This window comes from Condylostylus longicornis, unplaced genomic scaffold (assembly GCF_029603195.1).
Source record: "Condylostylus longicornis isolate FDR11 unplaced genomic scaffold, ASM2960319v2 ptg000091l, whole genome shotgun sequence".
Lineage (NCBI taxonomy): Eukaryota > Metazoa > Arthropoda > Insecta > Diptera > Dolichopodidae > Condylostylus > Condylostylus longicornis.
This window is the reverse complement of record NW_026578059.1, coordinates 1,716,811-1,839,521: the sequence shown is the minus strand read 5'-3', so window position 1 is coordinate 1,839,521 and position 122,711 is coordinate 1,716,811. Positions and strand designations below refer to the sequence as shown.

The following is a 122,711-nucleotide window of genomic DNA, read 5'->3' as shown; positions in this document are numbered from 1 at the left end:
AAATATATAATTTAAAAATTAAAAAAAAATGGTTAACTAATACACACAACACGTATAAGTCAATATTAAATTAAATTAAAAAAGAAAATTATAAAAATGTATAAAAAAAAATTTATAAAATGAAAACTATCCCTAACTATAAATTACCTGAATTAATAATATAACATGCAAGAAAATCTTATATACAAAACCCGAAAACCTTAAATTTCGTTTTTTAAATGTCATGTTTTTGGATTGATTTTAATATTTGATTGTTGTTTTATTGTGTATTATGTATTATGTAAAAATGATTTTATACCAGCATATGATTTTAAAATGATCAGCATTGTGTTAACAACCATGTTTTAAACAATAAAACTTATTAACTTATTAACATAAATATTAAAATACATAAATGCATGTCGAAAAATATCAGAACATAATTAAAATATAAATTAATATTAATGATTTAATATTTAAATTAAAATATGTATGAATAATTTATTCTACTACCTATAATATTTATTATATAAATCAGGTACATACCTTCAATTTTCTGGATATAAGTATGTATTCTGTAGGTTTTTTGAAAAAATGTTGTGTTAAAGATATCTAGTAGTTATGCCACAAATTAAAATAAATGTTAATATTTTTAACCAAATTTTGATTTTAATCCATATTGAAAAAAAACTTGTTTTATATTTATAAACTAAATGGTAAATCTTGATTTTAAAGATTTTTTTTATATAAAGATTAAAAATGCTTTATATTTTAATATTAAAAAACTAATTTTATATTCAAAAATTATATTTCTTCTAAATTAAGGATTTTTCACAAACACACTAAATTCATTTTTGCGCTGAATTTTAAATACAAACTTTTAGTGTATGAAAAATAGAAATAAGACAAAAATGAAAATTATAGTAAGTCTAAAGTAGGCACATTTAATTTTGAATTAAAAACTTACATATGTAAATCACTAAAATTTTAGAACAAATTCCTTAGGAGTTAATCAATAACATACGTATGTACATAATAATATGTAGGTACACTATTTAAGCAATTTTGTTATTGAAAATAATTTACTATAATTATGTAAACATAAGTATCCATTTTTAATATATTTAAGTCTATTATCTCCTTAGAAATATTCCTTAAAATCTTTCTTTGTTTAAATTTATAATGACATCAAAAAGAGAAATCATAAGTTTGGATTTTCTTGTTCGATTCGGTTTTCATTTAACGAAATATTCACATGTCAATTTAAATATAACAAATATATGAAATTTTTGATTTTTTAATAATTTAAACGAATATTCTCATACTATGTATTTATTTGAATTAAAAAGCTTACCACTCACTTGCAAACCAAAGTGCACACATACATAAATCATTTTTTGTTTTTTTGCCATTTCCACTATTCTCAAAATATTCAATTTTCACTTAGAAATAGATGGTAATAAGAGTATGTGGGTAAGAAAGAAACAAAATATCGTAAACGAACGAGTGTATCAAAAATAGCGAACTGAAATAAAATTAAATTAGGTTAGGTAAAAATTTTGTTATTTTTGTTTTGATAAAAACAAAATCTATTATTCATAATACGAGTATGTACATATTTTATTTTTCATTTCAGAAAAACGATTATTCAAAAATAATAGTTGATTTTTGTTTTGACATCATCATTTTCCATGTTTGTGCGATATTATATGCAAAATATTATTCAGTGGATTTTACCTGATGTTCTGGGTTAACAGTAACGGAAATCGTCCGATGTTGCTCTTTATCGCTTTGCTCTGCTTTGATACTTAAAATGCCTTTTTCACATTTTAAACTTTTGACAATAGTGTCAAATTCTAAGAATAGTTGAAAAACAAGAGTCTAATATTAGGCAAATTAATTTGCACCCCCGTACAATCCCACCAATACAATTTTTTGCTGGAAATTGATTAAAGAATCATCCATGAAATTATTTGCCACCTTATGCAAAACACCCTTTATATTATGTGTTTGTGACACATAAAAATGTCTGTATAAAAATATTATTATATTAGGTAAAATAACGGTTTTTGCAATATAAAAATTAAGTATACATATACAAATGTATATTGTGTTCATTTAGAAAATATGCACATACACATGTATTTGATTCTTGGAATTGAAAATTCTTTCATTTCGATTTTTGAGTGTTGAAAACTATGGCACTTTTCAAATTAGCAATTTAAATAAAATTTTAAAATAGAAATATGGTGAAATAATTTCAAGTTTTGTTTTTAAATTAAATTTGAAAAAAAAAAATAATTGTAATATAATTTCAAAATATTTGAAAGAATTAAGAAGAAATAATAAAATCTTAATGGAAACAAATTTGATGCAAGAAATTCAAAATTTATAATTTCTGTTATGGCGTCATACATACACATAAATTTACACAAAGAGAGATTTAAAGGAGTATGTATGTATGCTTAAATATAACAATCAAAAAGTACGTTGAAAAGTTTATTAACGGTTTTTCTAATATAAGAATAAGAATTGAATGAGTATGTGTTCGTTAACAAAGTTGGAATGTTTAAACATGTTTCATATTCAATTTTCAAGTAACCGCGGTATTAACTACTCTATTCAATTAAATATTAAAAAACAATTACATACATAAATATTAAATTTGCACTTATTTTTTGTTAAATAAAAACCGAATCGAACTTAATAACAAGAAATTTAAAATTTATAGTGTATAAATTTCATAAGAAATATTAAAGAATTCATTTTTAAGAACATTAGGTAATAATTAAATATAATGTGATAAAATGTTTTCTAATATAAAATTTCCTATAAAATCTGTTCTTTTTATAATTTTTATTTGTTTAAATGTGTTACATATTTTATTGCCAAAAGAAGTTTTAAATAATTTGTAAAACGAACGATCATAATAATTTTTATATGTACATACATGTATACATAAATCATAATGGATATGCATATCAGAGGTGGAGAACCTTTTTACCCAAGTGGGCCAAATTTAATAACAACTTCATAAGTTTAAGGAGGCCGCATAAGTTTTAATACCAATAAATGTAGGTTTTGTACAGTTATTAATTAATGTAATCAATGAAGAGTAAATAATTAAATATAAATAACAAAAAAAAAAAAAAACAACTTGAAATTCATTGTTTAATAAATTTAATTCAAGTTAGGCTTTAATTAGTGAGACATTTGCATTTCTTTTCTACTTGAAAGCAATTAAATATTTAAAGGGCATGCAAATACAAAAGGCAGCGGGGCAAGGCCGCACAAAAACCCTTAAAGGACATATGCGGTCTCGAGGTCGCAGATTCCCCACCTCAGGACTATATAATATTATGTATGCATTCATACCATATCCATACATTAGTAGTATGCATGCATGTACATATGTACATATGTACATATAAAATTACATATATTTGAAATTTTGGAAGATGTAGTTGTTTGATTTGATTTTTTCAATTCTCGAAGTTACTTATAAAAGTTAAAATTATCAAATTGAAAATTAATTTTGTAAATTTTAAAATAATGGCAATGAATGGGTATTTTGTTGAGAATATCTGAATATGTAGTTTGTTTTTGATTTATTATTTAATGCCATCAAAATAAATGTTTGTCTTAAATTTAAAAAAAAAAGGCAGCTACTTAATGAAAATATGTGAAGTGAAAACATATATGTATATATGTATATACATACATCATGTAGTTAGATATGTACATATCGATAAGAGACTTTAACGCAATATTTTTGTACAAGAATTCTCGAAAATACATGAAAATTTAAGGTAATGTAACCTTTTTACTATTATTAAATACCATTATTAAATCATAAATTTTGGTTCTTATTTTAGGTTCTTGTATTACATATACACACATACTTACATGCATGTACATGCATTTACATATTTGTTTTGATTTCACATTAAGTTGAATTCACATGAATAGTTGAATATGTGTATATGTATGTATGTATATGTATAAGTATGTATGTACCTATACTTACAATTTTTATTATATAACTTTCATTCAATCATATTGTAAAACAAATTTCGTACATAAAATAAAATTTAGAATTTAGGATCCCTAAAATTTTTTAAGATTATTCTATCTTGCTTGATAACAGTATTAAGGTATAATAATTTTAATTTGACAATAGTTTTGTCTGTTGCTCGTCCTTGTTTTACTATATTTAAAAATTTAAACGATTGTATTTCATGCTGTTGCACAGTGTTGCATAATATTACATATGACATAATACACTTTACAATTTTATGTTATTGTATAACATCCTTGTTTATTATCCTTTTAAAAATCCAATATCAATGTATTACTTATATAAACATATATTTATATATATATATATATATATGCATATGTTTTTATATATATATTTATATATATATATTTTTATGTTTGAATTTAATAAGCGTTTGTGAATTAACAAAAAAAGGTATAAATTAAGAAATCAAAAATATTAGAATTAGAATTTATTATTGTTGATGATTTTTATTTCTATCTTAGAATGGAGAGCGCCTACCTAAACCAATTGAACATTTAGGTAATACCATTTTGACTTATGTATTTAAAAACGCAATTTAGTTATATACTCAATAAGTATGTATATACTGAATAAGTGAATTTTTTTGTGTTTTTTCTCTCCGGAATATTATAATTGTACATATTGTATATATTATTAAATTATATATGTATATATATATATATATACATATATACATGAATTTTTGTATATTTTAAGTGCATTTTATATTTTATTTTTCTTATTTTTTATGAAAAATTATAAATTTGTAGTATATATTATAGTATTTATTATAAAGTTAAGTTTAGTATAGTTAAAAAAATATATAAAATTATATTATAATATGAGTGAGATAAAAGATAAATTATAACATTAATTATGAAAAAAAAAAAATAATTTTTTTTTCCAAAAATTCAATAATTGAAATTATTTTGTATACAAATTGTAATAATATATATGTAAGTATATAGTTTTTATAGAAAGTTATTGTTTTTATTTGTACAACAAACAGGAAAAAAAGGATTTCCATGACTCGTAAAATCTAAAATGAATTTAAAATGTGCAACATGAGTATGTAAGTAATAAAAAATATTTCTATAATAATTCAAAATATCGGTCCCTTTAAAATGGCAAAAATACTAGTATTGCCATAATAGAGAATTTAGCATTTGAAAAATATAAACTAAATTGTGTATTAACACCGTATTGCTAAAATTTTTGAAGACAAGACTCTAATATTAAAGACGTATAGACTGAATTACTTAAAAATGCACATTTTATAAACATTTTGGATATTTTGTAAAAAATATTTTTGACCTTAATTATTATATTTTTTGTTTTATAGAGAGTTTCTTTATAGTTCTCCTAATTTGAAATTTATAGTTTAAGTTTTTATTTGATCAAAAATTATTTTACTCAGTAAGGAAATTTTTTTGGTAATTACTAGGTATATATAGGTATAATATTATGATCTTTTTTTTTTTGCTCACCGTTGAAGAAGAAAGTGAATTAGTTTCAACAATTTATAAAGGCTCAAATTGAGAAAATTGGCAATTTTTTGTATTAAGGTAAAAAAAGACTTTTTTTTCCAAGATTATATAATTTCAAATAGTCAGTTATCATTGTGCTGATATTTTGACGAAAGTTTACTTTATGATATTAATTTTTGAAAGAAAATCTAATAAAAAAAAATTTTTGTTTTTAAAATTAAACTTGAAAAAAGAACAAAGATCTATATACTCATATTAAGTCAATAAATTCGTGAAATTTTGTTTTTTTCGGTAACGAAAAAAAAAGGAAATATTAGAATTATTAAAATTTAATTTTAATTCAAAAAAATTTGTATGTATACAGAAAAAATTATTTTAAATTTTTTTAACTTGATTTTTCAAGTATTTAGCACCTACACAATATGTGTGTATGTTTTTCCACTTTTACCAAATTCACACAGAATCGTAGTAACATTAAATTTGAAATTAAATATTTCGAATTCGAACATGCAAAGATATATTGGTATACAACTATTTGAAAATAATATGGTTTTGTATGTAAGTTTTGTTTTTGATATATATTAAAAAAAAAAATTAATTTATATAGGAAAACGAAAACATATTTTGGAAATAAAATGCAAAAACAAAAAAAAAACACAAAATTTTAATTGTACCTGTGAAATTTACGGGGATCAATCAAAAAATACATAGATACACTTAATATTAATTAAAAGAGGAAAAAATATGAAAGAAAAAATTAAAAAAATAGATTATAAAAAAACAATTTAAAAAATAGATTATAAAAAAAAAAAAACAAATTAAAAAATATCTAAAAATAGAAAAAAGAAAAAAGAATCGGAGAGAGAAACCAAGATCGCCAGTTAGAAAATCTCTTAAATGGATGATTTTAAAGTAAAAAAAAGTTATACTTATCATTAATTCTCTCTATACTAAATAATCATGAAGAAAATTACAAACTACACAACACAAATATATATATATATCTAAAAATGTATATAATATATTAATTTATATATATAAAAATATTAATATTAATTAATTAAAATTTGTATCAATATAAACTTGGCGATATATTGCTCATTATTTTCGGTCTTACAATCAATTTGATTTGAGCCGTACTTTTCGAGATAAAGCTCATCAAAGTCTGAATTTTGTTTTTTTTTTTTTAAACTCGAAATTTCTCAAAAAGTTGTGTTATTTTTTTTTCGATGTACTACAATGAGTATAACTCTTTCATATTTGAACCAAAAAATTTACAAAATTTTATGTTTATAACTTTATTAGTTCTTCAAATATTTAAAATAAGCTCTTTCAGTTGTATGGCAGCCATTCGAACCCGTTGGCTGAATTAGCTCAAAAGCAATAGGGTCCCGTCTTTGGCGTAAAAGGAGCAGCTTGTGAAAGCTTGGTCACTATTGCATTATTCGTTTTTAGTTATCGATTGGACGGACGGACATGTTTAAATTAACGCAGAATTTCACACTGAACAAGAATAGATGTATATGTCCATACCGGAGGCGACTTGTTCAAGTGGTTACAGAAAGTTATATACCAAAGTCAATATATCCCTCACAAAAGTACAGGGTATTACAAAATAATAAAAATTTTCGAGGTTTTCAAAAAAAAATTCGAAAAAAAAAAAAAAATTCTGAATTTGACAAGTTTTATCTCGAATACTATGGCTTAAATTGAATAAATTGTAAGACCGAAAATTATGAGCAATAAATCGCCTGTAAAACAAATATTCGATAGTTAATCTATGTCGCATGGTTCCAAAATTATAAGCTATTATTTATATGCAGGAAAAATCTAGTATCTTTTTTTTCAACAGGCTGTAGCTCGAAAACCAGTATGTCTGTACCCCTATATAATACCACCCATACAAGTTTTTGCTCGAAATTGATCAAAGAATCATCCCTAAAATTATTTGTCATCATTTCGAAACACCCTGTGTTTATGTATATATGTATATATACATATATAACAAACTTTTTGTTTGGTTTATTTTTAAAATACCTGTGCAAATCCTATAAAGCAGTTTCCTTACCTAATGATGTTGGGTTAAAATAATTTTTTGCTATAGAAATAGAGATCCTTATTCTCTTAATTTGAAATGCAATAGATTAAATCTCATTTTTTAAGTTCTTTTATTATTTTCGGAATATTTTTTATAAATTGATCCTATTCCTATTTATATTATAATTTTGTTCTTTACTTAAAAATGTATAATATCAATATATGTATATTATATAGGAGGGAAAGACATAATTGTTCTTTGTAATTACAAAATTTTAAAATCTAATTATATTAAGTATATGGAAATTTTATATTGAACTTTTTATTTAAATTAAATTTATTAATTAAAAAAAAAACAATTATTGAATAAAGTACGAATTTTGCATTTTTTTCTTTTAAATATAGATATATATATATATATATATATATATATATATATATATATATATATATATATATATAAATATTTATATATTTATATAATTATTTTATGTTCTATATTAAAATATCCAATATGTTGTAATATATATAATAATAACAAATCAAAATAGTGTACGTCTATTTTTTATAATAATGTTATTATTATTCAATTTCAAATTAATATTTTTATATTAAAAAAACAAAAAAAGCAAAAAAAAATGAATATAATTTATAATAATTAAAATAATAAAATGAAATGGCTCAAATCACATTGTTTGTTGGATCAAAAATAAAAAACTATCAATCGCCTGTAAAAAAAACTTCCAGATGGTTAATTTGTCGCATTGTTTCGAAGTTATAAGCATTTATTTATATGCAGAAAAAGTCTGATACCTTTTTCAACAGGCTGTAACTCAAAAAGGAGTATATATGCAAAGCCCCGCCTCCCCTCTCTCCCTCATAAAATGTGGTGTTATAAATTTTGTGATAAATTAATCAAAGAATCATCCCTGAAATTATTTGTCAACTTGTAGGAAACACCTTATAGAATAAGGCTGGTTTAATTAAAGTGTATATGATTTCTGCAACTTATTTTTATAATAATATAAAACATATTGTTATATAAATAGAATTAACCGAAAAAGTAAAAATACACAGCGCATTGCTTTATTATATATATATATCATCATAATTTCAAAATTGTATTAAATACAAAATTCAGCAACTATAGCAATTTGTAAGATGGATATGTTGGTAAATACACGTACAATATATTTCTAAAATTACAGTATGTATAATACGGTACCAATATTTAAAATTCAGCTTATGAGTGCAATTTTGAAATCATTCGTTTCATTTTGAAAGCCATTAATTTTTTAATATCTTCAAAAATACCTACATATATTTTTATTGATATATATTTATTATTTTATTTATATATATATATATATATATATATATATATTTATGTATATAAAGGTATATATATATATACATAAATAAAATTTATTCTTTGGTGACACTGCCTTAAAATAAAACAAAACAAAAATAAAAAGAAAATTAACAAACTTAAAAGTATAAAAATGGTTAACAATTTAAATGTAAAATTAAATTTTAAAGAAATCATAATATGTCATATTTAAACAGCAGAGATAACATTATTAAAAAAATCAAATTAAATTCTATTACTACAAAATATAAATAAAAGTATATGAGTACATCAATCATTTCCTAACAAAATAATTAAATTTGAAAAAAGAATTGTAAAAAGCTCTATAATATCTGTATATAATATGTATATATATGCGGCAATATAAAAAGAAAAAGTATAAAAGTGGTAATCTGTTAAAATATACCTATATATTTTTCCCCTATAGTTCAGTATTTTCGTATTCCAAATATCAAAATTTCAAATTCTAAGTTTTCGTCCCCTTCTTGTTTCAAATAAAAATGATTACCTACATACATATATTATATTAGACAATTCAGTTCATAACATGGTAATTGCTGAATTTTTATTTACCATAAAACCTCCCATTATATTTGGAGAGGAATATGAATATCTTCTCCAAAAAGAGAATCAACGTACCTTTTTTCAATCAACCCATTTTTCTTTACAATCATATACTAGTTAATATAATAAACTTTTGACTTCGAATTTGCATTATTACGGAGATCTATTACAGTGAAATAAGCTTATAAGCTGGATTGTGTATTCATCCAAGATAACTGAGTATTGATATAACATAACTGAAATTTTGAAGTCAAGGATTTGTTTATTCCTTGTTTCGAAATTGCATTAATTTTAAGGTATATTTTGTTGAATCGTTCATTTATAACGTTGTAAATTAACACAATTACAACTGTTGAATTGAATACTTGCAGCCCGAATATTCCGAGCTTTAGAAATATGTATGTATGTACATACATATATAAATTTTTGAAATTGTAAACGTTAAAATATGAATATCTATTAAATATATTTTAAAAAATTTATATAATTTAATTGTCAATATAAATATTATTCATATATATATATATATATACATATATATATATATATACATATATATATATATATATATATATATATATATATATCTAATAAATATGTATGTGTATATTATATTATATCATATGTATAATATGTGTATATATATACATCTATATTATATGATATATATGATATATATATATATATATATATGTGTATATCTGGCAATTACTACAATAAATCATTTGTGAAAATTTGGTGAACTCAGCTCAATTAGTTTTTGAGTTAACGGACGGACGGACGGACGGACAGACAAAGCTAAATCAACTCAGAATTTGACGCTGATCAAAAACATACACTTGAGTCTACATCTAAGACCGTTATTTCTTAACGTTACAAACGGTAAGGCAAATTTAGTATACCCTTCGAACATACGTTCGTACGGGTATAAATACACAGCTCACAATAGTCGTACACATACGTATCATCTATGTAATATTTTGTAATGTCAATCGAACATACATATATAATATGTTCAAGCTTTCCTTTTTCTTTATAAAAAAGTTTTCAAAAAATTCTTTTCGTTCGAAACCCACTCTAAAATTTATAATTCAAATTTTTTTTAGTTTGAAGAAAGTCGAATTTTTCATGCGGAGATTTCGTCGTAGTTCAGAACGCAGTTACTCAAAAAACTACTGTAAACAATGTCATTGAATTTCGTAAAAGGATGATATAAAATATGTACCACAAATTGTACATATAAATTATGCTAAAAATAAAATCTTTAACTTCAAAATTACATAGATAGATATATAGTAATACGGTGGTTATTTTATAGTATTCAGCTTAAACGTTTTAATTGCTGAATTCTGTATACGTATAAATTGTAACTATACAATTATTACAGTTATAGAATTAAGTAATTTGTTCAATGTCTTCTGAAAGTTTTAGAAAATTTCAAGTTATATGTTGTATTTTTTACGATACGACAATATTTATCCAAGTTTACAAGTACATATGAATGTATGTATGTATTTATACGCAAATATTATTAATATAATATGTATAAAAGAAAATAAAAATGAAATATATGTATAAAATACAATTTGTTAAGAAATCAAGATTGTTAAATAATTATATTTTTTTAAAAATATATTAAAAAAATTCTATTTTTTTTAAGTGAAAAATTGTTTAAAATATTTTGAAAATTTTTAGATGACTCAAAAAAAAAAAAGAACAAAAAAACAGTTCTAGGTAATTGATTTAATTTAGCTCACTGACTATATCAAACTTTATCTCCGAATTAGCGGAGTTGGCAACATGCGCCTGTACTTAAATGCACATAAACTCTAACTGACTTTGACAAAGCAACAATATTATGTTACTTACTGTGTTTATATTTTTAATTTAATTTATGAGTTGTATACAGTTGCTGAATTATTTTAGTAATATCCTGACTTAAACTGTGCAAATAAATACTTATATCGCAATACTAAAAAGTCTACTGATCAACATTTTATATTGCACAAAAATCTGCAATGCCCAAAGTTAAATGTATAGTTTGTTATGCGTATGTAAAATGTACCAGATAATAAATAATATTTCTTTTGAGTATAGAAAAATTTATAGCTAGGTATGTGCTTAATTTTTGCTTTATCACCATAACTGATGTGACAATAACGGCGCTTTATTCGCCATGGTTGATGTGACTGACAGTGACGTAAATATATAAAAATAAAGAAAAAAAAAACAATGAAAAGAAAACAGTACAAAACAGAATTTTGTTATTGAGTAATTGAATTTAAAAAATTACATAAAATTTTTCCCGTAATTTCCGAACTTTATATGTAAATGCAATGTCAATCAATACAATGCATTTATTACAATGTTTATATCTTGATTTTAGTCAAACGTAGGAGGGTGTTGTATTATTACGCATATATCTGTACAATTGAAGTCAGGGATACTATGTTGTTTGAATTTTAAAGGCACAAATGAATAGGCAAATATGCTTTTTTGAAGAGAAAACTCTTGTAATTGCTCTTGCAAGAAAAAGTCAATTACTTGTATGTAAGTACATACTATGTATATTACAAGAATTCGTTTCAAATATAGTTGAATTTAATTGCAAATAAGTTTTAAAACTCAATTTTTAATTATTTAATTTTGATATATGAGTGAAAATTCACAATTTTAACAAGCGCCATGTTGTAAATTTTGGTTTAAAACTAAACAAACTTTAAGCAAAATATTCATTTTTTTAAGACTTATATTTAATAAAATTAATTTATGAAATATTCTGCAATAAAATTATAAATAAGTTTAATTTAAAATAATTAAAAAGTTTAAATTAAAATAAAATGTATAAATATAAAATAAATATATATATAGAAAAGAAAAATAAATAATTATGTAAAAAATTTAAAACTGTTAATAAAATAAAACTGAAGAGTAAATAATAAATAAGTGGTTAATAAAAGAAAAACGTTTTAGTAAAAAAAATATTTCTGTACTTTTTAAAAACTATACACACACATTATAAAGGATGTTATCAAAAAATAAAAAAAACCAAAAAAAAAAATTAAAGCAAAAATTACACACGAAAAAAACAAATTTATATAAAAAATTTAAATATGTAATTAAAAATGAAAGAAAACAGACCTAAATTAAAAATTGTAATGGAATGCAATCGTTTGTTGTTTTTTTATAGCACGAATATTTAGTTAAATAAATGCACGAGTCGTATATATAGCTGACAATCAGATGATTATCCTGTCTTCAAAATTATAACCTTTATTATACTGTAATACACAATTCAATTTGTGAGAGATGTATAATTGCTGATTTACTGTAATTTTGAAGTTAAGGTTATCATGTACATGTATTATATATATAAGTTAACTAAACTGATTTAATAAAAAAAATAAATAATTTAATTACAATAATTTTCACATAGAAATGAATTATAAGTTAGAATTTCACAATATTATAGCATTACAAATTGGTATAATTGCTGCTATTTTGAACTATGTATTGGATGGGGATTGGTGCTTTTTGAAAATTTAAAACTACAAGCTGGCAATTCTATAAAAAAAAACCAAAATATTTGTTACACCATTGTATTTGAGAGAAAAATTTTGAAGTCGGAGTACTAATTCTATCATCAGAACAGTTGTTAGAAAAAAGTTTTAAAAAAAAGTCTGTTAAAAAATCCGTTTTTTTCATTTTGCAAAGTCCCAGTAATTATCAACTTGCAATTCTCAAAAAATTAATTTTAAATTAGTTCAATAAATCAAAAATTCTACCCCAATATTTACTGTTCTTCGATATCGTCGACATCCATCTTTTATTCATTTAACAAAATTAATTACAGTTGGCAGCAAAAAAAATACAACTGTTATTTTTCATTTTGAATATTTCTTACATGACTAACATTGGTAGCACTTAATTTTCAAAAATTCTTACTTCCTTGACATTTCTTATTAGACTATCACACTGTATTTAAGTGCAATTAATTAATTCTAATTTAGATAGAAAAATTAAACTGAATTTGTAAGACCACGGAATTTCTGTTTAATACGATATTGTTCTATATTCGTAGTTTTAATAAAAATTAAAGTCGAAAATTGCAATAATATTGTATTATATAAACTGAATTGTTATAAGTATGTACCTTAAAATTTTGTATAATTGCAATGCTAATTAAATGCTATAATGAATCTTTATTTGTTCAATTTTAATTCAGAGTGTCATTAATATTTTTTCATACAAAAAAAAAAAATTTGTTTGTTTTTATGTAATTATATATTTTGTGTTAAACAATAATATTGTATTCCATTACTTATAAAATGATTAATAAAATTTCAGTACGTTATTTATAAAAAAAAATTTGAATATATTTTTTAATATACTCCCTTTAAAACTTCATATGTAAAAAATAAAATGAAAATATTTTCTCTAAGTCATAAGATATTGAAGGCCTTTTAAGCAAATTTTTGAAACCCATCAGATATACAGGGTGATTCATTAATCAGTGACATAATATATACCATCAAAAATGAGTAAAATTTTTGTTTTTAAAATTTTTGTTCACGAATTTTCTACTTGCTCGAGCCTTTTTGCTTATAACTTTTCATCCAGAAAATATAAAAAAGTAATAAAGGGCTTGAAATCAACGTATTATTTGATTTATTATTTTATGTCCTTTCGGAATACCGAGCATTCGAACTTTAGGAAAAATCAAATTGCCGTTTTTTATATTTTTAGTTTTCTCTAAACCGATTTTTTTCGTACGTTTTTTTTAAAATTAATTTAAGTCCTCAAACGTTAAAAACTCTTTTATAGTACAGGAAATATGGTAAAAATTCGTTACTATGGTAAGACTTCAAATTCCTTACTAAAGTGTAGAAATTCAAAAATTGACACTATTTTTAATTTTTATTTATTTTAGGTTGTGTTATTATTAACTATTTTTTAATTTTGATCACAATAGTCACTTTTTAAAAAACAGTTGACATTTTTGAGACTTCATTTTGATAAAAAATCTAAATATTTTCTGAATCTCCCTATATATTTATATATATATATATATATATATATATATATATACATATATATATATATATATATATATATATATATAGGTTATTATATATATATATAGGTATCTATATGTATACATATATATATATATATATACGTTCCTCCATCCTATATATATATATATATATATAGGATGGAGGAACGTGTGAATCTAAATATATATATTTTAATAACCTATGTATATATATATATATATATAGGTTATTAAAATATATATATATTTAGATTCGCACGTTCCTCCATCCTATCAAATATAGATAAAAAAAAATTCAAAATATTATTGAAACCATAAATCTGCCAAACTTTTTTGAGAAAATTAAATTTATTGCTGAGGGATCTTAATGTTAAAATATTCAAATGTTTTTTTTATTTATAACACAATATAAAAAAAAATGTTCTCTCTTCCAAAATAAAATTTATAAATATATATTTATGTATAAACAACAAATTCGAAAAAAGTAAAAAAAAAGAAATGATGTTAAGGGAAAAAATTTTAACAAATCAAAATAAATAAAGAAATAATATAAAAGCAAAAAAAAACTGTTAAAATGTTTAATTTTTAAGTAATCAAATATAAATAAATTTAATGAAATTAAAATTTTGATTTATTTATTCCGAACTGATCTTCATTCCCCTATTTCACGAACCGACTCTTTGAAAGAACATAAAAATTTCAATGGTACTGTGTATCACATAGCCTGCTCAACGTGTTTTTACTAAACATTGACTTTTTTTGGATTAAACTACCCACAAGATTTATACCAATTTAAAAAAATTTAGATATTTAATTAATTCAACTTTATATTAATTTTAGTAAATGAAGTTATTGCATGTTTCAAAAATGATTATAATTCATTATAGAAAATTAAAGAAAAAATTAATACAAAAAAGAACAAATTGCAACGGGTGAGATATTACACTTAGTATTGTTCACCTCAACTTTTACTAAAACGGCATCATATAAGAAGTCATTGTTGAAAAAAAACAACAACAAATTTCATACATAATATAAGCCATTTGAATTATTTATCCTCTTAAAAAAAAAAAAAATTCAATAGATGTCACTTATCATCAGTCATTTGCTAGTCGTAATTTGGTGGGATGGTATACCAACAAGGGTAGCAAACGATTTGGCAGCTTTGTTTGTTCTAACTCTGCCATTATTATACAATAAAATTATTAAGGAACGTATGTATCCTGACGTACTGAAACTTCAAAAAGTTATACCAATTTTTAAATCAGCCTCGATTGTTGCTAAAATTATAGTCAAAATTATGTAAGGAAAAATTAGAAGTCGCATGATTTCTTGTATTCTCAGCAATATGGATTTCAGAGGGGTGTAGGTACAAGTGACGCTCTTCTTTATGTTATTGATATGATTGGTGATAATTTGGCTCGGTGTAAAATGGTTGTTGGGGTTTTCATTGATTTAAAAAAGGCCTTTGATGTAATCAATCACGAAACTGAAGTTATCTGCCATTGGTTTTTCTGCATCGTCGTTGAGTATAATGGATAGCTATTGCGTGGTAGGAAGCGGTTTTAGGAAGGTTTGAGGATGTAAAAAGTTCTATCAGGGACATTCAATTTGGTGTGCCTCAAAATTCTACTCTTGATCCGCTATTGTTTTTGATTTATATCAATGATATTTGTAAATTGCCAATTTTTTTTAAATTATTTTTGCTACCTTTTTTAACCTGGAAACAACGCATATGAACTCGTATTTAAGGTTGAGTATATAAGGTTGTGAACTTTGAAATTAGACTGATTCCAGGCTTTTCAATTCCCTGCCTACCTCGATTAAGAATGACCCTAATATTATTCAATTTAAAACAAAATTAAAAACATATTTGTTATTGACGTCTTGTTTCAATTGTATGATGTTGGGTTTTTTTAGCACTTATTTTTTTAGTTTCACTCTGTCCGTCCATCCGTCTGGCCGTGTGTCTGTTTACAAAACTTCTACATCCTTGAAGATAGAAAACTGAAATTTTATATGTACATAGATCTTTACCAGAAACTAATTTTCGTTAAACATAATTTTTACCTATCTCCCCCTTCGAAAAGTTATACCCCCAAAACCCTTAAAATGCAATTTTTCAACTATTTACTGTAGTAGAACCATATGCATTTTGCAAACGCAGGAAAGCAGTGGGTTGCTTCTTCTATAACAGGATACTATACTTGAAGTTTAAAAAAAACAAAATGGCCGTTAAAATTTACCGTTATATAAAGTTCGTTTTTTTTTTTCAAATTTTTGATGTTATTTTTTCCCTCTCAAGTTATCGCCTCTTGAAATTTGTAAAATTTGAATTTTTGACGCCTTATATTTCTGGAACAACAAATTTTCTAAATTTCTATAAACACAAAAAGTTAATAGTAAATTCCATAACATTAAAAAATATAATTATTTTTCTTAACTCATGCAATTAACCCTTAAATCGAGCTTTATGTTAACCCCTCTTTAAATTAATTTTTGCTTTATTTCGAAGACTGCATAAATCGTTCATCCTAAATATATGCAATCCTAGAAATAGTTTCGTATATGAACGAAAATAATTTTAATAGTGTAGTGCAGGACTTCTTAAACTGCGAGACTACTGAAAGGGGGTTAAAAAATTATTACAAAAGTTTATTTTTTCTATTGAATAAATATATATATAGTTTTATGTCATTCTACGAGTATTTATTGTGTTTTATTACGACCGATATCCCATCAACGTTTCCAATTATATATATGTGAAATGAATGGGTACGTATTCTTTAATCCTTATTTTATCCTTATAAAAATGTTTCAGAAGCCCTGGTGTAGTGTATATGTAGATTGTTTTTAAAAACAGTATTTTCTTTTGTTGAAGGGAAAAGTGCTACAATGCAAACCGTTGGTTTGACCCAACTTTATTGCTCTCTCTCTTTGTTTTTATTTTCGCCTTCTTCGTTTTTCTTTCTTTTTGGAATTGAACTGCTTGAGTTAGGTACAATTATAAAGTACGTATAATTAATGAGTTATGTTTATTTATTTTATTTTATTATTACGTAAAAATTTAGCCAATACTCATTTCTATGTTTGTTGTTGTTTCGATAATATTCTCTGCGCCATGAAATATATTTAGTACCTGCCTAAGGCTTTAAATTTTTTTTAGTAAAAAAAACTATTTATAGCAACCTGTAGGTCTGTCCGCCTGTGTGTCTACGCATGTGTGTCAATTTCGGCTTAACCGATTTTCATGAAATTTTATATGTGAGTTTGTTTTGGCTATGTCACGGATTGACTTTTGGGATATATCAGACCTTGGGAACTGCACTTTGAATTGCTTAACCATTTCAAGTTTACATTAAGCAACATGGTATTGTCTTTTTTTCGAAATATGATAACTTCAGTAAATTTCAAAGTTTTGATGGACTATATATTTTAATGTGTTGCATATTGCTTGTCTTGAGGGCGATTTTGGGTTGTCTCACTCTGATATTTTGGTTCTGAAAGGATTAAAATAATAATTTAATCAGCGGTTTCCTTTCGCAAAAGTACACTGTTTAAATAATACATGGGTCAATAAAACACAATTACTCTGTTTTTCTTCTCCGTTTTTCTTTTTTTTTTTGCATTTTTCTTTTTTTATGTAATATCATAAATCAATATGTATACATTTTATATAATTAACATAACAAATAATACTTAAAAAATTTTAATAACAGCAAATATTAACAGTTTTTATTAAACGAAAAATTTTAATTCACGGAAAAAAAAAATATTATTTAAAAAAACAACATCTTTGTTTTCAACTGTAAATCGAAATTTTATTTTCAATTTTAAAAGTTGAGACCGACTTCATAATTGCAGTAATATATGGTATTTAAACACAGAATTCAGTTTATTAGTTTTATGATTGTTGAATTGTGTAGTAACAATACATAGTATAATATAATTTTAATATAATCAAATCGCATTGATATTTTACTTTTCCTTTTAAAACTCTATAACTAGTTTATTATTTATGGTTTTGCGATTTTCTTTTTTTTTTATAATTTTTATATTTATTTCACATAAACATATAGATTTTCTTAATTTTGTATGCAAAACAATTATTTTATTTAATTATAAGCACCAATTAAATTTTTTGTTCAAGAATTTTATTTCTTAAATCATAACAGGCATTTAAATATATGTACTTAAATCTAATAATACATGTATATATACATATATATATATATATATATATATATAGGAAACAAAAAATAAAACAAAGAACAAAAACAATAACAACTAAATAATAGTTATTTTAAAAATTATTGAAAACCAATTAAAATGAAGAAGAAATTATTGATATTTTCCTACTTTTAATTGAATTGAGAATTAAACTCAAAAATTGCACTAAATTTTATTTTTTTTTTTAAATAACTCAATATACTTTAGATAATTAAATATTGCATTACCGAAATACAGATCTAACGTCAATCTGATTTATTCGGCAATTTAATGTTTACAGTTTGACGTTAGATTTGCATTTTTGTATAAGCCCATTAATTAATTACAATTTCATTATTTCAATGATGTTTTTTTTTTCATTTTATTTTTTAATATGAGCTATAAATTACTTTGCTTATTTCCTTGACACTCCAAAAATGTATTAATATCATATTACTGGACATAATTGAGCGATTGATAAATATATTAAGCTGAATTGCTGGGTAGTGGTAGAAGTATTTGTACTTAATTTTTAATATCAGATTTTTCTGAATAATGCGATTCATATAATTTTTATAATTTATTATAAATTGCTCATATTATTTTTAATTCATTGCAAAAGTAATAATAATAATATTATCCTACATTTTGACATTTAGTTAAAGTTTCCCTAACTTCAAAATTGCACTAATATAACGTGGTATTTGTACGTAATTCAGCTTATGAGTTGCATTTGTTGTTTTAGACCATAATATTATTGCAATTTTGATGCTATAATGGTTTCACAAAATCTTTTTATTCCATTTATTGTGTTGTGTGACAAGTCGATTTGGTCTTTTTTTGTTTTTTTTTTTTACTTTAATTCTTTGGCAATTTTTATTAAATTTTATTAAAAAAAAAATACTGATTTTCATTCAAAATAATTTCATAAATGTGGATAAACTGGAATAATTCAAAATTAAAAAAAAATGGTGTACATTTTTTTTAAATATTTAAAATATATACTTAATAAATGTAATGTGAATAATAATAATAATAAAGATAGATTACAATAACTTATAATCATTGCTAATAAAGAATTTAATTTTATAATTAATTATGTATATAATATTAAATATAAATTTTATGAATATACAAAATTTCAAAGTTTTAATTAATTATATTAAGTATTTTATAAAGTTGAAAAATTCATTTTGAATTTAAAATAATTTAATCATATCATGAATTCATAAAATCAGATTACAGTATACTAGATTTCAGCGGATTACACAACAGTAATACAAAATTCAGCAATTACAATTAATTGAATTATATACAGATTTATATATGTTTACAATTTAATATTATAATTATTTAATTGCATAAATTTGAGAAAAAAAAGCGTTTGATAGAAGAAGAAGCATATAAAAGCGTGTTAGAGTAGAATAGATATATATGTGAGTAAGACAATATTTGTGATTAGAGTATATTTGAATTAACAGAAAAGGAGTTTTTTTTTTATTCTAGAGAAGAATGCGAATTCCAAGAATAACGGCAATTAACTATTATTATACACTATTCAGCAGCTTATGAGTTAGATATATAATTATTAAATTGAATAATATAGTATACTGTTATTTGCAAATTGCGAGAAGTGCATACATTTATCACTTTGTGACATGGAACTATATAGATTTGAAAATAGACCTGATTATTAGCATATGTTTCTAAAATATTTTACTTTTATAATTAATTACGATCTTATATGATCGTAATGTTAATGATACAAGCTTCTCATATAATAATAATCATTGTTTTCACTAATTATTTTTATATGTTTTTTTTGTTTTTTTTTTTTTACAAACTACATAACAACGTTCGTATATCAATAAAATACTTATTTTATTTGAAAATTTTTAATTACTTAAATTTTAATTAGGTTTAATTTATAATTTAAACAGTAAAGTTTATTTTTAATGTTTTTTTTTTTTTGGATTAAGTTGACTATATTTATAGTTTCTGTTTTTTTTTCTTCTCATAAAAAAAGCAATAATTTTTTTCTTTGGAGAGAATTATATAAGTATATATATATATATATGGGGAATCAACCGAAATGCATATCTAAAACTTGATTTATTCAGCAAATACTGTTTTAATAATTGAATAAGTCAACTTGACTTTAGATCTACATTTAAGTAGACGCACATAGGTATTATTCTTATGAAACAAAAATTATATGTACATATATGTATATATATGTATATATACAAGTTCTACCCATTATTAATTGTGGCAGGTACATTTAAAACAGTATTCCCATTTTATTTCAATATAATGATACATTTTCGAACAATTTACTATTTACTGTACTAATTTTTTGAAAACTTATTTTATTAGTTTCAAAATATTTCAATTAAAAAATTAGTTAAAAGTAAAACAAAAAAAAAATATGTACATTATAACAACTATGACAACCTTATAAGCAGTTAAAAATATTGACCATAAATAATTGGTACATCACTTGTTATTTAAAAGTTGGTACTTCAGTTTAGCTAATTGTAAATTGCTCGTAAATGTATCGTTACAGTGAAACAAAATAAGAATATTTTTTTAAATATGCTTGTCCCAAATATTAATGGTAAGAATCATATATATATATTTATAAATAATATTATAATTAAATTAAGATAAAAATGATAAATAATGAATAGAATAAAACAGAGAGTTTTTTAACGACATATTTTCCAATTCTAAAATGTCAGATTTTTTCATAGATAAATATTGTTTTAAGTTTATATATAAGTACATATATAATTTTCAACTGGACTGTAGAATTGACATCGAAACCCACAAGGAAATATAAATCGGAGTAGAAATCGTGCTGCGATGCGAATTTGAAATTTAAAAGATTTTTTTCATTGATTTCCTTTGCTTGTCATCATAAATGTACTTAAAATATTTATTTATGAAAAATTTTAATGCGGAGGTAGGAGAGAACAGTAATTCGAAATTAAAAAAAAAATTAAGTGATGTGCTCTATACTGAATTCTTTTTTGTTTCTTTATAGTTCTGAAGTTGACAAGCTACATCAATATTGTAATATAGCATCTCATGCACAGACATGTTTTGTAAATTTTTTTATATTATATAACAAACATTTATAATATCAAAACAATCATTTGTACTCTCCTCAATTAAAAATGTAATAATAAAACAACTTACTCACAAAAACAAAAAAGGGATGTAGAATAACAATTTTATTTAATTTGTATATTTAAAACAAGTAAGAAGAAAAAACACATTTTTAATACTAAAATTTAATGTTTTTCTTTTCTTATGACAATAGTCGTACATATGCATATGTACTTTTTATATCTTATGTGATTGTATTTATCTATATGTGTATATAGGAAATGCATTATTGGCCGTTAAAATATAACTGAAGCGATACTTTTGTATTTTGGAAGACGCTCACATAAAATGAATTTTGATAGAAATAACAATAAAAACAGTTGAACCGAAAATAATTAAATGATTATTTTAAGAAATTCTTTTCTCAATACAATGGCTGTTATTCAAAAATTTGAATGTGAAAAAGTATCGCATCAGTCTCATGCTTTTTTTTTATTTTTGCTTTTATTATTAGAAAAGAAAAAGATGGATGGATAGAGTAAAAATGTAGGCCAGAAATGTAAACTTGTTTTCAATTTATTTTATTTAACAATTGAGTCTACATGAAGGCATTATATCACGGGATATAAAATGTATGATGTCCCGTTAGCACGATACGTCTTTTATAATTATAAGAAATAATCAAAATTTTTAAATATGATGTGCAAAAATAATAATACAATAATGTAATAAAAACGATTAAGCAACCATATCAATATCACTAACCAATGAATCAGTGTCTGGTGACGACAAAAATGAATCAATATGTGATGTATGTGATGATGATAAAACATTATGTGTTGGTGATAATACTGTATCATCAATACAACCACTGAGATCAACTGTATGATGATGATGATGATGGTGATTATTTTGTTGATTAAGATTGAGATGATGATGATGATGATGATGATTTGATGATGATAATAATGGATCACCTAAATGTCCTTTTAATGATAACAATGAGGACGACGGTGATATTGATAAAGATGATGATGATGATGATGATGATGATGACGATGATGGAGACGATGAAGATAACTGTGATGATGATAATGATGATGACGTTGTTAATGATAATGTAGGTGATTTTGATTTTATATGATTTAAGTTTAATATATTATTATCATTATTTTTATTTTCATAATGATTATTGTGATGATAATTATTATGATTTTGATGATGCTGTTGTTGTTTCGATAAATTATGTAAATTAAGATCTGTTGTGCCATTTTTTTTGCTATTAATGTTATTATTATTATTATTACCATCATCAAGATCATCATCGTTATCAGAATATAAAATTGATGTATTACTATTATTATCAATATGACTTTTAATATTATCATTAATATTATTTTTATTATTATTAGTTTTGTTATTACAATTAATATTAACACTATTTTTTTTACAATTACAATTATTGTTTATAATATTATTACAATTATTATAATGATTTTTATTATTACAACATTTAAATCTAAAATTATTATTAAAATAGTTATCATCATTCACATACTGATTATGATTAGCATTATTAACAGTTTTACTATCACTGTTTTTACCATTTTCAACAATATTATCATTATAATTATTATTATTATTGCAACAATCATTATCATTATTAATATTATTTTTATTGATATTATTCTTGTTATTACAATTAATATCATCACAATTATTTAAATTATTATTTATTAAATGATTATCAATATTTGTATTTTTACATATACTATAATAATCATAATTATGACGTTGCGCTTGATGTTGATCATTATTATTATTATTGTTATTATTGTCTTCATTGTTATTTAAATTATTTTGTAAATCATGTTCGTCCATATTTAAATCATTTGGTGTTATTCTATCTAAATCATCTAATGTTATTGAAGCAGACGAGGAATGTGGTGATGATAATATATTATGTGATAGCATTGGATCACCACCATGTACTGGGTGATCATCTTCCATTAAATCTTCCATTTGACATAAATTTAATTTGGTCGCGTCGTTTATTGGCTCGATAATCTATATGATATTTTTGAAATAAAATAAAAACAAAAAAATAAGATAGAAATAAATAAATTAATTTTTTTATATAATATGTTCATAAAATGAAAATGTTTGAAAATTGATAAAAATATTTTCTGGGCTTTTTGAACGAACAAAAAATTTCAAACTAAAGCGGGAGAACTTTTAAAAAGGAAAGAGTTATATAGGCTGAGGTAATAATAAGATAATTAAAGTCCATTTTCATGTACATTGATCATTTATTGATCTGTATATAGTGGGTATGCAACCATTTGTATTTTATAAATTACTATAAGGAATGAGAAACAATACTGTATTTTTATGCACATCAATACGAGAATGTACATCAAAAAATCGTCGTCAAGTAGCAAGTTTATATAAAGTGTTATATTTATAATCGAATTGGTATATAAGTGCATAGGGACATTTTCACACTTGGTTATCACTGGTAGAATTGAGAGAGTCCACTCTATTTATTCTCATTCATATATTAAAAAACAAAAATTTATCAAAATTTAGCCAATTAAAATTTTTTTTTTTTAGATTTAAATAACTCACTTTTGAGGCTATTACTTCTGACATATTTGTAGGCATTCGGTGATTATGATGATGATTTCGTTGATCTTGATTCATAGTATTTAATTTATTATTTTGTTGACTTGAAGTCAAATTTGGACTTACGGATTTTATATATGCATTTGATATAGATGCCGTTGGCGAATATGAATTTATACTAAATTCTGTAAGTGGTAATCCATGAGATTTAACTTGCATTTCCAATTCCTATAATGTTAAAGAAATGGAAAACAAAAAAAATTTTTAATAATTTTTGTTAAGTTACCCCTAACTTATAATTGCAGAAATATAGTATCTATTTATTAAACAATTCAGTTTATGATTTTTTGTAATTGCTGAATTGTGTATGCATTGCTGCAATTATAAAGTCACGGTATGATTGTGATTCCGATGTCACTCAAACTATAAGTTTTGATTTTATAAAAAATATACAAAATACAATTTGAATACAAAAATATACCTGGATTCTCATCAATAAACGCCTATTTTGATGCTCAATTTCTTTGCGACGATAATCATTCTGTTTTAATCTATTTACTTCGTGTTTTAAACATTTTATATAATCAACTGATGATTTTAATATTGTTCCTTTATTTGGACGCACGTCACGTACAACTTCATAATATGGGTCATTGGTTTTAGGTAATAAAGTTCCTAGTTCTTTAATTCTGTCATTTATATTGAATCGTCTACGTCGTTCAACTATAAAAATATGAAAAACACAGTTTAACGGATCAAAATTTAGTGGAATTCATAATTCAATTCTTTTAGAAGTCAAAACTCTCAAAACAGGACGGTTTAAAAATTGTTCTAATTTTTTATTTAACAGAATTTCTTACAGTTATGGGTTGTAAAATAATTTTTATGGTAAAAATAATTACACCAATACTTCGCTTTGCGATGATAATTGGTTCCCGACAAATTCACTGCAATCAAAATGTCGCAATTCGAAAAATTTTTTGAATGGAATTGCACTGAAATATTAAAGATACGCTCCAGTTCTTAATCAAAGCATTTTTGAATTTTTTATTAATTTATTTATTAATATGAAAAGATTTGTTTTATTTTTCGATACCTACAAAAGCTTTTAAAACAGGTTTGGTTTCAAGAACTTTTATCAAATTGACAACAAAATGTAAATTTCTTGTTAAAGAAAATCATAATATGGGATTTCTCTTTTTATAATTGCCTTTAGCGTGTTTAGTTTATCAAGTCGCAATATAAAACTAATCAAAATTTTTTTCTAACACTATATAAAATGTCGCAAAGCGGAGTTTTAGCATATATATATTTTTATACTTACTCATATTATGATTATCTTTTTTTTGTCGATCTTTTGCCATTGCATGCATTTCAGCATCGGTTAGTATCCGAGGTTCTTCTTTAATTGAGACGTCATTACTAGAAAAACTTGTATCCAATTTTAATGATTCTGCTAAATCAGACGATTCAAATGTTATAATATCTTCAAGAGTGTCTTCAGCCTATATTTATGTTAAATAAAAAAAATAATAATTCAAACTTTTTGTTTCTATTATTTTACGAAATTCCTAATAAAAAAAATGTGGGTGAAAAAATTTTAATTAAATTTTTAGTTGCAGTTTTACAATAATTTTAAAAAATTTTTTGTTTTAAAAATGTACATGAAAAGTAGGTTAAAATGTAAAAGAATAAAGTATTTTCAATTACAATTCGTTATTGTGTTTAAGATCATATTGTTGATTCTACTTATCCACATACATATGTACATATTAAAGTTTTATGTATATGCAATAATCTGTTGGTATTAAAATAAGGAACAGTTGAATTTAATTGTAAGAGTGATTCTAGTTCAGTGATTAAATTCTCTTTATTTTTGGTGAAAAAAGTGAATCTAGCCCATTTGTGTTAAAAAATTTTGAACGACTTCCGAGATCATTAATACACTAAGTACTCGAGGTACGACATCTCCTAATACATTTTGAGTTACGACATAATATAAATTTGGACCATTTTTATTCGGTTTGCGACATTGTTCCTGATACGACATTAAAAATTTAAGACATAAATTTCTGGAACCAAAAATGTCGTATCTCGAGGACTTAGTGTATTTGTTTGTATATGGAAGAAAAGTTTGGAGCTCATAGGAAAATTGTCATATTCACTCATCATATTCACATATTCTATCTCCTCTTTCTCTCCCAGCCCTTGTTTTGTCTAAATAATTTATTGCCCGAAATTGACCAAAGACTCATTCCTGAAAATATTTGAAACCTTATATATGTATGTATATGGTATGGATACTGTAAGTATGGATGAATATTTCAAAAGTTTTATATTCTAGGCCTCAACAAAATTTTAACTTGTAATAAATTCGAAAACATTTAATATATTGATGGCATATCTTTAAAAATGGTTGCCCCTAGGGGGACAATCTATATTTTATTCAAACTGATAAAATGTGAAGTGAGTTTTCTCAGAAGAAATTTTTAAATAGTGAAAAATATAATCAAATATTATTTCTGCTCGTCCAAATAAAATTTCACTTATATTTTTTACCTTTCAATATAAAAAAATTGAAAATAAATTTATTTTTTTAATCCGAAGTTTTCTAACAACCTGATGAATACACAACATGAATCACAAAAATCAAAACAAAAATCATTGTCAAATTTTTTATAAAATAGTAATTTATAAGGTTACATTTTCATTATACTTTTTACGTATATAAATATACATATACATACATAGGCTTAAGCACATGCTGGCACACAAATATATTTTTCTATTTATGAATTATAAGTCACTTAAAATCAATGATCACGATCTGAAAATTTATTTTACATACGTACGCATACACATACATAAAATGAGAAGGGAATTCGAGCACGCACAATAATAATATGGATTGTCGTTTTACTTATTTGTTTACAGTCAATTACAACTTATGTACATATGGAAGGGGTTGGTTGTTCTCTAGTAAATAATATAAACAAAAAATAAAAAGTTAGTTATGAAAACACGCGGTGGAAAAAAAAAACGAAAACAATGTTGCATTTTGTGCACAGAGTTGCAGCATTAAAGCTTTTATTTTTTTTTTGACATTGATAATAAGTCGAATCAAAAATGATTTTTCATGTCAAGGTCTTTGTTTTTAATTATTTTTTTTTATTTTTTTATAGAAATATTATAACAAAAAATTAATTACAATTCCAAATAATATTAATAGTAATAATAATAATAATAATAATAACACTTATATTTAATGTGCAATGATTGATTAAAAAATTGGAAGATTAATACTATATATTAATTGTACATTAGAATTAGGTATTCTGGTAATAAATGCCTTTCTTTTTTCTTCAAACATCTTCCCACAATTTCATTGCCATTTCACAAGTGAGAAGTATGTGCATTATTCATGTAATTTTACAGAACAGATTACTAATACTACGCCCTCTATAATTACATTTTTGAATGTGAACGTAAATAGAATTGACAATAATGGGTTGATCAAAATTTAATCATGAATAAATATCATAATTAATTTTATTTTACATTTTATTATATTTTTTTTTTGTATTTATGTTGAATTGTATGTTTCTGACTGTATATACTATGTATGTGTATGCATAAATTTATTTTGTACGTTATTTACCTATTCTTTTTGCGAGGTAGTTAAAATTTTGAACGCATAAATTCCCCTCTAATATTTTTCACTATTTATTTAACATTATTATTTATAATACAATATTTTAATTGCTATTTTCAGGAGCGCAATTTAAAGATTTTTTTTTATTTTTTCGCTTATACGGTTTTCTTTGAAATTATGTAATAAAAAGTTTATAAATTTAAAATCATTTTTTTACTCTAAACTTGTTTTTCCAATTATATGGTTTTCCCTTGGAAGTTTCTATAGAAAAAAAATACTTGTATACAAAATTTCGGCTTTTTATTTAAAGGGGAAGTTTTTAAACAGACGCAAATACGGATGGACGAAAGTGAGTTAGTTAGCACCTTTTTCCAATATTTTTTGGAAAAGTTCTAAAAAGCAAAAAAAAACAACTCAGAAAGAGCCTATGTTACACATTAGTAACACAAATCATGCTAAAATACTAAATTTTTTTTAACAAAAATATGAAAATGTTCAAACTGTTCGGAATAATCTGTTTAGATATAGATAAAGAAGAGCATCACGTACTATTCACCAGGACAACAATATCTTGCCATTAATTTCTTGGTTGATTCCAAGATAGCGACGCAAATATATTTCACATATTGCGACTGTCTAATACTAACGTAAGACCAATGCTCAACAATGATGTGCATAGCTAAAATACACGAAACGCTCAGAAAACTCGAATCATCTCATCTAAATTCATATTTAACAACTAGGATACAATTTATACCAAAGCGTTCAATATCTTTAATAAAATAACATATCAGCTGAAAACGTTACTGATTGGATATTGTCATTGAATTCATTGAGTATATAAATAAATAAATGAAATAAAAATAAATAAATAAAATCTAATAAACCAGTTTTACTCAAAAGTGGACTTAGGATATTTCTAAATTAAGGTAACAACATAATTCATACATTTTTGCGAAAATATATCATATTATTTTTCTGATGTGTAAGCGTAAAATTGCAAGTCTGCAACATATGCATAAACTATTTGACCTTAAAAAACCGAAAAAAAATAAAAGTACAAAAAACAAAAGGCCTAAATGTCTAAATGTTATAGTTGATATATATGTACGTACATATATATGTATATTTATTAATGTTATTAAAATAGTTTATTACATTCATATTATTTTAAGCAAGTTAATTGATTCGTCATGTACAACAAGTGCGTATTACGTATACACAGCTTAATTTTTTTATACCCTGCACTTCGTGAAGGGTATATTAACTTTGGTATGGAGTTTGTAACTACTTGAAGGAGTCATCTGCGGTATGGACATATATATATATTCTTGCTCAGCGTAAAATTCTGCGTTGATTTAGACATGTCCGTCCGTCCGTCCGTCCGATCGCACGATAACTCAAAAACGAATAATGCAATCGACACCAAACTTTCGCAAGTTGCTTCTTTTGTGCCAAGGACGAACCCTATTGTTATTGGACCAATTCGGACAACGGGTTCGGGTAGCTGCCATACAACTCCAAAAGCAAATTTTTTATATTCGGCAAAATAATAAAGTCAGATTCATGAAACTTGGCAGTCGTGTGTCTAATTGTAGGTCAGACATGTCCGTGAAGTTTCTATAGAATGGTTTCACAGGTTTGAGTAATTGCTATACAACAATAAAAGGTGCAGGGTATAATTCAATCGGTTCATACCGACTGAAACGTTTTTACTTGTTAATATTTTAATCATGCACACTGGGTGAACGGCATAATTTTAAAGAAAAATTCAATATTGTTTAAATATCCTAAGAATTATATAATGTAATAATATTTGTATATGGTTATAAAATTAATCATAACGCCGGTTAGATTTCAATTTTATAAATATTTTGCAAAATAGTTGTCATACAAATTACGTGCCTAATATAATAACGCATACAAAAGATATATAGTGAGTAAATAAATGAACTCAAAATATTGAATGCAGCATTTTCGTACATAAACAAATTAATACATACTTATATTGCACAGAACAGCTATGAGACAGGGAATGCGTTTCGAAGTGTGATGGGAGTCAACGCGATTGACATATGGAACAAAAGTAAAGAATACTTAACTAATGTGTTAATACAAACATGGGTTAGTATATAAAAAAAATTTTGGATACAAAAGTTTCAATAATATTTTGGCATATACTGGCCAGAAGCAATAAATTGAATGAAGAATTATGGGAGAACAACATTGAGAACTAGAAGCAATATTGTGAACTTAGCCGAAAGTGAGCTAATTACTATGCGACTAGCACAAAGTACAGGGATAATTGGAAGGGATATAATGAAAAATCTACGTTTCTGAGAATGGTTAAGGATAAAAACAAAAAGAAATTTATTCTATATTAATAAATATGTACAGTTTAAAGGTGACTTGTTTGTATTACTTCTGAAATTTCAATTAGTGAACTCCATATAAAGTCCAAAATAACTGCTAATATAACTAGCTGCTATATAAAATGGTTGATGAGCATGAAATTCAATCAATATTTATTTATGTATGTATGTATGTATGTATGTATGTATGTATGAACTTTATTTACTATAAAAACTTTTCAAAATTTAATATACCTACATACATAGATACGCAGAATATTAAATTGTCATAATATATAAATTATTCTTGTCATTACAATTGTAATTGTATTCACTGTCATCACTTAATTTACCGTTTTTTTCCCTTTTTTCAGGTAAGTTATTGTGTTAATGCCGCTTTTTTCAATGAAAAAATTAAATAGGTAAGTATTATTTTGTTGTTCTTTTTTTATTTATTCTCTTTTTTGTTATTTTAATTGAAAATTAAAAAAAATTCATAATTAAAAACAATTATAATAAGCAATATAATGATTTTCTCAAAATGAAGTGGTCATAAAGCATAGCATTTCAAATTTAATAAAGATTTGAATTTTAATTGACTGCAATATTTAAAATGAAAACTTGAAAAAATATAATAATAAAAGGGCCTTCGGAATTTCCTTAATAAACAATAAAACACAAATATTATTAAATTATATGTACATATGTATGTAGGTATTATAGAGAATATTTTAAAAGAAATGAACTGTACAACAAATAAACAAAAGAAATACTGCAAATTATTAAGAAATATTTAAGATGTAAATATAGTTTATAATTTTTCGCTCAATTCATAAAAACTGCTTCATAACCTCTATTACTGCGTAACCTGCTCAAAAAGCATTTGAACAATTTCTATGCGATTCAAAATTGTCAACATATTACATTACTACAACACAGCTCAAGAATTTTATAGTTTATAAACTAGTGAGTTGAGTATAAAATTGTAAATTACGTATATGTATTAGAATATTTTTTATTCGGGCTTTATTCATACATACTAACATATGTATACATTTGAGAATTTTCGGAGAATTCATACTTTGGAGTTATTGCTGTATACATACATTAGGTCCTCGATTTACGGTGCACCTGATATACAACGATTTGGATTAGGACGTCTTTGTTTTAAAATTTATTATTCGTAGAACAATTTTTATTTACAGTTAAGACGCTTTATAACAAAGTAATAAAAAATAAATTTTGGTGAAACCAATGGTTTGTAAAGTTGCACTTTTCCCTTCAATGAGTGAAAATACAATCTAGCTTACATTCTAGTTAAAAACAATCTAGCTTTTACCTTATTTAAGCTAATGTCATTCATATACTGAAATAGTTCAAAGATTGTATATATGTAGGATGAGTTGAAAGAGTCTTTATTATAATACTCGAATTTATGGGTTAATTGCGTAAGTTAAGAAAAATAATTATATTTTTTTATGGCATGAAATTGACCGTTAGTTTTTACCATTTATAGAAATTTGGAAAAGCTTGCAGTTTCGGAAATATAAGGTGCGAAAAATTCAAACTATCCAAATTTCAACAGGCGATAACTTGAGAATGGGTGTAGTTGGAAAAAAATTTTCTATAACGAAATAAACTATTTACTAATATTTGAAAGCTGCTAAATTTCAGACTCTTACAACTTACGGTCTGGAAGAAAAACCACATCAAAAATTCGAAAAAAAAAGGGTTTTAGATAAAGGTTAATAATATTACTAGCCATTTTGCTTTTTTAATATTTCATTATGTTACGAGTATTATGTTTTAATAAAATTTTAAATTTGTTTATGGTTTCAAAATAAGTAGTCAAAAAATGTCATTTTTATAGTAAAAATCTACGTACATAATATGAAATTTCAGTTTTCTATCTTCAAGGACGTAGACAGACGAACGAACGGACGGACGGCTGTACAGAGTGAAACTATTTTTTCAAAACTTTTTTGAAAAAGTACTAAAAAGAGATAATTTTGATGTTGATCTATCGCATATAATTTACATTGTATAATAAATGTGTTAACATCGTAGAAGAAATTATAAATTTATAATGTACGTACATCCTTTCCAGATAGCCAGAGAGTACAATATACTCGTTGATATGACTATACACATATGTGTATGAAAACTTAATAAAAATACAAAAAAATTTTGCTGATTAAATTATAGTGTTCATTAGTTAAAAAATTATTGTTTTTTATTGTATGTAGTTATATGTATGTAGTTATTAAAATATGTTTTTTTGTTATTTGGAAAAAAAAATTGTTTATTTTTTCAATGTATAATAGATTGGAATTGAGTTATAACTAAATATTTAAATATTAGTAATCCAAAATTCAAATTCCTCTAATTCAATATAGGTACGTACATACGTCACTCGATTATAATGATGTCGTATATTAAAATAAAATTCCATAGTTTTTACGCTAATAAACGAGAGTTCCCTTGGATTAACAAGAAGAATAATAGAAAACAACAAAAATTTATAAAATTAAAATTCCAATTAATTTACTAATCTTTAATTCATAATCATTATTATTTTTTATAGTTTTTAACACACGTATATTATTCAAAAGATATTATAATGTTACCATTCCGTTAGTAACACGACCAACTCTGCCTAATACGATCATATCAAATATTCTTTTGCCAGTTTGAAATAAAATCTTAAAAAATTTCTAAGAAAAAAAATAAACTATAACTATAATAATGTTTAAAAGTAAGAACACAATAATCGCACCGCCACCATCGTGATTTATTGCATTGTCATAAAAATATCACAATATAGTTGAAATTTTATTATAATACCATTTAATATATTATTATGTATTACATATACGTATGTACATTTTAACGTGAAATAAATATTAAAAATACATATGTAAATATTTGGATATTTTTGCACGCGAAATTTAAGTAACTACATAAAACAAAAATATCAAGAGACAAAAAAATAAATATTAAGATTTTTTTTTTTGATACCAAAATATTCTTGGTTTTTGGTAACAAAATTTTCCGTGACATTAAAAACTTTGTAAAATTATAATTCAAGATAGATAGTTGATTTTTTTATTATTTACATTAATTGAAATTGCTGAATTGTGTAACTTTGTATAAAATTTCATTAATAAACCCAACCCGTTCAGAGACATAAACAGAAAAGCAAAACAGTTAAACATATTATGTTTAACTAAAAACAAATATACAAGAGTGTGAGGGAAATCAAATTACCTTGTTTCATTTTTGTATCTAAATGCAATTCGATAAAAAGATCGAAATAAAAAGTAATTAATTTCTACATTTCGTTCAAAATTTCAGGTAAATTTCTTATTACTTATATAATGAATTATATTTATGAAATTTTTTCATTTAATATTTTTCTATATTTTAGAGGCCATTTTACATTTATTTTTATGTATTTAAGTGAAGCTTATGTATAACTATAAATATTTAATATATAAGTAATGATAATTTTATGTAATCTACAAAATAATTCTCTATATTTATTTTGTTAATTTGCATTTTATATCTAAAGCGCTTTCATGTTTATTTAATCTCGTAAAAAATGAAAATTCGTAAATTATTTATTTATACAAAGTCATGTTTGTGAAATTTATTTAAAAAATTTTCGAGTTTATTTAAGTGTACATATATATTTTCAACACATTTTATATGCTCTGTATATATATGTATTAATATACATACATACATAAAATTAAATTTATAAATAGATTATTAGAATTTATATATATATATTTTATTACACACAGTGGTGAAGAAAGAAGATTAAAATTTGGATTACTCGGTTGGTAAAATACACTGACAGACAAAAATAAAGTTAGGTCAAACCAATGGTTTGTATTGTAGCACTTTTCCCTTCAGCAAGTGAAAGTTCTGCTTTTAAATACAGTCTAGTATACCTATTACACTATTTAAATTATTTTCATTCATAAACGAAACTATTTCTAGGATTGCATTTATTTAGGATGAACATTTTATGGAGTCTTTGAAATAAAGCAAAAATTAATGTAATGAAGGGTTAACATAATGCTCGATTTTAAGGGTTAATTGTGTTAGTTAAGGAAAATAATTATATTTTTTAATGTCATGGAATTTACCGTTAGCTTTTTCCGTTTATAGAAATTTGAAAAAACTTGCGATTTCGGAAATATAAGGTGTCAAAAATTCAAATTTTACAAATTTCAATAGCCGATAACTTGAGAGGGGGTGGAGATGGAAAAAACTTTTCTTCTAACGAAATGAAGCATTTATTAGTGTCGAAAAGCCCCTAAAATTTCAGGCTTCAACAGGCTGGGGTCTACAAGAAAAACGACATTAAAAATTTGGAAAAAAAGGACTTTAAATAACGGTAAATTTGAACGACCATTTTGTTTTTCTAAAGTTTAACTATAGTATACCGCGCTAGGGGAAGCAAGTCACTGCCTTTCTGCGTTTGCAAAATTTCCAAAATGCTTAGGGTTTCACTGCACTAAACAGTTAAAAAAATGGAATTTTTAGGATTTTGGGGGGGGGGGGCAGATATGTAAAAATTTTGTTCTATGGAAATAAGCTTCTAGTTAAGATCTATGTACGTATTAAATTTCAGCTTTCTATCTTCAAGGGTGTAAAAGTTTTGTAAACTAATAAGCAAAAGAGTGAAACTAATAAGTACTTTTCAAAAAATTTTTGGAAAAGTGCTAAAAAAGAACTTTAAATTAAGTTTGAAAATTGAGCAAATTAGAATATATTTATAAAATATGCATGCGAATTGTGTATAATATTACTCATTTTCAGGGCAATATTTGAATATTACAATATATTTCATAATTCTTGGAGTGTCGGTCAATTAATTTTGTAACTTTTTTAAAAATACCTAGGTATTTTAAAACGTCAAACTAATGCACAAACAAAAAAAAAAGAAAACCTAGCGAAAATATTGTAAAGACAAGCAGTTTCTGATTTAACTTATTACAGTGAAAATTATTTATCAGTTGAACAGCATAGAGTTTGATATATTCTAAGATTCGAATCAAGTATAAAAAGTATATATCATCATTTAAATAAGCCAAAATTTTAGAATATATTTATTGGCTATATCTTTGGTAAAGTAGAAAAAAATTACAAATACACGTTACTCTCGGAAAAGTTTTTACTGTTCACCACTGTTTATATGTATATAGTTAATATGCTTGTTTATATTATTATTAAATTAGATTTACATAATATGTGCACATATATACAGGGTGTCCGAGACTCAATGCTATTCTCGAAGCAGAGTAATAGAATAACTACAGACGAATAAAAAACACCTGGTGACATTTTCTTTAAAAGGGGTGGGGGTTTACCTCGTTTTCAAGTTTCGCCTGTTAAAAAAAAGGTACCAGAGTTTTTCCTGCATATAAATAAATATTTATCAGAGTTTTGTATTTTTTATTGAGATTTTAAAAAAAAAACTCAGAAATTTCTTAAAAATTTGTGTTATTTTTTTTTGATGCACTACAATGAAAGCTAACAGTTATATAACATAAAAGCTAATATAACATAACATAACATTTTCCTCTAGCTTTTGTAGTTTTATTAGTAAAACGTGTTAAAAGTTTTTAAAAAAACATTTGAAAAATGCGTAGCCACCCATTCAATTTTTTGCTGGAAACTAATCAACGAATCGTCCCTGGAATTATTTGCCACCTTATGCAAAACACCATGCATAAGTATCATATATATTATGATAATTATTATTATTTTTTTTTTTTGTTGTGTTATTATTTTGGTACATACACGTTTTTACTTGATAAATTAACTAAATTATTTACAAAAAATTGTTTTCATTATTATTGTTGTTGATATTAGTGTTATTATTAGTATTTCGTTTTTATGCATTTAATTCATTGTCACATTACTTACATTTTACCATTAAATGATATGTTAAAAAAAGCGTTGAAATTTAAAAAAAAATCTGTTTTTGTGTTAGATTTTGTAAAATTTTTTGGGGTCTAAATTTATCACATTTAAAATTAAAATTAAATCAATTTTTTAAAATGAAATCATGCTATAATCTTTCTTTGTTGATCACGAAAATTCATTTTATTCATAAGTCCTGCAACTTGGCAAAGAACACTAAAAAAAGAATATTCAATCCTTGTGTGAAATCGGTACTACTGTATGACTGTGGAACTTAGTTGGCAGTCACAACGTATATCAATAAGGTACAGGCATATATCAACAGACGCCTAAGAATAATATGTGGAATATTTTGCCCCTGAACAATAACTAACCACGATTTATGGGCGATTACGAGCCAGAGGCCTAAAAACATTTCTATAAAAGAAAGAAAATGAAGATGGATAGAAGACACTTTACAAAGGTCGAAATACGATAGCCAGAAAGGTATTAAAATGCAACCCACACGAAAAAAGGAAGATGGGAACACCATTATATAATGACTATATTAAATAGTCATTATATAAATTTTAAATGAAACCAACATCAAAATGTACAAAATATTATATAATACGAAACGGAGATGCCTTTAACTTTGAAATTTCTTTAATACATTATTAATACACCATTAAACTTGTAGTTGTAGTTATTGCTTTGGTAATTGTAAATATTACGTCATAACTGCATTAGTGAAGTTACGTAAAATAAATTGTAATGAAATTTTACATCATAAATAAAAGTATAAACTTACCTTTTGTTGTCGACGTGATATTATATTAAACACTGGCATTATTAATTTAAATTTATAATCAAATATTTATAATTTTTACAATAACGTTCTTTTATTAATATTATTTTAATCACCTCGCCCGTGTTTATTTTGTGTTTTGTTTCACTATTAAATATTTTGAGTATCCCGCCCACTTGCTTGCCACTTGCCCGCTGATTAATTTCAATTCCTTCCGTTCTTATCTCTTTTTAATTCAATGAATTGTTTTCCTAATTTATTCTTTTTATCTTTCTTTTGCTTTGGTTAGTGAAGGATTACCTTAGAATTCTGAAAATAATTTTAACTTATTAATTACAATTACATTTTATATAATTCAATATTATATAAAAATGATGTAAATATTTATATAGAAATAAAAGTTAAATACGAAATAAATATGAAATTGAAATTGAATTGAAAATCTTTGATTCAAAAAGTGCAGTAATACATATACGGTATTAATACACAACTCAGGAACTACAACTCATAAGCTGAATTTTTTATTAATACCGCATTTGTGTATTATATTGTAATTTTGAAGTCAGGGATTGTGTAACACTATATGTAATCTTTTACACTTATGCTAAATTATACTTTCTATTTACATACATATGTACCAATATGGCATTTATGTACTAATATTATAACTACATCAATATACATAGATATATGTATGTACATAAATAATTAAAATAAAACACAAATTTAATGCAAATATAACTCAAATGAATTTCAGGTGTTTTCTAAGTAAAGGTGTTTGTTTTTCTGCGAAAAAACAAAAATATTTTTTATAATTTTTTTCTTTTTAATTTTTTATGCAAATTTTTAAAATAATTTGTAATAAAAAATTGTAAGTTTTTCTTGTCTGGTTTTTTGTTTTAAAGTGTTTTCTTCTTATTTTGTTTTCGTTTTCTGGTTCTTGTTTTATATAATGCAACCCTATTATAGCAGACACATTCATTTAAAGAGTTTTTTATTTAAAAAATATTATCTTAACAATATAAAAAAAAAAAACAGTTAAAGCTTAAAAAAACGCTTAACAACAATTATTAATTATTATTACGCTTTATATGTACATATGTATGTATTTATATAGATACATAAATTTTCAAACAAACGTTGAAATATTAAAATTCCAAGGTTATTGGAGAGTCATTTAAAACAGAAATTAAATAAAATTAAAAAAAAAAGCAAATTTAATTTAGAAAAAATTTCAAATTCTGTTTTTATAATTTTAGAATATATGCTAATTTGCTTTTTGTATAAACTATATATAATAAACTATAGAATACTCAATATATAAAAAAAATTCAAATACTGTTGATTCAAAATTGTAGTAGTACTATATTTCTAAGCTTCACAAGCTGAATTTTGTTTAGCGCATTACTGTTATTTTGAAGTTATCCACAAACAACGAGTGCGTTACCTATATATTGTAGATTAATGAAGAGAGATATTGGCAAAAGAACTTCTTCCCTCCGATCTACGCAACCATTCATGGCTTATTGTAGTTTAACCATATTCCACTTATACTCAACCCAGTCCCATGTAAATACCCGAAGATATCCGTTAGTTATATCGGTGTCCATATAAAGGGACATAGAGGAACGTCATTACCTAAATATAAACAATGCAACTTTCAATTTCTACTACAAATAATGCAATTTTCAATCTATACTAATTTCAGCCATTCAAGCTGAATAAGTCAAATTGCCTGCCGTTAAATCAACATATTGCGATGCAAGAGAAAAAAAGTAGTAGTTATAAATATATAGTAGTTATATATATATATAGACAATATGTTGAAGCTGAATTACATAAGGAAATCCGTCCTAATTTTGCTTAGGATGTTACTTTTTTCGATAAAACAAACGTATAAACGAGGAGTGCATTTTATACATAGTTTCTGCATTATATACATATTCATTGTATACATAAAATGCGCTTTATACCAAAAATTTTAAAGTAATGCTGAAAAAAAAGTTCAGTTGAATTGAGGGATCAATATAATATTACTGGTAATTTTAAAGTCAAATTATGAATTTAATGTTTTTTAAACCGTATTTTTCAATTTTTTTTTTTTTTTTTTTGTTATAGACCGTACATTTTTATAAAGGGAAAAAAATAATTTACAAACGGAAAAAATTTCAAATATAGATCGCGTTGCTATATGAAATTTAATTTATTCCAATTAGCATTAGTAACCATTGAAAATTTATTCGAAAATCCAGAATAAAAAAAATATTAAATAAATAATACACATAATCAATTTTTATATCTTAAAAACAAATTTTATTTTGATTAATATATATTGTAAATGTTGCTACAAATATTAACCAACTAATAACAATAACAAATAAACTTAATAAATAATAATGGAGAAATGATTCACGAAGTTCTCCAAATTATTATACAATTTTCTTTGAAGAGCTTTGAAATAAAACAAACTTAAAATTCTTGTTTTTTTTTTGTAATTCTGCTACTTACTTATTTATGTCAGTGTTAAACTGATAAAAGATATAAAGTATTGATACACAAAATTCCGCATAACAGAACGTCATCTGCTGTACAATCAACATTTCTTCAGAAAATTTAAAATTGAAAAACAGTTTTTATGTTATAAATATCTTATTAGTGCCATAAAAGAAATGAAAAGCGAAAAACAGACGTAAAAATTAACGTAAAAATTAGAAGTGGCATACCTAGCGTAAACACTTACACAAAAACACCTGTTTTTGGATAATTTAGCACAATATGTTTTTTGAATTCCAGGGTTAATAAAATAAATTTATAGTTGATGGATGCATCAACTAAGTCGGTTTGTAAAACGACACATTTACGCTTTTGGAAACTTTATTCTAAAGATGGTATTTATTGGTAAATTGCATAAATTTAGGATAAGTCGTAAAAAAATAATTTCCAAAAGAAATTTGCACGGATATGAGGCATTGAATTGTATTGCTACTTGATTCAGATAAGCATAATATATTTTTGGGTAAGAGCGCGATAACTCTAACCTTTTTATGTTTATAGAAGTTCAACAAAACACTTTTTTATTTAAACTCAACATTTTTATATCCAATTATTAAAATAAATTGATATGTATTTTTATTTTCCGTTTATTTTTCTTTCATACCCAATATTCTACATTCTCTATATCCTCTCAGTCTCTATTGAAAATCAATAACATTATTACAATATACATATGTATGTATATATGGAGCTCAATCAGTGAAGTTGCAAATATATATAGTATCATTGCCAACAACTTTAACTCATAAATACTAAAGTAATCTTTACTTAAATTGACCAAATAAATAAGAAGAAAAAGCTATAAATAAGAAAATTATATTCAAACATCAATATGAGTGCATATATATATATATATATATATATATTATAAATTATTACACATTTGTATATTGCATATACATATTTACAAAACTACATAATTTATATTATATTTGAATTTATGTATGTTCATATAATTTAGAATTTTTTATACATTATGAAATGTAATCGTTCTTATATATAAACTTTAAGCATGGTATTTAATTTATTACGTGTTACAATAATCAGGGATCTCAGAAAAAATATTTCGCGCATATGCATACATAAATGAAATTAAAATAGATCCGAAAATAATAGAAGATGCGAAAAAATGGTATCAAACAAAAGATAATTTTGAAAAAGAATTTAGATCGTCTAAAAAAGATGAAAGGAATATTAAGAACTTCACGAATTGATCTGACCCATAATTGGGCATATGACTCTGTAATTGAATTCTCAATAAAGAATGTGTAATAAAAGTCTCATGAATCATTATCATTAATGCATATTATCTTTTGAGCAGCTAACTGAACCAATGCAACTATTTCATTAAAGTTTTCAGAGTGTATGTGAAATGTAATTAGACACACGTTTACAATTTCAAACTAATAATATCTTTATTAGTTTTTGAAATGTTTGAAATAATCTCTTTAAGTTGTATGGAAGCTACTCCAACTATTATCGTACGATCACATGGATGGACATGTCTAAATCAACGCAAAATTATACGCTGAACGAGAATATAATATATACTTATGTTCACACCGCAACCGGCATATCAAAGTTAATCGTTACATATATGTGTATAAAAAAATTGCAAAAATTAGAATTCTATATCCGATTTAACATTAAGAAAAAAAGAAAATAACTTAAAGTTGAATCAATGTGGTTTGAACAAGTGAAATTACTGCTTTCAATAACAATCAGCATTATTATATGGCTAAATAATTCAACAATAACGTTTACAAGCTGAAGTATGTAATAAAAGTAATTCTATAGATGCCAGGAATACATTCTTGATAAGAGTGGTTTAAGTTGGAATAGATAAGGTTGACGATTTAATTTTATTATCAATTAAAAAATTCTCGATTTGATCAGCATAGGGCCGAACGTATGTATTTTCTTTTTTTTCAAACTAATTGTTCGTCTAGGGAACATGTTCAAGAGGAGAGTAAAAATTTTTCGTACACATTTGTTTTAAATTTCCCAAATAAATTGGAACGGTAGAAACATATAGCAGGCGAACGAGGAGCAAAATAGGCAAATGGCAGGCGGTCAAGCAACCAAATGAACTGGAAAGCAAATAAACGAGCATTTAAAATATAAGCAAGTAAACAGATAATTAAACAATCAGGTAATTTTTCATGTTGATAAATAGGTTATAAGCCAAACGATTAGGTTAAAAGGCAGTTTGTGTAAGCAGATGTGTAATGAGAAAGGTAAATAGGTAAACAGTTGATCTGGTAGTTATGTTAGCTGGCTAATGGACAACCAAGTGCTACATGCGAATATAGCTCGTATATCTTCTACCTGAGTGGAGTTGTATGTATATATGATCAACAAAATAGCTTTTATCCTATTAATAATGAAAGCATGTTGATTGTCCGTATAAAAATATACATTTAGGATTGTCTTCCACTTTTTTTAAATCGGAAAGATTATTAAGTTTGCAATATCTCCCTTTTTAATTGTTGTATGCAATACGAGTATGATTGATAAAAACAAAATTTAAAAAATTTTCAGATATTTTGTTATCATATTATTGTTTAATATAATATGTAGGTTAGTAAATAGAGTGTGTGTGCAATAGAGTGTGTGCTCCACAAAAATTCATAAATCTAAAAAGTTTTTTAAGTATTTTTTAAAATTAAAGATTCGATAAGATTAATAATAAAAACTTCATTAAAGAACATATTAAACAATAATCTTGATACGTAATAAAATTAATGCTAATTAAATACAATATCATTTTAGTAACACACATATACACAAATTGTGATTTCTGTACTCATTAACAAGAATTTGATATACTCACTTCAAAATTATTAAAAAAAATGTTAATTTCAGAAATTCCAACAAAAAAGAAAATTTTTCAAAGTTATTCCTTATATGTATAAGCATAGTAAGGATCGCTTTAATTAAAAAATTAAAGTTAAAATTACTTTTATTAAAAATTTTTGTCAGAATATTTGTGCAAATATGCGGGCAAAGCAAATAAAATATCTCCGTTTAGCTGCACAAATAAGACAAAAAAGTTAGACATATAGCTGAGTGTACTTTCTTCTGTCTTTTTGGCGCTTTCGCTATCTTTGTCTCATATTCCCTTAACCCAGCTCAAATGATGTTTAAAATTTCACTCAAAAATCCATTATGTGCTATACAGTTGAGGTAACATTTTCTAAGATTTCAAAAATTTTTAATATAATGTTGTATTTATTCATTTTTAACAAAAACTCTCCCTACCTCCTATAATTAAGGTAAAATATGCGGTTAAAAATTTGTTTTATTTTTAACGTATATTACTATACTGCAAGTTGGATGTCAGGCATATACGGTTATTTAAATATTATATAAATGTATTTTAATGAAATGAGCACAGAAATTAAAATTAATTTTCGTTATTTATCCAGGGACTTCATAAAGTTGCCGTAATAGCAGATTATGAGTTACGGCAAAACAGTATTCCTTTATTGCAATTTTAAAATTTTAAAATTGCTGTAAAGTTCTGGGTTAACTTTAATTTTTTTTATAATAAAAAAATATGTACATAAAATATTAATATAAATAAAGTACCTAAATTTCATTGTGATCTGGATCGCGTTTGAGCTTTTCCAAAATAATTCGTTTAGATAATTTTGATATGGAATTGAACATTTTTCTTAAAGAGAAAACAAAAAAAGGAACGCTATTGAAATTATTGGAATTCTCATTCAATTCAAAAAACCCAATTTCAATATTAATGTTCAAATTAGCTAATTAAATTTGACATATAGATGACGCTCTTTTTTATGATCTTTAATATGAACACACGCAGGACTTGTTTAATTCTGCAATGATTTTATGTGTTTTATTTTTCTAAAATTTTTTTACTTCAATTCCATAGTTGAGTTCTACAGTTTTTACAAAAATTATCACCTTTGTTCTTTTTTTTTTTGTTTTTTAGCAAATTTCAAAACAATTTAATCGATTTTTCTGTGTTATTTACATGTTTTGAATTAAAATTCAACTAAATAAATTTTTATTTGTTATTATTTTTGGTTTTTAATGTTATTTAATTAAATTTTTTTGGGTAATAATGAGACACTTTTGTGGTTTTTTTGTTGTTCCTTTTTTTTTTAAAATATTTTATTTTTTTATTAAATAATTTGTAATTTAATATTAAAAAAAATAATAAAATTTATGACACACTCACTTATACACACGAGCATAGTGTGCATTTTTTTAAATGTTATTATAATTAAATTTAATTTGTTTATTACAATAAATAACAAAAAATTAAAGGATAATAGAAAAAAATAAATCAGTTTTGTTTTGAAAACAAAGTTAAAATAAATTTATAAAAAAATCAGAATTACAATTTTATAATTAATTTACAATAAAATAACAATAATTATTCAAAAACATAATAAAAAAATAGTTAACAACAAAATAAAACTAAACAAAACACCGAAAACAAAAAAAAATTATAATAAAAAATATTAAATAAAGCTCTAAACCGTATAACGTTTAAAAAGAAACTGTTAAATAAAATGAATTACCTACTATCAATGAACCGGTCGAATATCAGTCAGTAATTCTTAAAATTTATATATGTATTTTACCATATATACTATATACATATTTAAATTTATACATGTACGAATGTATATATACAAATAATATAGTCAGTGAGAATGTATGTAGATAAATTTAAAAAAGTTTATAGTTTTTAAATAAATATATTTTTTTTTGTTATTATTAAATTATTATTGTAACTCTGATATTTATGTATAGAATTGTATTTTCGTTATAACAGGCAAATCTCGAGTAATTATATACATACATATGTATGTATATGTTCATACATGAAATTATTTGAAATGAAATCGAAATTGAGAATCAGAATATAAATAAAGTGAACAACACATTACTCAGTTTAAGAATAAAATGGAGCTTACTTTAATATTAATTTTCTCGAATATATGTAAAACAATTTTTGGATAAGGTTATTCTATATTTTAAACAGTAGTTATGAGTACCTATTAGTATTTACTTGTATATGGAGGAGAAGTCTGAGATCAGTTTTTGTTATCTGCACTCTTTTCCGATATTCTGGAATTCTAGACGAAAATTATCGACTAGGATCCAGAATATCGAATTTGCACTAATTGTAATTCTGACGTCTAGAAAAATCCTGACGTCTTGTTTTTTGTGAAGATGTATTTAATGACGGGATCGTTTGTATAAAACAAATAACTAGTTATATTTTTTAAACAAATTAATTTGCCTTATACTAAAATTCAACTAAAATTATATTTCTGAACAACATATACATTATTAGCGTTAACATATACATTATTTGTATGTATGTATATAAGATTTTCAATATAAAATACGATGTTCACATCATTTGAGGGTATATTAAAATTAGATAACAGTAACTGATATTTATTAATAGTAGTGTAATACATAAAAAGGTACAATTAATTGTGAAAAAAGAGAAAAACAATTTTAATTATATAATTTTTTTTGCACAATAGGCATATTTTATTCTTATTTTATTATATTCAACATAAATACATACACATTATATACAGTCTGCTCGTATAATATAACGGGCAAATACGAAAAAATTTGAAAAAATACTACATATAATTCGAAACAAAAAGTTAGAACTTTAAACGTATAGATCCAACATAAACCATAACTTGCTGAGTTATACATTTTTATTCAGGTATTCTATCGAGATCAATATAGATATGATTTAGATAGAATACCTGAATTAAGATAAATAAGTTATACAATTTTTGTTCAGTCATCCTGTCTTCAGGATATTCTATTCTAGATAAAGTAAAATGTACCGCGACCTCAAAAATGCAGTAATACTGTAATATTAATATACACAATTGAGCAATTACAGCTTACGAGTACAAGCTGAATTGTGTATTAAAATCTTTTTAACTGGAGTTTTAAAGTCAGATATAAAAAATATAGTTTATCATATAATATTGAAATCTTAATAATATGCAGTCTATACTTTAAAAAAAAAATCGTATTCAACTACGCATATTCCATGTACTCGTAATTATAAAATATAAGTAAGTAGTTTCTTTTTTAATTTTATTATAGTACAAGTACTTCAAGTTCTTACAATATAATAAAGATTAAAAAGAGAAATAAATCAAAAATAACCGAAATATATTATTTTAAATTAACTTTTATGTAATTTCGGTTAAGTAATTTCTAAATGATTTTCAAAAATTTTGTTCTTTAAATATTTAGATTCAACTCAATTAATTTTTTTTTTTAAATTCAATAAAATAAACAAAATTTTATACAATCAGCAAGTTCAATTGATCTATATTCTTGACTGCTGTTGGTAATTTATTAAAAATATTCAAGACTTTGTAAAATGTGATCTTTCACAAAGGCTTGAATATTTTTGTAAACAATTTGTAAACAAAAATAATCATATTAATATTTAGTCTCTATCTTATAATCATCAATTTTAATTGCCTAACGGGATATAGTTCTCCTATTACATTTTCTTTTGTATGTATATAAAAGAAGTTCTTTTGAAGTTCTTTTATATAAAAAAGTTAAAACTAATCTGCATATAGTTAAGAAGGAAAGTTAACACTCTCTATTAAAATACCAGGGAATGCTATACATGTTGTACGTTTAAAGTGTTATATATTATTTTTCAAATTCTATTGTTAATATTATTTTTTGCTTCTACTGTTAATATATAAAAATATATTTGTATTTGAATATTGTAATATCTCGTTGTTGTTTTGTTTATTCTTTTTTATAAAATAACAATTTAGAACATTTTCTATACTCTACTACTTGACACGAGACGACAATTTTTATTGGTATTATTATTATTTTTTTGTGTATTTATAAAATTTTTATAGATAGGTTCTTGAAAAATTGAAAAATAATAATAAATAAATAATAATGAAGATAAATTTTTTCATTGAAAATGTTGATATTTTTCCGAAATATAAATTTTTTTTTAGGTTCATATGACAAGAAAACTTTAATGTATATACTCGTATTAAAGTTTTCTTCACGAAATATATTAACAAAAAAAAAGTATTTTATTCCGGAAAAAAGGGAGTTTTCCTTTCATACATCTAAAGAAAAATAAAGATAAAGCTTTTATAGTAGGTACATTGTGTAAATCGCCTTATACCAAATATTCACAAATATGCAAAAAATATTACTAGTGCATGTGCTAGCATATGCTTAATACGAAGATGATATATAAGTACATGTATACAATATGTACGAATGCAAATATAAAAAAATGGTAATATTCAGAAATTGTGCATAAATATATGTATGTATACATATGCTCTTGTAATTGTTCTTATTTTAGGATGAGATATCGATATCTGTTTGTATCGCTATATTAAATGATTTGTGTGGCCGTTGTCATCTTCATTTATCGCGATTATTTTTTTTGTTTTTGATTGTGGCTTTTTGTTATCATTCATTTCATAATAGGATAACAATAAAAAAAATACCTTAAAAATTTTTTTTTATTTTTTTTTTGGTTTATCATTATATATACGCCGAAAATGAAATTTATAATGAACAAGTGAAGCAGAGAGAGGTCGGTTACGATACATATATTAAACTAAGTAATAAATTGTTGATAGGCAAAATATAAAAAAACTATATCCATTTATTAACAGTAATCAATTTATGAGTAATATTTTGAGATGTACATGAACTAAAATTTTAAAACAAAAATACAAAGTTTTTGGAGTTTTGTATGCCATGCTCTTTTACTCTAGCATCTGTATAATATGTTTAGTTTAAATATAACCAACTAAACTATTGCGTCAATTTCGTTAAATCGAATTTCTTAAATAAAAATTGCAATCAGCGAATGTTTAAAAATTTTAAGTTCACCTATTCCGCAAACAAATTGAATGTCAATTGCTATATACATCTAAGAATGAACATCATATCACATAAATATTTTTTTTTCTATTCTAACATAATACATATAAATATAAATGCATGTAATTAACGCAGAACCATTTTAGATATTTAAGTTCATGAATAAAAACAACAATAAAAAATCTGATGTGGTCAGCACATAACCGGCCGCAATGTATATTGTCTAGTTTAGCAAAAGTATTCTAGAAGGTTATGAAAATGTGTTTTAAACCCTTCATTACAATTTTAAGGACACTAGTAAGTTTTTAATTAACATACCTAGAAAAATGTGATTTGGCTCTTAGTAGAGTCTCTTCTTATGTCGTCTGAATTACATGAAAAATTCTTCAGTAACTGCTGGTAACAACATCATTATTAACAGCAATAATTAACATAGCCCAAATATTAAATTTCAAGAAATTCCATCAATTCGTTCCGTAGATATAGCAAAAATATAAAATCGGGCCCCAGATCAGTTTCCGAGCCCTGATCCTTCCAAAAAATTTATAGATTCATTGTTTTAACACCTCGAATTTAAATATTAAATTTCAATGAAATCGGATTATTATTTTTCGCTATATACGCAAGAATGTATATTTGACCCGTAGTAAGCGTCCAGTTGCTGACATCTGATTTCTTCCAAAAGTTAGGAGGTTCCGATTGAAGTTGAACGTGCCATAATCGCAATAAACTTAAGTATTAAATTTCATCAAAATTGATTCGGCCGAACTTGAGATACACGCCTGCACACACAGACCGACAGACCGGCAGGTTGCTAAAAATAGTTTGTTTACACTTCCCTACCACTGAAATTTGCATTCCCGCCGAAAACTCGATATGCAAAATTTGTTGCCATCACATAACCTATGTACCTTATTTTAAGCACAATGCGGTCGGTAAAAAGAAGCAGAAATATTTCACATTACATATTCTCTTTCTTAAGTGTTCATTTCATATGCGTGCACTAATTTGTTTGTTGATTTAATTTAGTTTTCAGAAAATTAAAAATTTCATTACATTACAACATTATTAAGAATGTATTCATATCTACATATATTTATATGTAATCACTCATAATGCGTTATTATTTAACTTATGTTATAACTAGCACTGCCAAAAGTGAAGATTTATCTTTAAAATGAATGTTTTTGATTATATTTTTTGTGCAAATTTTCAAAATAATAATTTTTAAAAAAATATCTTCAAATTTAAATATTTTGACCAAAAAGTGAATTTAATGGGCAACGCATGGTAATGCTACTTCCATGACAGAAAATTTTTGATATTCTCCTGATCTGAAATTAATTCTATGTTAGTGAACTTGACCCATTAACTAAATACCCATACGGCTTATGACATCAGATATCAATTTGTAAGTCACTAGTTCTTCTTTTTGGTGTCTGATTGCGTTCGAATAAAAATCGTGATATTTTGGCTTCCTACTTCTTGCAATTAAACTTCGATTGAAGATCTCAAATCATTCATAGAGATTTTTTTTTATCAAAACTTCAAAACGAAAATTTTATTTTAAAAAAATTAAAATATTTGCGCTAATATATTTGGCAACACTGGTTATGACTATGAAAACATGAAAATAACACGAAATTAATATTTATGCAGAAAATCGGTATACATTTTAAACGATACGAGTTCGATATAATATGCACGTACAGAAGTGAGAATACAACATATTCTTTTGGTTTTATTTTTTTCTTAACTGCGTGCTATTTTTTTTTTCGTTTTCTTTTTGTATGTTATTTCTTCTGCAAGCGGTGGAGATCCGACTTAGGCTAATATACATACACATATTAAATATTGTTATATGTATATTTTTAAACGATCATCGTGCTTAAAATCTGATTCAATAACATAAAAAAATCGAAATGGAAGAGAATTAAATTGTAGTTCAATTGAAAAAAGTAGGAAGTCCAAATAACACTAATAACTAATAACATATGCACAGTAATTTATGATGCTACCATGCATTGCCTATGAAATTAAATTTTTGGACCAAAAGTTTTTTTGTGAACTTCGGAAGAAAAACCGAAAAATTCCAATTCTCAAAAACTTTTAGTATTCGACACTGATTAGAAACATATACTTGAGTCTATATCTCAGACTATTATTGCCTAGTGTTACAAACGGTAAGGCAAATTTAGTATACCCTTCTAACATACTTCCATATGGGTATAATGATAATAATATAAATAATAATAATAATAATAATAATAATAATAATAATAATAATAATAATAATAATAATAATAATAATAATGATAATAAAAATCAATAGGGTAAAGTGAATATTAACTACTTTGTTATTTCAATTTGATTTTCTTGTATATTTTGATTAAGTATAAATACGTATGTTACGAACGGACCTGGACATGTACAAATGTAGATTATATATGTATGTACATACAAAGATATTTGTGTAGAATGAAAATATTATATTTTTGAGAGTCCACAAATTTTCTCTTGTTGAAAAATAATTTGTATTTGAAAATTGGTCCAGCGTTCATTCACAAAATATTAACCTATTTGTTAAAAATTTTTAATTTCTAAATATAATGTGAATTTGATAAGATCTATGGCATTTAGGTGTTGGCGTAAGTTCTTCTAATTTTATTGCATCCTTGATTGATATCAATTACTTTAAATATAAAAAATATAAAATGAATGCTCAATTCGCAGAAATTGTTAAAAGAAAGCTTTATGTAATCAAGATCTGATATATCATATCTGTATATATTTATTTACCGCGAAAATTGAAAAGAAATTTAAAAGGGTGACTGCAAACAAAAGAGATAATGTGAAGCTTACCCACAACTTGCTTAGTGAACAAGACTGCTTCTTGTTTTATATTGAACACAAACAAAAATCGCAGAAGACGAGCAGGCAAAAACTATTTTGTGTAATATTTAGTCGGTGTTAAAAATTAATTACAATAAAAATAAAGGAAAACGTACTTTTAATATTAATAATTTTTACTTTATTACTTTCATTTGCGTTTTCTTTTTTTGAAATGAATTTTTGAAGAGAGAAGAATATAAAATAAAAGCGGATAATCTGAAGAGCAGGCGATTATTTAAAATTAAAGAAAAGCAGTTTCATATTTTTTTCAATATTTAGAAATGCATGCATAATTTTTTTGTCTTTTTACCTAATAAGTATCAGAGTTTCATTTTTTGTCCAACTGTCCATTTTCTGGATCAGCTTAGATATATGTAGGTAAAGAATTTAACTAGTATAATGCACGTGTGCTATAAACGGCACATTACTGATTTAAAAATTTTAAATATTTCTTTTTAAAATAAAATTTTGTATTTTAAAAACAGAATTTCTATTTTAAATTATTATTTGTATTGTCATAAGAAAAACACAACATTTTTGTGTTGTTTTTCCGTTTGGTATTGCGTTCTAGTTAGATATAAACCGTTAAAAATCCAATGAATAAATGACAAAAAAAAATAAACAGAAAAATTTTTCTTTGGATCAGTACCTTGATACAACAAAAATATCAAGACCTGAACCCTGTGAACTTATAGAAAAATTACATTTCTGAAACATCTTTTTTATAATTGGTTAATCTATAATACCCGACATAAAATAAAGTTAATAAAAATTCTATTAGATTTTAATTTAGAATTTAAGTTTGTAATTATCTGATTTTAAGTTCTATAATCATTATAAAAAATGCATCGTTTCATGTTGTCTCCTATATAAAAACGAACATTTAAATAATATGATAATGATCCTTGTATAAGCTTTTAAAGTTCCTGATGCGGTAGTTAAGGTAAATCTGTAATTTAGACTTACTAATAATGTGAAAATATTTCCTAACATAACTAAAATCACATAAGTGACATAACTAAAATCATAAAAAGAATTATATGGGCTTTTAATATAAAATGAATGCACATATGCAATAATTTTTGTGAATTATAAACCATATTAATTTAATTAATATGCTTCATGTACACTTCACATGGATAATATATAAATATATATTTGATTATTTAACAAATATGCATTGTGGGAGACATATTATATCAATCAAATGCATTATATGGATCAGATGCACATTTTCTCATATTTAAATAAATGCAGAAAAAAAAAACAACTTAATACTTCGCAAAAAAAAATTTGCGCTATTTCTTTTTTCTTGTAGTGTAGCACTTATTGAAATGTTAAAACGAATGAACAGAGCCTGGAAGGTTTTTTTCAAAACGATTTTTTAACGTTCTTTAAAACAAAAGTTTAAGAATGTAAACACTAGTAAAGTATAAAATATAAAATTTTAACTTTTTTTAACTGAAAATGTGAAAAAAATTTGATCCTATGGGAGATTTATGATGTTGGAAAGGCCCCTCTATAGCTTCCATAAAAATTCGTTAGTCTGAACTGTCATTCTTTCTTCAAAAAAGAAGACGGAAATTTCATAACGACAAAACTACAAATTTAGTACAACGGAAAGAGGGACGAAACGTAGTATGTAAATTCAAGTAATGAAAAAAGAATACGACTCGCATGGACATATGGAATAATAGTTAGTAACAATACAAAAAAAAAAATTAAAAAAAAAAACACTGAAATATTCGCTGCATTAAAAATCGCGGGAAAAAAGAGAAAATATTCTCATCAAGCGATAATTTTCAGTATTTTTGCTCCATTATATTCTAAAAAAAAAACAATAATAATAAGAATAATAAATAACTGTAGTATATGGGCACATGAAGGCAAAACAATAACGATAAAAAAATGAACTTCTTTTTATTAGTCAGTATTTTCATTTTCTTATATTCAATAAAATATACCCATAGTAAAAAAAAACTGAACAAGACTGTTGCTATTTTTGTTATATTATCATTACTGCTCCTAATACCATTACTTCTATACCATTATACCAATACTATTACTACTATTACTACTACTATACTAGTGCTACTAGTACTACTACTATTACAACTACCAATACTATTAGTGATAATGCTATACATATATTATTTATCGTATAACAAAACTAATAGAAGTTAAGAAAAAGTAACTGTTACATTTATTAGAAAGAAGGTGATAGAAACAAAAAACATATGTAATAAAGTTTTAAATCTATTGATATTACAATAAATTTTCAATTATACGTTATACATTTATTTAGAAAAAATTTGGTACCTTTTAACAAACTGTAAGAAATTGATCAACCCTCAGATTATTTGCCACCACCCTGTATAACAAAATAAAAGAGGCAAAGATAAAATTAAAATACAGTATAAGTAGGTTTTTATAATATACCAGAATATAGAATGTAAATTATACTTCTTAAAATACAAAATAACCAAATTGATACATTTTTTTTTTAATTTACCCAACAAAATTTAATTTTCCATTAACAAGTTTCGCTTACAGCGGGATTAACGTAAAACTATATAATTACACAGTTTTTTAACTTTTAAGTTCTAATTTGCTCAATTTAAAATGTACAAGTCACAATGTTTGTTTGCTTGTATAAACTTATCATATCAATATTCAATAAACGTAAGAATGATCCTGATTTTGAAACTGCAGTATAATATGTACGGTATTAAGATAATTAAGGGTTATAGATGCCTAAAGAGTGCAGAAATTTATCTTAACTAGAAATTTATTTCAGTAGTATTTATTTTTTTAATTGTGCAAATGCAAAAAAGTAATGTCCGATTTCTTCTACCGCGGCATGACAGGTAAATTTTGAAATGAAAAAAAGCTGTTAAAATTATCCGTTATCTCTGGAAACTTTTTTTTTAATTTTTGATATCGTAAGTTGTATAGGAGTCTAAAATAATAGCAGCTTTTACATATTAAAAAATATTTTATTTTGTTTGAAGAACATTTTTTTCTACCTCCATCCCCTCTCTAAGTTATCAGCTTTGTAAAATATTGCCGAAAATTCAAATTTTGTAAAATATTGTCAAAAATGCAAGCACTTTCAAGTTTCTATAAATGCAGAACACTAACGATAAATTTATTTACCTTAACTCACGCAATTTGTCTTAATACTAAAATTCGATCATTACATTATAATCTTTCTCAAGTCTTTTTTTATTTCATTCCTAAATGTATGCAATATTTTGGTATATGAATGAAAGTACAATTAAAATAATGCAATGTAGGTTGTCTGTGTAACCTTAAATAATGTAAGATTGCTTTGTTACTTTACTAACCATTTATTAGGCTCAACTTCATCGTATTTCAAACTACGATATTAAACGATAGGTTTATTAGCACTTTTCCAAAAAATTTTTGAAAAAAAGTGCTTATTAGTTTCACTCTGTCCGTCCGTCCGTCCGTCCGTCCGTCCGTCCGTCCGTCCGTCCGTCTGTCCGTGTGTCTGTTTACAAAACTTCTACACCCTTGAAGATAGAAAGCTGAAATTTTGCACGTACATAGATTTTTACTAGAAACTTATTTTCGTAGAACAAAATTTTTATCTATCTCCCCCCCCTTTAGAAGTTATACCCCCCGAAACCCTAAAAATGCCATTCTTTAACTATTTAGTGCAATGAAACCATAAGGATTTTTCAAATTTTGCAAACGTAGAAAGGCAGTGGCTTGTTTCCCCTAGCGGGGTATACTAAAGGTTAACTTTAGAAAAACAAAATGGCCGCTCAAATTTACCGTTATCTAAAGTCCGTTTTTTCCAAATTTTTGATGTCGTTTATTTTCTAGACCCCAGCCTGTAGAAGCTTGAAATTTTATGCGCTTTTAGACATTAATAAATAGTTCATTTCGTTAGAAGAAAATTTTTTTCCATCTCCTTCCCCTCTCAAGTTATTACCTCTTGAAATTTGTAAAATTTGAATTTTTGATACCTTATATTTCCGAAACCACAAGCTTTTTCAAATTTCTATAAACACAAAAAGCTAACGGTAAATTCCATGACATTGAAAAATATAATTATTTTTCTTAACTCACATAATTAAACCTTAAAATCGAGCATTATGTTAACCCCTCTTTATAATAATTTTTGCTTTATTTCAAAGACTGCATGTATGTATCATCCTAAATATATGCAATCCTAGAAAGAGTTTTGTATATGAATGAAAATAATTTTTAGAATGTGTGATAGGTATACATAGACTGTATTTAAAAGCAGAATTTTCACTTGCTGAAGGGAAAAGTGCTACAATACAAACCATTGGTTTGACCCAACTTTATTTATTTTATAACCTATTTTTTATACGAAGAGATTTATTGAAAAACACAACTCTTAAATAAGGTTTTGTAAGTTAATTTTCAATAATATCAACTATTACTTGTCTTTAAAATCTACGAGTACTTGGCATGTTTATGTAAGAAAATTCATTATTTTTATTTTATGCTAGTAAGAAAAATTGGCAAATACACGTCTCACAAGTTTTGCCGCCTAAGGCATATAGAATTTGAAATGTTAAAATTTCAATTTTATAATTTTTGGTATAAATTTGAAGATAATTTAATAAGTTTTTTCTTTATTAAATTATCTTTAATTCATTTATCTATCTATAGTATTAAAATACTATTGAAGTGTATAACGTAATACAGTAATTGAATTCAAATATTGATAATTGAAATTATCATTGAATTTGTTAAGTCGGGGAAAAAGAGCTTTTTTTTTTTCTGAAATTCCAAATGATAACAAATTTAATAATAATAATTTTCGTGAATTCTATTATTGTATTTGTGTAAAATAATTAGATATAAAATATTTACAGTTTACATAATATAAGCGTATACATAGATATTATATGTATAAGGTTTAATTTATAAATTTAGTCAGAATTTATTAAATTGAAATTTTGATATAGATATGTAGGTACCATAGGAATAAAATGAAGCAACTTCAAAAATGTTACAGTAACACGGTATCAGCACACACAATTCAGCAATTACAACCTATAAGCTTAATACTGCGATACTGCAATTTTGAAATAAGGTTTAATATGATATAAAAGATAAATAATAACAGAATTAATATTTGTTGTTATTATTATTACTTATTTATACTATTTGTTATCGTAATAATAAAAATATATATATATATATATACATATACATATATATGTATTATACATGTATTATTATTTTTACTCTTTATGATTATTTTGATTGGATTGTTATTATTTATATTTTCACACAAAAATTTTCTTATTTCTGCGTTCATTTTAAAATTAAAAGTAAAATAAAAATAAGCAACAATTGGTAGAAACAGAAAATCGTTTGAATATACAAAAACATCTGTGCGAGTTCGAATATTTACAAGGTACATATATTTATAAATTGTATTTATACATATGTATAAATTACAAAATATATTTTATATTATTTATGTAATACAAATTTATTTGTATAAATCTAAAATATATACATACATATATTTAAACAATATTTAACAGGTATGTGTGGTTTAATCAATCAAAAACCATACGCTTATAATTCGATGCCGCATACTGTATGTAAAATGAATTAAAAAGGTTTAACATTACATAAACGATCATTCATTACTCACTTATCCAGCATTGTAATTTTGAATTGAAAACAAACTGACAATATGGAATTTCAGGAACATTTTAAGCTATATTTACATTAATAATTTATATAATAGTATATTGTGGTTTGTATAGCCTGGTTTGTACAATAATATTAAAATTTTATTACTGTATAAAATTAAGTTATATAACGTTATAAAGACCTTCATATCGTTTTCGTAAGCAACATACTTACATATAACTCTTTTTGTTAAATGCTGAAATAAATACTATAGAATTGTTTTTTGAATCCGTAAAATATTTTTTAATATTAATTTTGTACTAATAATTAAATCAATATTATTCAATTTTCTATATATGATATTCTAAACGTACATTGCATTATGTATATATGTATGTATGTAAATTATACACAGATTTACATTTAATTTAAAAATAAATTAATGTAAATAACTTCTTATTTAAATTTATATATGTATAAATTATACCTAAATATTTTTTTATCATAAAATTCTCAGTTATATCTTTACATACATATGTATGTTGTGATATGAATAAACATATATTATATTTCCATTCATACACACAAGCAAATTTAAACTTTACACCTGAAATCCAAAAAGATAAAAAAATATATATATGTATATATATATATATTAGTTAATGAATTTTTTTAAGTTTTCCTAAAAAATTGAATGTACTTCAGTTTCAAGCTCAAATATTATTCATTGAGTGAATTCATTTTGAAATCATTTCGTTTATCTATATACTTATGCATATACATACTGTAATATAATTATACTGTATGTAGGGTATAATAAAGTTTTTTTTATAAGAACTTATGGTATAATAATTTAAAATTTATCCAATGTATTTACAGGGTGATTCGGAAATTTATAAAGCAACAAAAAATGATATCATTATTACTAAATTTTGCTGGAATTATAAAATATTTGGCTCTCTATTTAAGAACTATATTACGTAAAACATGAATACTGTTTGGTGTTCCATTATTAAAAATTACATGCCGCATATACTATATGTAAAATGAATTAAGAAAACTTCATTTTTAAATTATGTTGAGGACATTGAAGAAAATTTATATAAAAAAAAAAAAAATTCGAAAACCAAAAAAAAATAACAAGCATAATACTTTCAATCATCCCCGAAATAATTTAAAAGAAGTGCTCTGCATAGCTGGCGTGTCCTTTGGATTTCATTTCCAATAAATCATATTCGGTGGAAGTTTTTTCATCTCTTTGGAAGGAAGCGTTTATAAGGCCAATTCATAAAAGGTAGTCTAGGGCTGAAGTAAAAATCTATAGGCCAATAGCTAAGTTGTCTGCCACGGATACTAATCTGGTAGAGGCAACTTCAATTTTTACTAATAACATGGAAGCTGGATATCAGACTGACGTTATTTATGTTGATTTCGGTAAGGCTTTCGATGTTCTTCCTCACGATGTAATTATTTTAAAGTTGGGATTGCTGGGTTTTCCTGGCAACTTTATAAATTGGATAAATGCATACTTAGTGGGGAGGTCTTACAAGGTAATTTTTTGTTCATCTGTCTCTTCTCCATTTGCGGCAACTCCGGGTGTGTCACAGGGAGCCATTTGAGGCCAATGTTATTCATTATTTCTATAAATGATATGGTTTCGAAGTTGGGTGACAGTGGGGTCCTTATTAATACTGATGATATGAAAATTTGTAGAAGGATTTCTTCATTAGCTTATTCCCAAGTACTTCAAAATGATTTAAATAACTTCTATTAATGTAACTTCAACAATCTAAAGTTGAACGTAAGCAAATGTGCTGTAATAAGTTACTCGCGCCAGAGGCGCTCTTTTATAACAAATTATTCTTTTAATGGTGATAGTCTGACAAGGGTTTTTACTATCACAGAGCTGGGAGTTTACTTCGACTCTAGATTGTCGTTTTTGGGCCATTATAATTACATTGTGGGCAAGGTAAGTTCTTCTTTAGGTTTCATTAAGCGACGGTTAAAGGAGTTTAATGACCCTTACACATTAAAATCTCCTGCCTTGTTCCCACATCTTGAATACGCATCGCAGGTTTAATTCACAGGAACAGAATTGAGGCTTTTCAAAAAAATATGGTGAAATTTACTTTGCGTGAGCTTTCCTAGGGAAATCCCATAATCTTGCCTTATTTTTATGAATGTAGATTAAAGCTCATCGATATGCCCACCTTGACTAAGAGAAGAGAAATCGCGGATGTTACATTTATTTTCCTCATTTTGAAATCGGAGCTCATATCGCTCGACATTCTGAGCAAAGCTGTTATTAATATTAATGTGAGATCTGATTCTTCGAATCTTTTTGTGGTACTCTTTCATAGGACTAATTATGGTATGCCCGTAAACAAAATGCTGCGTCTTGGGAATAAATATAAAGACAATTTAGATTTTGCAATAACGAAGGAGACTTTAAAAAAGCAAGACCTGAAAACTAGATTACGCTTTTTTTTTTATTTCTTATACATTTGACATATGTACCATAGATCTTTCATTTTATTTCTTTTTCTTTTTTATTACTATGACTAAATTTTAATTTGTTAGTAATAGATAATTGTTATTTTCAATTTTAGAACCAATTTCAAGCTTGGCATAAAAAAAAAAGAAAAGAATTAAAGTAGATAATAAGTATAAATGTGTATATTTGTATGTATATATGAGTATGTGTATAATTGTACTTGTATAAGTAGAATCAAACAATTTTATAATTTTTAATATATATAATTATAGATTTTATTGTAAATTTTCATTGTAAAAAAAAAAAAAATCTGATATGATCAGCACATAACCGACCGCAATGTGTATTGTCTAGTTAATTGAAAATGTTACAGAATATTATGAAAATGTCTGTAAGGGTAAAACTTTTGTTTCCGCATTTTTTCCCCAACTTTTGTTTTTCTGAAAATGGTAGAAAGTTCATACTTACAGAAAGATATTACTGGATTACATACATATATAATGTATTTTCGAAAAGGCAAGCATTCGAAAATTAGAAAAATTGCGATTATTCCAATTTTTACTTTTTTGGTTTCTAGAATAAAAACTCATGTAGTCTGCAGGTAACAAATAAAAAATTATAGGATGCAGATAACAATAAAAAATGAAATTAAATCTTTTCTTATCAAGGCAGACGCAAAAATTCGCAACTTCGAAATTACAATTACAGCACTTTATTAATATACTTACAATTATTTGATTACAACATATGCTGTTTTATATATTACCTATATTAATAATGTACTACTGCAATTTTGAAGTTACAGGGATTCTGATTTAAAGGATATCTCAGTTCAGCAAAGTTAACTATAAAGGCTAAACTGCAAATTTTTCAAATACCATGCGGTAGTTAAATGAAATGCGAAAATATTATTATACCCCTTAAAGTATTCATTATGAATCAACTATCCAGATTTAGAGGATGTAAGTAATTCACAGCACAAGCTAATAAAATTATTAAAGTATTAGATACTTCAAGTACATACTGCTTTAAGTATTACATACTTAAAGCAGTATGTACTTGAACTTTCAATAAAGAGTAAAAAATTAAATAGAAAAAGGACTATGTATTAATTTCTTACAAAGCCACACATTTAACTACATAAATGAAAATTAGTGTGCAATTCATTCAAACATGTTTCACGTTTTCAAAAATCACAATGAGTGAAATTCGTGACGTAACACTAACTAACTGGAATGATCCAACTGGGGCGGAGAATATTCAATAGTTTTCTATCTAACAAATCTGTTTCTCATAATTATTTTAATTATAATTTGAATTTTATTTCGGGAATCTGTTTTATTATTTCTTGGGGTTATTACTTCTTCCATTAGTTATGAAACTTAGTAATTAAATTGCTTCTATTTATTTGATTAATACACAAATTATATTTAAACTATTTGTTTTTATTTTATTCTTTATTTTTTTGTCAAATACAAATTTCAAAAATAAAAATTATAGTTGATAAAAAATTTAAAAAATATTAAATTATTTCAATATTATTGAAATATATAGATATATATATATATATATATGAATGTATACTAATACCATCAAAATAATACCTCAATATATTTCTTATGTATTCATCTAATGTAAAAATTTATTTAAAAAAAAGCATGCCTATTAACGGTTGTGCTTTAAAAATTTGTTTTATATAAAAATATTTAAGTATTTTTTTTATTATTTATCACCAAATCTTAAAATTCTAGTTAACATTGTAGTTATACATGGAATTTGCTTCTGTTGATGCATTGTTGGACAATCGGGTGTATTTGATTCAAAATCTAAAGCAACACGTTGACATACAAATGTTAATAAGGTTAAAATATCATATCTTTTTCCATGCAAATCTAATTCAGTGCATAAAGATTGCATAAACCATGAACCTTTTGTTGTATTACGCCAAGAATAATAGCCTAAAAAAGATTACAAAATAAGTACAATAATTAGAATATTTTCATATCTCAATACAGTAAACAGTAAATTTTAACAGTAATAATTATTATAAATTCATATAAACTATAAGAAAAGAAATACATATGCAGCTACCTGGAATTGTTGAATAAGCAATTAAAAAATCGGCATGTATTGGTATTTTATAACTCATAGTATCGGATATTTCCCCATCTGTTTCAGTCTTTGTTAATGTAATACCGGCATCTAATTGATCACCTTGGCAAGCTTGTATAAAAAACAATTTTGGTTTACCAGCTAATGTTGGACAGTTAACAGCTGTAAAATAATGCCAAATGGAATCTAATTTATATTGTACATCTCTCGCGTATATGTAACCAAATTCACCGTGTGATAAAATAGCAATTAATATACAATCATTATCTGTATGATCTTTTCTGGAAACTAAATTAAAATAAATTCTATTCAGTTAGAAATATATAGCTTCATATTTTACATATTTTAATCTGTACATATATAGAAATTATATTCAAGTGTAAATTTTAGTTGATTCGTTTCGTACACTAAAATTAAATTACACATTTATTTTTTATATATGTGGTGAAAAAACGTTTTCCAACAAATTATATATCAGACATCCAACATTAAGCATATTTAAACATAACATATGACATTAAGATCAAGCATTAAGCATATCGCCAACAGGCGCAAATAAAAACATCATTTAGTCGCAATTATGCAACTATCAGTTATCAAGCAACAGCGTCATCATTTACAGGAAAGGGAGGAAAAAAGGGGAATATGTAGGAAAAAAAGAGGGAAGAGCAAAAGGGCATATTTATATTTTTTTTTTCAATAAAAAGGAACACCAAATTCCCTTGAGATGATGGGATTTTTTTATTTGTCTAAGAGAATATTACTAGAATTTTTGATTCCTGAAACAATTATGACGAAGAAAACGTTTAGATCTAATAGTAAGTTATGTACATATGTGCTTATCGACATTCATGCATATAAGTATGTACTTACTATATATACTTGATACAAGAAGTTTTCATAGAACTTAATGCAAAAATAGCACAGCAACTACTCTTGTAAGAATTCATTTAAATTACCAAATCAATTTACAAATAATTATGAAAAAGGAATGTCATAAATTCGTCAACTCTGTTTAATAATTTAGATTTTCAAAATATTCTAATCTTATTTCTCAAGGAATTTTCTAAAACTTTTGCATAAATTTTTGAACTTCTTTTGATCGATTTTAATAAATTTAAAAATGAAAATGAGCACATACTACTAAATATTATATACTAAATCATGTAATATACTACATATTTTTAAGGCATATTTACTTTGTTCAATAATGTATTGAATTTCTTTTAATTTCTTATCTTTATACACATGCACTTCAAATGCTAATTGTTTTAGGGCACGAAATAGATTTTCACAATCGACATTTGTACCAGCCCGTGATTTCAATGATGGTATATCAAAATTTTCATGATTAAATATTATTGCTAAACCACGGTTATCATGTTTCATATTATATTCGGCAGCATATCGTTCTACAGGCATTTTAGCAATTCTCTCGTGTGTATCACCACTAAAAAAACAAAAATACTCGTAGAATATTTTGGAATAAATTTTTACAAAGTGTTCAAAAACTTACCGTCCCGTTCCGAAAGCATCAGCAGCATCTTTAGAATTAAATTCACTGTCATTCATGTTTTTTTATTTTTTTCTTAAATGATTTATCTTGTAAACAATATTTGAAAATTTGTTGTGAAATCAACGCTTTTAAAAATTGGTTTTTCCCTTTTTTTGTGGGAATCCTTTATGTGAATAAAGAAAATGTTTGATGAATATTTTCTATTATGATTTGTTTTTTTTTTCTTTTTTTTTCTTGTACAAAAGAAATAACTACTTTGAGGCCTAAAAACACACAAAACAAAGAAAAAAACTTAATTCAAACAATTACCTTATATAAATAATAGTATTTTCAAGAATAAGAAAAAGTTTACTTTTTAATTTTAGTAAAAATGTTATAAAATAGAAGAATTTTAAATGATTGCAATTTTCATAAAAAAAGAACAAATAATTTCCATCTCCAAAATGAAAAGATTTTGTCTAACGAATTACACTATCACAAGTTATATACCATTTTGTTTACTAAGGAAATTATGAAATGATTTTTGACATCTGACATTCAGAATATTTTTATTGGCTGACTTTGTACTAGTCCTTGCGTTCAATAAGTACTTTTAATCTGTTTTGATTGTATAGCAAATTTGTGTTTGATTTCTTTATTTTTAAATTGACAAGATTGTAGTTGATAATATCAAATAACTTTCATTTTTTATATTAAAAATTAATCATAATTAGTGATTTATATATATAAATACGTGTGTATTTAAACACATTCTTGAATTCTTTCAAAGCTTTATGTAATTGTTTCTGATTGCAACTTAATAATTTTAAATATAAATTTATTTTGAAATATTTGTTAAGTGACAAATGCTAATTAAAATTTTAAAAGGTAATTCAGGAATAAGTATATAAAAAACTGACTATATTTCATAATTTGAAAACGGACAGTTTGTAGGAACATTTTACTATATTAAAATATCAAAATATGATATGAATAGAGTAGAAAGTAAATGTTGAATAATATTTTATATTATAAAAAGGTTAATGTATTAAGATGTATAAAAAAAAGAAAGAATTATATTTGTACTTAAAACAACAAGTACATATAAAAAAATAACATTTCGAGAGGTAAATGTAAAATGATAATTGTATTTTAAATTAAAAGAAGCTGATTGCTGTGCAGACTATTGAATAAACTTCGAAACCAACTTATGCATTTATTATAAATTACAACGGCAGCCACTATTTTTTTTTTGTGCTAATATGTAATGTACTACATCATGTACATCTAAAGTATTTACCAATTTACCAATTGTGAGTCGAGTTTTGTCAAATTATTGTTTTATTTTTAATATTTAGACTGAAATTCTTATATGGTTAAATCTCTTCACATAACTATTTGTTACACATTAAGTAAAATAAAAAAGTTCGTTTTTTTAGTTCAACTACATTTGAACTACCAAGTTTTTGTAATTTGGCATAAAATTTTACCCAATGCAGCACAATTTGCTTGACCAAATACATTTCAACACTGTTCATATCACATTGAAATTTGAAAAAGGGAAAAATGGCGGAATATGTCAATTAGAATATGACATTTTGGTGGTTTTGTGTAACCTGTATGTATGTATGTATGTGCTGATGATTTTCAAAAGGAAATGTCAGCTTTTTTTCTCTTTCTTCGTTTGTTTTTGTTGTTTTTTATGCAGTTGTTATATTGCAGTGTCATTTTTAAAACAGTTTTGATAGTAAGGTTTTTTTTTGCGCTTTAGTGTTTTAACTGTGTTCAAAAATAAAAAAAAAAGTGAAAAGAAGGTAATCATTTTTTTTTTTCTTTTAATACCGAGTGGTTTTATTTTAATTGAAAAAATGTTTAAAAAAAAATGGCGTGTTAAATTATAAAAAATAAATTAATTTTAATAATTAAATCAAGTTTTATGAAAAAAAAAAATTATAAAACGGAGAAAAGAAAAATTCTAGATTGTAAGATTTTTCTTTTGCTGTTTTTTTTTTTTCTTTATTTTTTATGATGGTGTAAAAAAATTTTCAACAAATGAACTATACTTTAAGTTAAAGAAAAGGTTTTTTTTATTTTAAATTTTTTTGAATTTTTATTATCTTGACTCTTTTAAAATAAAATTTTTTAAATCATATGAAAACAAAAAATATAAAGTGTATTTTTTTTTTGTATAAATAATTTCATAAAAAGTTTACAAGTGAAGAGAAAAAAAAAAATAAGTAACAGCTTTTTTTTCTTTCAATCGATGTTATTTTTGTGTCCACCTAGCGGAACTTTTTTATTTTGTTTTTTTTTTTCATCTGGGATCAAAAAAAAAACCTTTTTTTTGTTCTTTTTGATTATTCACATTTTTTTCATTAAGTTTTTTTATTTATGCATTTTAAATGATTTCTGAAATTTGGTAAATAAATGGGATTAATATATACAAATATATAATATATCATGGTTGTTAAAATTATAATTGTGTTACAAAATGAATTTTCATCTTGAATGATCCAAAATGAATTTTATTTGTATAGTTACCTACCTACCTACATACTAAAGCCTAACACGTTTAATTACAAATGAAATGCAGAAATTTTATTGTGTTGTGTAAAAAATTCAAGGATCATCGAAAAGATTTCCTTAAAAACGATTCACCATTATTGATTACATACATACATACACATATGTACATATATATATATGTATATATTAAAAGTGTCAGAACTCTTTTAGATTTCAAAGAATATTATTGTAATATTAAAAATTAAAATTAAATCAAATAAGATAATAAAAAATTTATTGATTATTTTTTAGTTAACTGCAAGTTGAATTTCATGTGTTAAAAATTAAAATTACAAGACATTTATATGTACAAGATTTTAAGTAAATAAAAGTTTGTACCTACCTCCTATATACATACATTCATATTATGTATGTAAGCTATAATTTGCAATTGATTAAAATCATCGCCGTCACCATAAATTTTATTCATTATTTTAATTAGATAAGCACTAGAGGTGTTCCCCTAATACGTTTAATTCGCAAAAAAAAAAAAATATTTTACAACTATTTATAAAAATATTTAAATGAATAATTCTCAATCCAAAATAATTTTTATATATTTATATATACATATATAGAGAATATGTTATTTTTGATAATCTATTTAATTTATTAGGGGGGAAAAAACTAATAAATAAGGAGCAAAAAACATTTAAAATTTAATTTATAAAATTAAATTGAAAGTATTTTTATTTTATATAAAATACATAAATACCTACATATATGGTATTTGTAAATAAAATTATTTTGGTCTTGGCTTGGACTTAAGTTCGCAATAGTTAAATATCAAAATTGCGTTTTTGTTTACCTTACACAAACAAGCAAACATAGATTTATTCAAAATAATTTTCGCTTTTCTAATAATTGGTCAAATGCGTACATAATATATTGCATCCTTGATGACGTAATAAAATTTATTTTTCTGTAATTATCGCATCCATGTATTCTTGCAGGCATCAGTTTAATTGAGAAATAAAAATTTTGTTATTTTCAAATTAATATCAATTCCAAAATCTTAAATTCTATAATAAAAAACGCCAATACTCTTAAACTAATATACCATAATAACGGGTATTCAAAAGAATATGGAGTTGTGGCACGAATTTATTATATCAGTTTCCAAATTTTGAAAAAAGAAAAATTTCCTTTAATAGTTCAGAGTTACCTTCTCAACTATCAGTCAGATATCTATTTCCCCCATATTTTTTCCCCAACTCCAAGAAATTTCATGTGGAAAAATTTATAATCCCTAAAATTTATAAAGTAAATGCTTCTAATTAAAATTTTCTAATCAAATCTTTATTTATGTATACAATTTTATAATGTAGGTTGATAAATACAATATTTTAATAACATATGTATGTATGTGTATGGATATTCAACTCAAAATATCCTTTTTCGTTGGATCCTTATGTTGAAAGAATGTTTAACGAATTGTTTTCTACTAAATTGTCTAAGAATTTGCTCACAATAATTTTTTTGCGTATTAATTTTAAAATAAAGAAGGAATCGAAAAAAAAAATATTTTAGTTTTGATTGCCTTTTTAAACAATATTGTTATTATTACAAAACATTCTTAATTTTTTCAAATATTTAGAAGGCATATACAGGGTTTTTCGCATAAGCTGGCAAATAATTTCAGTGATGTTTCTGTGAAAAAATTGTATGAGGTGGGCAGATGTCCTCATTTTCGAGCTACTTCTCGACTAATTTTTCCCGAAGCTCTGCTTTCGAGAAAAATTAGCATTTTTTTAAACACATTTCACACGTTCTACTAGTAAAACTATAAGAGATAAAAGAAACTGTTATATGGGTTTTCAAGAATTTTCGAGTTATTATTTATTAAAAAAAAAAATGCTTTTATATGCTAGAAAACTAAGGAACAAATCAAATTGCTTGTAATATCGAAAATAAAGTATAATCAATTGCTTGTAAAACAAGCTCCCGATGGTTACTCTAAACATTTATAAACATATTTTTATATGTAGCAGAACTTTGGCACATTTTTTTTTTAATAGGCTGTAGCTCGAAAACGAGAACATCTGTACCCATAGAATTTTTTTGCTAGGATTGATCAAAGAATCATCCCTGAAATTATTTGCTACCTTATGCGAAATACCCTGTATAATAAAAAGAAATCAGCTGTTGATTTTGAGTTAAAAAAATGTTAAACAAGAAACATACATACAGACATAAATGTATACAGGAGAAATATAAAAGAAATAGTAATAATACAAGTTAAAAAGTAATACAATTGAAAATTTTTTAAATTATTTAAATAATAATTTATGAATTTCCTCTTGAAAAAATTTTGAATAATTTAATGGGTAGTATATTGTGTGTGAAAATGATTTCGTCAAAAAATTTATTTTATTTTACGCTGGCAACTTTACTGTGTGGGGAAAATATACAATACAGTTAACTTGATCGCTGTCAAATAAATAAATGAATAGACACATATGTATCTCCACTTCGTTAGATAAAGACAAATATATTTTTTTTTATTTTTATATTTCAGATTTTTTATTTTCCCTTTTTTCTTAATGTATCACGTTTAGGGTTACCATTATCCTAATTTTTCTATATATAATGTATTTAAAGTGATTTAAGGTTGCAGAAACTTTATTTTTATTTTGATAACTTAGGCCTTTTCCAAATATCTATTTCTAACTCAGTTCTTAAGTGAAGTTTGTTCATTTGTTAAGAACTGTCACAACTTCAAAAAAAAAAAATTCAAAACCTTTTGTCAGAGTTGCTTGAATATTCAGTGAATGAAAGAAATCTTTTTCAGAAATTTGTTCACAGTTTTTGTAATTTTTTGTTTTATGAATTCTTGAGCATACATTTAAGCTTTTTAAGAACTGCTTAAAAGTCTAAGTCGCTAGTTATGAATATGAAACTTTTTATTTGATTTAGCAGAAAAAAAAATATTGTTTCCAGATCACAACATTCTTCTGGAATCATTAAAATTTACGCTTTTTTAAGAGTAGTAAAAACTGAACAAAAAAGATGATAGTTGTTTTCAATCGTTTCAATCGTTTCAAGTAGGTATAATGTACAAAGACATTTCTCAAAAAAATATATAGATATATTTGAAGAGAAAATTTGTTTTTTTTTTTTTCTCTTCATGTGACAACCCTAATCATATTCGCAAATTTAACGTTAATCATCATAATCTTTCTAAATTCATACTAATTATCTGCTTTAGTGTTCTTTTTTTATTTTTAAGATTTTTCTATGTTCTGTTTAATGTTTTTTTTTAGTTCATTTGTAAGTATTTAAAAAAAAATGTGAAGATATTTCAATAAAAAATAAATTCAATTTCTATTTTTCAAAAATTGTTAAGTCGGCTGTGTAAAAAAGTAAAATTAAAAATTTTACATTCGTTTTCTACATTTAATAAATTTGTGAATTAAAAAAAAATGATTTATTTTGACATTTAAATTTGATTAGAAAAGAAAAAAGCAAAAAAAAAAATGGTCGATGAGTTTATTTTTTTTGTTCAAAATATATATTTTAATTCAACACACACAAAAATTGAACCTTAACTCAGCAACAATAGTCACCATCTTTGTTTTTTTTTTTTTTTTTTTTTTTTTTTTTCATTTTCTACCTTTTTCCTATTTCATATTTCATTAAATGTTTACACTTTATTGCAAATGTAGTGTAATTCACTACATTTTTTTTTATGTAAATTATTTCTTATTGAATTACATTTGAAGGCTTATTGTGAATTATTGTGATTTCATCAATTCTAATAAATAAAACAGATTAGTAAAATGCGTATAGCGAATTTCCACAAAGAAATCTTTGAAAATGTAATGTGACAAGTTAACAACATATTGACAAAAGAAATCTTCATTTCTTCATATTTTACTATTTATTTACATTTTAAATAGTAAATTAAATGGTCAATTCTAATGGTAACGTGGTTAAAATTTAAAATGGTGAATTTTCAGTTAACCCATTAGAATTCAACAAATGAAAATTTTTATATGCAAAAAAAAAAACCAGCTGTAATAATGTAAATGTTATGTTTTTATTTTATTTTTATTATATTGATAATATTCCCATTTATGTACATTCATAATTTCTAAATGCAAACGTAATCGCAAAGTTTGCACCAATAAATCATTTACAAGCAATACTTATAAAAAATAGTTCTGTTGTGTTGCTTTGCAAAAATATTGCATGGCTTACAATTTGCATTTTGAATCATAATTTTGAACTTTTGACTTGGACCTCAACAAATCACGTCTAAAAAAAGCTCAAATTTTAATTTTTTTTTTTTGGTTTGCAACTTGGGTCATATGACATTGCTAGTTTTATGTTTTTGCAAAATGGATATATGTTGTATGTGTTGTACTAAATGGGTTAAAGAATTTTTATTGTTCTTTTCTTCTTCTTGCCATTTATTCTTATCTTTTTTCTTACACGTAAAGTGTTGTGTACATATAAATATTATTCACTTTTTTTTTCTTCCGGCCTCTTTTTTTTTTTCTTTAGTAAAACAAAGTAAAGTTGCCGCATGTAAAAACGCTGCTTTTAACGCAAAAAGGGAAATTTTCATAAATGAAAGATGTGACAGAATATTTTGTGTTGTGATATTTTTTCGATTTCGATTACACCAGACCATCGATTTATTTTGTTCTTTTTTTTTTTCTTGTTTTTCTTTGTTATTTAGAGATTTATTTTATTTTTATTTTTCAAGATTTTGTGTTCAAAAAAATAAATAAATTAGGTTTGAGATTTTTTTTAAACTTGTTTTTTTTTATTTTTTTTCGTTTAGAAATTAAGTAACAAAATATTAAAAATATGATTGTCTCTAGATTAACGAAAAAAAAAAATTTATCTAGTGAAAAAAATAAAATTTACAGTTTCAATTTTTGTATATTTGTAGCAACGCTTGAAAATGTGAAATCCATTTAAATGAAAAAAAAGAAAAAGAAAAAAGTGAAAACCATTTAAAAAAAAACAATACAACAATAATAACTGATGAAAAAAAGGAAAACTGGCAAAAATAATTCAAAACTCTTATTAAAAATTAAGAAAAAAATCGGTTTATTTTTTATTATTATTATTGAGTAAAAGTGACTTTGAATTTTTTTTTTAATAAAAACATTATTTGTTTATTTTTTATATGAAATTTGTAAAATTAATATAAAAAATTGAAAAAATAAAAAAAAATAAAAATGAAAGTCGACACTAGTCGGCTAAAAAAGGGCACCTCAGAGGTGCCTATTGAGTGTCAACAATTAATTGATCGTTTATCAACATGTTCGCGTTCCGAATTAATAATTGAATTATCAAAAATTGATTCATGGACATTTGGTAAATGTGAATTATATCACTGGATAACAATATTGGATAAATTTGATCGTATATTAGAGGAGGCTGCTCAAACATGTCATAATAATAATATTGGTGGCTGTTGTACAACAACTAATAATAACAATAATAATTATAATACAAATAATAATAACGATAGTATTATTAATTTAACATCAACAACTACAGCAACAGGAGGAGCAGGTGGAGCAACAACAACATCAAGTTCATCAAATATGAATACTTCTATACCATCATCAACATCAACAACAACATTATCATCATCATCATCATCATCATTTTCATCATGTAACAGTAATAATAGTAATAATATAAATAATAATAGTAATAATGTAAATAATAATAATAATAATAATAATAATAATAATAATAATAATAATACTGTTAATGTTGGTGGTATTAATGGTAATAATTGCATTAACAGTAATGTTAATCAAAATAATAATAGTTGTGAAAATGAATGGAATTTAAAATGTGATACAAATTTTAGTCCTGAGGTAAGTTCTGCATAAAAAAATAATTCATAGAAATCAAAAAAAAAAAAGGTCATTCAACAAAAAATTTTACGTTCTTACAATAAAATTCTACTATTCTACAATTCAAAATGCATATCGAGTCGGAAAAAGGACTTTTTTGACACAGTAATTGCATTTATTTTAAGAATACATGCACACATATACAGAAATAGTCAAATTTACTTTCTTTTATTTATTGCTAGACTACCCATCGGGTTTAAACTGTGATTAAATTGAAAACAGCATTCATTACCAAATAAAAAAAAAACAGAAATGTTCACATATCGGAATAAATTTATGTTATGCGATAGGGTAATTTTCACTTACTCAAATAACAATTATTCACATGAAAGTATCGGGAAAAGGGTACCAATCTGGAAATAATTAATATATAAGGATTGTTAGCATATCTTGATTATATGATATACATATATGTATATATATTGTGCAATATTATATTGTTTTTCGGATTTTGTATATGTTCTTTCACTAAATACATATATGTATTTGTTATAATTTTGCATTACGTTTTCCTTGGTACCCAATACGCTTTCATATTTATACAAAAGTATGAATCTTGCTTTGATTCTATTTCGTGCTTACAATTGTAAATATTTACTCCTAAAAACAGCTTTAAGCGAGAAGTGAATGAACCTATATTAACTTTTAAATGATGCAAAATAATTGTTTCTTATATCCTTCCTTTATACTTATACTGTGTTAAAAATGAAGATTTAATTAAATGCGCTACAAGATAATGGTTACTTAATAAGTTAAATAAGGATTTGGATAACAAGACTTCTACTTTAATTTTTTTTTTTAAAACTGACCTTTATTTTTTAGATAATCAGCCCTATCATGAGATACACTCGTAGAATCCTACGAATTATGAACTTAACTGTGACGTAGAGATCACCAATTCCTTTTATAGAAATTATGAATCAGCAATGCTTTGTCATTTTTCGGAGATTCAAAATCGGTATTTTAATCCTCTTCTAATTGTTTGTTACGTTAATTAATTATTTGTTTCGTAGACTTTTGAGGGTTATTTATGCTACGAACGTTATTTTCAATTACTTCATTACGAATATTCGTAGTAGAATTTTAGTAATTCGTAATTAATAGTATGATATTCGTATTTTCAGAGCTACGAACGAAATTCATGATAGGACTGAAAAAGTTGTTTTTAAATTGTCTTACACATATTTTTTTTTTCGTTTTCTTTTTAATTGTTGAAGGATGTTAAACTACTTCTTTTGGTTTTGAATTTTACCACGCTACTGATTGAACATTCATTTTCAAGACATCTATATAATTCTATTGAGCATTTAACAAAATTATTTTGTTCTAGTAATATGAATATTGTCTTAGGTGTTCTGAATCTATTATATATGTTTTCAAAAAGAAGTAATTTTATAACACGTTTAACAAATAATAAAAAAAATTCACTACTGGCTAGATTGAATTTTTTTGCCGAGGTAAGTGGAATAAAAATTTTAAAATAAATTTTAATAGGTTAAAATTAATATATCAATTTATGTGTTTTCCATTTAATAAAAATTTACAGAGTTGGGGTGGTAAAGAATATGGTTTTTCGTTAGCAGCATGCTGTGAAAAATTAAAGTTACCAGATACAGCTTCAACATTATTTTATGAATTTTATTCGAATAGCGGTATATCAAAAACAATTGAATATGATGATATAACTGTTGATTTTGGTACTAATAAAAATGTAGATGAATTAGCAAAAAAAATATTTTTACATCATAAAAATGATTTAAAAAATTTAGATGAAGATCAAAGAATGCATATATTAATAAGAATAAGACGTGCTTGGGCTTTTAAAAAACATTCAGAACGTTTACATTTTGTACAAGCAAGATTACAAGCATTATCTGTTTTAATATATTCGAATTCGGTACAAGAAAATATCCATCAACTTTTATATCCTGGTTTCTTAGAGGAATTAGTTGAATTAATGGGATTAACAAATCCAAATTTGGTTGAAATAAAAGCAGCAGCGCTTAGAACTTTAACGTCAATTATACATTTAGATAGGAATCCTCATTTTCCAAAGTAAGTACATACATATTTTAATTATAATTTAATACTTTTCCATTGAAATATTTATTGAATTAATATTATATAATTCACATGATATATATAAATATTCAAATTTTAAAGGAAACCAGGTTCTCGTTTATCAATGATAATAGATGTTACCGGTGCTTCATCATACCATGGTTTTTTACCAACATTGGTGCGAACATGTATAAATAGTTTAACATCATTTAATAGTAGTATCGGTGGACAATTTCAACAATTAAGATTAAATCAAAATCATAATACTAATATTAATAATAATGATAACAATAACAATGATAACAATAATAATAATAACGTTAATAGTGGAACATTTTATTTAAAAAATTATAGTCTTGAACATAATTTTCCATTACCACTTGCAACAGCATTATTTAGTTTTTTATATCACTTAGCTAGTTATGAAGCTGGTGGTGAGGCATTAGTTTCATGTGGCATGATGGAATCTCTATTACGTATTATAAACTGGAATGGCTATGAATTAGAACATATAACATTTGTAACAAGAGCAGTACGCGTTATTGATTTAATAACAAATATTGAAATGAATTCTTTTCAAAACCATGGTGGTTTAGAATCTTTTATAAATCGTTTAGATTTAGAAGTTAATTGTTGCAGACAAGAGCAACCATTCGAAATTGAACCACAACATTATAATACAAATAATATAAATGACATAAATGATTTTACAGGATTATTTAGTAATTCAAATAGTAGTAATGATTCAAATTCTGAGCAAATACAAAGATCATCATCATCATCATTAACTACAACATTTTCAAATATATTACGTCCAAGTGAGTTAGGAACAAATTCAATTCAACAAATTCAAAGAGCAAGAGATAATAGAATACAACCAACCAGAATAACATCAATTAATGATTCTGCTAATTCACAAAATAGTACTACTAATAATAGTAATATAATAATGAATACAGCATATGATGTTATAATAATTGATGATTCAACAACTGATGATTCACAATCACCTATTCATCGTATAAATCAGCAACATCAATCGCAGCAACAACAACAGCAATCAAATAATTCTGAACAGGAACCAAATCAAAGCCATCAGAATGAACAGCAGCGACATCAACAACAGCAGCAACAACAACAAAATACACTAGAAGATTCACAAAGAGTTGGAAATTATCAACGTGTTCGTTGTATACCAGGTATTAATAGTAACGCTTCGTCACTTGTGTGTGAAATAATAAATGATTTTAATTCATTAATTGATGATCAAAGTGATAGTGATAACAAAACTTCAATTGCAGCTAGATTATCAGCAAAAACCTGTTTACCACAGCGTGCTGCCCTACTTAAATCAATGTTAAACTTTTTAAAAAAAGCTATACAAGATCAAGCGTTTTCTGATAGCATTAGACATTTAATGGAAGGTACATTACCGTCGTCATTACGTCATATCATAAGCAATGCAGAATATTACGGTCCGTCATTATTTTTATTAGCAACTGATGTTGTGACAGTATATGTTTTTCAAGAACCTTCATTATTATCATCATTACAAGATAATGGTTTAACAGATGTGGTATTACAGGCATTATTGAAGAAAGATGTACCAGCAACAAGGGAAGTTTTAGGCTCTTTACCTAATGTATTTAGTGCATTATGTTTAAATTCACGTGGATTACATGCCTTTGTAAAATATGCTCCATTTGAAAGATTATATAAAGTTTTATTATCACCAATTTATTTATTAGCTATGAGACGCCGTCGTAGTAATGAGCCAATGGGTGATACAGCATCAAATTTAGGTAATGCTATGGATGAATTAATGCGTCATCAACCAAGTTTAAAAGCCGAAGCAACGAAAGCGATCATAAAATTATTAAATGAATTAGTACATTTAGGCACAGATCCCAAATATATATGTTGGAGGCCAAATAATAAAAATGAGTCACAATCAATGTCTTTTAACAATATAACGTCAAATCCATCAGTTAATTTAAATTCAGGTGTCAATTTAAATAATAGTGGTAATAATTCTAACAGTATGTCAGCTAATCAAATTTTAAGGCAGCAACATAATCAACAGCAGAATCATAGATCAAATAATTCTAATAGTGGTGTTAGTGGTAGTGTTGTTGGGGTTGGCGGTAATGTTAATGTCGTAGGAGGTAATAGTAGTGGTGGAAATAATAGTATAAATGTAAATACAAATACAAATGAAGCTGATATGAGTGATGGAGATGATGATGATGATGACGAAGAAGAAGCAAGTACATCATCTCATCATAACCAGCGTGATGAAAGACCTGATTCTGTAAGTAATCAATCATCAGTTGCAACAAATCATTCAATCGGTTGTTCGAATAATGTTCATGGTACACAATCGATTATGATGAATCAGACAAGCTCAAATGATGCAATGATAACTGATGATAATTGTAGTGAACAAAGAGAATTAATTCCATTAATTGATTATATTTTAAATGCCATGAAATTTATTGACGCAATTTTATCAAATAATTCGACAGATGATCATTGTCGTGAGTTTGTACAGCAAGGTGGTTTACAGCCGTTATTATCAATATTAGCATTACCGAATTTACCAGTTGATTCGCCTGTTACAACATCAGCTCAAGCTGTTGCTGCCGTATGTAAATCAATATTAAATTTATCACATGAGTCGGAGGTATTACAAGTTGCATTAAATCAATTAAGTACGATTGTTGATAAGTTACAACCACTACAAGTTCATATAGAAAATCCTGGTGGCAGTGTTTTATTACGTGAGTTAGCTAATTGCCCAAATGTCGATGCTGCCTTTTCCAATGCATCATATACACCGTTATTACATGCTATGAGTGCTGTGCATGGTTATATTGTAATGTTGGTACATATCTGTCGTACAGGCCAAAGTGAAATTCGTACAATATTATTGGAAAAATGGGGTCAAAAAAACGAATTATTAACTAATTTAGTACAATTATATACGGCATTAGTATGGGAAAGTACATTATTATTAGCGTTATGTACAGATGATGTTTTCCCATCAGAATGTGAGTTTGGTAAAGAAGATATTGAAAAATTACCAAATGAAAACATTAATGATAATAATCAAATTTTTACGAATAATAATAGTGAAAGACGCGAAGAAGATGATGATGATGACTGTGTTATAGTAGAAGATAACAGAAATATACAACCAATGGATTGCGATCCAACATATACTTCAGTAAATAATATTACTACTAAAAATGATAATTCAGTACCACCACTTTCAACAAACAATAACAAAAAAAAATTAATCGCATCACCTGGGCAATTAAGGTACATTAAAGCATTATTAGGTGCATCGTCTAGATTAGGCAGAGCATTAGCTGAACTATTTGGCAATTTAGTCAAATTATGTGTTGGCTCTCCATTAAGGCAGCGGCGTGGACAAAATTATCCTCCTACACCAGCATATACAAGTGAAGAAGCAAAAGATATTGCACGTGTTTTAAGTTATATCTTAGTTGATGGTTTCTCATATGAAAAATTATCACCATCTCCAATACCAAAATTGAAATTAACATTTTTAATATGTTCAGTTGGTTTTACTGGTCCTATGCTATTTGATGAAAAGAGATACGCATTTCATTTGATGTTATATCAATTTGTTAAGGAAGGTGGGTTAAAGGCATTCTTTCAAATGTTTGAATGGGCTTTAGCACCTACCAATAGCGATAATGAAAATTTAAATAATTCAAACAAAAAGAAAAATAAAAATGATAATAAATCCAATAACGATTCACATAATTCTTTCAATATACATCAAAAATTTCCTGATGGTACAGGTGAATTCTTGGATGCATGGCTTATGTTACTTGAAAAAATGGTTAATCCAAAAGCTATACTAGAATCGCCGCATGTGATCAATCCAACTTCATCACAATCGCAGTCTCAATCCACTATTGCTAATATTCCACCAACTCGTGTTACACGCACATCTATACCAATAGAAGTAACAAGTGGTGCACGTCATCACCATCATCACCATCATCATCATCACCATCATCACCATCATCATAATAGAAATCATCATGCTTCAGCATCTTCATCATCTGATTTACATCATCAAAATAAAAAAGCAAAAAAAACAATAAAAGGGAAAAAATTTGAATTTGATCCAGTTTTATACTTAGTTACAATACATCGCTTAGCTTTTGATGCTGTAATAAAAATATGGGGTATGAAACCTTTACAAATTTACGGTATACGAATGACCGAGTCAATGATGTCAATATTAAAGCATATTATTAAAAGTGAAAAATCTATAAAAGAAAAATATAAAAAACGGATTGCAGAAATTCGTGAAGCAACCCGTATTGCAAAATTGCAGCGCAATAATGATAGTGGTAATACATTAATTATTGGTGATACCTGTAACAATATTGATACTTTTTCGTCACATTTGCAAAGTGTAAGTTCGATGTCAACTCAAACTGGTGCCGGTGGTGGTAGTGCTGGTGGAAATACAGCTGGTAATAGCAATGGAAATATTCTTGATACTGTGTTTAATAGAATACGTTCACAACAAATAGAGAATAGTAGTAATCAACATAGTTCATCAAATAATATGGTCGTAAATCAAGAGCATTTAAGACAACTAATGGATATGGGATTTTCTGAAGAACATGCTACAACTGCACTCTTATTAACAGTTTCAGTTCAAGATGCAACCGAATATTTATTAAATCATCCGCCCTCTCCTCCTCCATTACCAATACAGACAGCTTCTCAACAGCAATCACAGCAAACACAAGGTCAAGAACAAACAACACAGCAAGAGCAACAGCAGGAGCAGTCGTCATTTTTAGATCAGAATCAACAAAGGGGAGAACAACAACAATTACAAAGACAACAGCAACAACAAGATAATCAAAGGTCACTTTTATCAACAGAAAATCGAAGAAATAGTCAAACATCAATTGAACCAATGGATGTTTCGGATCAAGAAAGTCCCAAAATTCTTAATAAAACAAATTCTGATACGGAAAAATTTGAAGAAGCAAAAACAAAGCGCCAACAATCATCATCAATAACTAATAGTGGAAATGGTGGTACATCAAAATTAAAATCGAAAAAAAAATCTGATGATAAAAAGAAAAATAATAGAGCTGAAAAAATTAAACGCAACAAATCGAAACGTAAATATCAAATAACAACTGATCCTCCTTTGAAAGAATCCTGTATTGATGAATTTTGCAATACTGCCATAGAAAAGACAATATTTTTAATGGATGAATTACCAGAAACTGTGAGTAAAGGTACTGATTTATTAGTTATTCTATACCGTCGAAATCGAAGCGAATGGAGACAATATTTTTTAATGAAAATTATTAAAGAGTTAAATGCTTGGATTGATTTTATAAGAAAACAATTACGTTTAGGGGATAATAATATACGTGTTATGTTATATGGTGAAGGTGCACAAAAATTTTATGTTCGATTGCAATTATGTTGTCTTCTTATGGATGATATATATCCAGATATGCGAGAATCAATATGTTATACAATAAATGAGCAGCATACGGTATCGAAACTTTTATGTTTATTATCAGAGATTGAAGAACTGTTACGTATTAAAACATGTGAATTGCGCGCTGAATATCGCCGCAAGGCCTTACTCGCATTATCTGTTATAGTTATTGGTGATGACGATGATGAAAACCAACATCATACATCAAAAAAAGATGTTAAAATGTTAAAACCAAAATGGTTAGCTCAAATGATAACGTTTATTGATTTAGTTGAAAAAGTTAATTTGTCATTACAAAGAAAGAAAAATATGTTAAATGTAACAACAAGAATATGGAAATGGTACGATATAAATTTAGGACGTTGGAACGTCTATTCACCACTTAATAACAAAATTATTGATCAAGCATATGAAAACGGTGAAGCATCTGTACCAATAACAAGCGGTCGACAAAGATATACAATTAATTTCAATTGTATGTCACAAGTAAATGATGAGTCTGGCAATCATCGTCCTGTTATCCTATCATTAAAGGCTGCGGAAAGATTTCTCCATCCATCACAACAACAACAACAGCAGCAGCAATCACAAACGCAAGCTCCTCAGTCTCACGCGTCCAATCAACAAAATTCAACTAATTCTACTACAACTACAACAACAACCACAACAACAACAACAACAACAGGAATAGGAAGTGTTCCGCAAGTGACAGTTGCTGGTTCAACAGCATCATCGATTGCATTAACAACATCTCAACCACAACAATCTCAGGGATCCACATCTTCATCATCATCTATAATACCATCAATTACAGTTCCAACAAGAAGATTTTCTAATCAAATTAACATTGCAAATAATTCAACAATGCCAGCAACGACATCAGGAATAATAACTGCTTCAACAAGTGGTGGAGTTAATTATAGTAATATTAATATTGATCAATTATCTATAACAACAACAACAACGACGTCATCATCGTCAACAACACCAACAATAAATAATAACAGTAGCGTTAATACAAATAATAGACCATCTGGTTTACCCTTAATTGTTTCAAGTGATGATTCTGAATGTAATGAATGTGATGAAAGTAATGAATGCAATTCTGATACTCAAGATGATGACGAAGAAGAAGATGATGACGATGACGATGATGATGATGATGATGATGATGACGATAATAATGATGTCGATGATTTAGATTGTGAAGAAGCCAATAATGATGAAAATGAAGACGATTATAATGATGAAGATGAATGTGATTCTTCAAATTATGATATCAGTTATGATGATTATTCATCTATATCAGATTGTGAACCAGATATTGAATATAAATCGACTACATTGTATGATTTAAGTAACTTAAAAATAACGCCACCATCAGCTGAAGGTATTACAGATGATAATACACCGCCATTGCCAGGACGAGAAAGGATTTATGACCCTTTAAAAAATGCTAATCAATATAACAGTTCTAATAATGCAATACCCTATGAAATATTAATTAAATTAAATCCATCAAATATTAAAATAGATAATACACCAGTTGGTTTATTTCAATATGATACAGAAGAGATTGTATCATGTTTGGTTAGATTATTACAACCAGAAATTGATGTTGATAGAGATACATTCCTTGCTATAATGAAATTATGTGTACGTTTAACTAAAAATTTTAACAACGCAAAGGTGTTTGCACAGCAAGGTGGAGTACGTTTATTATTAGGTATGCGTCAAACATGTGGATATATGGGTTTCCCAATTTTTGCCACATTATTAATTAGGCATGTGTTAGAAGAACCGAAAACATTAGCATTAGCAATGGAAAAAGTTATAGCTGCACGTACAATGCCTACAATACCACCTGGTTATCGCGATTTATTGTTTTTACTACGTCAAATGAGTTCAGCGGTAAGTCGTGATCCAGAAATATTTCGAGAAGTCGCACAAAAAATGTTACGTATTGATTTATTAAGTCCTCGTCTTGTTAAAATTGACGATACAAGATTGTTAGTGAAATCAGTATTACCATCATCATGTCAGTTGAATTCCTCTGCTTCTAGTTCCGGTTCGAATTTATCAGGACCATCTTCTTCAACATCATCAGGTCAAACAGCAGGTCAAACAGCAACAACATCATCAACCGGTGTGACGAATCACCTGCCAAGTACGAGTTCGAGTTCTGTACATCAACAACAACAGCATCCGTCAACATCTGCTAAACGATCTAGTAATAATGAGCAACATTATATGATGGAGCCAGTTTCTATTGAAGCTGTTCACGATCTATTAAAAGCTTTAGTACAACCAGCTAGCTATGATTCGAAATTTAAAGCTAAAAATCAAACAAATGAATCGACATTTTCAACTACTTTTAATATGTCAATAAACTCTGTTGGTGGTCGTTTTGTACAAAATCGAAGTCGTGCTTTACAAACACAGCCGCAGAATTCAACTTTAAATGCAAACAGTTCAAATGCAAATATTTCTCATCAAAGCCAATCAAGTTCTCAGAGTGGAGGTAGTGGTATACCACAATCCCAACCAATGCTACAAGAACAGTCAGTGCAAGCAATTCCACCAAATCAATCAGAGCAGCTTTACTTTGATCAAATGCATGAGCAACAAAATCTACAGCAGCAGCCCCAATATGAACAGCAACAAACACAACCACAGCAGCCACAAAATACACAATGTCAGTCTCATGCACAGCAGTCTACTCAACAACAACAACAGCAAGGAGATAAACAAGGATCAGTTCATAATTGTAATGAACAATGTAGATTTTGGCATATGCCACCATCTTCTCAAACTGATAAACCTTTATTACCTCGTGCAACAATATTAAAATTTTTAGCAGATGCTGTAAGATCTTATCAAACATTTGCCCCGTTAATTGTTGAGCATCAGTATAATCCTGAGGATAGTATTTTAATTAAAGCACCACAAAGTGTTTTGTCATTTATACTAGATAAATTTTTACCACTTGGTGAACATACAGTGGATCGGGAGGTTAGTTCAATGTCACGTGTATTAATAGCTGCTTTGGCATCGTGTTCAGATCAAGTGAATGTTCAAACAATTGTTGTTTGTGAAGTTAAAGCAGCAATAAATCGTGTATTATCTCAACCAGAATCAATTGATAAACATTTACATTTACAAATTTTGGCGGGTCTTATTCCGACAATGATTGAAAATTGTCCACCAGAAAGTAATACATTATTAAAATTACATCAGATGCAACCACGTCGCAATGAAATTTTTTATATTATGGTGAGAAAAGGTCTTATCAGCGATTTGGCAAAATTAACTCAATATTTAGACTTGTCATCTCCTCATACAATTGGTACTATAAACGCAACATTAAAACCATTAGAGACTCTGTTGCGTATGACCAACGCTCCAGGTATTTCATTTTTCCCGAAAAAACCTTTTAACAGACGAATTTTTTTCGATAATGATGATCATCATCATCATAGCGTTGGAGGTTCTTCAAATCTTATATCTGGTACATTTTAAGTTTTTTAAACTCTATACAACATTTTTTTTATTTTACATTTGATTTATTACGTTACAGAAGTTGTTAATGACGTACATCCAGCTAGTCGATCAGTAGCAAACAATAGCAGTGGAATAGGAAATAGTCATCACCATCATCATCATATACTAACGAATCAAAATGATATAATGGGCGAAAATGTTGAAGAATTACAAGTTGTTGCTGAGAATTTAGTCCGACCACCAGAAAGAGGACAAGTAAATAATGCTTTTCTTTTTTATAATATAAACTTTAAGGCTAAATGGAATTTATTTGACGATAGGCACACTTAGATGATATAATGGATCAGTTACTAGAACATGCATCAAATATTGAAAATGATCCAGCCCAAATAGTAAATACTAATCATAATACAGCAACAGTACGTAGAGTAATACATGAATTTTTCGATGAATCAAGCACTGAATCAGGAGATTCTGACTCGAATGGTTCAGACAACGATGAACGTGAAATAGATGAAGATGGTAAATTTTTTTTTATTTTAATTTTTTATTGTATTTATTTTTATAACATTCTTTAAGATGATAATGAAGAGGAAGTAGAAGATCGCAGTGAAATTGATGTAGATGAGGAAACTCGTCAATTTATTGAAATTTATGATCATGTATATAATCGACATTTATCACCAGGTATTTTTGTTTTCCTTTTTTTACCTTACCTTCTGTTTGTTTTTAACTAAATTTTTTTCCAATTTCATATTTGAATCTAAAAATATTGATAAACAAAAATTTTATACAAAATAAAGGTGGATCGGCTAATACAATGGATCAGCCAAATCAACAAGAAATTAGAAATGAAGCTATGGAAAGCAATAGCAGTGATGCAATAGTTGATAACGAAACAATTAATCAGGAATCATCACGTCACATTGAATCAAATTCTGGTCCATCTAACATTGGTCCAATTCAAAATGCCAATGCACCACGTATTGAACCAGAGCCTATTGAAGATGGCAATGATTCAACAAGTTCTGAATCTGTATTCTATGGTCGCGTACCTAGATCGTCATCAGAACGTGTTGAGTTAGGTGCAAATGCTGCAGTAACTATTGATGATTTCGATGACATATTGTCGGTTGATTCTAGTGATATTGGAAATTCTCAACAACAAAATGACACATCGCTTCGTCAGCGGTTTAATTCACGTAATCCCGAAGCTGTTGCTGAATCGGTTGTAGCAGATGTTGTGGCGAATGTTGTAGCGGCAATGGAAAATTCAAGTGCGATGGATGCGGCTAATTCCAGCAGCAGTATTGCAAGTATTGAAGGTAGTAATAGAAGTTTGATAAATTTACAAGCAACTGGTTCACATTCATCTCAATTGTCTCATAACATAAGAAGACGGCGGCGTCGACCAATTCAATTCTCGTTTGCAATTAATTCACCGTTGGCACCTATGTCAGATTTTTTGAATTTAAGACGTCGACGTTATACAATTTTGAATGAAAATGTTGATCACACCCCAATTATATTGCAACAACTTTTAGGGCCTTCTAGTTCTGGAGCACCACATGTAGCTGGCTCAAGTGGAAATAGTTCGAATGCTTCTAATGTTGGGCGCAATATATCAATAAGTGCTGCTGTTGGAAATAATGATTCAAATGGAATTGCTAGTGGTGGTCAAAGTTCTCCTAGTGGAGGATTGCTCAGTCAGTTTAATTTGAATCCTTTCAGTTCCAGTGAAAATGCAAGTGATAACATTAATAATCAAAGTAATAATGATACTGGTACCGTACCAATGAGTAACTTAATTTATGTAATTTGTAATACAAATGTTTTTTTTTTTGTTAACAGGAAATATTGATGGAAGCTTGAGACGAAATTCAAATAGTAGTACATCAAATATATTCCGTGATGCAACCAGAGTTGTCTTGATGGACAATGCGTTTGGAATTTTCCCTGATGAGCATTTTCCAGATGATCGTTCCATTGATTTGGTAGATCAAGCTGGTTATCTTTTTGGTCAATCATTAGCAGCTACCCTTGCTAGCACTCCTACAGCATTACATTGGTGGTTAGAAGAATCGAAGAATTTAGGTTTAGAGTCACAATCAGATGTATGTCTTACTGTTGGACATCAACTGATACCAACACTAGAAGACCAACGTGAGCTTGAATTAGCTAAGTTACGTAATAAAAAGAAAAGGAAAGAAGAACTAAAGTCGACAACATCTGCTACAATTCCTCAACCAGCGCCAGAAGCTCGAAATGAAACTACGTCTGGCACAGCCTCCACATCATTTGGATTATCAAATACAGATAATTTTAATACACCTAACCAATCAAATTCTTCAGCTCTATACGAGCAACATCGATCTAGCCTTCCACTCGCACAACCACAACAAGAAAATATTTCTCAAGCCAATCATTTTGATTCTTTTGGAAGCTCTAATTATTCAAGTCATCAACTAGATTCCCAATCATCACAATTTTCAAATTCAGATAGTCTTAGGTTACAAATGAATTCTACAGTGCATTTTGATGATGATGATACAAGAAGTACAGATATATTTCAAACTCCTGAGCCGCGCTCCCAAAATCGTAACAATAGCTCAAGAAGTGTTATAGGTGGATCTGGACGTGGAAGAACAAATACAAATTTCAGTCCTTCTGTTTCAAGTGAAGAGGGAGGTAGTAACAATCGAAGCGGAACTAGAAGAAACAGGGTATGGTTATTAAGCAGAGCAAATCGTAGGGAGTGCAGATCGGAACTATTAAGTGGAACTGAATATATGGAAGGCAGTCCAATTATCTCACAACAAGAAGAATCACCATTACAACGAAATTCTGATTTAGAAGAAGAAGTTTTTGAAGACTTAGACATGCCTGTGTTGTCATCATTCAACGGAAATGAAAGACGTCGATTATCTGATGTCCATCTTGAAATGCCCAGATTAGTTCCTATGTCTGATTTTCAGGAAGGAGAAGATGATGAAATTGAAGGTGATGATGATGTTGAAATTGTAGAAGATATCGCTGACGAACAAGACGATGAAGAAGAAGAGGAGGAGCAGGAAGAAGAGGATGAAGAAGATGTCGATGAAACTGACGCTGAAGATGAAGAAGAGGATCAAGAAGAACAAAATAACGGAAATAATGATGAAATACATGTTGTTCATAACAGTGCCTCAGAAACAGAAGAATCCAGTGAGATTGAAGTTGTTCCCAGCACTGTTAATACTGAACAAAGAACAGAACATGCACAAACTCGAGCAATAGGTACTTTCTTCCGGAATTTATTTTATTTATTCTAGTATTGTTTATTGATAATTTTTTTAAATAATATTTCAGATTTTGAAATGACCACTCCTAGCGTACCACCGCATTCCTCTACATGTAGATCTGACGTGCAAACTGACCATAATGGTGCAAATAATTTAGACGACCTAGACGAAATTTTAGAAATCATTGACGTAAGAATTCTTTCTTTTATAAATTATGTATTCATAATTAACAAAAAAAAAACAGCGTTCTAGAGAAACTGATCATTCTTCTAATAATGAACTACGGCATCCAACCGGGCGTGCTTTTGTACACACACCATCAGAAATTTCACAAAACCAAGCTACACAAAGAAATGTTGAAAATTCTGGTGACCCGAATGCTGACACAATAAGTATTAGTGATAATAGTTCAAGTGCAAATGAAGCTACAAAACAAGAAAATGAAGATGCCAATATCATTACCATCGAAGATAGTCTTCCATCTTCAGTTTGTGTTACAAATGCTGCATCAACAAGCACGTCGTCAGCAACTGCTACAAATTTAACTGAACACAACAATTCAAATAAAGGCACTGACTCAAATAAAAATGCTGAAAAAGTTAGTGATTCCACAAGCTGTAATGAAAACGCTTTAACAGAGACTTCAAATGTAGACTCGACAGCACAGAATGCTGCTGCTTCATTATCTGTGCCCAATATTCAATCTTCTAACACTTCTGGGACTGATTTAGTGCAAACGACAGAAGTGGAAGCCTCAAATATATCGGAAGGCGCAACGGCAACTCCAACCAGCAATCGTGCAGAAATGAGTGCAGAGGTCCGCGAGGCTCTTGGTGATTTAGAAGTCCCGGAAGGTGTTGATCCATCATTTTTGGCTGCTTTACCGCAAGAAATGCGCGAAGAAGTTATTGCGGAGCATTTACGTCTGCAAAGACTACGCCAAAGAGCTCAGCAAATATCAATACAAGTTGAACATGCAGCTGTGGCTGAAGTTAATCCAGAATTTTTGGCTGCGTTACCGCCTAACATTCAAGAAGAAGTATTGGCGCAACAAAGAATAGAACAGCAAAGGCAAGCTGCTGCCACAGCTAATCCCAATGATCCAGTTGATGCAGCCGCATTTTTCCAAAATTTGCCACCAAATTTAAGACAAGCTGTAAGAATTTATTAAAATTAAAATTCCTATTTATTTACATCTTATAAAAAATTAAATTTATTTATTTTTTTTTAATTTTTAAGATTTTAACTGATATGGAAGATTCTCAAATATCTGTTTTGCCGCCAGAGTTAGCTGCAGAAGCGCAAAATTTAAGACGAGATTGGGAAAACAGAAATAGACAAATAATGCACGAACGTTTAATAAATCAAATTAGTTCCAATTCGCCTTCAACAAACAACGTATTAAATTTATATAGAAGTAAGTTTGTTAATTTTACAATGTTTCTCTAACATTTTAATTTTTTTTATTTAATTATATTATTAATATTATATTTTTTTATTTTATATTTTACAAAATGAAAAATTCTCCTTTAATATAGCTCCTCGATTTCCATTTATGCATAATGTACGTTTAACACAAAATTGGCAGTCCTCAGGCGAAAATCGTGTAAATATACATCATCACTCAGGTAGCGGTGCTGTTAATGCCAGCAGTAGCCAAAATGGTATTAATGATGGGAATAATTCTAGTCCATCACTAATGACTATTATGGAACGGCAAGGAAAACCTTTGTTAGATCATGAAGCTTTAGCGTCATTATTAATATTATTGTTTATTGATGATCCAAAATTTAATACGTTACGTTTGCATCGAGTTATTAGAAATTTATGCTGTCACGTACCAACCCGAGAATGGATTATTAATGCCTTATTGTCAGTTGTTGTCAAAACAAATGAAAGTTACTATATTGGTCCATTACTAAAAGAAAAATCTCAAGTTAAACCCAATTGGCTTAATATAAGATCAGACGCAGCATTAGGATCACGCGCAAATGTATTTACAGTTGAGGATTCGAATTTATACAATGAAGTATTTAATTTTAAATCAAGTTATGGTAAAAAACGTTTAACTGAATGGTTGATAGCAACACAAGAAAATTCAACTGTTAGTGAATCATTAATAGTTTTTCAAAATGCAAGAAAAAATATAAATGTCAATAGAAAAAAAGCTGAAAATGTTGACCAAGTAAAATTTGAAATTGACAGATATGAAATTGGAATACATCCTCAAGCAGCACAAATTGTTTGCAAACATGCAATAGAGTTATTAATAACATTAGCAAAAAGTTTTCCAAAAAATTTCTTACCATATCGCAAACCAGATATTAACAATAGTAGTGTAAACTTTCAAAATAATTGGCAGCAACAACAAGCAACTTCACAAAATTCACAATCACAGCAACATGCAGATGATCAGCAACAACAATCTAAACAACAGTTGTCTTCACATAATGAGATGTCAATACAACAGGAATGTAATTCTACGCCAATAAAATTAATTATAATTAATAAAAATAATATAACGCTTGCCAATCCTACTGGTAATATCAATTATAATTTATATGAACCAAAAGTTTCAAGTGAATTGAGAAATAAACGAATTATTAGGTCAAATGCTTATTTAGCTCTTACATCAATTAATATTGAAACTGATTTTTGGGATATTGTTTTAAATTTAGATCGGAACAAACCATTCAGAAAGCCTCCAAATTATGCATTTTTGCCAAATAGTCAGCATCAGATATTCGCATCCACAATAATAAATCCTTCATCATCGGCACCGTTAATATCTTCAGCGACGTCATTAAGTCAATCACAAAGAAATTATAGCAATACATCTTCAACGGGTGCGAAGAGCCAACAAAACCAACTTCCTTTTATTCATCAAAAAGAACGTGTGACCAATACTAATAATTCTAATAATAACATGAATTTGACTTTTGATCAATCTCCATTTGGCACACTAGTTTCAATGTTATCTTATCGAATTATTCATAAATCAAGTCACTTAACTGATAAACTTCTAAGGTTACTCTCGTTTATATCTGTTGTTCTACCAGAGGCACACACATCACAACAACAACTACAGCAGTCAATATCGCAACCTCAACAACAGCAGCAACAATCTACCGTTCAACAACCAGCCCAACATTCAAATCAATCACAGCAACCACAACAAGAATCAGAACAATCTCAATCGCAAATAGAGCAAGATCAGAGTCAACAGAATGTACCAGTGGCAACATCATCTAGTTCATCATCCTCGGCATCGTCGTCAACATCATCTTACTTATCTTCAGTGCAAAAAGAAATACAAATAGAACAATTAGACAAAATTAATCAAAGCAATATAGTTAATTTGCCCACAGAAACATTTCAAATATTACATAAAAACTGTATTTTTCACAATAACTTTAATAACAACTATGAAATAAATATAAAACGTGAATGTTTGCATACCTATGTAATGCTACATTCACATGTCAAAGAATCAGCGGGCGTTCAAAAACAGAAGTTACCACACTTACCATTATTGCCACCATATAACACTGACGATCTTTACGATACATTTTTACCAAAACCAGAAAGATTAGCTTTAATTATTGAAACTTTAGTTGATAAGAGTTGCTCTGAAGAAGGGTTAGAAGATGCAACCTCATTATTGTTGAATTTATCGCAATGCTGCAGAGATACAAGAGCAATAATATTTCGATTACTAGTTGATGCTGCAAATATATTAGGTCGACGAGTTGAAAAACAAATTCGTTGTTTATTAAATGATTTAAGGGAAATGAATTTATCCCAATTGCAAAATAATCAAGGTCAACAATCGCAGCAGCGTAATTTTAATTCAGCAAATCAAGCATCATCGACATCATCATCATGTGAAACGTCTCCAGATCAAGAAACTTTCAATACAATGTCTTCAAATTATCAAGCTGTTCCAAGTACAAGTTCTGGTATAACTAGTGTTGGATCTAAACCTAAAGGTATGTTACAAGATCGCTTTACTCGGGAGACTGTTGTAATTACAGCTCCAACTAGAATGAAACAATCGACTGAACTTCAATTAGCAAGCATGATTCCGTTAATATCAAAAACATCGGCTCAGGCTATATTTTTAAGATTTTTGAAAACTATTATTCAAATTCGTGAAAATGTTATTGATGAACATAATAAGATAATTGAGAATATAACAAAAGAAAGGCAAAATATTCAAAGTCATCTAACAAATATTCATTCGCAGCAGCCACAGCAATCACGAAATTCTTCGTCACAATCACAACAACAGTCACAAGAATCACTGCATCAAATTAATCAACAAGTGCACTCCAACGATGTCCAAAACACTTTGCAACAAACGCCACAAGTACAATCACAACAACAACCACAACTTTCACAGCAACAACAGTGTCAACAGGAACTCTGTTCCTCAAAAGCCCGATATAAAGCTGCTATTGAATTAGTTAATCCATACACATATGAAATGTCCTCACTTAGTGAATTATTGTTATTAGATAATTTATGGGAAACATTAAGTAATTGTTTAATTGAACTTGAACTATCAGCTGATTACCATGCTGTTTTGGTTTTACAATCAGCTGTTGAAGCTTTCTTCCTCGTACATGCAACACCACAAAAGAAAACAAGACAAAATACTGATGAAGATAGTGCTTCCCGAAATCCAAACATAACAATGCAAAATTTGTATTCAAGTCAGCAATCATCACCATCTCAGCAATCACAGCAACAAGAAGCTGAGCACACTACAAACCAACAAGAAATGCAACATCAATCATCAAATCAACAAATTAATCAGCAACAACAACAAACATTACAGGGTCAACAACAAAATGCATCAAGAACAAATGTTACTGGTGTTAATAACTCATTTTCTATTAGTGTGCAACCAATGGATACAGATGACTTCGAAGTGCATCATACATATCATTATAAGTTAACAGTTGATCAACGTAAATTTTTGCAATTTGCTGAAAAACATCGAACTGTGTTAAATCAGATACTACGCCAATCAACATGTCATTTATCTGATGGGCCATTTGCAGTTCTTGTTGATCACACAAGAATATTAGATTTTGATGTAAAAAGACGTTATTTCCGTACTGAATTAGAAAGATTAGATGAAGGTATTAGAAGAGAAGAAATTGCTGTTCATGTTAATAGAAAAACGGTCTTCGAAGATTCGTTCCGTGAATTGTATAGACGAAATGCAGAAGAATGGAAAAATCGTTTTTATATTGTATTTGAAGGTAATAATTATATGGTTAAAAAATATAATTTATATGCCAATCATAATATTTAAAATTTAAAATTAAACAAAATATTTCAAGAATTGTAAACTTTAATTTTTAACATAACAATTTTTTTTATTTAAAAAAATTTATTTGTAAAGATGAAGAAGGTCAAGATGCCGGTGGCTTGTTAAGAGAATGGTATGTGATAATATCACGTGAAATATTCAACCCTATGTATGCCTTGTTTACCGTATCACCGGGTGATCGAGTAACATACATGATAAATTCATCAAGTCATGCCAATCCGAACCATCTTTGCTATTACAAATTCGTTGGGCGGGTTATAGGTAATTTCATTTACTACATTACCTAATTTATAGTCTAAATCAAGAAAGGGAAATACACAAATATTAACAACTTTTATTATTTTTATTATTTTATAGCTAAAGCTATATATGATAATAAGCTTTTAGAATGTTATTTCACTCGTTCATTTTATAAACACATACTGGGGATTCAAGTAAAATATACAGATATGGAATCAGAAGACTATGAATTTTATAAAAGTTTGATATTTTTACTTGAGCATGAAGTATCAGCTTTAGGATATGATTTAACTTTTAGTTTAGAAGTTCAAGAATTTGGTGTTACTGAAGTAAAAGATTTAATATCAAATGGTCGCAACGTATTTGTAACAGATGACAATAAATTAGAATATATTAGATTGGTTTGTCAATTAAAAATGAGTAATTCAATAAAACAACAGTAAGTTTTAAAAATAAATTATTAAAATTTATTTGTTTAAATATTTGCATTATTTTATATAGGCTCAATGCATTTTTGGAAGGATTTTATGATATAATACCAAAACGTTTAATTTCAATATTTAATGAACAAGAATTAGAGCTGCTTATATCTGGGTTACCAAATGTTGATATAGAAGATTTGAGAGCTAATACTGAATATCATAAATATCAAACCAATTCCATACAAGTACGTAACAATTATTTGAAAATAATTTTTTTTTTTTAATTTTTATTCGCGTTATTGTTATTAAAAAATTATCTATTCTCATTATTGTTATTATTATTAGGTCTGTCTGGGATAAAACTTGAAAAAACTTTAAAAAGAGAAACAATCACGAAATTTCTCGCAAAAAGAAAAAAAAAAATAAATCAGATGGAAAACTTGAAAAAACTTTTACAAACTTTATAAATATGCGATAAACGTCAAATTTCACAATACATATTTATCAAATATAAACAAATGTTTTTTGGTTATACCAAAAACCGAAAATTTTGATTTTGTATTATAAATTTGGATTTTGTTTTTAATTACAATACCAAGAAAAACATTTTCGACAGCTGTATGATTTTAAAGGTTTTTAAAACACTAAATTTTAATTTATAAAACTAACTTTAAACTTTGAGAAAATGAGAATGTCATCATTTTTTCTCATTTTTGTTCGAAAAGTATTATCCCAGACACTTTGGAAAAACTTTATAAAGTTTTTAAAAGTTTTCAAAAACTTTCTTATACCAGACAGACCTATTAATTATTATAAAAAAATACTGAAATTTTGCACATAATATATGTCTGCTTTTTTTTTTCTTTATTAGATTCAATGGTTTTGGAGAGCACTTAGAAGTTTTGATCAAGCAGAACGAGCAAAATTCTTACAATTTGTTACTGGTACATCAAAAGTTCCATTAAATGGATTTGGATCTTTAGAGGGTATGAATGGTATACAAAAATTCCAAATACATCGTGATGATAGATCAACAGATCGTTTACCATCAGCCCACACATGGTATAAATATTTGCAATACATATTCTATTATTGATTTTAATGAAAACATTTTTAAAATTTTATTTCATTTTTTTTTTTCTGTTAAAAACCTTGATAAAGTTCCATTTTAAATTTATTATTTGATATTTTTATATTAACGTTTTCTTTTCCCTTTTTTAGTTTCAACCAGTTAGATTTACCTGTTTATAAAACTTACGATAAATTGAGATCAAGTTTACTTAAAGCAATTCATGAATGCTCTGAAGGATTTGGTTTTGCTTAAATCACAATAGAACAATTTAATATTACAAAACAAAGTAAATACAGAACAGAATTAAAACAGCGACATTATATAATTATGTGAGGGCGTGCATATCTTATAATACACGTCATATAAAAAATACTACAATATAAAAAATATGAAAAAATTTTAATAATTTAGACTTTGTGTATAGTAGTAATTTTCATAATAATTAAAATAAAAATAATTTTCATTAGATTTTTTCTTTGTAAAATAAAAAAATTTTACGATTTTGTGAATTTGAAAAAAAAAGTGGATATTGATGTAAAAGAATAATTGATGTATAATAGAAAACAAGTAATAAGTATAATTCAAATAAAAAATCTAACGAAAATTATTATTATGTATACATATATATAGATATGTAATTAATTTAATTATGTTTATATACATGTACACATTTATATTATATATTATTTAATAAGTAAATTGTATTTTTAGAATATATATAAAAGAGTTTGAGAAACAAGGCATTAAGTCCTAAAATTCATTGATTTTATATATATATATATATATATATATATATATATATATATATATATATATATATATATTATTTTTTTTTTGTTATCCTTCAAAATAAGAGTAAAATTAAAACTGAAATATATTTCAAAGGTAAATTATTGTATTTACATAATAAGGTACATATTACATAAACATTTAAAGCGCATATGCATTCATATTGTGAAAGATTTTTAAAATTTTGTTTTACAACATAAAGGATGTTTTTTTTTTCTTTTTTAAATATTTAAATTCAATATTGAAAAACAAAAAATATATGGAAATAAAAAATCAAAAGAATAAATTCTCTTTCAATGTATAACAGGTGTAATAATAATAATTGATGGCAATGTAATTTGTGAAAATTAATTTTTAATTGTAATAATAATGAATAATAATACAAAATTAATAAAATAAAAAAAATTATAACTGAAAACTATAAAAAAACAAAAATCCATTTTAGCCGAAATTTTTGACTGATATCGATACATACAAAGGGCTTTTTCGAAAATTCATCACTGTGCTAACTTAGTTAAGTTAGATAAAAAACATTTTTGAAGTAGTTCTTAAAAAGATGATCTTAAAAATCTTAAATATCTGTATACGCATTCATAAAACAAAAACTGTGAACAAATTTTATTCACTGAATGCTCAAACAACTGTAAAAGAAGTTTTGAAGTTTTTAACAAATTTTGCAGTTGTAGCAACTTTAAGTGAATAAACGTTGAATAAGCGAACAAACTTCACTTAAAAACTAAGTTAGAAATGAATATTCAAAAAAGTCCAAAGTAATATACAGGTATATCACAGACAAAAAATTTATATATCGGTACGTTGAATATATAAAAATTTTACTAAACTCAAATGTTTATTCTTGTTGATGATCACAGGATTAATTTCTGTCAAAATTAAGTATACAAAATTCATCTTATATTTAAATTTTGAACTTTTTCATTTGCGTCAACAAGAAATACAGAATTTTAGTTTCTGAAATTTGCAAAAACTCAAAAAGTATTTTTCTCTAAATTTTTATTAGCCCGCGATTATATAAAACACGTATTTACAAAATTAAAAGTCTCCAATTCAAATAAAATGGCTTATACGAAAGTCTTCCATAATTGTTTTCCGGAGTGGAAATTTGCGGCGTACTTTAATGAAAAATCGTTTCTCCGCTATTGCTTAAGGTTAAATTTTAGAATTCCGAAAAAACAATGTATATTATTTATATTTGCGTTTAGTAATATAAATAATAGCGAAATGTATAAAAAAATAATATATCTCAATATTATTACGTACTTTTTATTTATATTATTAAATTATTAAATTGTAATTAAACTTTTTTTACAAACAAAAAAATTTTAAAATGTGTTATAGGGATGTTGTTTATAATAGCATCAAGTTTTCTTAAACTTGTATACTAAAAAAAAAATAAATTTTGTTTCACTCACCATAGTTTCGGAACTTTTTTTAAAAAATATCCACAACGCCATTTGGATAAAACTTGCCACGCCATTTGGCAAAGGTCGTGGTTTCTCAGTACTTTTTTACGTTGGCGTAATGAATTACAGTTTCTGTTGCTAATAGTGATTGTCATTTTTTATTTTTTTCTTTTCATTATTCACATGTTGCTCCATTTGGAAAAACTAAGACCCTTGTTATGATCGGCGGAGCAAATGAAATTTTTGGCGAATAACCTAAAATTCACCTAAATTTTAGGCGAATGATCTATAAAATCTATTGAATCAAGATTGTGTGTGACAAGCTTGGCAAATAAACCCAAAAATCAAATTAATACATAGGTGTTTTTATTATCAGATATAGCATTCATAGCGATATAATGGAAAAATCTAAACTATCTGTAAAATAAGTTCATATAATTCTAAAAACTGCTGTAAAAAATATTGATTGTTTAATATTTAAGAGTGAAAAAAAGCCACCAACAGTAATTCAATTGTTTTTTAATTGAATAGATAGAAAATTCAATTGTTTTCTCTGATGTCTTGCGGTAGCAACATTTTGAATCTGGCTAATGAAAGCATTCACCGATCGTAATTTAAAATATCATTCGATTCGCCTAGTCTATTCGACTCGCCTAGTCATTCACTTCGCCGATCATAATAAGGGTAATAATAAGACAAGATAAGCTCTTACATATGTATGTAGATACATATGTATTAGATCTGTCTGGTATAGGAAATTGCAAAAACCTTTATAAAGGGTTTGGATACAAAGAGCGTATCGGATAATACTTTTTGGACAAAAATGAGAAAAATTTAAGAAGTTTTCATTTTCACAATGTTTAAAGTTTTTTCAAATTAAATTTAGTGTTTTAAAATTTTAAATTATAAAATAAAATTTAGTGTTTTAAAATTTCACAGCTGTCGAAATATTTATTTATATTTATATAAGCTGTCGAAGGTTTTATTTTTCATCAACATTAATTTTTTCAAAACTTTAATTAAAAATAAAATAAACAAAATGGATTCCCAAATGGTTTTTTCTATGTTTCACACCTTTATAACCCAAAATTTTATATGTAAAATTTTTGGTTTTTCGCATAAGCAAAAAGTATTTGTTTATGTTTGATAAATATTTAGTTTTTAAAAATTATTTCAACTTTCCGTCTGGTTATTTTTTTAAAATGAGAATTTTTTTTCTTTTTGCGAAAAATTATATTTTTGTTTTTCTTTTTAAAGTTTTGTCAAGTTATATAGCAGACAGACCTATTATATCATAAAAAAATATTCTATTGTATTTAAAAGGGGTGGGGGTAAAACTTATATCGAAATTCGAAAAGTATGTGCACCTAAAATCAGAGCTAATGGAAATGTACGCCTGTGTTCTTTTTTTAAAAAAACTTTATTTACATTATCAATTATGTACATATTTTACAAATATAACTTTAATAATACATACATATAACATGCCAGCACAAAGCTTTAGAGTTAAAAACAATATTTAAAAAATTCATTAATTTCATTCTATATTTTTGACAAACTTTAAAAAATTAAATATTTTAATCCCTGTTTAGGTATTTTGCTTCAATTAACTTTAATTCGCTTAGATTTTTTTTATTCAATAAAAATCAAAAATTAATTTTCAAATCTCACATATGTAATTACATATCTAATATTTGAAGGGTTAGATAACTTAAAGTTACTCTAATTAAAAAAGTAGTACTAAGCAATAAAAAAAGATGAATACGAACGGGTTATTAAAATAATAAAATATAATATAATACTAGTGAGCTATTTAATTTCTCAATAACCAAAATACTAAAAAGATTAGTTTGCAATTTACATTGTGGAATGCGTGTCAATTTTTGATATTGTACTTTCTCGGTTATTTCATTAAAACTGCCAAAAATGATTTGCTTCTTTCAAAACTTTGTATAAAAAATAAGAATAACTATTGCTTTATAATGAAAATTGCAAACACATTTTTAAAAATTAAAAGGCAACTAATTAAAAATAAAAAGCAAATTTTTTACTACAGTTAAAAAGTCACCAATTTTCTCTAATTAAAATAATCGAAAAGAATAATAATAATTCTTGAAAACGTCATTAGATTAAAATGATAAAGTTAAAATCTATTAAGAAAAATTTTTGAACACGTGTAAAATCCCAAATAGCTATTCTTATAATATAAATAATATTTTATATTAAGATTAAATCGTATATTAAATTAAAAAAATTATTTAAAATTTACATTTTTCCAATTTTTAAAAGTAGATATTAAAAAAAATGATTACATTTAAAGTAATAATATTTTTGTTCAACGAGAGTAGTACAAATAATTTGTATGAAACATAAATTACTTTCTGTTATGATTTTTGATCGTAGCATTGTTGTTGTGTTGATTGATTTAATACATTACTTTGATGCATGTTATGTTGCTGATGCATTGCACTACCATTAAGTTTTTCATCATTTGTCATTTCTCTAAAATTCCATCCGCCTTGCCCATCAAACTCTAATATATGGGTATGAAATTTCCTGAAAGACCCAAATTATAAATTAACTGCGTTTTGATAATTCATTTCTAACTTATTACTAAATGCGTCCTATGTTGGACAATAAAGTGCTGTGCGCGCGTACTGTCAAAAAATTTTGTTTGATAATGCGGTACTATTTTTGCAGTTTGTTTTAAAACTACATCTGCATGTTAAAATTGTTAAGATATATGCGCAACAACTCAATTTTGGTTTTACTGGTACGGAAACTATTTTGCACTAAAAAAAATAATGCCGGATTTACTAGAATAAATTTCTTTAAACCATGATACTACTTTAATAAAAAATTGAAATTATATTTCAGTAAACTACACAACTAATAAAATATTTAATTCTGTGGTTTCATTTTTGAAACTTTAAAAAACAAATGGCAATCGTAGAACGTTCACAAAATACTAGTTTTTGCAGCTACATCTTTCTGTTGTCTAAGTAATTTAAGTTCTACGTTAGAAATGCGAGAATATATTGCATTATCAAAAAAATCATTAAAAAGTCAAAACATATTGTATTTTCAGTTTATTTTTCGAAATTGATTTAATTTTTATTCATAACATACCACAATGTTGGCCTATGAGTTATTGTAAGCAAAGTTATTCCCATTGATTTTGCAGTTTCATAAATAGAACTCTCAACATCAATTGATACAGCACTTGTACATTCATCCAAAAGAGCATAATTAGGTCTATAATAAATAATAAGCATTTTATTTTTTCGTATCAAGGTTTATATTTACTTTTTTTTAATTAAATGACGAACCTATGGTAAAATAATCTTGCGATTGCCATTCTTTGTTTTTCTCCACCAGATAATATATCTTTCCAGTCCCTAATAACATCAAAACTATCCCTGTTGAAAAGGTAATATAAGGAACAATATAAAAGGGGGTAAAAATTTTTGTGTTTGTAATAAGTAGAAAAAATTTCATTTGTAAATTACAAAAACGAAATAAATTCTAAAATAAATATTCATGGTTTTGTTGCAAAATTCCAATTTCCAATAAAAAAAAATTTAACCAGCTTCAAGTTCTTATCGTAAATTTCAAATGAAATTTTTCAATATGTTACTTCCAAATATATGTATTAACTCAATCAGAGTTGTGATATTTGAATTTTTATTATGATTTATGAAATTATATAAATTGGATAGATGTTAAATATAGTAAGTTTGTATTGCATACATTTTTTACCTCAGAGCAATGTGTTCAAGTGAAACCAATTTTAATATTTCCTTTAATTCATTTTCGGTTATATTTTTTTTAAGCATGTCATCTCTTGTATCTGGATATATAATTTGATCACATAAGCTACCAATTGACATATATGGTCTTTGTGGTATGTAAAACATGCATGGTTTACCATCAATGGGTTTCGGTATATATAATTCACCACCATATATTGGCCATAAACCGCTTAATATACGAAATAATGATGATTTACCGCAACCATTTGGTCCAGTTATTAAAACATGAATACCGGGTTCAATACGTAATGATAAACTTGATACAACTATATCACAATTTGGTGTTACAACTGGTACTGATTTTAATTCAATAGCTAGTAGTTCTTTTTTATCATCAATTGATATTTTTGATGTTGACGATAAAATTGATGATGATGACAATGATGATGAGTAAACAACTTTACCTTTTGCAATTGGACGACCATTTTCAAATTCTATTACTCCTATATTATTTTCGAATTTATTATATTCATTCAATGATGTACTACTATTAACATTATTTGCCAATTGTGCCGATTCACATGCTGGTTTTTGATAAATACCTTTTGATGTTTCTTCAAAAACGCTTAACATTCCTGCAACACGATGTGTATAACCAGCTAATGACACAATTTCTTTATATGATGACATTAAACGTTCAATAGCGTCGGCAGCTGATATTAATAAATTTCTTGCGGTAGTTAAATACTGTGTTCTTTCGCTTACCGACGAATCACCAATCGAAATTTCGTTTAGCTCTTCTAATCAATTTTAATTAATAATAATATATGTAGCATTAATACATGTGAATTTTGAATTTTTAAGAAAATTAAAAAATTTACCTTTACTATTAAATTTGCTTTTGGCTGTTAAAATTGGTAAAGAAACCATTATCATACCAGTACCAGACCAAACATATTTCATAAAGAATTGTTCAAGCATTACAAACCATAATTTTTGCGTAAAAATTGTATTCATTTGTACAACAAGCCGATTATACGCTTCACGTAATTGTATGAGCTCAACCTAAAAATTAAAAAAATAAAAAAAAAATTGTAATTTCAATTTAAATGCTAAAAAATAAACAAAATTTTTTTTTCTTTATATTATTTTTCATTTATTCATAGTATTTTTAAACACCTTATGTCCACCATAAAATGCTATTTCTTCTGCGTTTGTAATAATTCTTGAATGAATATGACGTAAATATCCATATCGATTAGCTTCTTCTGATACCAACTGGCCAAATTTTGGTGAAACAATTCGTAAAATATGAGCCGTTGTTGAAATTACAACAAAACCAATTAGAGGTGCTACAGAAATGAAATAAATTAAATGGTATTTGAAATTATAAGCAATTTAGTTATTATTTATTAATTATTAATAAGTTCATCAATAAATTTTTTAATTTTGTAAAGAAGCTTGTTAAATCAAAACCACAGAGAATTTCCTTCCCGTGTTTGTTACCTGTAAAAACATTTGATTTCATTTTTTGTGATGACCTCATCAAAGCTAACCCAATTAGCATCAAATCGAAACATGGTTTTGTTAAATGACTATACAAATGTGCTATCGAACTAGAGAAAACTGATATATCTTCCGTTAATCTAAAAATTTCGTTCAGATTCTTAAGTAAAATTTTAAAAAAAATTTTTAATTTAAAAAAAAATTATGTACCTATGATCTGCGTTTTCTATTCTTCCATCCAAATTTGATACCCTATAATAATTTTGACTTTTGAAGTATAATCGATATGAATGTTTTACAAGTCTTGTCCTATAAAAATATGTTTTTTTTTTTAAATTATTTTTTCTAAATTTACTAGAACGCATAAGAGTTTACGAAATTATGAAAATGTATTACAAACATTTAGAATAAGTGGGGCATAAAGTTAATTTACCTAAAAGCGAGTGCAAGTTTATTTTCTAAATATCTTATCATTGAATTGATAAATGTTGCTGGTATTGCAATTCCAAACCATTTTAATAGTGACATTGCAAACATTTTAATATCTCTTCTAACAATAAATTTAACAATTGCACCTTCTAATGATGCAACATATATACTCAAAAATGTTCTTGATATTAAACATAATGTATGTACTCCTAATAAACTTGTTTCATAACATAATGGACGTGGAATCATAATATATATTAATTTTTTTAATTGTAATAAAAATTCTTTATTAAAACCCAATTGATGATTATTATTAATATTTTGTTTTTGTTGTTGTTTTGCTAATAATTTTTCAGCTTCAGCTATTTTTAATTGGACATCTTCTTGTTGTTTTTGATGATGATTATTAACTTTCTTATTATTTTGATAATTTTTATTTTTGTTATATAATTTTTTATTCAATTTATTATTCAAGAAATCATTATTAATATTATGTTCGTTTAAATTTTCATTAATATTATTAATATTGTCGTCATCATCATCATAATCATCTTCATCCTCATTATTACAATTTACTTCATTTAAACTATTATCATCATCATCTTCATGATCATCATCATCGTCATCATCAACATCATCATCTTTATCATAATCTAAATTCAAAATTTCCTCATTTTCATGGAAAAATTTTATTCTTCTTTTCTTTTTATTACTTTTTCTTAATTTTTTATCATTATTCTTGCTTTTTTTTAAATTATTATTAATGTTTTCATCACAATAATCATAATCACTGTTATTATTATTATAAAAACTATTATTATTATTATTATTTAATTTTTTATTATTAATAATATGACGCTTAAATAACGGATAACTTAATTTTAACGTATAGGCAAAAACGGCAACACCAACTAAAGCTTTACTAAAAGATGTTTTTGTACCACCATATTGCTCATATTTACGTATTGAATCGTCAACTACTTTTGATAACACAGTCATTTTTCTTTTGTCCTATTATTTTATCTTCTATATTTTGTATAATTTTTTTTTTTGCATTTAATGTATAATACACTTTTTAAAATGCAATTCAAATTGTATTTTATTTGTGAATAAATTATACACCTGAAAAGAAAAAAAACGTATAAATTTAAATCAAAATTAATACTTTGTGAAATAAAATTATGTTACTGTATTTATCTGGCAATAATTCAGTGCTAGTTTTACAGTACGACCGATCACAAACTATATAATATGTAGTTCTAAATCGATAATAAAGTCGTTGACACATGCCTTGACGTAAAAACTGCTGTAAATTGCACGACAACTCATAAGTTAAATGATCTATTCGTGACATGTGATAGTGAAAAAAGCTTTACTACAGTTTATTCAAAGTGTTAATACCATACTGCGTAGTCAAAACCCTTGTAGATTTGTAGATTTGTACAACCCTACAACACAAGCTCGGAACCCACCCTCCTGATGAACTCAAGCAACTTGAACTCAAAACCCTTACTACGGGGTTAAAACTCATTTTCAACAATTTGAATCTTGTTACAATATGGATTACAGATACAATGTAGTACTAGATCAATACTGCATTTTCGATGTCATTGATATAAGTTTTCGAAATTTTGAAGACATGGATATTCGAAGAATATCTGGAGGCGGAAATTTTGATGACGCGGAACTTTAGTGTCATAATCATAGATGAAAACGGGGTAAAAAAAAAACCAATTTTTTCTTAGGCTTAAATTATTTATTTTTTCATTTATTTTTTTCCTTTCTAAAATATTTCAGGATTAATAAATAAGTTTTAGTATTACGCCAATTATTTTTTAAAAATCATATTTTCTTTTCCTCTTGAATTTCTTTATTAGGTTAAAAAAAGATCCTTTTTCTTTCCCTTAATTATCAGGAAGTTTCATTTATAAAGTGGCTTTACTTATTTTAGTCTCCTACTAAGGTGCAAAATTATAAAAAATTACAAAGAAAAAAAAGCAATAACAATGTAGTTAGTTCGGTAACCAATAGCACACAACGCATTGATAATATAACAATCCTGATAATTTAGAAAAATTCTGTGATTTTTTTAAAACTTTAACACAAACCCTAAGAGATTTTTTAAAAATTCGTTGAAAATATGTTGGGTGGCTTAAATGGCTCCTGCTAAATATAAGTCAAATTAAATTCATGTTTAAAAATATCTTAAAAGATCTTAACTCAAAAGTCAATTAAAGGGGTTCGAAAAAACTTGAAATTCCGTTTTATAAAAACGGAATATTCTTGTTGTTAAAATTAAAAAAATTGCGACAAAATATAATCGTTTTCATAAACGAAATTTGATTTCAAATAAAATTTGAACAAATAATCTATTTATTGTCTTTGGATTACGCAAAAGTTCTCGGTACTACTTTTTTTGAGAGAAAATGCTGTTGAAAAACAAGTTGAAAATAACAACATTGCACCAGAATTTTTGTTGGCAGTGCTGCTTTAGAAGTTGTGATTGCAATGCAATTTTAGGTAAAATGATCTCTCGCAGTTAGAACTGCGAATACGAGTTCAACCTATAGTAGCATATTTTTGAAAAATTAAAATATTTTGCAAATTATTTTAAATATTTAAAATAACTATAAAGATTACGGGTATAGTCTTTATAGAAATTTCTGTGTAAAGATTTTTTTAATTTCGGAATAAGTGAGTATCTTTTATGAACATTAACTCAGTTATAAAACTTTTGGAGACTTTTTAAACATTATTTTGAGAAGGAATCGCTGTCAACACTATTGCTATTAGTAGTATTCTTTTTTTTCTTTACAATAATAATTGTAATTGGTCCCTTGTGTTTTCCACCACCAAAATAATTTAAAAAGAAAAATTAAAAATAATATGAAACTGAGAAAAAAAAAATAGAGTTTTTAAAAGTACTCGTATTTCTTTTTTTTTATATATAAAAACAAGTTAAAAATATAATTACTTAAATATTTTTTTCTTTTCTTTTATTTTGTCTTTTTAATTGAAAATTCAAGTTTCCTAAAAGTAACGAAAAAATAAAAACTTAACATTTATTAAAAAACGAGAAAAAATAGAGTTGACCGGGTCAACTCTGTGATACCCGTATGAATTTGTTATCCCATGTGCGAGTAAATATATCATAGTATATTGTACCACTGAGTATGGGACAGACAATGGTGCAAAATTTCAGTACTGTGATTTCAATATTTTCTATGATATTGCCAAACTACTATTGAAGTTGTATGGCAGCTACCATAAGGTGTCAAGAAATTTCAACAATTTTTATCACATATAACAGCCCTAATAATACATTTCTTTTCACGAAATTTCTATATTTTTATATTAAGATAATGCCAAACAACTTTGGAGTTGTATAGTAGCTATCACAAGTGCTCATGACACCTCAACAACTTTCAATGAATATAGCTGCCATTTTATAATATTTCATTTTTCAAAATTTCAATACTGTAAGTTGAACAGTTTTTAAGATATAGACTAAATAACTTTTCAAATTGTATGTCAGCCACCAGTAGGAGCCAAGTTATTTCAGCGACTTTTATAAAACACATTGGCCATACAAATATATTCGCTTGTGTGAAATTTCAATACCACACCTTTTATAGTTTCTGAGATACAGCCAAATAAATTTGGAAGTTGTATGACAGGGACACGAACCAGTACCCCGCTCATAATCAATTTAAATAGGGTTCTGACGTTTACTATAATAATTCATTTGTGAAAATTTGGTGAATTTAGCTTAATTAATTTTTATTGTTGGGACGGATGGATGGATAGACGAACAGACAAAGCTGAATCGACGAGAATTCGACGCTGATGAAAAACATATACTTGAGTCTATATATCAGACCATTATATCTTAGCGTTATAAACGGTAAGGCAAATTTAGTATTCACTTCGAACATACTACATTCGTACGGGTATAAAAAGCCAAAAAAAGAATAAACGTTACTTACTCACTAATAAATTGGGCAATAAAAAGTAATTGCAATACGCACGCGTAATAAATTAAAAAAGCAAAAAAAACGACGTAGATATACAATGAGGGGAATAAATCACCATGCATAAGTACATAGAAATATATTGGGATTTCATTTTTGCATTTTATATGTATATACCATTATATAGTAATTGAACAACTTATATATAAACATTTCCAGATGTATAGTCATATAAAACTGAAATTTTAATATTCGCGCAAAATATTTGTACAATATTTCAGTTATAGGATCATATACTTTAAATACACCTAATAACTGGTTAATAACAACTTCATCAATAAAAATTTTTTATTTTACTTTTAAGTTTCTTTAGTTTACATAATAAATTTAATTAAAATATAAAATATATTATATTTATTTATATAAAGTTACGCTTATATATGTAATTAATCACGCTTTTAAGTCTTAAGCTTGGCAAATCTTTTAGTTCAGATGTAAGTATGGTATTGAAATTAGTCAATTATTGTTTGCAATAAAGTTATCATAAAGCAAAAGAATAAAAATTTCATGGATAAAGTAGCAATTCACTATATATTTAATATATACGCACACTGTATATACCGTTATAAGTTAAATGTTATTTTTTGCCTTGTTTTTGGTTGTGTTTGGACATTGACTATATACGATAATAAGTAGGTACATTTTCATTTTATTTTCAAAAATTTTAGAATAGATTACAAGCTGAAATACAACTTTTTTTTTGTTGTTAATTTTGCACAATCTCTCATAACTATTCTTTGAATCTTATATACAATGTCGTCATTATCTTTATTCATTTTTTTACAGCAGAGGTCAATTAAATTGTAAATCATGAAAAAAAAAAAAACTAGTACAATTTACTGGGCTTTTACGCATTAAAAAAAAGTCATCAACATACTAAAATAAAATCCAGAATCAAAAGCAAGGAAATTTAAAAAAATTTTAAATTTTATGGTAAACATACTTGAAATTTTATATCAATTATAATAAATTATCGTTATAATGTTGTTGTACCTACATCCGGAATATCATTTAAATTAACGTAAATAACACCATTTTTATGGTCCTACACTGGACCAGTTTTGACAACACTACACAAACATTTTTTTTTATTAAATATCCTTGAAAATCGTTATATTAAAAATCCGATATCTTCAAAATTTTGATTTTTTTAGTATGACAATATCAATTTCAACTATCTTGCAGTACTCTTCATTTCATTTTAACAATATACAGTTTTTAAAACAGCCTTATTAGGTTCTGCACAAACAGTACAGTAAAGTAAAGTAAAATAGACCTCATTTTATTTTATTTAACAGATTGCTGACTGTAGATTATATAATCAAAACAGAAAGATTTATTGAATTTCCCTTTGAATGCGAGATCATTCAAACTTTTAATATTGAAACTGCACACTAAAATTCTATATGAAAAAACACAAAATAACTTTTACTTTTTTTGTTTGTTATGGAAATTTGAGTACAATTTCCTATATTAATATTTTTTAATGTAAAACCTAACTTTTTTTTACAAAACACTTTTTTCTTTATATATCTTCATTCACACTGTCCAGAAACTAAAATATAATTCTGAATTATGAATTTCTAAATTATTAAGGAATTTAAAATGGTAATAAATAATCTTATCGTACAATAAGAAGAAGAATATAAAAAGAGAAATTTGTTAAATAAAACTTATTATATTATCCTGATTAAAATAATAAAAATAAAAGCGATGATTAGGCACATTATTAAAATATTTCTTTAATCTACGGCTACCGCCCTTTTCGATTTTTTAACCTACATTTTTAAGGTTAATAATCTTATAATTTTTAATTTGAAAAAACAATAGTTTCTCTTCTACTACACGTTGTATTAGTAATTCAGTAATGTTGCTTATCATTTAAATAGGGAAATAGATTTTGTTATCAAACTCTAGAGGAAAAAAAATTTCTATGGAGCGAAATCTTTTTGAATAAAATAAATAAAAATTCCATCAGTTGAATTATATAAGACACCATCCTTAATAAATCCCTTTCGAAATTCTCAACTGAAATTTCATCAATTAAAAAATCATCTACTCACTTCTATTATGAATTAAAAGTAGAAGTACAAAAGTAATAAAATTTTTATTGTATACACATTATTAAAGCATTTGAGGCATATAACTTTATTATGATCGGCCAAGCGAATGGCTAGGCGAATCAAATGATATTTTAAATTATGATCGGTGAATGCTTTCATTCGCCAGATTCAAAATGTTGCTACCGCAAAATATCAGAAAACGTACCAAAAAAAGATTAACACCACACATATGTACATTGTTTTTGTTTTTTTGCAAAAACAATTGAATTTTCTATCTATTCAATTGAAAAACAATTGAATTGCTGTTGGTGGCTTTTTTTCACTCTTAAATATTAAACAATCAATATTATTTACAATAACTTGTAGAATTTCATGAGCTTACTTTGCAGATAGTTTAGATTTTTCCATTATATCACTTTTTTTATTTAATACCATAATATTAAATAAAAAAAAAACACTTATGTACTAATTTGATTTTTGGTTTAATTTGCCAAGCTTGTTACACACAATTTTCATTCGACAGATTTGACAGATCAATCGCCTAAAATTTAGACGAATTCGCTAATCTACCAAAAATTCATATTCTCTAAAAACTTCATTCGGTTCGTCGATCATAATAAGGGCCATAATTAGAACTTTAAATGTCACGACCAAACATAACGTACTACCAACTTAATAGAAATTTAAACCTGTCTTTCTTATAATTTAAATATTAAAAGAGCGACTTTCTTAAGAAATATTCTAATCAATAATTGAGGATGCTCTAATTAGAATTATACTTCCATCTCATTTGAAAACCAATAAAATAATCTAAAGCTAGTCTTATTTTTTAGATTTTTTCATATGTATCTGTTATATGAAATAAATTTTTACAAGATTTAATATATAAATTTTATTATCTCGCTTTGTGTAGTTGGTAGGAAGGTAAGTACAAAAGTACTTAATGAAACTCTAAACTCAAATTATTTATATACATTGTAAATAATTTGTTTTACTTATTTTTTTTTTTTTAATATATAGATTTGTTGACCTATGGAATTTGATAATTATAATAATAGATTGTTTTTTATTGAATAGTTGATAATTTTTCTATAATATTTTAATACTTAATCCTTGCTTTTATAATACTATTATTACTTAATAATAAAAGTTGAATTTATATGACGTCGTTTAAAATAAGAACAAATTTAATTAAATTATTAATTTAATCATGATTCAATAAAATGTAGGCAAGTAATACAGAAAATCATTTTATCATTAATTTTAATCAATTGAATTAAAATAGCTAATCTCCTTATTATAAAGGGCAAATGAGTAGGTATGTAATAGATACCAACATACTATTTACTTCCTTGATAATAATATTAGATTTTAAAATAAACTTGTAAATTTTTACGATAATTAGGTAGGTACTTAATTAATTTTAAGATTGGTTGAAAATGAATAAATATTAAGGCCCACAAAATAAATGAGATTCGAAGGTAGTACTATTTGGGTCTATCAAATAATATAAAAACAGAAATTAAAATAATATACAACGCAATGAAGTGGAGAATAAGTATTATAAGATGAAAACTGTTTAACTTAAAGTATATATATCATATGTACCTACCCTTAATACATCCGGGGTCTTATCATATAATTCGATTTTAGTGTTTGCCGGAATGGAAAGGTAGTACCGTACAAATTGATTAATACTACCTTACCATTTTTCCGAAAACGAAAATCGGATTACATAGTAAGACCCCAGTTAGCTAGGACGGACATTAAACAGTATCTAAATATTTTCATAGATACCTACATATACATAAATGTATGGACATGTGGGTAGAAAGCCATAAACAATTTTAAATTATTAAAAACTATATTATAATTAAATGGATAAAACACGGGTAGGTACGTACATATTTAAAACTTTATGATGAAAAACACTTTGTTTGAATATAGGATTAAATTTTATAAAAATTATTTGAATGGAGTTATTAAAAAACTTGGTTAGCAATAATCAAGAAACATCTTTAAAACAATGCTAATTATTCATATTTATGTAATCAATAATAACAATAATGCTCAAGTATTAAAAAATTTTTAATATGAAAAAAACTCACCATTAGACTTTACTTTTACGTTTTGTGTTTTTTTTGTAATTACAAATTCGTTTACAAATTTGTAATCGAAATTGAATGGAAAAAAGAGTATTGCAATTAAATACTTTGTTTCAAATCAAAATAAATTCTAAAAAGAATTCCATATTTTCTAAAACAAAAAATAATTACAGTATAAAATAATTGTATGTATGTATGATTGTAAAATATTATTAACTGTGTTTTTTTTTTGCACAAAATTCGATAATTTTTTGGGAAATCTTTTGTTGTTTAAAATTGTACTTCATGTAAATATTCTTCTATTTTATAAAAAAAAAAAACACTGTTTTCGGTACGTAAGGTACCCTACATGCAATATATAAGTATGTACATATACATCATAGATATATTTATATTTGAGTACAAAAACTAAAAAATTGGCAGCTATTCATTTGATCGTTTTCTTTTATGTACTCATAGCGTCACGGTGACATTAATTAAATTACTATTTTTTTTTTCTTTCTAGTTCTTATTTAATAATTATATCATTAAACTGTAACTAAATACTAAATTTGTATACAAATGAATGTGGACACACATAAATATAGAATATAACAAAGATTTGTTTCCTAAAATTCGAAATTGAACACAAAATTTTTGTACAAAAAAAAAATCACAATTCACAATGAAGTTTTACTTAAATTCATTAATTTTTTGTTTTTTACTGGAGCAGAAGAGAATATAGCCAATTATCCTTTTCTTTTGATAACTATAATTTATTAGGACACAAAACTGAAATTTTTATTTACATACGTACATTGTACGTGCAACGTATGTTTTATATATGAAAACAGTAATATTATTAAGAATAAAAGAATATTTAAAAATTGTGCAAAAAAAATAATATTTACTTTTCTAGAACATTTGTTTGTTATTGTGAAATGTCAAAAAACAAAAAAAAAAATAAAAAATGTTCAAACTAAAATACTAAAAATATCAAAGAAAAATTAATAAATAAAAATTAAAAAAAAAAATCTCCTTATCCCTTCCATATGGAAGTTAGATGATACTAAACTAAAAAAAGCTCTAGCACTCATCTACTACGTGTTGATTGATAGCATTGCTTTGCTGCTACTTTTCCAAAATTCAACAAGAAAGCATTGCCAATTTCAATTTTTTTTGTCTTTTCTTGCGTAAATCAAAAAACATTTTTGAACTCTGTTCTGACTACATTTTAAAATTGTGTTTCCTACCCGTGAATCACTTTTCATATCTTTTACTAATGTTTTAAATTTCTATATCTAACAAGTCCCAATTCTATGAGAGAAACTTGAAAGCAAGATCTTATTTTATATGGACTTTTTCAAATCGAAATGGTTATTTTTTGAGAAGAAATAACAAAATAAATTAAGACTTTTTATAAATCAGGTGAAATTATGAAGTTATATCTATTAAATATACTAATAGTTTCATTTATAATTATTTAAAATTCTTAATACATGCCAACAACCGGAAGCATTACAAGTTCAACCAGCGCCTTCAACATTTCATTGTTTTTATTTGAAGAGCTTTTTTCCTTATAAGGTAAGTTAATTTAAGATACGGCAAGTAGTTGTAGTGCCAAGTTGAAACAATAATTATTAAATATTGCTATAAATACATAATAAAAAAAAAATATGAAGAGGGAATTAGAAATTAACATCTAAAATACAATTAAATACTATTTTACCAATACAAATTTTTTATATACTTTAAAATTTTACCTCAATTTTTATTTGAGAAAAATTTTAAAAACTTATCAACTACCTAAGTAAAAAAAAAGTTGGTTTTTCATAAACATAAGCTATATGGCAATAAAAATGTGCACAAATTAAATATAACACTTGTTTTTTTATCAGATTTTATGCCAGTTTTTTTTTTCTATATTGCCAGATTTTTTAAACTTTTGGGCGAAATTCTTCAGATTTTCTGTGAGATTAATATGGTACTACTGCATACACCCCTCCTTATTAAAATTTAAAGCAAAGAATATCTATTAATAAGTAATTAGACTCGCTACATTCCGTTCGTTTTCATTTGCATCTTGCTTCAAAATTCTTAAAATATTCCTTTTAGAAATAGATGGTAATAAGAGTTGTGTAGGCAAGAAAGAAACAAAATATTGTAAACAAACGAGTGTATCAAAAACATTGAACTGAAATAAAATTAAATTAAGTTAGTTAAAAAGTTTGTTATTTTTATTTTGATAATAACAAAATTTATTTTTCATTTTATTAAAGTTAGGTAAAAAATTCGAATGTATGAAAGCAAAAGAGTTTGAAATTTCATGTATGAACACATGCATGTACCTGTTACAGTAGATACACAGTATCAGGTAGTAGAAATAAAGTAATTTATAAAGAAAAAAAAAGGTGTATGCATACTGATTAATACTTTATGAAATATAATTATTACCGTTTCATGGAAAATATCGTCTAAATTTATTTAGATTGAAATAAAAATAAAAAATTTAAAGATAATTTATTTATTTTATTTATTAATAATTATTCGCCTTTAAAATTCTTAATATTTAAAATAAATATTTAAAATAAAACTTTATATAGGGAAATATAAATAACTCCCAGTTTTAAAAATACATTGTAAAGAAACAGGTATACATCTATTGCGTACTCTTTCCCTCTCCCAAAAATTCTTATGTGTATAAAAATGAAAATAAGAAGGTATGCTGCTTAACTCTTTTAGCTAAGGGAATTTTTGTATACAAAAATTAGTGAGTGATTGCATTAGTGTGATGTAAACGGAGAATCGAACTACTTATTAGTAGATATACTTTGATTTGAAGCTTGAAACTAAAGTATATCTATTTTATTATAAGCTTGAAGCAGCCATATAAACGGGGTACATATATGTTGCTACATCATATTGTGTATCTACCTTGAATTGGTTTTTACCATATAACACAGTAGAAATTTTAAAGTTATAACTATTAATTTCATACATTCGAATGTTTTTACCTATCTTTTATGAAATGAAAAATAAAATGTGAAAAAAAATTTTTGTTATCAAAATAAAAATAACAAAATTTTTACTTAACTTAATTTTATTTTATTTCTGTTCAATGCTTTTGATGCACTCGTTTGTTTACAATGAAATATTTTAATAATTTGGAAGCAAAATGCAAAAGAAAACTAACGGAAAGGAACGAGTCGAACTACTTATTAATAGGTATACTTTGCTTGAAACCATACTTAAATATGAATCAGTGTTGTTATTTTTACTACAATTGTACTTTTTTACTACATTTTTATATTGTATACTACTGTACTACTACATTTTTACTACTTTTTCGCTTTAATCCATAAAATGTTATTAGTAATTGTATTTGTTTATGAAAATGTCATTTGTATTATAACTACAAACACTACTAGTACAACAAAAAAATTAAATGTAGGTCTTTTTTATCAACTATTTAAACATAGTTTTTATCAACTATTTCAAAACGTTTAGCATTAAAATTTCATATTCATTTTTAATAAGAAGTATAAATGCGAAGTTTTGAAATCGGCTACATTAAAGGTCTACAGTCGGTTAAAAAATGTTTTCATACATGTAGCAATATTGTTATTGACGTTATTGTACAAAAAAGTTAGTAGACAATTGTTTTCAATATTTTGTTGAATTGTTTTTTGCAGCTATTACAGCATTGAAACAATTTTTTATACTATCAACTAATTTTAAGTCTTTTAAGATGTTCATAATATTAAGCAGCTAGATGCATAAATACGCTGGATATTCAATGTATCAAAAAATTTTTACAGATAGATTGAATTGAATGTTTTTCGAATTTAAAAACTAGAGAAACAAAGTATAAAATGATGGCACAGGATATTTTGATATTTTGTTAATATCTTTGGGGTAAATTCCCATATTATATATAAATCTAAATGCGACGGAAATACAATGAACTAGAAAAGTTTCGACTCACCATTGTCAGTTGTCTATAAGATGCAACTGTGTTAAAAAGTCGTAGATAAATCCGTCTTTTTGTAGAAAGGAAACCTAACAATTTCAAACCATATATTTCATCTGAAAAAAGGCTTGACCAATCAGACTATCTGTTCATTTATAGGGCCAAGGAGACGAGTGCTCTGCACTCCGAAGGCATAACAGTGCAGAACAAGTTGGTCTCAAAATAAAATTAAAATGCAATATTTAAAAAAATTAATATGCGTATCAGCTTTGTGGTAGCCTGAGGATACCACCTCAAAAAACCATTTTCCAATTAAAATTAAAAAAAAAAAACAAATACTAGTGTTTATTTGCAAGGATTTATAGATCCATTTCCATAAACAAATGTTTAAGTATATTCAAAATCAAAACTTTGCACTGAAAGGGTTTATACTAGCACCCTTGAGGTTAATTATATTTTTTTTTAAATTTAACTGAGTCATTCTAAAATTTTTGTACCGAAGAGAACCGGTTCGGTTTTCTTTCTTGACAAAAGTTAATAAATTTTAAAAAGATTCTCTTTATATACATTCAATCGTGAACGATCCCCTCAGGTTTTGAACGAACTTATATTGACAGTATTAAAATGGAATGTCAAAAATCACAAAGCAGTAAAGAGAAGATGAAAAAGTCAAATACTTCATTTAATGTTTTTATGAAAGAAAAAGATAAAATAATAGTGAATTAAATTATATATTTAAAACAAAAAAAAAAAAAGAAGAAGAATGAAAATTAGATTTTTTATATTTATGTATTATTGTATTTAATTTTTTTCAACAAATTTTATAATTATGAAATAAAGGAAAATATTTTATTTAATTGTGAAAAAAAAACAAAACCTTAAAACTTGCAAGAAAGAGATGTAAAAATTACACACATCGTACGATAAAATATATATATATATATTTTTTTTAGTGTAGAAAAGAAGGAAAAGAAAAATTTTTCTTAATAAATTAAATATTAGTTTTTGTTATTTTTTTTATATTGCAAATCAAAAATATCCAACAAATGAATTTTCACAAAATCTTATAAGACTAAAGGACACAAATTGCACAAAATAAAAACAAAAAGAAAAGGTAAAGTATTTAGGCACATATCTACACAGATAAGAATAAAATCTTTTCAAAATTTTTGATGGAAAAAAAAGGCAATAGTTTAAAAAGAAATTGTGTATAACATTATCTTCCCTACCTACTTACATATTGTATTTATTGTTGTATTTTTTTTTTATAATGGAAATATCAGATGTAATTTGGGAGTTTCAAATATCTACATATATTTTTTTTATTTAAATACCTACGTACATGTGTACCATATGTGCCTCTTTATTCAAAATTTCAAGTAAGAAAAACTAAAACTAATTTTTAATCGTGAAAATTTATTAAATATGAAAAGTACATGTATACAAAATACGTGTTCTATTCTTACATATTTACATGTAGTGAACTTATATGCATTTCCATGTAGGTAGTAGACAGGTTATATGCATATTTGAATATAAAAAATGATTAAAAATAAAAGCTTAAGAAATTAAAATTAAGAAAGAAATGAAATTATACCTGGGTTTCCATCTTATATATGTATAATATTGTAAATTATTTAGATTACCACCTACCCGGTGTATACATGGTATATAAAATATGTAGGCAGATAGGTGAATATTAGATAGGTTTATCCTATCTTTTATTCACCTATCTAGCATCTGCTTTATTTATTAGTTTTTTATTACTTATTATTTATTTGAAATATTTTTTTTCTCCAAAATTTATAAATTAAAGTGCACCTGACCTATCTTATCAAGTTTTTAATAAAATTTTATTTAGGATTAAAAATTTTGCTTGATTGATTTAATGTTTTATTTTTTAATCCCTATACATTTTAATTTTATTGAAAATTTATAAGAAAACTATATAAAGATCTTTTTACTTATGATCATAGACATAGTTATGTACATGTATAGATATTTAACTTTGCTCGTGCGACAGATATGTATCGCATATATAGTTTCACTTTTTATCATTAATGTAAAAATGATGAGAGAATATGTTAAATTATAAATTGGATTTGATATCTATTACAAAATCATAATAATGCACACAACTAATTAGCTAACTTACTGCGTATTTTATTATTATTGAGATAAGTGCATGTAACTAATGTAATTTGCCATGTTAACTTATCTTATTGATGTCATTATTTATAAATAGGCAATTAAATTTGAATTTAATCTGAATATTTTTACAATTTTTCAGTATGTATCCCGCGCTAAAATATAGAATTTTTAAGAGAAAATGCGCAAATTAAATGGTAATTTATTGTTTGTATTTAATTATTTTAAATGTTAATAAAAAATATACTTTTTTAAAATTATATACTGTATTGAAAATATTCGTTATTGTAATTTTATATTAATATATTTTTTTTGTTTAGTAAATTCGGCAATGCCACGACCACAAAGATCTACCCCACAGGCAAAGAGAGTTCCACCGCCTGCTGTACCAACAAGTGAAATGATTCACCATAGAAAGGATAATGATGGATCAGGAAATGATAAAAATTTGGTCAGTGGATATTCATCTATAGAGGATGGTGGCTTCACACAAACACGTGATTGTCCGGCTGCACTATCTGCAAAAGGTACTTACAGGATTTTAATATATTGGGATATTTAAAAAGAAAAAAATATACGAAAAAAAGAAAAATCCCACCTTTTTCCCAATATTAAATTTATGTATATTTTCAGAGGAAATTATAGAATTTAATACATTACAATCGAATTCTGGGACTGAAATAGTTGTTGGGCATAATAAGAGTCCTAATAATTTAAATAATAGTTCAAATAATCCTTATATAACACCAAATGCCTTTACATTCCCTATACTTGGTCATAGAAGTGGTGAACCGTTAACACATAAAGCAGCAGTATACTATCACCAGCAATTAGCACTACAAGAAGATCAAGGAATTGATTTAACACAATCGCCAGGACGTGATAGTCCTGGTAGCTCGTCTGGTTCAGCTGGTTCAGGTTCAAGACATTCTACTGCAAGTTTAGATTCAGGACGTGCATCATCGTATATAACATCAAGTGGCACAGCATCGACACGAGGTGCATTATCATCGCCAAGATGTAGTGTTAGTTCTTGTTCAATCGGTAGTGTGGATCGTATGAGTCAACGTAGTGACAATGACATAATAACTGATTGGTTAATTGATATAAAATTTGATGAATATATTCAGTTGTTTACTGCTGCTGGATATGATTTACCAACAGTTGCAAGAATGACACCAGAAGACTTAACAGCTATTGGTATAAAAAATCCTCAACATAGAGAAAGAATTAAACAACATATTGATAATTTGCAAATACCAGATGGTTTGCCAAATTTTGTGCCGGTATTTATTTATAATTTTATCCCTTTTGTTATCATCAGATTAAAATAAATATAATTTTTTCTTTGACTGATAGGGTTCGATAGAAGAATGGTTACGTTTATTACGTTTGGAGGAATATATCCAACCATTATTAGAACAAAACTATAAAACTGTACGTGATGTCACACAAGTAACATGGGAGGATTTAGAAGATATTGGCATTGTTAAATTGGGGCACCAAAAAAAAATTTTACTTGCTATTAAGAGAGTTAAAGATATAATTAGTGGTAAATGGAAAATGAAAGGCGGTAATAATTATCAGGTGAAATATTAACATACATAGATTAACCAGTAAGAATTTCTACATAAAATCATTGGGCTATTTAACTAATTAATTTGTACAGACATTAATTTATATTTCACATTATTATTAAATTTGCACATTATTTAAAATTAACACATTGCTGTTTATTTAAATTATCACCCATGAATTAATTTTCTATTTTAGATTTATTTTTTCTTCCATATTGCAAAGCATTTTGTTTATTTTTTGTTATTATCACTGTTTTTTTTTAATTTTACATTAATTTAGAATCTGCCACAGTATTATCCGGTACCACAGCAACAAGAATTCTCTGAATTTTTGAATTCCTCAAATTATATGAATTATCAGAATGTGTATCAATCTCGGCAATTGCAATCACATAACTTATTGGAATCGAATTCTCGAGCTTTATTCAAAAACGATACCACTTGTTGCCAAAATGTAAATTACGTTGGTAATTCAACCGATACAACATGTAATAATATTTATACAACACCTTCTCCAACAAATGGAGTTAATAATAAGTACCTTCAAACAGTACTACCTAATTCATTTAGTAATACAATAAGAAATCAAACAATACAAGATGAATGTAGTAATTGTGAAGAACAACAGCAACAACAACAAAATAGAAATCGTGTTTCCTGGGGAGATGATTCCTTAATTAGAAAGCAAACAGTTTTTAATGATAATTTTAATCAGTTAATAAATAATGATGAAAGTAATGATGTTGTACTTATAAAGGTAAGCACTTCTTGTGCTCTATTTTGAAATACGTGGAATTTAGAACATCTGTAATGTGGCAGTTTTAATTCGGTTTTAATTATCTGTGTGATAAGAAAAAACTTTCTTACCATTAAATTTTTTATTTGCTCATTTATTTCACACAATATTTCATTTTAAATTTTTTATATTTGTTAATATTAAATTTTGGTTTAGTATGATGTTTAATTAAAATCATAAATAAATTTTCAAAATAGATTCGTCATCCCCGTGGTAAAAGTTTGGAGTCCTTAGAGGATTTAAGTGAACGTAATATTAGGACACATTTAACATTTAGTCATTATTCAACTGATTACACGTATTTTCCTCAACATATGCAAGTACATCCTGCACAACAATTCCAGCAACAACATTTACAAATGCCTGATATTAGTAAGAATGTCTGTATTAACCCAAATTTTCCATATCATCTTGCTACCACGGTAAGAACATTTTCCGATTTTTTTCTTTTGTTTTTTTTGTATAACTTTTTGTTCCATGTTTTTAAAATTTTTAAAACTTTTATAGCAATGGAGGCGATCCTATGATGATGGTGATATAACTCCTACTAATGAAATAAGTGCCATATCGGGTACGTCAATTGATTTAATAGAAGGTGGCGGAACTTTACCTAGGCAAAGAGGAGGCAGTGCATCAGCTCGTTGTCGCCTTTTGGAACGTAGTTCGGCTACACCTTCGCCAGTCAACATGACTGGGTCTGGTAGCAATGATAACAATATGTCTCCTGGAACTGGAAATAATTGCGGAATTCAAGGTGGAAGAAATAATACACAGCATATGATATCTGGTTTAAATTATAATTGCATAGCACCGCAAGATAATATTATTTTAATGTCGAATTCAGTCGTAAGTTTTTGTTGTACATGTATTTCATTTCACAAAATTACTTTGATTATTTAATTTCCTAGCGTTATACAACTGGTAATAGTCCATTGACTAGTAAAAAACCTGCTCCAGAGCCTCCAAGGAGGCAATGTAGCATAAGACAAACTGGAAGATCGGCCAGTCTTCAAGAACCATCGTCATTAGTACCGGTAATGGCTAGTATTTCACTTCAACAACATTCAGCATATTTTCCGCAACAGCAACATTTAACTGCTGGAAATTGTGCTTTAATACAACAAAATACAAATCCCACCAGTAATCGAAATTTACAACCATTTCAACAACCAAAAAATTGCCATTTACAATCCCAACAAAATCAACAAAAACCATCCCAACAGCAACAACAGCAGCAGCAACAACCTATTTATGTTAACTATTCTAATATTCATCAAACAAAGGCTGAAGTTCATTGTGAACAAACCCACGATAGCAAGGTATAATATTAAAATTATTTATTCCCATGAACAATTTATTAATATATTGATTAATATGAATTTGTTTTTATAGAGCTTTCAATCGAACTCAAGTATTGATTCAATTGATACAATACCATTTGCCAATGAAAATACTGGTACTATTAAACAACGTTTACTCAATCGTCAAGAAATATCATCATCATTATCACTATCTTCATCATCATCCTCTTCTTCATCAACAAATACAATTGCTAATATAGCACAATCGTTTCATTCATTAAAATCATCGGGATCTCTACATGAAACAACACTTCACGGCTTAATAAGTGGTGGTGGTAGTGGAGGTAATAGCGGAAGTGGAAATTGCAGTAGTAATATATTAAATAGTGTTAACAAAACGAATAGTTGTGCTGGTAATATTGGAGATATTGAAATTACGAATAATGATGCCCCTTCACCATCGATTCCAATATATTCGCCAAATGAAGTCACATCTTCTATTGGTAATGTGGGTGCTGGGACTGCACTAGGAGTTTGTGTCGATATTTCATCAATATCATCACCACCGCCATTGTCGCCATCTTCAACAGCAACAGCAATAGTACCATCATCAGTGATAAATTCAGCATTATCTGCCAATATTTCAAATACAAATCAACAACAGCAGCAACAACAACAACAAAATGATTCAGTCAATGTTCTTAACGACATTGGAAATATGTTAGCAAATTTAACTGATGAGCTTGATGCCATGTTAGAAGAAGAAAAACGTGTAGGTATAAGTGATAGCGAATAAGTACATTAAAGAATAATTAGATATTAAAAAAAATAATAATAAAGAAAAAAATAAATAACTAATAAAATCCACATAATACGTACATTAATATACTAATGAATTCAGAATGAGATAATATTGTAAAATTGTATAAAACTATATTACTATAGTAAATATTTAAAATAACTTTAATTATATCGTAAGAATAGATATATACATATAGATACATATATATACATATAAATTTTAATAATAATCATAAAAAAAATGTGGAAAACACTAAATTAAATAATAGCTATATATTTTGTTATATTTATAAGTACTTTATGAACTTACCTATATACATATTTCAATACATTATGACACAATTTAAAGTTAAATTTATAAGAATACTTGAAATCAAATTCCTAATATATTTAAAAAAAAAATTTTCTAGGTTCAGTTTTAACCACAAAATTTGTGATTTCCAAAAGCTAATAACTGGTTATATTTTATCCTTTTTGATTAATATTTGATAAAATCTAAAACCGAATTCCTTTTTTTATTAAATTAAGATACTTTTTTAATCTAATTGATCTAAATCAGCATATAGCAGTTTTATTATGGTTAAAATTTGAAAAAAGTGGTTGAGTATTTACCACATTTGGTTAGATTATTTTTTTTCTTTACTTTATATTGTTTGTCGTAAGTGTTCATGAAGTTAAATTTATTTCCAAATTAAGCGCATTTGTACTTTAATATGATGAAACAGTTATTAAATCAGTATTGTTAGATTTTTAAATATCAAGCTATAATTAGTTTCAATAAAGCTTCTATTTAATTGAATATTAACTTTGTAATGATATAGTTGAATTGTTTTTTTTTTTTAAAGTGACCTAAGTTCACTTTTATTTCAAATGAAATTTTGCTATGTTTGCATTTAGGATAATTCAAACATCTGGTTAATTGATAATGTGTTGAAAGTATATTTGTTACTCTATAATTGTTTATATTTAAATTCCAATCATTGGCATTACCATTGCATGAAAATAAAGATGTTTCGAAATTGGAAATTACTTAGGTCATCTTCAAAATAACGATTCAATTATAAAATCAAATTTTTTGTGATTTCTTATTTTACAATTTTTTTTTTTAATGAGACCACTATGAAATTCTTCATACAACAATAGGTTTTTAACGAAATATACACAAAGTTAGGTTTTTTCTAATTGCTGGTTAATATACTAATATAATTTGCTATATTAAAAAATTGAAGTTATTGTAGAGCGGAAATCGTCATGTTGAAAATATGCTAAGTTGTGCATTACAATCACTCTTTTTATGAATAATAATTCTGTTTTTATGAGTATGTAAATATTTAAAAGCTTGGACATATATATATATATCTAAGCTTTTTTGCTTAGTAGAAATTTTTTGAAAATTCGTTAAGATCCCTGTATCTCAGAAACCGATGGGATTTGACAACTAGTTCCAAACAAAAATTTTACCCATTGATGTCCTAAACAATGATATATAATATTGTACTCTTTACTGAATCACCCTGTATGTATAAATGTCTATATTTATATATATATATATATATTATAAAACTATAATATACATAAACATAATATTTATATAAATTTATAATATGTATATATATATATATATAATAATGTTTCAAAATAGTGTAAATTTTATAACTTGACATATATATATGTACCTATAAAATATATAAATTACTAATACTTGTATATAACACATAGTTATGTCTATATTATTATCCAAATATTAAACACAAAGCAGAAAAATCATGTTAATTAAAGTTATAATTAATTATATATGATTATGATAAAAAGCATATTAGACATCTTTATATTAAATATATATTTGTAAATCATTTAAAAAAATAATGAAATAAAAACTGTATAAGTAACTAAAAATGTGAATTTCGAGAAGACTCAAAAATTAAAATGATGATAAAAAACAAAAAAAAAAGAAACTAAAATGTGACAATTTTTTGAATTTTCTGAAATTTTTTGCGCTATCTCATTTTCTTTAGCAATAAACAGAAACATTTTTTATACATAACTTTTTTGTTTTCATAATTTTTTTGTTAAATAAAAAATGAAAATAAAAATATACAATAAGTCAAAATATCCTTCAAACTCAATTACAATATCTTATATATGTTAACTTACGAAAATACATACAAGATTTTGGCCTTTTTGATCTTTTAAACATATTACCTGAAAAGTATATATCTCGATATTATTAGAAACAAAATGAATCGTAAGTTTTTATTTAAGTTTCTCTGTGATAGATTTTCAAATATCTTTGCACACATGCTATATATTTTAAGAAATTGTTTTATTTTGAAAAACATAATTTTGGTATATTGTATATATGCAAATCAAGTTGTGTTTTCAATTTTGATTCGTATATTTATAAATTTCATATCTTATATTTTTCTTATAGTGATTAACAATCGCTTGTAAGAAAACATTAAACAAATAATATTTTAATTGGCATCGTTCAAAACACAAATGCAAATGATAATAATAGCAACTTTATTTATCTTACTTTCAACATTCCATAAATATACATGTACACACATACATATATATATGAATATTATATAATAGATTTTTATAAATTATAATATTTAAAAACAAAAATATAATTTGTTTTTAAATATTATTTACGCATATTGTCTTAAATATTGGCACCTATATTGGAATGATGGGATATTATTAAAAATCATTGAGGTTTTCACTCACAACTACAAATTTCACTCACAACTAACAGAATATATCCAATTGTTTTTTTTTTTTTTAATTTCAAATTTTAAAATTTCATTTGAACTAAACTTTCAAAGATATATGCAAATTTAACAGTTCAGTCAACCACAATAGATGAAATAAATTTCTGCTAATAATAATCAAAATTCCAGGAAATTTGAAATTGAATTGGGACGAAAATGCACTTTACTTTTTTTCGTTTTTTTTTTGTAAATCAAAATAACAAAAACAATATTGTAACAAATTTTTATAGAAATGCATTGCAGGACTTATATATATACTAAGATAATCTGTTATAAATATATAAAAATGCTAATATTAAAAAATATTAAAAATTTAATAATTAAAAGTAAAAAATAATAAATACTGTCTAAGCAATTCCCTTTTTTTACGTTTTGCAGAAGAAGGAAATTCTCATAAGTTTAAAAAAATTCTATTATGTATTTTGATAAAAGCAAAAAAAAGAAATAATCTTTTAAATACAAACTTAGTAAAATTAAAAAAAATATCTTTTCATTAAAATAAGTAAAATTTTATCTTATCCAAATTTACTGGTTTATTATTGCAATGTCCTTGTTTTCATCAAGAGAGAGTATAGTATGCCCACTCAATTAACTCTAACATGTTTGTTCAAGAATTTATTTAATTTAACTTAATTATTTTTGATAATTTTAATATTAATGAAACTAGCAGACGATCTTGAACAATAGAAAGAAAATTTCAGAAACTTAAAATTAAAAAATTTACTCACTATTATTTCTGCTGGCCTGGTATTTTGTTTGAAAATAATATGCAAATTTTGACTATAAATGGGTAAAATAAAATACCAGACCAACAGGAAAAATAGGAAGCAACTTTTTATTTTTAATTTTCTGAAATTTTCTTTAAATGGTTCATGATCGCCTGTTACTTTCCCTAAAATTTGAAATTTGCAAAAATGACCAAAATTCTAATTTTTATAAAAAAAAATACCAGGCCAGCAGGAAAAATAGGAAGCAACTTTTTATTTTTAATTTTCTGAAATTTTATTTAAATGGTTCACGATCGCCTGTTACTTTCCCTAAAATTTG

At 25.7% G+C, this 122,711-nt stretch overlaps 5 protein-coding genes across 11 annotated transcripts; 2 read left to right on the top strand and 3 right to left on the bottom strand.

Moving 5' to 3' along the window:
* Positions 1–23,549: 23,549 nt before the first annotated feature.
* Positions 23,550–43,983, bottom strand: LOC129613744 (transcription factor EC; the record flags this gene model as incomplete). Its single annotated transcript, XM_055527940.1, has 6 exons — positions 43,372–43,983; positions 37,231–37,536; positions 25,825–26,005; positions 24,982–25,223; positions 24,504–24,728; positions 23,550–23,942 (listed from the first exon to the last, which is right to left on the bottom strand). Coding segments are annotated over exons 2-6 (1,080 nt in total), but the record flags the coding sequence as incomplete, so codon positions are not given.
* A 16,197-nt stretch (positions 43,984–60,180) lies between these two features.
* LOC129613740 (caspase-like) lies at positions 60,181–62,585 on the bottom strand. The gene is made up of 4 exons (XM_055527935.1): positions 62,358–62,585; positions 62,041–62,291; positions 60,821–61,129; positions 60,181–60,687 (listed from the first exon to the last, which is right to left on the bottom strand). The coding sequence occupies exons 1-4, from the start codon at positions 62,411–62,413 to the stop codon at positions 60,452–60,454; spliced, it is 852 nt and encodes a 283-aa protein (XP_055383910.1). The 5' UTR covers positions 62,414–62,585; the 3' UTR covers positions 60,181–60,451.
* A 1,448-nt stretch (positions 62,586–64,033) lies between these two features.
* LOC129613751 (E3 ubiquitin-protein ligase HUWE1) lies at positions 64,034–94,943 on the top strand. 5 transcript variants are annotated; one of them, XM_055527958.1, is made up of 20 exons: positions 64,180–64,318; positions 69,802–70,747; positions 72,004–72,243; positions 72,333–72,841; positions 72,950–74,046; positions 74,149–81,870; positions 81,940–82,118; positions 82,184–82,385; positions 82,443–82,550; positions 82,667–83,647; positions 83,715–85,139; positions 85,212–85,333; positions 85,389–86,300; positions 86,384–86,561; positions 86,683–90,414; positions 90,558–90,746; positions 90,843–91,164; positions 91,227–91,392; positions 92,019–92,209; positions 92,369–94,943. In XM_055527958.1, the coding sequence occupies exons 2-20, from the start codon at positions 70,094–70,096 to the stop codon at positions 92,469–92,471; spliced, it is 19,032 nt and encodes a 6,343-aa protein (XP_055383933.1). In that variant the 5' UTR covers positions 64,180–64,318; positions 69,802–70,093; the 3' UTR covers positions 92,472–94,943. The 5 variants fall into 5 exon arrangements, with proteins under 5 accessions (XP_055383931.1, XP_055383933.1, XP_055383934.1 ...); XM_055527959.1 differs by having other exon boundaries at positions 72,950–81,870; positions 82,667–83,188; positions 83,408–83,647; XM_055527956.1 differs by lacking the exon at positions 64,180–64,318 and adding an exon at positions 64,034–64,150 and having other exon boundaries at positions 72,950–81,870.
* An 825-nt stretch (positions 94,944–95,768) lies between these two features.
* Positions 95,769–109,343, bottom strand: LOC129613759 (ATP-binding cassette sub-family D member 1). 2 transcript variants are annotated; one of them, XM_055527970.1, is made up of 11 exons: positions 109,206–109,343; positions 108,319–108,466; positions 100,121–101,238; positions 99,898–99,996; positions 99,688–99,827; positions 99,361–99,533; positions 99,063–99,246; positions 98,189–98,981; positions 97,759–97,848; positions 97,559–97,684; positions 95,769–96,985 (listed from the first exon to the last, which is right to left on the bottom strand). In XM_055527970.1, exons 3-11 carry the CDS (start codon positions 101,113–101,115, stop codon positions 96,814–96,816), a joined length of 2,772 nt encoding a protein of 923 aa, XP_055383945.1. In that variant the 5' UTR covers positions 101,116–101,238; positions 108,319–108,466; positions 109,206–109,343; the 3' UTR covers positions 95,769–96,813. The 2 variants fall into 2 exon arrangements, with proteins under 2 accessions (XP_055383945.1, XP_055383946.1); XM_055527971.1 differs by lacking the exon at positions 108,319–108,466 and having other exon boundaries at positions 109,206–109,223.
* Positions 109,344–112,979: 3,636 nt separating this feature from the next.
* Positions 112,980–119,225, top strand: LOC129613736 (uncharacterized protein DDB_G0283357). Of its 2 annotated transcripts, XM_055527922.1 has the most exons (10): positions 112,980–113,378; positions 114,555–114,609; positions 114,733–114,939; positions 115,046–115,698; positions 115,772–115,999; positions 116,270–116,746; positions 116,983–117,207; positions 117,293–117,631; positions 117,694–118,104; positions 118,178–119,225. In XM_055527922.1, exons 2-10 carry the CDS (start codon positions 114,594–114,596, stop codon positions 118,880–118,882), a joined length of 3,261 nt encoding a protein of 1,086 aa, XP_055383897.1. In that variant the 5' UTR covers positions 112,980–113,378; positions 114,555–114,593; the 3' UTR covers positions 118,883–119,225. The 2 variants fall into 2 exon arrangements, with proteins under 2 accessions (XP_055383897.1, XP_055383898.1); XM_055527923.1 differs by lacking the exon at positions 116,270–116,746 and having other exon boundaries at positions 112,982–113,378; positions 118,178–119,222.
* The last annotated feature ends 3,486 nt before the right edge of the window (positions 119,226–122,711 follow it).

Bases quoted from the DNA above. Each gene is read 5' to 3' on its own strand.
- LOC129613759 (XM_055527970.1), bottom strand. From the start codon at position 101,115: ATGACTGTGTTATCAAAAGTAGTTGACGATTCAATACGTAAATATGAG. The intron at 99,997-100,120 runs GTAAATTAACTT...ATATTTTTATAG, and splicing joins AAACTTGCACTCGCTTTTAG to GACAAGACTTGTAAAACATT. The intron at 97,849-98,188 runs GTAAAAAATGTA...CCTTTTCAACAG, and splicing joins CTTGAACACATTGCTCTGAG to GGATAGTTTTGATGTTATTA.
- LOC129613736 (XM_055527922.1), top strand. The intron at 114,940-115,045 runs GTACTTACAGGA...GTATATTTTCAG, and splicing joins GGCTGCACTATCTGCAAAAG to AGGAAATTATAGAATTTAAT. The intron at 116,747-116,982 runs GTAAGCACTTCT...TTTTCAAAATAG, and splicing joins ATGATGTTGTACTTATAAAG to ATTCGTCATCCCCGTGGTAA.
- LOC129613740 (XM_055527935.1), bottom strand. From the start codon at position 62,413: ATGAATGACAGTGAATTTAATTCTAAAGATGCTGCTGATGCTTTCGGA. The intron at 62,292-62,357 runs GTAAGTTTTTGA...TTGTTTTTTTAG, and splicing joins GATGCTTTCGGAACGGGACG to TGGTGATACACACGAGAGAA. The intron at 60,688-60,820 runs GTAGCTGCATAT...AATCTTTTTTAG, and splicing joins TGCTTATTCAACAATTCCAG to GCTATTATTCTTGGCGTAAT.
- LOC129613751 (XM_055527956.1), top strand. From the start codon at position 70,094: ATGAAAGTCGACACTAGTCGGCTAAAAAAGGGCACCTCAGAGGTGCCT. The intron at 83,648-83,714 runs GTACCGTACCAA...TTTTGTTAACAG, and splicing joins TCAAAGTAATAATGATACTG to GAAATATTGATGGAAGCTTG. The intron at 91,393-92,018 runs GTACGTAACAAT...TTTCTTTATTAG, and splicing joins ATCAAACCAATTCCATACAA to ATTCAATGGTTTTGGAGAGC.